The following is a 144,179-nucleotide window of genomic DNA, read 5'->3' as shown; positions in this document are numbered from 1 at the left end:
AACTCATGAAACAATGCTCAGTTAGGGTTGCGGAATGTGTTGCCAAAGATTGTGATGAAACCCAGTAGCATAGCTAAGTTTACAGACAATCTGAAAAAGTTTCTGAAGAACAGGTCCATAAATAGTTATGAGCCAGAGGGACTTGGGCAGGTGCTACTGCAACATAAATGAATGGCCAGCTTTTCCAAATGAGCCATTCTGCCCACTGTCAGTGATAGGATTTTGGGCTCAAAGGACCCCGGGCCTGGACTGACCCATGATGGTATTCTCATGAAGACAGCACAGATACCTGAAATCAGACCTCCATCAGAGTTGTACTCATTGTCCTGCCTCCCTGGTTATGTAATGTTTGTCGCTCCCTTCCCCCTGGCTCTGGAACTGGATTTCCTAGCTTGGGGAGGACGGTACCAGCACAGGCTGGGCGTGCCCCTAACCTGCTTCTGGCTTTGCCCACATTTCATTTTTCCCTATGAAGCAGATCCCTGGTGACCCTACCCTCCCCCACCAGCTGGGCAGGGCAACACCTTTCTCTGCAGATCTTTGTCCATCCAGCTGCCATCAGGGCATTGCCTCACTGGCAGTACTGTTGGGCTGGGATCCCTCTTTAAAGACATGTGTGGACACAGGAAAGAGTTAAACCCTGCCATCCCATCACTCTGCTCCACCTGTCCCCTGCTTATCTGAATCAGGTTATGGGTCTGAGTTACTGGGGTGGAGGGGGAGGGAGGGAGAAAATCCCCTAAATCAGGCCCTGTGTGTTTCTGTTTGGAGGTACATACTGTCCTCATATGTGACATAGTAACATAGTAAATGACAGCAGATAAAGACCTGAACGGTCCATCCAGTCTGCCCAACAAGATAAACTCATTTTACATGGTATGTGATACTTTATACCCGAGTTTGATTTGTCCTTGCCTTTCTCAGGGCACAGACTGTGAAAGTCTGCCCAGCCCTGTACTATTCTTGTACTAAGTTCTGAAGCTAACGTCGAAGCCCCTTAAAATTTATACTCCAGCCCATCCACATCTATTCAGTGACGATCAGGGCGTACACCATAGAAGTCTGCCCAGCTCCCGTTTTGTTTCCCAATTACTGGCGTCCCCATCCAATCTCCGCTAAGATTCCATGGAACCATTCCTTCTAAACAGGATTCCTTTGTGTTTATCCCACGCATGTTTGAATTCCATTACCGTTTTCATCGCCACCACCTCCTGCGGGAGGGCATTCCACATATCTACCACCCTCTCCGTGAAAAAATACTTCCTGACATTACTCCTGAGTTTGCCCCCTCAATTCATGTCCTCTAGTTCTTACCACCTTCCCGTCTCCGGAAAAGGTTTGTATGCGGATTAATACCTTTAAAATATTTGAACGTCTGTATGTCACCCCTGTTTCTCCTTTCCTCCAAGGTATACATGTTCAGGTCAGCAAGTCTTTCCTCGTACGGTTTGCAACACAAATCCCATACCATTTTTGTAGCTTTTCTTTGCACCGCTTCCAGTCTTTTTACATCTTTAGCAAGATACGGCCTCCAAAACTGAACACAATACTCCAAGTGGGGCCTCACCAATGACTTGTAGAGGGGCATCGACGCCTCCTTTCTTCTGCTAGTTATACCCCTCTCTATGCAGCCTAACATCCTTCTGGCCACGGCCGTCGCCTTGTTTCTTCACCTTTAGATCCTCAGACACCAACACCCCAAGGTCTCTCTCTTGAGTCGAGCTTACTAATCTCCCCCTCCTATCCGGTATCTCTCTTTTGGGTTTCTACACCCCAAGTGCATCACTCTACACTTTTTTGGCATTAAATTTTAACTATTCAAACTACTGTGTTTCCTATGAAAGCCGGTTTCTAGTATCACAACTGATGAACTGTATCAGAAACCAAAATAATGATTACCATATTAGTATCAAAAGAATAAAAGATAAGTAAAAATTTTGGTGTATTACAGTAACTCGAAGACTCGAGAGGTATAAAGACACCTTACTGACATCATTGTAAACCCTGCCACCAGCCTAATCGTAGCAAATATAAATTTGTATGTATCTTTTTTTCTTTTGATACTAATATGGTAATCATTATTTTGGTTTCTGATTAAATTTTAACTGCCAGACCCTCGACCGTTCTTGTAACGTTCGGAGATCCCTTCTCATCGTTTCTACTCCCTCCAGGGACCTTACTGGTCGTGAGCAAGTTCACAACAAGCACATCTTCTTAGAAATGCTTTCAGCAAGTCCAACACTCAGAAGACAGGAGATGGGGGAAAAGGGCAGAGAGAGAGAGAGAGAGAGAGAGGAGGATGAACAGGCAACAGTGGAGTAACTGGCTCAGGGGACACTGGAGGTATCTCTCAAATGCCCCTGTCCAAACCAGTGTTAACACAATCCCACTTTTTCCCCTCATCACATCTTCTCTGTTTTCTCTTCCCCTCCCCTCCCCTCCCCTCCCGCCCCACAGTGTCGATCTGCGGTTACGTATCAAAGCTTTTGCTCTCGCCACTTACTGGCGTAAAAGCAGACACCTAAACGTGGAAGTTGGGCACGAGAACGGAACAGTTCTATAAAGTGTGCACAGGAATAGTCAAGACGCCCCTGACACGCCCATCCTCCCCCACGTAAACACCCCCTTCGCACTAGTGCGTGAGAGGAGTTAGGCGCACTGTTATAGAATGGGGTAAGTCTGTTACACACATCAAATCAGTGTCAATTACTGGTATTTATCAGAGTTTTAGTGAATAGAGTATTTTACTATTTGGCTGAATACAAATACATTAAAAATATTATTTGGCCGAATACAAATAATGGGCATCGAGCTTTAAGATAACAAATAAAAGAAGCAACTGAAATCAGAGATTTGGGTAGGATATAGCACAGTAGAGCCCTGGATTATTTGTATTCACATTTAAATCAATGGGAGGAAAAGAGAAACCGGTGTGATATGATACAGACGTTCAAATATTTGAAAGGTATTAATCCGCAAACGAACCTTTTCCGGAGACGGGAAGGTGCTAGAACTACAGGTCGAAAGGGGGCCGACTCAGGAGTAATGTTAGGAAGTATTTTTTTCACGGACAGGGTGGTAGATACCTGGAATGCCCTCCCATGGGAAGTGGTGGAGATGAAAACGGTAACAGAATCCAAAAAATGCATGGGACAAACACAAAGGAATCCTGTTTAGAAGGATTTGTTCCAAGGAAGCGGAGATTAGGTAGCAGCACCGCTAATTGGGAAGCAAAACCAGTGCTGGGCAAGACTTCTACGGTCTGTGTCCTGATCGAGGCTGAATAGATTCGGATGGGCTGCAGCGGAGCTTTTTAGGGGCTTTGACAACTTCAGAAGTTTTAGAACAAGGCCAGTGCCGGCCAGACTTCTACAGTCTGTGCCCTGAAAATGCCAAGGATAAATCAAGATCATCTATAGGTATGAAGGATCACATCGTACCATATGTAATGAGTTTATGTTCTTGGGTAGACTGGAAGGACCGTACATGTCGTTATCTGCCGTCATCTACAATGTTACTATCCAGCTCATTTTCGAAAGAGAAGGGCGCCCATCTTCCGACACAAATTGGGAGATGGGCGTCCTCTCAGGGTCGGCCAAATCGGCATAATCGAAAGCCGATTTTGGCCGTCCTCAACTGCTTTCCTTCGCAGGGACGGCCAAAGTTAAAGGGGGCGTGTTGGTAGTGTACCGAAAGCGGGACGGGGCGTGGTTAAGAGATGGGCGTCCTCGGCCGATAATGGAAAAAAGAAGGGCGTCCCTGACGAGCATTTGGCCGACTTTACTTGGTCCCTTTTTGTTCACGACCAAACCTCGAAAAGGTGCCCGAACTGAGCAGATGACCACTGGAGGGAATCGGGGATGACCTCCCCTTACTCCCCCAGTGGTCACTAACCCCCTCCCACCCAAAAAAACTAATTAAAAAAACATTTTTTTCCAGCCTCTATGCCAGCCTCAAATGTCATACCCAGCTCCATCACAGCAGTATGCAGGTCCCTGGAGCAGTTTTTAGGGGGTACTGCAGTGCACTTCAGGCAGGCGGACCCAGGCCCATCCCCCTTTTACATTTGTGGTGGTAAATGGGAGCCCTCCAAAAACCCACCTGAAACGGTACCCACATCTAGGTGCCCCCTGTTACCCTTTAAGGGCTATGGTAGTGTTGTACAGTTGGGGGTAGTGGGGGTTGGGGGGGGTTGGGGGGCTCAGCACCCAAGGTAAGGGAGCTATGCACCTGGGAGCAATTTGTCAGACTCACAGAAACAGAAGCCTGCGCTGCTGCGTTGCTGATCTGCAAGGGCAGGCTTCTACATGGAATGTTGCTAGTGGAATAGCAACATTCCATGTAGAATCTCAAATAGTAGCAACAGAATTTCAATAGTAGGAACATTCCATCTAGAATCTCCAATACCGTAGTAGCAACATTCCATGTAGAGTCTCCAATAGTAGCAACAGAATCTCCAATAGTAGCAACATTCCATGTAGAATCTCAAATAGGGAAGGGGAAATGGGACTTGATATACCGCCTTTCTGAGGTTTTTGCAACTACGTTCAAAGCGGTTTACATATATTCAGGTACTTATTTTGTACCAGGGGCAATGGAGGGTTAAGTGACTTGCCCAGAGTCACAAGGAGCTGCTCCCAAGGCCCTAATTTTATATCTTCAGATTCTTCCAATTTCTATTTCCAAATCACAGTACATAAGAATAACCATACTGGGTCAGACCAATGGTCCATCTAGCCCAGTATCCTGCTTCCAACAGTGGCCAATCCAGGTCACAAGTACCTGGCAGAAACCCACTTAGTAGCAACATTCCATGCTACCAATCCCAGGGCAAGCAGTGGCTTCCCCATGTCTATCTCTCAATAGCAGACTATGGACTTTTCCTCCAGGAACTTGTCCAAACCTTTTTTAAACCCAGATTCGCTAACCAATGTTACCACATCCTCTGGCGACGACTCGCAGAGCTTAACTATTCTTTGAGGGAAAAAATATTTCCATGTAATTTCACTGAGTGTCCCCCCTGGTCTTTGTACTTTTTGAAAGAGTGAAATTTTTCACTCTTTCAAAAAGTACAAAGACACTTTTACCCGTTCTACACCACTCAGGATTTTATGTATCTCGACCATATTCCCCCTCATCCGTCTGTTTTCCAAGCTGAAGAGCCCTAACTTCTTTAGCATTTCCTCATACAAGAGGCGTTCCATCCCCTTTATCATTTTGGTCACTCTTTTTTGAAACTTTCGAATTCCGCTATATCTTTTTTTGAGATACAACGACCAGTATTGAACACAATACTCAAGGTAATTCCACTATATCTTTTCCAGTTTTTTCTCTCAGTTTTTTATTATGTATGTTTGATTGTACTCTGCTTAGTTTTTAGGCGGAATAGAAAATGGTAAAATAAATAAATACATGACCTGTCATTTCAGCCCTTTCATTGCTATATCTGGTGCATTTGTAATCTCACTGTCTTATCAGTTTGGATTCTGACGTCTAATACTACTTTTGCATTTTCAGTGACTTTATCTTTAATTTCGTGTTCCCAATAATTTTTCGCCACACTGAAAGCATATTTTTTCCATAAGTCCCAGTGAATTTATCTGGCAATGTGTCGTTTCATTTCCTGTATTCAGTTTGGGCAGTTTTGCTGCTGCCACTGATAATGTGGTGCACAGTTTCCTCTTTTCTTTACATTTATTGTCATTGCTAATTTTTTAAAAAGTTTTTATCTTCATGAAATTTGTTTGATTTGCTTCTTCTTGAGCAGCAAAACTTACTGCTTCTGTTTCTTTCTTTACACTTCCATGCCATATTTTGATCAGTAGTTGGTACCCCCCCACACACACCCCCACCTGCCAGAGGGGTGCAGTATTTGGGGAGGTGCAGATGTCCTGGGGACTTTAGACTCTGCATTCTTTTCCTAACAGACAAAGCCTATAGACTCAGGAATCAATCCCACTACTGACACCAATCTCACTGTGTGACTTCAATAAGCAGCTTATCTCATTCTGCCCACGTTTCTTGAAACTGGAAGCTGTTCCAGGTGATCTCATCTGTGTAGGACTCTCTGTGCCAGTGATTAATACAATTCCCTGGCACAGGGGTATGGCTATTAAATGTCTTTTTTTTTTTTTTTTTTTTAAAGCTGCTCCAGAGGAGGAAATCCCCTGGCAAAGGGAAGGCGCTGAAGTCACAAGAAAACAGAGTCTGTATCTGGCACAGATACTTCAGTATCAGGGTGCTAGCGAGTTACCTTGGAGAAGATGCTCTGCATGCAATAGTGCACTTAAAATGCAGGGGGTGGGGGGACAGGGGATGTTGCTCTTCAGCTCTCCCTGCTGTATTTGGCTTTATGTGATGCAATGTGACACCTGCATGGGGGAGAGGAATGCCTGAGGCTTAGTACAGTAGCACCCACACATTAATAAGGTACTTTTGGTTTAGGTCACACCTTTCTGTGACTAAACTTGTCTGGCCCATGCTTTCCCTGCTGATCCCTGCATCCTCCTGGGTGCTTAAAAAAAAATCAGACCTTCATATAACCTCTCTCTGCAGCTGTTTGGCAGAACATTAATACCTTCTCCTAGGAGAAAGATGATGTGTCAGCCACATGTAGGTGCTGACATCCATCACTCGTCACATGTGGCTGACTTATCCTGCGGTCCAGGGAGAACCCACATTACAGGTAAGTAACTACGGCTTTCACTCTGACCTCCCGCCACTGCCTTGTGAAAATGGAATATAATTCCTAGGGTGTGTGTTCTCTCCCCTCTGGGATTTTTGTCAGACAAAACAGGGCAGTGTCTAAATAGGTTATCTAATTGCCTGATTACGTAAACTAGTGAGAGACAGCCCAAGCTTTGAAGTATATTTTCTCAGTGCAGTATTTATGTGTACTCAACATACTTCATCTGCAGGGATCATAGTTTCATGGTGCCTTAGCTTAGTAGAGATGCTCTGTGGGTTTCTGCCTGCTGCTCAATAATATTCCCAGTAAACTTTCCAACAGTGTCCTCAGCACAGAGCCCTGACTATGCACTTGGACCAGAGCCAAAAAAAAGAAACTGAGAATAAGTTCCCAGGAAAATACCCGTTTCACTTTGAATATATTTCCTCTCTCAGGACATTCTGTGCTAGAATTATGTTACTAGGTAGGTAGCCAGCTCTGGTTTCACCCCTCCTCCCTCTTCCAGTGCATGCTGGGACTTGTAGTCTCTTCTTCCCTTGAATGTATTTGTTCTCATTCAGGACTGCTGGGTTTCTGTAGTGTTTTATACTAATGTGGCTCTGTAAACTGCTCTAATGTGTCATTATGTTTGAATAAATGACTAATGGTTTGGTCATGCAGTGATGTATGGTGCTTGGGCTTCTCATGGTAGCCCTCTTAGTCCACCTTAAGGGTAATAGAAATAGAACAAAAGAAAAGAAAGGAAAATAAGAGTGATACCTTTTTGTATTGGACTAACAATATATTTTAGACAATCTCTGGAAGGCACGGTCTCCTTCTTCAGGTCGGTCATGAGTAAAAGATGACAAAATCACAAAATATTAAATCAAATTAAATCAGTTCTTGTATACTGCTAAAATCCCCTTTTTCAGGGTTCACTGCAGTGTACATTATGGGTGTGACGAGGCAAAAAAACCTTTTAAAGTGTATACCTGAGCCAAAGGAACTTTAATTGGGAAGACTGGCGGATATGAGAAGGCAGATGTAATAATGGTTTGCTATGCAGCATTCTTTTTGGAAAAGAGAGGTTTTTTAGCCTTATACGGAAACTAAGGTATTTATTATCTGTTCCGATGGCCAGAGGTAGAGAGTTCCATGTTTTAACTCTGAGTACAGTGTACAGAGAGCTGAAAATCTTCTGATATCGGATTGCCTTATGAAACGGTGTCGCTAGCATCATTTGTTTTTTTGGTCTGTTGGACTGGACCAGGCACAGTGAAGCAACTCTTCGTAATATCCTATAAGATTTGAAAAACTAAGCAGGCAGCTTAGGACTCAAGTACAAATCAATTTATGCAACCAGCTTCTCCTATATAAGCACGCAACTGTGGAATGCACTACCAAAAGCTGTGAAAGCAACGTACGACCACCTTAACTTCCGGAAATCACTAAAGACCAACCTGTTCGAAAAGGCATACCCTACCGACCCAACTTAAGTGCCTGAACCCTATGACACAACGAAACCAAAGCTCGTAATGAACACTATATAACTCTTCTCCTCTGCGATTCCCTAATGTGTTTGTAACACATGACTCTCATTCGACCATAACATCAGCCTGCAAAAAGGTGGGAAAATGTGGGTACGAATGTAACAAATAAATAAACAAACAAACAAACCTTATTCTTTCTGATATGGGAAGCCAGTGTAGTTGAATAAGGTAAGATGATACAGTAGAATATCTAGTCAACATACACACACACACACACACACACACACATATCAAACATATAAACGGCGAGTGACCGTACTCGCCGCAAATGCGCAGTAGAGACCTCTGCCCCGCCCCCACGTCAATACGTGATGACGGGGGGCGGAACAGGCAGAGAAGAAGAACGAAGGCCGACGTCGGCAGCTCAGCAGAGCTCAGTGCTGCGTTCCCGGACCCTCGCTGTTTCAATAGCGGAGCGAGGGCCCGGCCGGGTGGAAGGTGGGTGGTGATGGCTCGGTGGTGGGGGCGCGAACTCGGAGGGGGAGGGGCAGCGGCGAACTCGGCGGTGGGGGCGGGCCTTTCAACCCCCCCTTCCTATAATAGCCCGTTTTTACGGGCTCAAAGTCTAGTATATATATATATTGCAAAATGAAAAGCGTTCTAGGGATGGGGGAGGGGTGACAGGGAGAAACAGGCCCCCGGATTCTCGATAGGTCACTCAAAGTTGGATGCCCAGGGCAGATGTGCACAAAGTAATTAGTTCATGAGGCGTCAGAAATAGTTAATTTTTATCAGTTTGGGGTTGCATGCACATCTGAGTGGAGGAGTGGCCAAGTGGTTAGAGTGGTGGACTTTGGTCCTAGGGAACTGAGTTCAATTCCCACTTCAGGCACAGGCAGCTCCTTGCGACTCTGGGCAAGTCACTTAACCCTCCATTGCCCCATGTAAGCCGCATTGAGCCTGCCATGAGTGGGAAAGCGCGGGGTACAAATGTAACAAAAATAAAAAATCTGCCCCTAAATTTTATAGCATGCAGCTCCAAAGGGGAGCATGGGTGGATCGGGGGGGGGGCATTCCCAGAAGTTAGGTGCAAGATTAAAGATATTATAAGATGTTCATCCAACTTCCGTGATTGGGTGCCATCATTTACACCTGGTTTCAGCAGCGCTAAGGTGGTATTCCGCAAAGAGCGTTCTGCATGGACTGCCTTTTGCTGTATACTGTCTTAGCGCTGATCTTTCTGATTCCTATGTTTTGGGTACTATGCACTGAATCTGTCCCAGGGAGAAGTGGATGGGTGATCAGAAGGCGACAAAGCAGCATCATTTTATAGTTTGTAATGTGATAGGAAAGCCAGATACCTGTTAAGTTTTTCTCAGGTGCGCGTCAAAGTATGTCAACAACTTAACTTCGAAGGTCTTAGGTTTCTCGATTGTTTTAAAAGTTACAATTCTGACCAAAAGGTTGAAAACATAGGCACCAGCTCCACCCTCAATATTGGACAAACTCGCTGTGTCCAGGGAGAGGCCATTTCCATTGAGTTTAGCACCCCTCAATAATTTTGAAAATGCTTCATCTAAGGAGGCGTCACCTTTATTTGCATTGTGGTTTCTGTGTGAGTTGATTGGGGTCTATAGAGCAATAAAGCATAATTTTGGCAGTGAAAAGAGCAGCCTGGCCTCCTGTGGCCAGCACAGGGCAGGGAGGTTACCCACCCCATCCCCCTATCCTGATACCAGTCTCCTAAGAAAATGCTGGTCCTACATTCTGTCTCTCAGAGCTGACAAGTGCATGCCAGGATCCCAAAATGTAGGTCCGGGGGGGGGGGGGGGGGGGGCAAGACAAAAGCTTATTCCTCTGTTCCTGCTGTATCTGATTATTATAAAGTGCAGTGTGTCAGTCTGGGGTTCTGATTAACAAAGAAACAGAGAATAGAGTACCCCCACCCCATTAATGATTACCATTAATCAAAGACTTTAGTGAAACATTTTGTAGCAAAAGCCATGCTACTATGAGGACAGATGGGAAGTAAAACTTTGCACCCCTGCAAGGAGTTGGGGCATGGGGAGAAGATGAGTCTTATGACCAGGGACCCTCTCCTCATCAGCCCAGGGCTGTTTTATATTCCCTCCTAATTTCTCTTAGGAGATTCAGGATTACACATTTAGCATGTCTGGGGCTCAAACCGGGACTGGATTCAACCTGTCCTGAATACATTGGGGGGGGGGGGGGGGGGCAGCCACTGAAATCAGGCACTTCAGGACAGAAAGCTGTAAATTCTCTGCTCAGTAGCTGCCACCTTGATCTCACTCCTAGGTCTTTGCTTCCAATAGAATTTGTTTTGCTACTGTAACGTCAAACGGGGGCGGGCCCAAGAGAAAAGGAGAGACGCGAAGACTGGGTGATGAGGCATCAGCTGTTCTCTCTGCCCGTGCAGCACCTTCACACAGAGGTGAGAGGCGCTGTGCGGGCCCAGTAAGAAGGAGGGGGGCCCGGTGGAGGGGGGGAGCGGCGGCAACGACCTCGGGGGTGGGGGGGTTGCGGGGGTGTGAGGCGGAGCTGGGAAAGAGAGGAAGGGAGGGGGGCCGGGGCAGCCTTAAGTTTAGATTTTTGTTTTGATGCGGGGGGAAGCGGGGAGCAGCGGCAAACTCGGGCGGGGGGGGGGGGGGGGGGGCAAGGCCGTCCATGAAGGACGCTCCTGACGAGTGCCTTTGCTCCCTCCCGAGCTTGCCATCATATAAGGTTTGTTTGTTTTTTATTTTTCCAAGCCCACACAGCCACAACGAGAGGTCCAGACCTCTTGTTAGATTTCACGGCGTTTCGTTCGGTTTTCTTGCGTTAAACCAATCGGAAAAGGTTAGTGCATCTCGTTACAATAGGGTTTCTACACAAATTGCTCATCTGCATTCTTTCGTTAGCTGCTACCTTCGTCGGAAAATGGGCTTTAGTGCATGCAACGGTTAAAAAATTATTCGTTACAGGCTCATTTAAGGCTCGTTAAAGTTTAGTGCATCTGGCCCTCTGTCTCTAGACCCCTTTTGGAAGATGCAAGGATTCTCCTAGGTGAGACTTGCTCCCTTCTCCTCCCCATTCCTTTCATGCAACCTGACCTCCACCCTGTATGGCATATTGTAATCTTATTTTTATTCTTCTTCCCGGAGAGGCAGCACTAGCAGGAAAACCTAGCCCTCCCTGCATCCCATCCGGAGTCAGAGTGAGAGATTGCCACTGAAAGGGAGTCAGCTTCGCCACTGCAACACTTCACACCCGCTGCTCTCTGGCTGGGCCCTTGTGGACAGGGAGAGGATCTTTTATCAGGAAGGTACAGGGAACCATTAATGTAGTACTGGGAATGGGGTGTGAAATGAATGAGAGAGAAACTCCCTGCCTAGACACACTGCACTGGGAAAGGTGTGTGTGAGACAGCTCTGTGTTTCTGGGGGGTGCAAACACACTGCACTTTTGGCCCAGTGCTCAGAACTCCCGCGGTAAGCTGACAGCGCTGAAAAAAATACCGCCGGAACAGAGCAGAAAATTAGCTCGCCGTCGCTCAGAGGAAATGGCATGCAAATTATATACCTGCTGTTAAAGCGAAAGCAAGGAGGGGGAGACGTGCTTGGCCCATGCGCAGAAGAGTTTCACGGTAAGCTCAGCTCCTATGCGCATGCGCCGGGCAAACCTGAACTTGAAGCGCACACCTGGCGTCTGTTTTCTGTGCCTTTAAGTATTAGCTTTTCAATGTTTGCTTTTATTTGGAAGGGTTTATATTTAAATGCAGGAAACAGGCACCAATGTGTGCTTTCACTTTCGAGTTTGCTTGGACTCTTGCACCCTTTGTTTTTCACCACTAGAGCTTAGGGGCTTGCACGGACTTCCTTTTGCTTCAAAATGAAAGAAAAAACGGCAGATTTTAAAAGAAAGAAAGAAAGAATCGTGAGAAATCCTCTCTTCAAACACCCTAACGCCTGTTCCGAGCTGGTGTTATTATTTTTTCAGCGGTAAAGCGGCTTCGTTTTGTGCGCTGTTCTCTGAACATTGGGAAGGAATAGGAAATGACCTCATTAATATCCGTTGAACTACATTAGCATGCTGTTTGCGCTAACCTTTGGCGCGATCATTGTTTCCTGCTCTAGAGCCTCTGAGCATTCTGCCGTTCACTAATGTGGGCGGTAGTCCAGTGCTAATGGATTTTAGCCTCCTGCGTTTGCTTCTGAGCACTGGGGCCTTCGTCCCTTGCATCCTTAACACCCACATCTTTTCAATTTTTATGGTGCTCTTGTCCATTTTGCAAGCAGATTGGAACAGCCAACCGTCCTTATTAACAACCCTGTCTCGGCCAAAAAAGAGCCATTACACCATACTGTAGAACTGTAAATACAAAACACTAGCCTGTGCTCAGTTTAACAATTGAAAACATACGAGTCTTAATGGCAGACAAGATATGCTCTGAATTGTGGGAAAAGGCCAGACCCTTATATAGGGAATTTGGCTTCCTGAACACAAAAGGATCAAAGGAATACATAAAAGAAAAGATTCATCATTACAGGAGCACATTAGCGTCTCTGATAGATTTCTTCACTCCTTGACCATCAGATTACACATTATATACTGGGATCATAAATTGCCCCTAAGTAAAGATACAAATGACATATACAATGTTTTTCCATTCCTAAAGGTCCCTGGGTCACTTATCACTCTGGTTCTTTCTAGTTAAACAGTGAGGTAATAGACATTCAGAGAGTGGGTCATACTTACTAAATTCTAGCCTCCTATTAAAATATATTTCAAAGGTAGAATTTCTTCTTTTTTTTTCACAATAGCAGCGCAGCTGAAAGAACGAAATTTTGCATCTAAAGGACTATGATGGGAATCGAAATGGGATGAGGATGAATACTTTCTTCTTAACATGAAAAAGTAGATGATGTGGTAGCTGGGACCTGTTCGGTCTATCCGTCTGCTGAAGTGTTGCCTTTTCTTTTTAAACGTGTTATAGGAAAAGGAGTCACAAAAGGATGAGAGAGCTCAGAGACATTTGGGTTTATAAAGTTCCAGTTCACATTTTTTTTTTTTAAACCTTAGTCTTTGTCTTTTCCCTGCTTTTATCTGGGCTGCTAATTGTTCCTCTCTTTTCCTCACTGTACAAGCCCTGAGAATTGGGTTTAGGATTTCTAGATATGTTGAGCCAAATGCAAAAATAGAAATTCCTGCCCTGCATCTATAGTGTGAACCTCGCTGCTTAGCTGGAAACCCAAAAAGCAGAACATAGGTGGGGAGGGAGAGGAAGCTTCCAGATGGGATCCAAACCCCAAACCCAATTTTTCCTAACTACTTCTTCCTGTATCTCGCTCCCATTCCACATCAGCTCCATCTGGGGGAGGTGGACAGGATGCAGGGCCTGTGAACCATTCTCCTCTGACACAGGGGGAGGGGGTTTGAAGACTGGATCACCAGGGCCCTGCAGCTGGTGCAGTCAGACACAAAATCTTCCCTGCAGAGCTAGGAGTTCTATTCATTTATGCTAATCCTGCTGCTTAATAAAATGACAAAAGAGAGAATGGCAGGACCTCTGGAGGTACCAGCAGTCCAGGGCACTGATGAGACTCTCATACAGAGCCACATTCTTTAATCTCCCCTTGGAGTGGTATGATGGGGGGGGGGGGGGGGGGGGGCAGGGGATATAGTCATGTTTTTTTTGGTGAAATGAGCAGGGTATCGCTCTTAAGTTGGCAGCAGTGATAAACTCTGTGCACACTGATGCATCAGACTCCTACCCGCCTTCTGCCTAAGCTTTGGTAGCTGTGCTCCTGAAATAACAGATGCTCAGTGGGACATGGAGCACCCCCAGTATCAAGCACACTCCTCCACTGTGTCCAACAAGGAGCAGTTTGTTTTGAGTCTACCATCCCCCCCCCCCACCCCCAATTCCTGCTTCCTGGAGAGCACGTCTGACTTGTGTGTGTGTGCCTGTGCTTAGTGTATCTTTTGGGATTTAAATGGGCAGGAGTAGCTTGTGTGGGGCTAGCGAGAGGTGATCCCTGCCATAAGAACATACGCGTTGCCATACTGGGTCCATCAAGCCCAGCATTCTGTTTCCAACAGTGGCCAATCCAGGTTACAAGTACCTGGCAAGATCCCGAAACAGTATAATATATTTTATGCTGCTTTTCATAGAAATAAGCAGTGGATTTTCCCCAAGTCCATTTTAATAATGGCTTATGGACTTTTCTTTTAGAAAGTTATCCAAACCTTTTTAAACCCCGCTAAGCTAACGGCTTTTACCACATTCTCTGGCAACGAATTCCACAATGAGTGAAAAACTATTTTCTCTGATTTGTTTTACATTTACTACTCTGTACCTTCATTGTGTGTCCCCTGGTCCTAGTATTTTTGGAAAGAGTAAACAAGCAATTCATGTCTACCCGTTCCACTCCACTCATGCCATTGAATATCCCCTCTAACTGCCTAAGCCGAAACTGCCTATTTTGTGAGTTGTTCGGGGGGGGGGGGGGGGGGGCTGAGTCAGCATTTAACTGCCTAAGTTACTGGGACTGCATTAAAAATCACAGCCCTATCTTTGTTTGGTTTAGCTTATGTGGTTAAGTCCTGAATATCACACTTTTTATGTGTTATCACACCGGTTAAGTGCTAGCCAGCTTCACATAACTGGATATTATAATGCCAGCGGCAGCCAAAAAATTGCTTCTAAAGTCTGCATGCTAGCCACTGCTCTCCTTTGTACACGGGACTGTATGTCATGCAAGTTCAGATCCCAGCAAGGAATCCCCTCCATGCCCAGCTGCAAGAGGAGGGATGAGGCTAAGGAAGTAGATGAGTTGTTTCCTGGTGTATTTTGGGATGGGAACAGCTGTGAAAGGGGCATTGAACCCCACTGTGCCTGGAAGGTGCGATGTTAAATTAGGGTGGGGGTGGGGAGGGCCATAAGTGATATACATTTAAGAATGCCCCTTGACTTCACCTCCTATGTTTTACCCCATGGCATGCTGGGAGTCGTAGTTCTAATTTAGCCCATTACTTTTTGGCAAAGAAGATCAGAAATACAAACTCCCTGCACGCTATGGAGTGGGAAGGGGTGGGGGGGGGGATGAGAGGGGACTAGATCGGCCTGTTCCTGATGACATTGCATCAGGTTGCAACCTTGTACAACAGGAGCCCAATCCCCCAATCCTTCCCGTGCCAGGAGTCAGGACCATCCATCCCAATCGCAGGAGAGGTCTTCTCTAGACTGATTATATCTAGGGGAAAACATTGTCCCTTAGATTCAAAAGGCACAGGGACACATTCATTTCATTTAGAAGCATCAAATAGGGGTACTTTAATAATTAGATCGACCATCTTGCATTGAAAGCAAGAATCTGTATAACTGACCTTGACTTGTGGGTTTACAGTCTAGCTGCTTCTGTTTAATATTTTCATTCTTCTCTTTCATAGGCAATAACAAGATCTTTTCCTGCTGTTTCTGAGGTGTCATGGACGAGACTCCCTGCCAAGGTCCAGTGTCTGTACCAGATGGACTCAGCGAGATGAACTCTGCCACCCCCAGCCCAGACGGTGTGAGTCCGGCAGAGGCAGCCGTCCCTGGGAATGGGGTGAATGGACCAGTTAAGGGGAAAGTGGCTGCAGCTAATCCTAAATTGCCCAAGAATTCACCACGAGAACCCCAGCGGGCGGTACAGAGCCCGGGATTAGACAGACGAACGATGCCCCACACCAGACCAGCCCCAGGAAGCAGAGACTCCAGCAGGGCCCTTGCCAACAGTACCATCAGGAAAGTGGATGTGTCAGAAAAGGGGTCTCCCAAGGTTGGCATCAGAGGCTCCCCCAGGGCAAAGCCAACTGACAGACTAACTGGTGGTTCCACCCCAGCTAATGGTGTCAAGCCCCTGGAAAAGAAGAGTGGGATGGACCGAGGTAGCCAGTCGCCAACGAAACCAACTGGTAGACTGACTGGTGGCAGGTCCACCCCAGTTGATTGCATCAAGCCCCTGGAAAAGAAGAGTGGGATGGACCGAGGTAGCCAGTCGCCAACGAAACCAACTGGTAGACTGACTGGTGGCAGGTCCACCCCAGTTGATTGCATCAAGCCCCTGGAAAAGAAGAGTGGGATGGACCGAGGTAGCCAGTCGCCACCAAAGCCAACTGGTAGACTGACTGGTGACAATTCCACCCCAGCCAATGGCATCAAGCCCCTGGAAAAGAAGAGTGGGATGGACCGAGGTAGCCAGTCACCACCAAAGCCAGTACGAAAGCCAATCATAAGATCAGTGGTGGGTGTCTCCAAGCAATCCACAGGTAGGTAGAGCCTAAGGGGCCAACCTCATTAGGAGAGAAATGCCATGTTTTTCAGATTCACTCCCTTCTTCTTATGTTGAAATGGTTCAGTCTTGGGGGAAAATCTCAGGCTCCAGAAAATGTCCTCAGCATTCTGAACTACAGATGGGCAGCTGGAACATTTTGCATTGCTTCCATTTGGAATTTGTTTTCAACGATTGCCATTAATACTGTGCCCACTTCTTAAACAGTACGAATTATGGGGGTAATTCTCTATAGATAGTCTGAAGTTAGGTGCTGGGGTGATGTGTTCTAAGGGCAGACTCTGGAATGGTAATCGCCACTGTAGAATACTGACAGAAGTCCACACTGACGCTAGCTCAGTGGCTGTAGGCAGTTAGGTACATCACTGATACTGGAACTGGAACTGAAAAGCACACCCCTGACCTGCCCATGCCCCTCCTAAGTCTACGCTCTGACCATCTCATGCCCCTCCTAAGTCTACGCTCTGACCTTCCCATGCCCCTCCTAAGTCTACGCTCTGACCTTCCCATGCACCTCCTAAGTCTACGCTCTGACCTTCTCATGCCCCTCTTAAGTTTCCACTCTGACCTTCCCATGCCCCTCCTAAGTCTACGCTCTGACCTTCTCATGCCCCTCCTGTCTACGCTCTGACCTTCCCATGCCCCTCCTAAGTCTACGCTCTGACCTTCCCATGCCTCTCCTAAGTCTACGTTCTGACCTCCTCGTGCCTCTCCTAAGTCTACGTTCTGACCTCCTCGTGCCTCTCCTAAGTCTACGCTCTGACCTTCTCATGCCCCACCTAAGTTTACGCTCTGACCTTCCCATGCCCCTCTTAAGTCTACGCTCTGGCCTTCCCATGCCCTTCCTAAGACTGCGCTCTGACCTTCTCATGCCCCTCCTAAATCTACGCTCTGACCTTCCCATGCCCCTCCTAAGTCTACACTCTGACCTTCCCATGCCCCTCCTAAGTCTACGCTCTGACCTTCTCATGTCCCTCCTAAGTCTACGCTCTGACCTTCCCATGCCTCTCCTAAGTCTGCGTTCTGACCTCCTCGTGCCTCTCCTAAGTCTACGCTCTGACCTTCCCATGCTCCTTCTAAGTCTACACTCTGACCTTCCCATGCCCTTCCTAAGTCTATGTCTACCATTCCACTCTACTCATTATTTTCTAGATCTCTATCAAATCTCCCCTCAGCCGCCTTTTCTCTAAGCTGAAGAGCCCTAGACGCTTCAGCCTTTCCTCATAGGGAAGTCTTCCCATCCCCTTTATCATTTTTGTCGTCCTTCTCTGTACCTTTTCTAATTCCACTGGCGCACTCAAGGTTTCAGATCATTACCCTTCCTGTCTCTCCACGTTTCTAAGATGGTGGGGGTGCATGTGAGGAAAATAGCGATAAGTTCATATGGGGATGCAGCTAAATCCTTGAGGTTCAAAATGGCCAAGATTCCATGGCAAACCACAGAAAGCAAGGCCCCAGCCCCCAATACGCCAAAATCATCAGTTAAACGCAGTTTGGAAGGGGAGTGAAAATGAGAGAGGCTATGAAAAAGTATTTGTTTCCCATCTTCTTCTACTATCATTTGTATTTTGTGTCATCTAAGAAGGTATGCAATTTGGTAAAACAAAATTGATGTTTTGCTAGGATTTTATGTCACTTTGGATGGGAGATGACACATAAAGAAAGCCGACAGTGATTTTAAAATGATACATTGTGCAAATTGCGCTGTCCCTTTCCTCCACCCTCAGTCCAACATTAAATTTAGTTTCTTTCTTTCCTTGAAAGTTTCAAAGCCTGCAGGGGAGTCACCTACAAGTGCCAAATCATCAGTGCCAATGCCAGAGAGACCAGCAATGAGAAAACCCATCAACAGGTATCGGATAAAATCATACAGGGCTTGACTGTAGACCCAGGTAAAACCCCCAAATGTTACAGAAAGTCACATACAAGAAGGCAACTTTCAAAGGCGCTTACTCGGGAGAGTGGTTGCTTTAAAGTGAGGTATATCTGTAGGCATTTAGCTTGGGGGAAGAACAGCATGTGTACGAGTTTTGAAAGAGAAGCTACTATACACATTTGAAAATTTTCAAAGCATATGTGTTAAAACCAGCCTTCTGCTTAACTCTACATGAGTTATTTGAAAATTTTCCCATCCCTGACAGATATCTGCTGTTCAGCTGTCCGTGCTGTATTCATTCTTTACGTGTTGCAGTAATCTTCCGTTCTCTGTGCTGGGTTGATGATATTTGTGCTTTATAATTGTGGGTTTGCCTTTAAGGACTTCCAAACATCTAGAATCATGCTCTTTATAACTTGCTTTTGGGGAAGAGGGTGCATGTAACTTTAATTTTCAGAAATGTTGACAATGTGTATAATTAATGCCCGCTTTGCAATGGGCTTAGAGTGTTTTAATAAGGGGACTTTCCTGAACACTAAGCCCATTGTTAACACTACAGTAAAATAAGATATATATTTTTTTTTAGTTACATTTGTACCCTGCACTTTCCCACTCATGGCAGGCTCAGTGCGGCAGGCAATGGAGGGTTAAGTGACTTGGCCAGAGTCACAAGGAGCTGCCTGTACCGGGAATCGAACTCAGTTCCTCAGGACCAAAGTCCACCACCCTAACCACTAGGCCACTCCTCCACTGCATTTTTCTTTTACAAGTCCTGTGCACATTTTTCCATTAGCATTCGAGACCTTTACAAAAAATGAACGCTTTGCACTGACCCGTTAGCATGAGCTAATCAGAATGCAGTAGCTGGTTAACGCCCTCTTCCCAAAAATACTTAAAAAAATTCATTAATGCACATTTAGCGTGCAGAAAATGCAAAGCTACTGCAAACCGCTTTAACGCATTTTGCGATAAAGCATTTTCCCACGTGCTAAGGTGAATGAAAACTTGAGAAGAACACAGTATAATAAAGGAAAAAGCCATGTCTTTATTTTGGTACTTTTGGAGTTTCTTTCATTCACAGCCGCTTTAAGAAGCTGTGTACGGCTGTTGTTCAATATATTTCTTTTGCAAAATTATGTGTACGCATTTAGCCTCATCGTAACCCTACAGTCAAAGATGACATATGCAGGTGTCTTGTATTTGAGAATCAGGTTGGTTGGTGCAGGTTTAATGACAGAAGCACAGCTTTGTAGCTGAGTGCACTAATGAGACTTTACCCGGATATATTTCCCCCCTTCTAGGCCTTTATCTTCCACAGGGCTTCCCCCTTCCAATCGCCCTGCTGCTCCGGCCAGAGTCCCACTCACAGAGAGAACTCTGGCTGCCAAGCCCAAGGTTTCAGCACCATCTAGTGTCCGAGATGCAGCATTGCCACTGAGAAAAGCTACAGACAACTCTACAAAGAAAGGTAGGGGAGAACCACCGGACTGCCATTCTGTCAGCAGAACTGTGTCAGCTGATGCTTGGGATTTGCTATTTCAGAGGGTACCTAATACTTTTCTGCCAAAGCATTTCTGGGCCTTAATGTGCATAAGAGAACTTGATAATGTTCTTTCCTTCCATAGCACAGTCCTGCTGGTAAAAAGGCGGCTGCTTCACCAGGACACTTTGGTTTTCAAGTTCTAAAAACAGGTGGTGAATCTCCAGTAAGAGTCATGTCTTACTTTGCTAGCAAGGCTGAGTCCATGCTGCAGCACTATAGTGAACCTCACCCACCCAAGTACCTTAAAATCATCTCTGCTCCAGTCTTTGTCCAGACAGCAGCAGTGGCAATCATAGCCTGCCTACAGCCTGCACTGGGACTTCCTCTTTGAACCATCCCACAAAACAGGAAGTTGTGCCAGATGGGGACGGATGGTTCAGAGTGGCAGTCCCGGTGCAAGCTGCAGGCAGCCTATGAACGCCGCTGCTGCTGTTGCCTGGGGCGAAGATTGGAGGAGAGATGATTTTAAGGTATGGGCAGGGGGCTGAGTCTTACAGGGGGTGCATACACAACGCATGCTCCTTGAATAAATACACCACTGGACTGAGTAAATTTGCTGAGGGTCTATCTGTGTTTTGTGTGTGTGTGAAAAAGATGCCATATTCTGCTAGTATGTAGTTTCTGTGTAGAGACAAGTCTTGCGATAAGAGCTGCAAAATCTCACAGGTCTTATTGTGAGACTGGTCCTGCAGCATCAGGAGTTGATGTTTTATTAAGGCATCTCCTGCAGCCAGCGAGGAGGGGGGGCCTTGTTGGTGCTGTGGCTGGCAGAATTTTGGTGAGCCATGGGAAAAGCTGCAAGGATTGGTGGTGGGGTTGGGTGAAATAGGGTAGCACTCTTTCTCTCTCTCTTTCTTCTTCCTGTATTCCATTGATCAGATATTCCAGCCAATGGGCTACAGTGGGAGGTGGGTGTGCTGTAACTGGGATACAAAAACCCTTTCTTCCTTCCTTCCTGTCTGCCTTGCTGCCCTGCTAAGTGCCTCCAGGGGAAGTTTGAGATGCTCTGCTCTCAGTGATTATCCAGTCTGATTAACAGTTAACCTGGCCCTGGAAGTGAAGGTTAGATTTGTAGGAGTGTCAGAGGGCAGAAGGCTTCAGGATATCCGTAATGATTATGCAGGAGTTAAGTGTTGCTCTGATATACTTTTGGGCGCTTTCATTTAAAGGTAATGTAAAAGTTTTTGGATTCAAGTCATATGAAGTATTTTGTGTAAATCACAGCATTGAGCACTGTAAAAATATAAAAAAGGAAGGTTCATATGAATCCCTATGATAGAGACTCATTGACAGGAAAATATACCTGCCGTTAACCTAGGACTATTTTTTGTCCGATAGGTTTCTGATGGATTCCCTTCCAAACATTAAGTACACCTTAGCGGTCTAGTCGAATACTAGTGTTATTTTCTTGTTTTGTATAGTTTTACCTTATTAAGACACTAGTTCTGCTGTATCGATTCAAGTTCTTCTTCTCCCTGGAACTGGATAGCTCTGTCTTAAGGGCAGGAAGTGGGAAATGCATTTCCTCTCTCTTTCCATCCTGAGGCTAAACTTCCAGTTCCTCCACCTGCCTGCAGCTGAAATCTCCCATCTGTTCAGCACCTGGGACTGGGTTTGGATAGCACAGCTAATTAGATAGACCTGCATGCTGAGTGGAAACTCAATAACTGCAAGGTGCACCACCAGCAGCCAGGGTTATGCTGCTTTTTCCTATGAAAATTGGCCAAAATATTAGTGAAACTCAGTGGCATACCAAGGTGTGTGTGTGTGTTGGGGGGGCGGTCCGCCCCGGGTGCACGCCACTGGAGGGGGGTGCCGTGGAGGGAGCCTGCTGCGAGAGTTTGCTAACTTCTCTCGTTTGCTGCAGCTCCCTCTGCCCCGGAACAGGTTACTTCCTGTTCCGGGGCAGAGGGAGCTGCAGCGAACGAGCAAAGTTAGTAAACTCACAGCAGGCGTGCGCTGCGGCACCCCCCCCCCCCAGCAGCATGCACCCAGGGGGGGGTCTTTCGCCAGAGGGGGGGGTCCGTGCTGCATCGGGGGGGGGGGGGCGCTGCATCGGGGGGAGGGGGGGCGCCGCCCCGGGTGTCCGCCCCCCCTAGGAACGCCACTGGTGAAACTACCTGCTTCTTATCAATTGGAGACAGTGGGATCTGATCCCTCAACCTCACTGTTACTAAGCAAGCACCTAACCTCTAGGCCAGCTAGGCTTTCATAGTAGTATTCTATCGGAACTTGTACTTTTTGTCTGGGTTCAGGGCATTGCATGACAGAGAAGAACATGTGGATAGAGGACAGGACAGAGCTCAAGAGCTCCTGGTGGTTCAAAAGTAACCCCCCCCCCCCCCACCTCCTCATGAAGAGCAGGTAGCTAGGGGTTCAAAGCTCACCTAACAGTCTAGTTTCAAGACAAAACAATTCTAAAATGCAAGAGCCAATAAGTTGCTCATATATACTGAATTATTGGCTTCCTAACCAATAATAAAAAGCTTTCTGTGATCAGTAGTCCATAAGTCTATTTTAATCCTGTTAGGTTATATTGACTAAGGTGCAGCCCTACCACAAGCCCCTGACCTTCTCCGTTGTCTGTCCCCCTGGTACTGAGCCAGTGTCTCATGTCTGATTTCTGTTCAATGCATTAAAAGGAAGGGGCAGGACTGATCCTGCAATGAGATTCAGACATAGCCCAGAGTAAATAGAAGATTTCAGTTGCAGGCAGGGGCTGGAGTGCTATAAAAATGGATTATATCACCCTCCTGTAACTCACAAAACAGAAGAGAGAGTGTAAAGGGATGAGGCACCCCAGCTACACCTTCTTTATTCCCAAACCTGTTATAGCTTTCAGAGAGTTTCAGCTGTTTACAGAAACTCTAATCCCTGAAGTACTTTTTGTGGTAGAGCAGAGTCCAAGAAAGAGAACAGAACTAGTGCAGAATGTTTCTGATGACCTGGAGTTAGTTGGTAGGGTCAATTGTTTCTGCTTGTGACAGAAGCATCTCTACAGTTGCTTCAGAATTTTAATCATAGATTAGAAGTCCTGTTGTAAGCTAGTTCTCTCTCCACAGGAAACTGAGTTAAACTGTCCAAATCTAACGTGTTATTCTTTATTTTACAGATGCCGTCAAACCTTCTTCTCCAGTGAAAAGCTCCAGCCCTGCACCCATACCCAACAAAATGGGGGCAGCAAGAGCAGTAAACCACAGGACAGCTAAAACTGTCAACCATGACCGGAGGCCTGAGCAGAAGCCAGAGGCCAAGCCAAAAGGGCAGGTGGTTGACAAAATTGCAAAGGTATCTGATAAGGTCAAACATCCAGGGGTTGCAGTGTCACCAGTGCCAAAGACCCCGCCACCAAAGCCTGGAAGTGCAACTCAACCAACCAAAACAACGCCCAGGGCAACTACACAGAAGACACCATCCACCACGCTCCACAGAGCTGCAAAGCTGGGATCTGGGAAGACCTCACCAAAGAAACAGTGTGTCTACTCCTTGGAGCCAGTTCCTGTGCCCAGGAAGAGGCCTCCGAGCCTTGATTCCTCACTTGAAGGGTCCATAAAACCAGAGTTGGGTAAGAAGAATGAGGCAGAAATGGCAGACTCGCCATGTTCACCACTGTTACTGCCACAACAGTCCCAGCAGGAACTGGGGACAACAGGATCACTGGAAGATGATCAACAATCTGTAATTAATAAAGAGAAGTCAGTACTGGAGAAAGAGATGCAGTTCCCAGCTCAATCACTCACAAGCCCAACAATGGGTAAAGTACAAGATTCAAACAAAAGCAAAGAGATCCTGCCAATTAGTAAAACTGAAAGATCAGAGGCACAACAGGCAGCTATGCAGACTGAAGCTCCAAAAAACGTAAAAGAAAACACTGCTGAGACAGAGGTGGTCTTGCCAGTCTCAGCTGAAGAGCCCCATGTGATTGCAGAAGGTGAGTGGCCTTTGCGACTTCAAGACAGTACCTCAACATCTCAAGAGACCACTTCAGACCCAGTCTTTCCACTTCAACCATGCTTCACAATAGAGAAGGTACCTTCTGTGGCTCCTGAACAGGCCCTGGGTTGTACTGAGTTCACCATGACAAAGTCAGAAGTTACCTTGATATCTAATGAGACACCTGATATAGAATCAGGAGATACAGAACAAACTCCTGAAGTGTTAAGAAATCTCCAGGTCTGGGCAGAATCCTCCCACACGAGAGAAGACAAGCAGTCCATGTCATATGAGGAAAAGGGCTTGCAGGGTGGCAAAAAGGTGGTGGAACAACTTTTACCAACTGAGGATTCATCCCCTTCACTGGTTACGGAAGGAACTTCACAACACTCGGAAACAAAGAGAGTAAGAACAGATGACATCAGAGTCCCCAAACAACACCCACTAGATTCAGAGCAGGACTTAGAAGATACATCTCGGAAGACAGAACAGCACTCTCCAGTCTTGTCAGAGAAGGCAAACCCTGCTCAACACGTCCAACCTTTGCCTTCTCAGCAAGAAATGGAACAAACCGATGAAGAGTTAATGCCTAAGAAACCTGGAACTGGACAAGAAAAAAATGTAGAAATTACAGACCAGTTGTCTGGACTGAGCTGGGAAGAGCCTTTTACCAAGTGCAACGAACCGGTAAAAGCGCAGCAAAAAGATGAATGGGTTGGGATGGACACCAAAACTGTCAAAGGATTTTCTCCTGAAGAACTTCTTGATGTTTCAGGAGAATTACTGAAGGATGAGTCACATTTAAAGAGCATGGAGGGACACACTAAGACCCCAGAAGTGGTAATTGTGCAGGAGGATGATCTGGCTGTATTGGGGAGGGCAGAAGTACAGACTGAGCTCAGAGAGATAGATAATGCACCTTTTCAAGAACAGCATCATGAATTGGCAAGTCCATTTTTGGCCAAATCAGAAACAACAAAGAGCCAGCTTTGGGTTGCTAATCAGAATGATGGTTCAGGGCTTACAAAAGAAGAAATACTGATGTCAACAAAAGTATCCCAAGATATTATGGATGAAAATAAAATCACTTTTCATCTTTCCGATCAGAAATCACAAAGCAGTCAATCCACTTCTATGTTACCTGGTAAGTTAGACAACACAACTGTTAATGCCAAGGGTGGAGAGGTTGGGGTATCTGATGTCTGCAAGTTTGATTCTGAAGTAGAGGTTCTTCCCCTGAAAGGTGGGTTGGTTCCAATTGGATTTGAATCCTTCATTGATGCTGAAGATAAGTTAGAAGAACCTCAGCACCAAGTGAAAGAGGATGATGGTAATTCTGTGGTCTCTAAGACCGCCAGCAGTAGGAATGATCAGAACACCATTTCTCTGGAGGATTCTCAGCCTTCAGTATCCAAGTCCATGAATAAGGTTGTTAATAGACATGGTGATGTGGCAGACTTATCTCATGCAGAACATATCACAATAGGTTTCTCAGAAGTGACTTCTCAGACAGAGTCCAATGTTTTGGGATCAGTAGTAGAAAACCGAGCTAAGGAGAGCATACATCTATTGGAATGCTCCCTGCTTCCAGATGAAACAGAATTGCCAGCTCACAAAGACTTGGTGAAGGGCCATGTGGTAGGTTATAGAGATGATCCATTGGACTCTGAAACCCAGAACCTGATTTCCAAGCCCCAGAGTCTGCAGCTCAAGATGAAGAAAGTATTCACTGCAGCAAACAACTCTAATGAAGATGCCCCCTCTTGTAACCTGGAACAGAACCAGAAACCTGAGGTCAGTCCTCCACAGAGTGAATCCCCTGAAAAAGTTTCATCAAAGTCAAGCACCCTGAGCGGTCCTGATTTAGCTGGGAAAAGCAGCAGTGAGACTAGTACACCAGAAGAGCTTCGGGATTATGACAGTAGTTCTGGAGTAGAATCCAGGTCTGAAGACAAACTTGGGGGCTCTTTGGACCAACCTTTTGCTCCAACCCAACAATTGATCAGCTCTTTGGAGGACTTGCCAGCAGACCTTGACCTGGGGATTCACATGGAAAAGGGGGATGATGAAGCAGAAACACTGCCTGCTGATGAGATCATGGGGGATCCCCTGACAGAACCTTCCATCTCTTCATCGGAGGAGGAACACTTTGAACCTGATGGTGATGGAGACCTGCTACTAAAAGGCTCAAAGTGCTCTACTTTGCAAAGTACAGACAGCTCTTTAGATAAAAATAAGCCTGTTGTATCTTTGGCTTCTTCACTCACCAAACCTTCAACACTTCATTCTGTGGAAGAGTCAGAGGACCTAGGGTCTGGGGATGCAGGCACCGAGACACCAGCATCAACCACTTCTGCAGCCTCTTATGATGTATTTGATAGTGCCTTTCAACTTCACTCTACGGACAGCTGTGGCAAAAGTCCAGGTGTTTCCTCATTATCCAGTGAGGAACACTTGTTAGATGGAGGTCGTGATCAGTTCATGAAAGGGCAAGGGGAGACTGGGATTTGTTTGGGACCATGCAGCATGACCAAGGAGAGGAACCAATTGGTAGAAACCCAAGATAATGATAGTGGCAGTCTCTTTCTACATGATGCAGATTCACCAGAACCCCCAGGATGGAAACAAGAAATTGTTGGTGGCTTGAGAACAGGTTGGAATCAACAACTGGAGGCAAACCCTCCAGAAGATGAAGAGAACCAGTTAGGCTATGACACGCAAATGGGTGACTTACCGATGTGGATGCCAGCATCAGTTCCGTTAGCAGATTTTGGACAAAAGAACTTTGAATACACAATGATGCATGATTTAATGACGCCTGGATATGGGGCCCAAGCCACAGAGGCATTAAGAACTGATTCATGTGCAGAGACTGATAACGTGCCAACAGGTAATGTATAAAGGGTGGTCCAACTAGAATTCAGGATTGGTTGTAAGTGCCAAATCTGTAAGACCCTTAAAATGATAGGAATCAATTGTTCTGTTTTTCAAACGTCTGCCAATGGTATAATCTAGGTTTTTTAATGTGCCCCGATGTTTTCTGTGTAAGCATTTCTCTTCCTGGTACCCCTTTCATTTGGTCTGATTACCCCTCTCACTACAGCAGTTCCTAACCTCTCATTTCATATTACTGATACAGATTGTATGACCTTAGCTATTCTGTCAATGCCGTACTTATAGCAACAAATTTGACATCCAAATAGAGGTTAACTAGAAAAAAAAAAGAAAAAGAATTCTACAACTCTCATCCCCATTTTCAAAACATGATGCAAATTTCTTTTGACCTTCTTTATTGCTGTTAACAGCTGTAGGCCTCATACTTCTGATCAGAACATGAACAGAGGCCACTGTTTTGATTATGATACAGGAAGCTCCTGGATTTTCAAGCACACATCTTGAATTTCTGTCATCCCAGAGCATTACAGAAGTGGGGCCGAGGAGAGCAGAATTCATGATGGCAGCTGTTGGTCAATATTAGTGGGCAGGAAGTCCCAGCAGTGTGTCAGGAGAGCAGGAACTGCTGGAGGGACCCAGGGTTGAGCTATGAATGTAGACAATTACACATTTTTCAGAAACAAGGCCAGCCTTAATGAAGGTTGCCTTCAAGCAAAAGTTACTATATGTCTCTTACTGAACTGCAGTTGTATAGGGTACCTGGGCACTAACTGTCAGTCCGTCTGTAACCCCCTTCTGTTTCTGCCCACATTGTGGTTCCCGTCCCCCATCCACATTTTTTTTTTTTTTTACAGTCAGCATCATACATAACACAACAGTTCCCTCGTTAACATCAAAACCTGAGTAGATTTTAAAGAATATTTGTATTTAAAAAGGAAATGTTTCTTGGGAACTTTTAGTCATAAATAAAGAGATTCCTTGATTTGAGTTGACCTTTTTTTGGCAGCGTTTTTATTTTGGCAGGTGGGGGGAAGGGAGGGTTGGAAGCACCTCGTCCCTTTTCCTGCCCTCCTCAATCAGTCACTGGAAAATAGGTGAGGAGCAAAAGAGTTCTTAGTTGTTAAATCAAAGGGCCATCCTCCGAACACTCTGGAATTTGAGCAAAACAGAGCTAGAATGTTTTAGGATTAGAATTACAGAATACCAGAACTGCTTTTGATTCCAGAGGTCCTTCGGTTACAGCATATACCGTTTGTCTATCAGGGCCAGTAATCTAGTGTGAGTCACAATAAAATCCTTGGGCATCTGTACTATGGAGGTATTGTTGCTGTCTTTGGTCTTGGAGAGAACTTGATTCCGTGTAGGTTGTGATCTTTCATATGACTTGCCTCTTTGTAGGTCAGGAAACGCGTGGGTTGCTTGTCCTCTGAATATGGTAGAAGTTTAATATTGAATGCATCTAGAGTTCCTCTGTGTTTATAATATAGTGATCAATCAATTTTCAAAGGTCTAAAGAGGTGGGGACAATCGCAGAACTATCAATGTAAACCCAACACCAACTTAGGGTATCTCTGATAAAGTGGGAACATGTGTTAGCTGACCTCAGCAGAGACTTTTTTTTTTCACGATGGGTCACAGCCCAGTGATTCACTGATATTCTCATAGCTCATTTTAACCAACTTTATAAATCAACCTGACACATTTTACTGCAAAAAGTTTCTACAAACATTTAAATACAATATTTCAATTTGTTGATCCATCAACAAATTGAAATGCCAACATAGTTGGTATTGGGTTTACATTGATAGTTATATACTATAGAGATAACGCTAGGTTCACTGTGGCTAGAAACATCTCCCCAGCTTTCCCAGTAAGGCACAGCTATACCTTTCACAGTGGCTGTGGTAGACTCAGGAATACACACAGATGTAACGTTTTCTTGCGTAGCATAAAAGACTGTGTGGTCCTTCTCTCTCTCTCTCTCTGTTCTCAAGTGCTTGGTATCCTCCTCACCTTGTTCCCTCCTAGCTACTACCATCCTTAGCCCACTTTTCTGCTTCCGGCTTGCTTTGGATACTTTTTCTCAGTGGCTTAATGCAAAATGGCAATTATATTGTACTAGAAAGAACAGTTACAGAACATACAGACATAAATCTAGAACATTCTTAAAAGAGTAGACCAAGACAGAACAATTTTGAGATGGGCAAAATATATTTACTAAAGGCTTGGCCTTCACATTTAATTTGTTCCAGCTGTCATCCTTTCTTGCCATTTCAATCATGGCTCTGTCAACCCCTTTGCTCTTTTGAAGCTATATGCTTGACCTGCTACATTACCAGCGTAAGAACTAGCCAGAGTTGATGTCTTGTATGAGTTTTACAGAGTCACAAGCACTTTCTACTGCTCACGGTAGCCCAGAAACTTGAGCGTTCTAATCCCAGCTTCACTACAGACTCCCTGTGACCTTGGCCCAATCAGTTTCTCTTACTTTGCCTCAGTTGATCCAGAAATTACTTTTTCAAAACTTAGAGCACCAAGCTATTAGCCCCACCACAATGAATTCATGTTATTTCCTTTGCACAAGAGGAGGGATGGGGATTAAATATCTTGGTTACCTGGAAAACCAGACTGGTTTATATTTCTCAGGAGCCAGAATTGCCCACCATTAATCCAGATGTAGAAGTTGTTGGTCATTCTATAGTAATAACGGAAGTAGAAATTACCTTAAAGTGAGCTTTTTGGGTAAAATCTGTCTGCAGCTGCCCTCCCACATACAATTTAAAATTCAGCATAGTTGAGCTGCTGAAGTTGTTTTTGTTTTTAAACAGATTTGGTTGCTACAGCATGTAAATGGACTACAAAGCATGGACGTGGCCATTTTTACAATGAGTGTAGAGGATCCTGATATTAATTATCTTACTTCCTTTTGCTGTTGCTTCCCTGCTTGCCTTCTTCTCCTTTGTCATGTCTGTGCTTGTCCTGATTGTCACTTGTGCACCCCTATCCCCCCACCCCAAGCCCAACTTTCCCCCGTGGAGTGTTTTTCCTTGTCTCAGTATCAACGTCAATCGCAGAAAAGGAATTCCCTGTCCAATCAAAGGTGATGTGCCCTGTTCCAGGTGACGGGGGAGCCCTTCTTGACCCCTTTCTACAGTCGCAAGGGCTTGGCCCACCTGAAATCCTTTCGACCATCTACGAGGTGGAAGGCACAGAAGGAGCCGCAGAGGTGGGCCTGCAGGAGGCTCCTAGTGGCACTCATGAGACTTCCGGAGCGGCAGAGCTGAACCTGGGAACTCTTCAGGCCAACGTGATGCAGCAGCTGATCAGCCGGACGCTGCTGTTCTCAGCAGGCAGCGGTAGTGGTGAAATAACTGGGAAGGGCCTGGTCAGCGAGGTGGAGATTAGCAAGTGGACAGAATTGTTGTCTCCGCTGGATGAATCCCGGGCCAGTATCACCTCTGTCACCAGCTTCTCTCCAGAAGATGTTTCTTCACCACAAGGTGACTGGACTGTAGTAGAAGTTGAGACATTTCATTAATCCACCTTTCCTCTCCCCTCCTCCCAATAATGCGTCCTACCCCCTCCTGCCATTTCATTTTTCCCTTTACGGTCTTGCACTACAAAATGCTTTGCTTTGCTGCAGTGTGAGTCTTTTCTGCTGCCTTTAATTATCTTATGCATATTTGGAGAATGCTTGAAGGTAGTACTTAAAATTAGGTGCTCTCAGCCTAGCCTGTGATTACTTCCCATCAGTCATGGACAAACTACAGAGGAGCTTTGTTGATCCTGTCACGGTCAAACTGACTCTCTGCTCATTTTCCAAACAAGGGGATTTAAATTTGTGTCATAAAATGCAACAAGATTGTTTTTCAGAGAGTTTAGGTACCTAATGTTGGGAGATAAGATACCTAAGGGTGGCTAAGATAGTCCCTTTGAACTAAGACCGGGTGCTTATATTTAAGAATTAAAAAACTGGGCTGCTACAGAAGCAGTTGGTGGAGGGGGGGGGGGGGGGGGTTAAATGCCTAGCAGTGACTTTTAGCACGATGCAGTTAACTTAAGTCACAAAAAAAATGCAGGCTTAAGCACATCTTTTTCAATGTGAAAAGGAATTACATTTAAGTTGTAATAGTATAGTTTGTTTTTTCAACATGTCGCCATTAAAGTTTATGGAAGTGGAGGCTGCAAGGAAGGGGGGTTAACTATTAAAATGTGATAGAGATAGGGGGGTGGCAGGAAAGGGAGTGGAATGTAGTACAATATATCTATAATATTTAGACAATGTTGTGACTCCTTGTCACACCCAACATCGCAAGCTTCAGGGCCCACCAGGGGTAAGAACACGGTTTCATGAGAACCTGTGCCTCTAATCAAATTGTAGCCCAGAAAAGTACTGCCTTAAACTGAAGGTGTTGGAGAAGTTACAAATGCTTCCTCTTATTTCTGTCTTAGGACAGTGGAATAGCTGTACCATAAGGGAAAGGTTCACTCCCAACACCGTTTTTTAAAAATAGAATCTTCATTATAAAGGGGAATCGAAGGAATGAAATTTACATTGCATCTTTAAGCTTACCAAAGGCCCCTGGAATGGAATTGTCCCAGGGAATGTTTTGATGTGGCTTCATTTTGTTTTCTCATCCCATTTCCAGTCTCCATCCCAAACAGAGTTCATTTAAGTTTTTTTTTTTTTTTTTTTTGAGGGGGAGGGGGTACAGCCTCACTACTGCATAAGCTACAGGTTGCTCCTTATTGCTGAAGGGGTGGCTTTTGGAGACACAGTTAGCCCACAAGCAGACCGGACCTATCCTGAAAATTGTAATTGGTTCATATGCTTACACTTGTCCTCCAAAATCTGAATTGGGTGGCAAGAGACTACATCTGGCTTAAAAAAAGAAATTAACACTGGAGATCTTGTTTGATCTTGCAATATGTGATGCCATATTGCTGCATGCATTATTACTAAGGGTACTATTAAATAAGGTTATGACATCACAGCCATAAATGAAAAGAAAGTAACCCCACGTCCACTGGAGGGCAAGCCATGCTCAATCCTACCCCACACCAACCTAACACAGGCTGCTCTACTGAACACCTGTTTGATTTTGAATTACTACTATATGGCTTGAAAACCACATCCATTCTCAACACAAAGCTGCGTGAAAAATCTTTCACTGATTCAATGAAGGGAAAAATGCTTAGGGAATTTTGCTTTTCATTCAAGCTGTGACCACAAAAATAGGCCATTTTTGAATTGGATAACTAATGAAGTTTTATATTCTCTCATGCACCTGTCCCAAGTACAAACCTCTTACGGGAAGGCAAACCCTACAATACAGCTAGATTTCTAGAGAACATTTCACCCAAGCCAGTTCTCTCCCATTGCTTATGGTGGGGACTGGGGAAGGATGTGATGGTACAGAATGCTGTAAAATGAAAAGAAAGGAAAAAAGGTGAACAGAGCGTCTTGTGTTGGCTCCTTGTTATACAGCTGGGAAGGGAAGAGAGAGGCACAAGACAACACAGTCTATGTGGATACTGTTATAACGCATAGGGATCCGAGCTGGAAAACAGCATTTCTGTTTGTATATTATACATGTGGGATAGGGGGAGGAGTTCATAAGGTCATCACCATTTCCAAATCTGCAAACATTTCCTACAACTTTCTTGCCACTAAACACAAAAGTTTGATGCTTCAAGAGTGGCACACATGTCCAAGCTTAATTGTTTAATAAATTACAGTGAAAGTCTTTTCAAGCCTGGAAAATTGTGTGTTCATCTTTTTTTTTTAAATTATTATTATTATTTTAAAAAGCACAAGAGCAGCTTTGGTCGTTCTTGGAAACTCTTGAAGGAGGTGCAGCACCTTTTGCAAAGGGAAGAAGGAAAAGGTGGGGTGAACACGGTTCTGCTAGATATGAAAAATGAGTAGTAGGTTGCTCGTTTACACTTTTCTTTTTTTGAGACTCATGCTCCCACCACAAAAAGAAATAGCATTAGATTTTTTTTTTTTTGCCTGAAAATAGACCATGACTGCATTGAATGGCAGTTTGTTTCTGGAGTAACCCTGCCTAAGCAGGTGCTGAGCAGCAGAGCACTGCCTGGATTGATTCCAGTCTGCCTACAATAGTGCTACAGGTTCACACTACAGTTAAGAATAGGCTTAGATGCAGGGCAGGGTGAGTGGTACAGCGACACAGGCCACAAGGGAGACAGGGTTGCCAAAATTGCGCCCCCTCTATTATCACCTCTTCTTGGCATTGGTGCTTTGAGAGGGACGGGGGCATGTCACAAAGAGCATGATTCCAGCTCAGTACGGTCCTGGTCCAACCACAATCACTGACCCAGTCCAGCTGCAAAGACAACCGTAGACATAATGAACTGGCTGCAACAAGGATGGAAGACAACTCTCCAACTGGGCAGGGCTAAGGGGAGCCCCTTGTCATCTCGGCTGTCCAGCTCTGGCAGTCATATACATGAGAGCACAGATCCATGGCGTAACCAGTTTCCTTCAGGGGGTGTGAGCCCTGCAGCTTCTTCTAAATCAGAGCAAGGCTATGGGTGAAACAGTGAGCTGGAAGCTGACCTTTCTTGAAGCATTCGTCTAGGTCTTCAAGCATGTTTCCTAAGTCAGTCCTGCCATTGAAACAGACATGGGGAAGCAAACTACTTGCCCTGGGATTGGTAGCATGGAATGTTGCTACTCTTTGGGGTTCTGGAATGTTGCTGCTAATTGGGTTTTGCCAGGTAACTTGTGACCTGGATTGGCCACTGTTTAGAAAACAGGACACTGGGCTACATGGACCGTTGGCCTGACCTAGTATGGCTACTCTTACATTCACTTATGTCCTTGAATACCCACTTGCCAATCAGGTTTTTAGGATATCTACAATGCAATATGCATGAACTTGATTAGCATAGACTGCCTCCATTATATGCAAATCTCTCATACCTATTCAGTGTGGATATCCTGAAAATCTGACTGGATCAGTATAGAAAACACTTGTCGAGAGCAGGTGTTCTCAACCTTGTCCTTGGGCCACCCCTAGGCAAATCAGGTTTTCAGGGTACCCACAATGAACATGCAGGAAATAGATTTGCATTAAATGGAGGTAGTGGATGCAAATTTAACTCATGCATATTCATTGTGGATATCCCAAAAACCTGACAGGCTAGGAATCCTGAGGCTGGGGTTGAATGATCTAGGGGTCGTTAACTTCCCCCTCGCACAGTACTTCTCACCCCTATCCTTGGGCCACACAAGACCAGTCGGGTTTTCAAGATACCCAGAATGAAAAAGCATGAGATAAATTTGCATGCACTGCCTTCTTGGTAGGCAAAGCTCTCTCAGGAATGCTCATTGTGGAGATCTGGAAAAGCTAACTGGCCATGCCACAGCCTATCATTAAACGTTCTCTCAAAAAAAAAAAATGTTTGAAGTCCAGTTTTGAATTTTTGATACGAGGTCTTCATATGAGGAGTTGGGGGTTGAACTTAAAATGTCATCATCACCTTTATCAACCACATCCCCCCCCTCCTTTTTTTCCAATCTACAGCCAGCTTAAATCCTATGACTTCTAGTCAAAACATGCCAGCCTTCCAGCACACAACAGTTTGATCCTTCAAGAGCAGCAAATGTATCCACGCTTAATATGGTAATAAATTACACTGCAAGTCTTTTCAAGCCTGGAAGTAGCTTGGTAAGTTGTTCCAGAATGTTGACCCAATGCCATTAAATTGAGGAGCAGATATCTGTGAACTGGATAAATGCGAAAGGAGGATGGTATTACCAAGAGGTTCTGTGGACTGAAAAACGTATGACATGGAGCGTAAGGTACCAGAAAACAAAAACAAAAAAGCTGAAATCTTAGGTTCTGAATGGTGCGAGTACGAGGGTTAGGATGTTATATGGGATTCTGGCTGATACTGATAACCAGTGTTCTGATTTAATTACTTTGCACATGATATTCACTTTAATACAGTATTCTACATGAGCTGAAGTCTTATGAAGTTGACTAGACGAAGACCTTGAAAGAGGGCAATGCAGTGGTCCAGAACTAATAGGTGGAGAAGGATGCAGACTGCCTTTATCGAAACAAGATTTAATTGAGCAAATTTTCTTCAATTTAAAGAAACACTTTTGTATTACCCTTGGGATATGTTGTTGAAAGTTTCATCATCAATCAGTCCTCCAAGGAGTTTTAAGGGGCTCACTATCAATACTTGAGTGCCAGGTCTGTTTCCACAAGCCAGACTATATATGCCTATTCCACAGAACCCAGCTCAACCTTTCAACCAAGTCGGAAGTCTCAAGGAAGTTGCAGCAGGTGGCATGAGAGTAATTCTGCATTTCCATGGCTTTTACCAGTATAATTACCTTAGACAGGTTGTGCCACCTGATAAGGCTACTGTGAACTCACTGCAATGAGGTTTCAGCCAATCAGTTCATCTTTATTCAGAATCAAACACCTGTATTCAATTCTGGCTTGTCAAATGCTGGAGAAGGTGAATAGGGCTGAACTTCTGGACTGGGTCCCAAACCAACCATCCCCCACCTCTCCCCCCCAAAATAAATCACAACAGCTAGTTTTCAATTGTATGTTTATAATCTCATATATAAATCCATAATAAAAAGTGTTACAACATAGATGGAAGAACAATATCAATATTCATATTATCTTTTACACGTGGGATGATATCGAAGACACACAGTTCTATGGCTTCCGGGAAGATGGTGAACGAGCCCCCAGCAGAGCACTCTCCTCTGAGAGGAGGGGCGTAAACATAAAGACAGTCCACAGAGTTCAGGTCAGACAAACATCACACCCCTTCCTACACAACAGCAGCCTAATATAGGCTTATAGTCGTATATAAAAACAAAACAAAACAGGAAAACTGTTCAGTTAAGATTCACCAGTCCCATCCACTTGAGTTTACCAGAAATAATACTCTCCCCAGTTTAGGGTCTGGCTGTATCCTATGAAATGTCTTAACACCATCTGGTACAGGCTTTTAGGTTGCACTCACAGCTCACTTCTGAAATAAATACCCACACTCCGTTGTATTAAAGATGTTGTTTACACAACCTCTCAAGCAGGTGGAAGTGTTTCAATTGATAAAAGGTATCTTCTAAAGAAACACCATCAATTACTTACCCCTAATATGTTTACAACGAATGCTTAGTGCTTGTGAAAGGCGTTTTGGCAGTGGTAAAACTCAAACTCTTCCCTTTATTAACCCCGTCCCTAGCCACTCTGATTTTCAGGATATCCATAAGGAAGATACACGAGATACATGTCCATGCACTGCTTCCATTGATGCCAATCTCTCTCCTGCATATCCACTGCACAGATTCTGAGAACTTGATAGGCTGCGTTGTCTCCCCCAAGTCTGGATTGAGAAACCCTGTTCGGGAGCGATCTAACTTGCACAGATAAAGTCAGTTTGCGCATGCAGGCAGCCCTCGGTGCCTCTGCCAAGGTGATAAACTAGAGGTGGACATCTATCTGCTAGCAAACGAACCAGGACCAAAAACTCATAAGCTTCCAGTCGCTATCAACCTGAGATGAATTTGGAATGGTGGCAAACAAGAAAGGCTCTTTGGAACCTTTGGCAGCTCCATTGGCCAATCTTTTCTCCCATTGGCTAGAAATGATTCTAACAGGGGGACCTGCGCCTCTTTCCCAAAAACTGCATATGACCCACGTCTTCTCAAAACTCGGTTAATACCAAAACTAAAATATATCCATCATAATCTAACAGGGACAAGGTCAGGATGAGACACTTTCAAAAGACTCCAGCCTTGCACTGCAAAGGATTAGACACATCTCCTGCTGTGCAGATAGCTAAATGTGTTTCTAAAATAAGGGATCAAGCCTCAGGAGCCTGGTCTTTCTGAAGCTTGGTAGCATCAGGATTTCTGTTTGGAGTCAGCATATAGATACAAATGTTAATTGAAAATTTCACGATTCTACAAGGCTAGCCTTCACCTACAGCTACAATTGAGAAAGTCTCATCTGACAAAATAATTTTTGGCACAATCAATATAGACAGCTCCAAGAGATTGGGGGGGGGGGGGGGGGGGGGGGGAAGGGGTGTGGAATGGGAACCATACCATAATGGAACAAATACTTAATCAACTTCAATTATTTTCAAACCCAATAATCTCCCTCTGCTCGTTTTAACCCTTACATAAAGTCCAAGCTCAACTTTTATAAGCCACAAGAATACTCTCCCAAGCATAAAACAAGAATTAACATCAACATGAATGCGTCACCTACACATCCACTTTCTAAGGTTGAAATGAACCGAGTAGGGTTTACAGACTGAACGAACAAAACAAAAACAAACAAACTTTGGTCTCCTGGTTTTGCTTTTCTGAGTGTTCTTGATAACTGCTTCTGCATCTCAACTAGAACATTTTTAAATATATCTCTTTGAAAATCACACCAGAGAAAAAGGACAAAGACTACTGCACCCAACCTAAATTCATCCCCCAGCTGTTTTGAGCATATTTTAGACAATCCCATCACAATCTATGCAAAGAGCTCTAAAATAAACATCCTCCCCATTCACTCTTCTTCCATACCGAACACCCCTGTGCAGGGGCGTAGCCATGGACGGGCCCAGGCCCAGCCACTTTTGCTCCAGGCCCGCCCGCCCTAACTAGCCCCAACCTAACAATATCGCTGCTTTTGGGTCTGGTCTGGGAGTGTTGCCTGCCTGAAATTGTTCTCCCCGCTGCTGCCTCGTTCCGCTACGATTCACAGAGGCCGCTCCGCTCCCCCCTGCAGCATCCATCTGGCCCTACGAAAACAGGAAGTACATCAGAGGGCCGGATGGACGCGGGCAAGGGGGAGTGGAGCAGCCTGTGTGAATCGCAGCGCTGCTGGTGACAGGCTGAAAATAGAATGCTGCAGGGACCGAGGCAGCAGCGGGGAGAAGAATTTCAGGCAGCAGGCAGTGCACCGAGCAGTGGAAGACGTTGAAGTTCCTCGAGGTAGGAGCAGGAGGACAAGCTGATGTGATAAATGTTTGGGAAGGGAGATTCAAATAAAGGATCACAACAAAGGTAAAGAACTGCATGGAGGGGAGGGGCTGAAAGAGGTGCTGCACGTGGGGAGGGAAGGGAGAGGATTAATTTTTTGAGGTGAGGGAGGAAGAGATGCTGCATGGGGTGTAGGTAAGAAAAAAATAATTATTTGGGATGGGAGGGAAAGAGAGGTGGGGTGGGAGGGAGAGTTGCTGCACAGGGAGGTAAGGAGTGAGGGAGAAAGTTGGACATGGGATGGGAGGGAGAGATATGCTACATGGGTTGGGGGAGACAACTGTTGGAGGTGGGGTGGGAGGAAGAGCTGCTGCAAGGGATGGAGAGAGGAAGAAATGCTGCACGGGGGGGGGGGGGGGTAGAGGTGAGAAATGGACATGAGGATGGAGGGGGAGGGAGAGATGCATGGGGAGAGAGAGGAAGAAATGCTGGATGTGGAGTGGGAGGGAGGGAGGGAGAGATGCAGAAGAGAGAGGGAGAGAGAGAGAGAGAGAGAAATGTTGGACACAGAACGAAGTAGGAGAGAGGGAGAGATGCTGCATGGGGAAGAAGGAAGAACGAGAGAGATGTTGGACCAAGGGCACAAGGAAGGGAGACAGTGAGAGTGATGTGGACAGAAGGAGAGAGGGAGGTTGAACATGGAGGTGGATGAGAGGATGAAATGTAGGGGTGACGTGGGAGTAGGACAGGGGCAGAAAAAAATGTTGCGCCCATCCAATTTGGGCTCAGGCCCACCCAAAATTGGCTGTCTGGCTACGCCACTGCCCCTGTGTCTTTCTAATATGTGCAGATATGATAGATACTCCGAAGTCCTGTAATAAGCTGCATTTCTTTCCGACATTATGATTACAGTATCTGGTATTTCTAGGGGTCTGACTCTCTACTCAAACAATGAAGAAGTTCAACCTCACTTCAACTTTTTGTCAGACTTTTTCTTCCTTAAAAGGGTGACTAGGTACAGGGGAAAACAACTTTTTTTTTTTTTTTTAAATATCATCATCCTGGTGAGCAAAATTACAATGCAAGGAGACCTTCCTATCAAATAGGCTGCCTAAGGTTCATTTGACAGAGCCGGTGGGGGGAGGTGGGGCTAGTGCTGGGCAAGACTTCTACGATCTGTGCCCTGAAAATGGCAGATACAAATCATGGTAAGGTATACACAAAAAGTAGCACATATGAGTTTATCTTGTTGGGCAGACTGGATGGACCCTGCAGGTCTTTTTCTGCCATCATCTACTATGGCAGGTCAGTTACAAAGAGTCCGCGTGAAATGCAACCCTCCAATGATAAGATACTATTGCTCCCTAAGCCAAAACAGCATCACGCTATCGAGGTCTCAAAGAGTACCCACGATAGAACAAGACTTAAATATACTTTAAATAACTTGATGAGGTAGAGATATGAAGCACAAGAGAAATCAAAGATGAAGCCAAGTATCGTACCAGGAAAGGGTCTGTGAGTGGGAATTCCATATGTTGCAATTTCCTTTTTTTAACACTGAGAAACTTCATCCCTTTCTAACCTGAAGTTACCCTGCAGGCTTAAGTGGTTATACCCATTACCAGGCTCCCCTGGCAGTACCCTCCTATCATATTACAAAGTCACAGGTTTCACATTATGCTGCAGAATTAATAGCAAGCAGGCAGGACTGATAAATTGTTCCTGGTTTTTTTTTTTTTTTTAACACTGGCTGGTACAGTAAAGACTAAGGTTGCATGCATTTCATATCATACTTAGTCTCACCCAAAACTACATGCACAAGTAAACATCTTACAGAAATCAGAGGAAACAAACAAAAAAAAGTTTAACTGTTACAAAAAGGGACAGGAGCAGCAGGCACTAATGTCTCAACCCAGAGAAACATTTTCTTGGAGACCATTGTAAACAGTGCAAAGCTCCTCCAGGTTACGGTGGCATTCAGAACTGGTGCTTAACGAACAGGAGCGCAGGCCATGTCTCCTAATATAGGAATATTATTTGGTTAAAGCATCCTTCCTCCTCCAGCTAATGGAACATGGACATCACTCTGCTACAAGACCAGGCTCTGCTCCGAGGGAACAGCCCACTTGGTCAATGCCTAGAGAGCGTTTCAGTCGACTGCTGCTATATCAAAAATAGAGGGGTGATGCTGGTACAGTTTTGAGAGTAATCTGGACGCCATTCTGGCATAGCATGCCTTTTTGCATGTGCCTTAGATGTCATAATGGAAAGTAAGCAAAACAGCACAAAACCCAGTAACTTTTTCTTCCCATCCCACTAGACTATTTTCTGTAGATGGAATTTCCAGGTTCTGATCTGCTTCCGAATTGCATAGGGCAGTCACAAATATTTGTCATCTGAGTACCCCCACTCCCCTGATTTACCACCGCCTACATCCAGAGAGTCTGTCACATGACCACCCCAATCCACTTTCATGAGCTGCCACAGACTGTTACTAATTTTATTGCATTTAACCACCTTAGAAAGTGTCAAACTCTTTATCACTCTGTTGGTTTAACTCAGCTGTCTGTCTACCTCTTCAAATTTTAACCTAGAAACACCAAAGAGAAATGTAATTATGGGACGGGCACTGTTATACGAGCCAACATCTCCCACAAGACGGGATCCAAGAATGTCATTAAGGGAAATTAAAATAAATGCATAAAATTGTAAAAAGCTGAAATAGATTCATTACTTGTTAAGTCTATGATAGCGAGTTAACCCGCCCAAGGATAAAGTGACAGAACGTAAATGAAGTGCTACCAGTTCTAAGGACATTCACAGCACCTTGATTATCAAGGGCTTCAGCAGGAAGAAACCCTCAGGCCTTCTGTTTTGACATCTCAGCCTTAAAAACAAGTTGATGTGATTAAGGATCTAAGCTAACCCAGAGGAGCGATGTCAGTTAGTGGCACATTCTAAGTCTGTAGGATACTTTTGGTATAAAGTGCCCTGATGGGGATTTTTTTTTTTGTTTACAAGTAATATTACTGCAAACACACACAGATCACTGGCTGGAGGTGGCTGTTTCCAAAAGTAGCCCTTTATTCAAACGTATTATTTCTCATGCAACACTGCACTGATGAATACTTGTCTTCGTATGGTTCTGCATGCATATGTCAAACCTTAAGCCCTTACATTACAAGTGCCACCTTTAAATGAACGTAATTGCTTCTCTATCAAAAAGGCTTTAAAAGCCTGTTTGCACCCCCCCCCCAAAAAAAAAACAAAACCTTCTTTGGCGATGTGTTTATTTTGCAGTAATATTCCTTAAAAAGTGCATGACCTTCCCATTATAAAGGCATTCCCTAATATTACAGGGACCTAAGTTTCTCTTTCATCCATCTGCTATTAATCTTCTGTTCAAACTGCACATCTGTAGGTTAAGACCAACACATGTTTAAAAAAAAAAAAGGGGGGGGGGGCCAGAGGGGACATTTTTTCTTCTGCTGACAAACCAGGCTTCAGAAGCTGATCTGAAACAGAAAACCTGTTGTGAGGCAGACAGTTGCTGGGTGCTCCAACCGACTGCTTACAACCACACGCTGGACAGCAGAAAATTTGCATAAAGCCAATCCAGTTGTGCTTAATTATAATGACAATGTTTCCTATGGAAATTTTGATTTGAAGTCCATCACTGTGTAACAGACATGACAAACATTCATTTCTTCCACAAGGGTGTCCTAGAATGTGCTGTCTTATTCCAGCTGCTTAACGCATAGTGCTGGGTCACTATAAGGGTCTTCGGGGGTTCTGGAATGTCACCTAAGAGTGGATACGATACCCACCAAATCTGTTTTTAGCAAAAGAAAAATTAAAAGCCATTATGGCTTGGATTATATTTAAAAACAAACAAACAAACAAACAAACAAAAAAGCTGGCTATGTTACAGTTTCAGCTGCAACAGTGAAGCCGTAATCAATACCATAAAGACGAAAGGGAAGAATCCCACCCCCCCCTGACAAAATCTTCTGCTCCTCTGCCTGGAGAAACTGTTGAAGCTGTCCAACATGAGGCATCATGAGAAGGATCCATCTTGGACCAAGTGTGAAACTTGCAACAGAGCACCAGCGGGTGGGCTCACCTCTGTATAAACAGGGGGGTAAAATGCTGAAGAAACTAACTGTAACAATGCCCAGTCTCTCAGTCTACAAGTCTAGTCTCCTAGGGACTGTGGCACGTCTGATAAAGTGCTCCTGTAAAACAAAAAAAAGTTTTTTTTCCACCAACAAAGCTGAGGAAAACAGAAAAATAAAAACAAGCTGACCCTTCTGAGAGATGGATGGGCATGCTGATGGCTAAGAAATCCTTTGCTGGTACTGGTAAACTCGAATCAGTTGGACTCAGCCAAGGAAGTAGTCTCCTTCACCTTCCTCAAAATGGCACTGCTGTAATACTTTGATGTGATATTCATAAATCTTCAGGGCAGGGCCCAAGCGGATAGATAAACCAGTGAGAACATCAGTCCTCTGCATCAAAAGGAGTGATTTCCCATCAATCTCCTAAGAAACAAGAGAAAAGTCTTACCAAGAAAGCAAAGCAAAGGGCTCAAACCATGAGCTGCAACAACCCAAGACTGCCAATCACCATGTAACAGCAGTCAGTGTATCTGGGTTAAAAAAAAAAAAAAAGGTTTGGACAAGCTCCAGGAGGAAAAGTCCATACTCCCTATTGAGATAGACATGGGAAAGTCACTGTTCACCTTGGGATTGGTAGCATAGAATGTTGGTACTCTGAGATTCTGAATGGAATCTTGTCACTCTTTAGGGTTCCAGAATCTTGCTATTCTTTGGGGTTCTACATGGAATGTTGGTACTCTGGGATTCTGCATGGAATCTTGTCACTCTTTAGGGTTCCAGAATCTTGCTATTCTTTGGGGTTCTACATGGAATGTTGCCACTATTTGGGATTCTGCCAGGGACTTGTGACCTGGGTTGGCCACTGTTGTAAGCAAGATACTGAGTTAGATGAACCACCAGTCTGACCCAGTATGGCTATTATGTTCTTATGTAACCTTCAGCATGCCACTGAAAAGGGCAAGCCAACCTGGATTCAATCAAGTTAGCACAGTGTTCTGTGTGGGTGAGGGAGGGCAGAGAGATGAAATTTCTATAGCAGCTTTCCGACTGCGCCCATTCATCAAATAACATTAAGAATGTTTTTTTCTAACATTGTTTTTTTTTTTTTTCAAGGGGGGGGGGGGGGTGGGGGGAGGACACGCTTATTTCTCATCTTAGATGTCCTTCTCAGATGTTGTACATAGTCTCATCATATATGTCCTGAACTCTGGTTTAACCATCAAGCAAAAGGCCAGACTCCACTCACCTGTTCCTTGAAAGCATATGCCTGATCGCCAAAGCCAGCTTCAGTGAAATAATCCACCACATCTGTGACCGTCCACTCCACAGGGTCCGACAGCTTCTCCTTCTTTATCGAGCTGCAAAGAACAAGCCCCATCTGAAGTATTAACTATACAGTCACGGCTCATACCCCCCCCCCCCACCGCCCGTAGACTAGATAAAAACATCGCTAGGCTTCTAAACGACAAGATGGGACGTCACTATCAAATAATCTTGAAACGACAAATTCAAGTTGAGGAAAAAAAAATGGGAAGCAGCAAAATATTTCAAGGAAGAGGAAATCAAAGGACAAACCATTTCTCACTTTAATCATAAAGAATGAAGAGATGCTATTACTACTGTTTAGTAAAGTCACCTGTTGCGGCAAGATATTCCATCAACTCTCTGTGTTAAGGACTGTGCTGGAGATAAAGGCTCAGATGCATGTGGAAATGCCCTCTCTGTTTTACCAGACTCTGCCAAAGAAAAAAAGAAAAAAGCTTCAGTGAATACTTATCATCAGAGGGCTATATCCATCCTCAACTCCTAATGGCACAAGTTTATAGGTACACAACTTTGGAACTCACTACCCAAAGACCTGAAACTCACAGAAAACTGCCTACAATTCAGAAAAAAAACATCTTTTCAAGAAGTCTTTCCCCCCTGGATCTGCCTATTCCCACACCACCATACATCACGAAAAGTTCAGAAATGGAAAACAATAATATTAAACTATCTCACAATATGCTAATATATCAACCTAACCGTTTGTACTTCTGTATTATGTACTGGACTTCTACAAATCTAAATTTTGTAAATTGCCTTTTTAGCAATATGTAAGCCACATTGAACCTGCCATATGGTGGGAAAATGTGGGATACAGATGCGATAAATAAATACATAAATGAATAAATGGCATCTCTCGCCTTGTACCTGTACAGGTTCCTTCACCTTCCAATACAAGCACTATTGCCACCCCTTTCTCCAGAGATAACACCTTCTCTCTTTGGGAATACCAACACAGAAAGTGTGTGGATATGGGGGGGGGGGGGGGGGGTCCACTTGCATTCCTGTAACCCTAGGTCTATCCAAGTATAAACAGTAACTACAGATACAATGTCAGAGGGCCTTAAGAGTCCAGGCCTGGCTGTCAACTCAATGGTTTGACATAGATTCTGAATATCCTCTTGGTTTTGTATCATTGTAAGGGGGTGGGGGGGAGAGAGAAGGAAGACAATAGAGAGCAGGGGTGGGCAACCTTTATATGCAGAGGGCCACATGAATGTCAGTACTAGTCCTGGAGGGCCACAACTTTATGTAATGTCAGAACTGGAAATGCAGAGCTCCGTAGACGTTCTGTGATATGTAAATAAATAAATATAACTGTAACTAAAAATGATGAAAACTACTAGAGTGGGTGTTTTCGGAAATATTTGTGTAAAGTGGTGAGGTAGCACAGCATTGGTCTGCTTTCAAAGTTAATAAATAGAAATAAATCAAAACATAGAAAAAAAAAAAATCACCAAAACTCTGGTTAATGACATTTTATGTTTATACTTCCCATGGTTTTGGGAGCTGCATAAAATTCAATGGTGGGCCACAGGTTGCCCACCCATGAGATAGGGAGACAACTATGGTTCCACTGTTTATTGCTGTTAGTATTATCTTGATATTTTCAATAAACAGAATAATAAAGTATACCCCCTCCACAACTTTGTAATCTGGTCAATTCCAGTCCTGTGATCAGTTCGACCCCCCCCCCCCCCACCTTGTACTTAAAGGGGCGAGCTGAGGACTAATATATTCGGACACTCAAAGCAGTGGTACCCTAATTCGTACAGCACAGGGAGCCCTGGTGTGAGAGGCTCAATTCCATGTACCTTTACCTTTTCTTTGTTCTTCAGCATCTCTCTCAGTCTTATCAGCTTCCAACGGGAAGTCTGTGGCAGTAGAGGGATCAGGAGGGCAGGCAATGGAGTCTCGAGACACCGTCTCCTCCACAGCCCGAGCAAAGGTACCTCCCAGAATGCTCTTGATGGGGGGACAGAAGCTAGAATTGAACGGCTCCTTGCTCGCTGCTTTTAGAGGATGACACGTACCGATGCCCCGCTCAGGAAGAGGATCTTGACAGGCCAAGTACTTGCTATTGTCAGTGTGTCTGGAGGCCTCTCCCACGACAAGCCCATCATTCTTGCCATCCAGCCACAAGTCCCCGTTCATTCGGCAAGACTCGGCTGGTTTCACTTCCTGCTTAATCGCCACTTCTGGAGTCACAACATCAGCAAGTTTGCCATCCTCCGCCATATTTCCTGCTTCTTCCTCTTCATCATCTGGCACCTCAGAGCCTTCGGATAGCATGGACACTACCTCCTCCTCTTCCTCCGCTGGCTGCTCTGTTTTCTTTATTCCACCCCCACCAAAAAAAATCATAGTTTAATAACTATAGAAATAAAATATACACATTTTCACACATAAAAGGTTCCATTATAGTAAAATCTTTTTAAGTATCACAGGGTGTTTCCTTAACAGTAATCTCAGAATCCCTGCGAGTTGCCAGCATAACAAAGCAACACAAAGTTAACAGTCGGCCAGATGTACTGAAGGGGTTTAGGTTTATTTCATTGAGTGTATATGGAAAAAATGCTTAGAACATCTAGTTCAACAGGAGGTGAATTAACAACATCACCAGCATGAAGAAGAAGATATAGGGTCACTGGTGGAAAATCCACCTTGAAGGACTGTGCTGGGTTCTGGAAACTGACGAATCGGAAGTTGTTCACAGAGGGGTTACATGTGAGAAGTCGGGATTTATCAGTGTCCATGTTCCCCTTTAAAACCTTTGATGCTTACTGCCTTTTTACATTTCAGGTATTCAGCCTGGCTCACAGGAGCCTACTTGGGCTCTTAATTTACAGATATCAATGCCAGGATTACCCTGTTATCTTCCACAGGGTATACGTCTGTTCTAGAGAGAGGTTTTTTCCTTTTTAGGATTGATCTGTTAGCTACCAGGAATAATTTTGGTTAGGGAACAGGTTTATGTTTCCTACTGGAAGGGATCTGGAGCACTTAATTTTTGTTAGGTTGAGCATGTATTAAATTTAGGATTTTACTGCCAATATGTGTCTTCTGTCACTATATCCAACTAGCAAGTAGCAGTAGAATAGCTGAAAAATGTGAAAACATAAGGAAGAAAAGGACTTCAATGGCTAAAGTCACATCTGGAGACAAAACTCAGACTAATGACCTGCCACATTTCTTCACCAGTCCAGAAAAACCTCCTTTAATATTTATTTATTGCATTTGTATCCCACATTTTCCCACCTATTTGCAGGCTCAATGTGGCTTACAGAGTATGGCAATGACATAATCATTTCATTTCATGATAAGTATAGTACTTAGTGTTTGAAGATTAGGTAAGGGAGGGTCAACAGAATCATTTCACGATAACAGGAACAATTATTAAAGTTTGAAGGTTAGGTGAGGGAAGATAGAGGAAGGTGTTAGGTAGGATAGATGACAGCTGTATTAATTGTGTGGATTGTTGAGGTAGTTTGTAGGTTATGTGTTTTCTTTATATGCCTTTTGGAAGAGATGTGTCTTCAGAGATTTGCGGAAGTTTGTTATATCGTCAGTAGCTTTCAGGTCTGTAGGTAGAGCGTTCCATAGCTGCGTGCTCAAGTAGTAATAGGATATATCATCAATATTTTTGAAAAATGTTTTTGGTTTTTAACTTTTTAACAATTTTAATAATTCATTTGAATTCATTCAAATCAAACATTTCAAAAAATTGAAATCTTCCAAGAACTTATCCGAGACGAGGCTGCAGCGCTCAACAGCTGTTTCACACTAGTTTCATCAGGAGAGCTATTCACTTCTTGGTGTACTCCGAGAAGTGAAGAGATCTTCTGACGGGGGGTACCGGTAGCGCTGCAGAAATTAAAAAAACACTCCCAATGAAGCTACCGTGAAACAGATGCTCAGCGCTGTAGCCTCGTCTCAGATAAGTGCCTGGAAGGTTTAAAATTTTTTTTTTAATGTTTGATTTGAATGAATTTAAATGAATGATTAAAATTGTTAAAAAGTTAAAAACAAAAAAAAATTAAAAAATATCGATAATATATCCTATTAAAGGAGGTTTTTCTGGACTGGTGAAGAAATATGGCAGGTCATTAGTCTGGGTTTTGTCTGCAGACGTGACTTTAGCCATTGAAGTCCTTTTCCTCCTTATTTTTTTCACATTTTTCAGCTATTTTACTGTTGGATACAGTGACAGTTGTTTGAGGAGCAAGTAAAGCCAATCAGCATAGTTGTGTAAAGCGAATGCTACATACCTGTAGAAGGTATTCTCCGAGGACAGCAGGCTGATTGTTCTCACTGATGGGTGACGTCCACGGCAGCCCCTCCAATCGGAAACTTCACTAGCAAAGTCCTTTGCTAGTCCTCGCGCGCCGCGCACCGCGCATGCGCGGCCGTCTTCCCGCCCGAAACCGGCTCGAGCCGGCCAGTCCAGTATGTAGCAAGACAATACACTTCAAGGGAAGACACAACTCCAAAGGGGAGGCGGGCGGGTTTGTGAGAACAATCAGCCTGCTGTCCTCGGAGAATACCTTCTACAGGTATGTAGCATTCGCTTTCTCCGAGGACAAGCAGGCTGCTTGTTCTCACTGATGGGGTATCCCTAGCCCCCAGGCTCACTCAAAACAACAACCATGGTCAATTGGGCCTCGCAACGGCGAGGACATAACTGAGATTGACCTAAAAAATTTACCAACTAACTGAGAGTGTAGCCTGGAACAGAACAAACAGGGCCCTCGGGGGGTGGAGTTGGATCCTAAAGCCCAAACAGGTTCTGAAGAACTGACTGCCCGAACCGACTGTCGCGTCGGGTATCCTGCTGCAGGCAGTAATGAGATGTGAATGTGTGGACAGATGACCACGTCGCAGCTTTGCAAATTTCTTCAATGGAGGCTGACTTCAAGTGGGCTACCGACGCAGCCATGGCTCGAACATTATGAGCCGTGACATGACCCTCAAGAGCCAGCCCCGCCTGGGCATAAGTGAAGGAAATGCAATCTGCTAGCCAATTGGATATGGTGCGTTTTCCTACAGCCACTCCCCTCCTATTGGGATCAAAAGAAACAAACAATTGGGCGGACTGTCTGTGGGGCTGTGTCCGCTCCAGATAGAAGGCCAATGCTCTCTTGCAGTCCAATGTGTGCAGCTGACGCTCAGCAGGGCAGGAATGAGGACGGGGAAAGAATGTTGGCAAGACAATTGACTGGTTCAGATGGAACTCCGACACGACCTTTGGCAGAAACTTAGGGTGAGTGCGGAGGACTACTCTGTTGTGATGAAATTTGGTGTAAGGGGCCTGGGCTACCAGGGCCTGAAGCTCACTGACTCTACGAGCCGAAGTAACTGCCACCAAGAAAATGACCTTCCAGGTCAAGTACTTCGGATGGCAGGAATTCAGTGGCTCAAAAGGAGGTTTCATCAGCTGGGTGAGAACGACATTGAGATCCCATGACACTGTAGGAGGCTTGACAGGGGGCTTTGACAAAAGCAAACCTCTCATGAAGCGAACAACTAAAGGCTGTCCTGAGATCGGCTTACCTTCCACACGGTAATGGTATGCACTAATCGCACTAAGGTGAACCCTTAGGGAGTTGGTCTTGAGACCAGACTCAGACAAGTGCAGAAGGTAATCAAGCAGGGTCTGTGTAGGACAAGAGCGAGGATCTAAGGCCTTGCTGTCACACCAGACGGCAAACCTCCTCCAATGGAAGAAGTAACTCCTCTTAGTGGAATCTTTTCTGGAAGCAAGCAAGATGCGGGAGACACCCTCTGACAGACCCAAAGAGGCAAAGTCTACGCCCTCAACATCCAGGCCGTAAGAGCCAGCGACTGGAGGTTGGGATGCAGAAGCGCCCCTTCGTCCTGTGTGATGAAGGTCGGAAAACACTCCAATCTCCACGGTTCTTCGGAGGACAACTCCAGAAGAAGAGGGAACCAGATCTGACGCGGCCAAAAGGGAGCAATCAGAATCATGGTGCCTCGGTCTTGCTTGAGTTTCAACAAAGTCTTCCCCACCAGAGGGATGGGAGGATAAGCATACAGCAGGCCCTCCCCCCAATCCAGGAGGAAGGCATCCGATGCCAGTCTGCCGTGGGCCTGAAGCCTGGAACAGAACTGAGGGACTTTGTGGTTCACTCGAGATGCGAAGAGATCTACCAAGGGGGTGCCCCACGCTTGGAAGATCTGGCGCACCACTCGGGAGTTGAGCGACCACTCGTGAGGTTGCATAATCCTGCTCAACCTGTCGGCCAGACTGTTGTTTACGCCTGCCAGATATGTGGCTTGGAGCACCATGCCTTGACGGCGAGCCCAGAGCCACATGCTGACGGCTTCCTGACACAGGGGGCGAGATCCGGTGCCCCCCTGCTTGTTGACATAGTACATGGCAACCTGGTTGTCTGTCTGAATTTGGATAATTTGGTGGGACAGCCGATCTCTGAAAGCCTTCAGAGCGTTCCAGATCGCTCGTAACTCCAGAAGATTGATCTGCAGATCGCGTTCCTGGAGGGACCAGCTTCCTTGGGTGTGGAGCCCATCGACATGAGCTCCCCATCCCAGGAGGGACGCATCCGTGGTCAGCACTTTTTGTGGCTGAGAAATTTGGAAGGGACGTCCCAGAGTCAAATTGGAGCAAATCGTCCACCAATACAGGGAGTCGAGAAAACTCGTGGACAGGTGGATCACGTCCTCTAGACCTCCGGCGGCCTGATACCACTGAGAGGCCAGGGTCCATTGAGCAGATCTCATGTGAAGGCGGGCCATGGGAGTCACATGAACTGTGGAGGCCATGTGGCCCAGCAATCTCAACATCTGCCGAGCTGTGATCTGCTGGGACGCTCGCACCCGCGAGACGAGGGACAACAAGTTGTTGGCTCTCGTCTCTGGGAGATAGGCGTGAGCCGTCCGAGAATCCAGCAGAGCTCCTATGAATTCGAGTCTCTGCGCTGGGAGAAGGTGGGACTTTGGATAATTTATCACAAACCCCAGTAGTTCCAGTAGGCGAATAGTCATCCGCATGGACTGCAGGGCTCCTGCCTCTGATGTGTTCTTTACCAGCCAATCGTCGAGATATGGGAACACGTGCACCCCCAGCCTGCGGAGTGCCGCTGCTACCACAGCTAGGCACTTTGTGAACACCCTGGGCGCAGAGGCGAGCCCAAAGGGTAGCACACAGTACTGGAAGTGGCGTGTGCCCACCTGAAATCGCAGATACTGTCTGTGAGCTGGCAGTATCGGGATGTGTGTGTAGGCATCCTTCAAGTCCAATCGTTTTGCTGAATCATGGGGAGAAGGGTGCCCAGGGAAAGCATCCTGAACTTTTCTTTTTCGAGATATTTGTTCAGGGCCCTTAGGTCTAGGATGGGACGCATCCCCCCTGTTTTCTTTTCCACAAGGAAGTACCTGGAATAGAATCCCAGCCCTTCCTGCCCGGATGGCACGGGCTCGACCGCATTGGCGCTGAGAAGGGCGGAGAGTTCCTCTGCAAGTACCTTCTTGTGTTGGAAGCTGTAAGACTGAGCTCCCGGTGGACAATTTGGAGGTTTTGATGTCAAATTGAGGGTGTATCCCTGCCGGACTATTTGCAGAACCCACTGATCGGAGGTTATGAGAGGTCACCTTTGGTGAAAAGCTTTCAACCTCCCTCCGACTGGCAGGTCGCCCCGCACGGACACTTGGATGTCGGCTATGCTCTGCTGGAGCCAGTCAAAAGCTCGCCCCTTGCTTTTGCTGGGGAGCCGCGGGGCCTTGCTGAGTCGCACGCTGCTGACGAGAGCGAGCGCGCTGGGGCTTAGCCTGGGCCGCAGGCTGTCGGGAAGGAGGATTGTACCTACGCTTGCCAGAAGAGTAGGGAACAGTCTTCCTTCCCACGAAAAATCGTCTACCTGTAGAGGTAGAGGCTGAAGGCTGCCGGCGGGCGAATTTGTCGAATGCGGTGTCCCGCTGGTGGAGAGACTCTACCACCTGTTCAACTTTTTCGCCAAAAATATTGTCCGCACGGCAAGGCGAGTCCGCAATCCGCTGCTGGAGTCTATTCTCCAGGTCGGCGGCACGCAGCCATGAGAGCCTGCGCATCACCACACCTTGAGCAGCGGCCCTGGACGCAACATCAAAAGTGTCATAAACTCCTCTGGCCAGGAATTTTCTGCACGCCTTCAGCTGCCTGACCACCTCCTGAAAAGGCTTGGCTTGCTCGGGGGGAAGAGCATCAACCAAGCCCGCCAACTGCCGCACATTGTTCCGCATGTGTATGCTCGTGTAGAGCTGGTAAGACTGGATCTTGGACACGAGCATAGAGGAATGGTAGGCCTTCCTCCCAAAGGAGTCTAAGGTTCTAGCGTCCTTGCCCGGGGGCGCCGAAGCATGTTCCCTAGAACTCTTAGCCTTCTTTAGGGCCAAATCCACAACTCCAGAGTCATGAGGCAACTGAGTGCGCATCAGCTCTGGGTCCCCATGGATCCGGTACTGGGACTCGATCTTCTTGGGAATGTGGGGATTAGTTAAGGGTTTTGTCCAGTTCGCAAGCAATGTCTTTTTTAGGACATGGTGCAAGGGAACAGTGGACGCTTCCTTAGGTGGAGAAGGATAGTCCAGGAGCTCAAACATTTCAGCCCTGGGCTCGTCCTCCACAACCACCGGGAAGGGGATGGCCGTAGACATCTCCCGGACAAAGGAAGCGAAAGACAGGCTCTCAGGAGGAGAAAGCTGCCTTTCAGGAGAGGGAGTGGGATCAGACGGAAGACCCTCAGACTCCTCGTCAGAGAAATATCTGGGGTCTTCCTCTTCCTTTTTGACTACATGATAACTTTACTATCGATATGTCTTTTCTGTTAGAACTTTGGGCGTTTTTAAACGTAAGGTACATACTGATATATCTATCGATATGTCTCTTCTGTTAGAACTTTGGGCGTTTTTAAACGTAAGAAAATATCTGCTGTAAACCTTTTGTTTTTTACCTGTTATTTATCTCTCATTTAGCACATCATTGCCTTTTCTTATTCAGCATATCATTGCCTTTTCTTTAATACATGACATTAATGCCTTCTGTTAAATTCATGACATTTATATATATATTTTGTTCTTCCATCCATAGACATCAGTTCTGTTATATATCATACATAATTTATACACTATATTATGGGTCATATTTATACTTAATCAAATTATTTTAATACATAATATTTTTGGAAACGGTTTTATAATGTTGGTCTAATTATATATAATCAATTTACTAATTGTCTCATAAATTAATTACTTATAATCGATTTACCATTTGTTCCCTATGACATCCATTTGATAGTAACAATATATATATGGATTCAGTCGACACTTTCGATCAATGAATTTGATTCATAATAAAAAAATTTTTTAAATTCTTTTTATTTATACATTATGTTTGTTATATGTGGTGTATTTTTACATTTCTATATTTGTTGTAATGTATTTGATTTAATTTGTTTTTATTTAACAATATATATGATTGATTGTTATCTTTTAGACCCCTGATGAAGGTTTTTTAAAAAACCGAAACACGGACCGTGTTGGGTCCTCAATAAAGTTTTTTGGAGCATCTCAACCCTGATCCTGGCTTGATCTCTTGAAATTGTGTTTCCACTTGCTTCTCTCTTGTGTCTTCCTCTTCCTCCCACGAGGCCTCACCCTCGGTGTCAGACACAAGTTCCCGAACCTGTGTCTGCAACCTCGCCCTGCTCGACTCATTGGAACCACGTCCACGACGGGGGCGTCGAGAGGAAGACTCCCTCGCCCGCATCGGCGAAGCTCCCTCCGCCGACGTAGTCGGGGAGCCCTCCTGGGAGGTGGCCGCGGTCGGCACCGCACGCGGTACCGACGTCGGGGACCTCAACCTGGGCGATGGGCCAGCCGGCGCCACGCTCGACGGTACCGGAGGCGCAAGCACCGCCGGTACCGGAGGGGTAGGGCGCAACAGCTCTCCCAGAATCTCTGGGAGAACGGCCCGGAGGCTCTCGTTCAGAGTGGCTGCAGAAAAAGGCTGAGAGGTCGATGCAGGCGTCGACGTCAGAACCTGTTCCGGGCGAGGAGGCTGTTCCGGGCTGTCCAGAGTGGAGCGCATCGACACCTCTTGAACAGAGGGTGAGCGGTCCTCTCGGTGCCGATGCCTGCTGGGTGCCGAATCCCTCGGCGACCCAGAGCTCTCGGTGCCGACACGGGGAGGAGACCGGTGTCGATGCTTCTTCGATTTCTTCCGAAGCATGTCACCGGAGCTCCCCGGCACCGACGAGGAGGACGTAGAATCCATCCGTCGCTTCCTCGGGGCCGAGACCGAAGAGGGTCGATCTCGGGGGGGCTGTACCGCAGGAGCCCTCAGGGTAGGAGGAGACCCACCCGAGGGCTCACCGCCACCAGCAGGGGAATGGACAGCCCTCACCTGCACTCCACTCGATGCACCACCGTCCGACGACATCAGGAGACGAGGTCCCGGTACCACCGACGTCGATGCAGCTATCCGATGTCTCGGCGCCGATGCAGAGGCCCGATGCCTCGATGCACTCGATGCAAGGGCGGCCGAGGAAGATGGTCTGGACGCTGACGACGTCGATGCACTCGAAGATCCCGGTGCCGATGCCGACGAAGAGCCCGAGAACAACACGTTCCACTGGGCTAGTCTCGCTACCTGAGTCCGCCTTTGAAGCAGGGAACACAGACTGCAGTTCTGAGGGCGGTGCTCAGCCCCCAGACACTGAAGACACGACGAGTGTCGATCAGTGAGCGAGATAACCCGGGCGCACTGGGTGCACTTCTTGAAGCCGCTGGAAGGCTTCGATGTCATGGGCGGAAAAATCACGCCGGCGAAATCAAAAGCCGAAATGGCGAAAATTGAAGCACCAAAATTTAGAGGGAGAAAAATCTCGACCAAGGCCGAAAGAGGCCTACCCCGACGACGAAAGAAAACTTATCGGGGCAAAAAGCTGGAAGTACGGGGAGGATTGACACGAAACCTGGGAAGGGTTTCCGGAGCACTTCCCGCACTAGAAGAAAGCTTTTCCGAAGAAAAAACACGCTCAAAAAAACTTTGGACGCGCGAGGTCGACTTTCCGGGGCTCGACACGGCGAAAAAACGACCGTACCGAGTGCGGACAAAAGAAGACTGGCCGGCTCGAGCCGGTTTCGGGCGGGAAGACGGCCGCGCATGCGCGGTGCGCGCGAGGACTAGCAAAGGACTTTGCTAGTGAAGTTTCCGATTGGAGGGGCTGCCGTGGACGTCACCCATCAGTGAGAACAAGCAGCCTGCTTGTCCTCGGAGAACAATATGTATCTTCTGCCACTGAAGTATCTACTGAAGCACACAGGGAGAGGTAGTATCATACTGTTTTTAAAGAGCAAAGATAGTATCTTTGGAAGCTCATTCTCAAAGCACAAAGACTTACAAAGCTACACAGGTTAATCTGTTACTTTGTAATTCTATGTGTTTTGAAACTAAACTACAAAGACAAAAACAATGTTATGGGCTATGGATATGCTGGATCGCTAGACCAAAGCAAAAGCAAAAAATCCACAATATGGAAATCTTAAAAAATATATCAATTAATTAAAGGAAGGAAAAAAGCCTCAAAGAGCCACTATCGGCCAAAAAACCCTCCCTTTTATATATATCCAAGCAAAAATGCCCATTTCGGAACAAATGAAACGGGTCATAGGAAGGCAATCGTCTAAGCGTTTTCTCGTCTCTCTCCCCTGCCTTCCCCTCCATGTCCAGCGATTCTCCCCTCCCATCCATACCTCAGGACGCAGCGGCAGCAGGCTCATGTCACCTACAGCTTTCCCCTCTCAGTGTCCCGCCCCCCCCCCCCCCCCGGTCGTCATTTCATGTTTCCGCGAGGACGGGACGCTGAGAGGGAAGGGAATGCTGGAGGCGAGCTGACGTAAGCTCATTAGCATATAGTTACGAACCCAGCCAGCCAGCCCCAGGCTGACGATGGCCAGCGTTTCGTTCTGCTGCTTCAGGGTCCTGGCTGGCGAACTGCTTGGTGTCAACAGCACGTCTGATTCTAAGCACATTTAAAGGAACGTTTTTTTTGGCTGATGATGAAGAGAGGATCTTGTTGATCTGTTCATAGCTCTGTAAAATCGTCATGATTCTTGAGCTCTTTGAGGCTTTTCTCTTCCTTTAATCGATATATTTTTGAAGGTTTTCATATTGTGGATTTTTTGTTTTGAAAATAAACACCTTTAACGCTTTAGATTTACAGGCCAATCAAATGTCAGTTTCAACACTGCATTTTCAGCTGAAACCAAAGCTCCCCCCCCCCCATGCTCATCTTTAAATGCCCTAGTGGTCTACTGCAGTGTTTCAAGTGGGTTCTGGAGTACCCCTTTGCCAGTTAGGTTTTCAGGATATCCACAATGAATATGCATGAAAGATTTGCATACAATGGAGGCAGTGTATGCAAATCAATTCATGCACATTCATTGTGGATAGCAGTGTATGCAAATCAATTCATGCATATTCATTGTGGATATTCTGAAAACCTAACTGACAAAGGGGTAACTCCAGGACTCACTTGGGAAAACACTGGTCTAGTGGCCTCTTCCAGGCAACAACGATCCGCAGTCACTATTGCCCACGCTGATTCCTTAGCCAAAATGACTACCAGGAGGCCCAGAGGCCATTTTGAGTTTGCAACCAGCATAAGGAGGCACAATCTCCAAATGCTCCTACCTATGCCAGTTCCAATCTCAAAACGGCCACCGGGAAATCCTGCGGCAGTCTTAGGCTGCTTTGGGAAGTCCCGGCAGCCATTTTGGCCAAGGAATCAGCAAGTCAAAATCAACTGGGGATTGCTCTTACCCGGAACAGGCCACTAGACTAGGAGGCCATTTTAAGGTAGGGCCTTCGGGTGGTGGGGGGATAGAGGGGTTGTGGTCAGGGGCAGGTGGCCGGCCCTCTGCCTGGGTGGACGGGGGAAGCAGATGCATGGCTGCAGCTGGCCTGGGAGGACCTGAGTGGAGAATCACAATTTTGGGTTTCAGTTTTGGTGGAAACAGAAAACCCTAGTTTCGGCTGCCCTCTACTTTGATTGGTTTATAAGGTGTTGCTGCTCCAGGCTAGCATGAGTCTATAATAATCTGTTTATTGAGGTATGAATTTTCAAGGAATTTGAGTTTACTTCATTAGAAGTCTGTGGTAACTGCAAATATGGCCCCCAAGTCTAGATTTGTACACAATAAATGTGGGCATTGGAAGGCTTTTACATTAAGGCATTTCTCTCAACCTCATTATTAAGCTAAATGTCACCTACTTTATTTCGTTTCTTACACGCCGCCTGCAAGCTCAAAAGCTATCCAAGCAGTGGCAGCTCACCAAACCTTAGCCAGGTACTGTGGTTGGATTGTGGAGTGCACACTGGTTGCAGACACGGGTAGTCTATTAGCAGAGAGTTTAAAATTTATTTACTATACATTGTATATTACATATCTGAATTGCAGGCTGACTTACTGAACAGGAAATAATCAAGTGTGAATTATAAATAATTTTAAATGTACTCAACCAAAAGTATAGACATGACAGGAACAAATACTTAGTCGGTTTCCATAAAATAAAAGGTTGGTAACATTTTATTGTTTTCAACCTCAAGCTCTGACAGAACCACAGCTGGTATATACAGATGTTTTCATGTAATTTTAATTCCCCTCACAACTTACTTAGTCCAGTCACTGCAATGTCCACCTTCACCTAGGGAACAGGCTTGCAAACCCTGAGGTCATGAGCCCTAAATCCAACCACTAGATGACAGCCAATGCACAATAACTGGGATTCATCCTCTCTGCACTTACCATCCCTAGCTTTGGGCTACTAAGGCAGCAGAAGGCCTGAAGTTGGTATTTTCCAGAGCACAATAAATTCAAGCAAAAGATCAAGATATGATGCTGAAAGGCAGGGAGATCAGAGGAAAAATGAGGAAATCCTTTACTCAGTGCCTGGCAGACAGACATACCAATAGAAAAGTGGTCCTCAGGGCACATGCAGCCAGTCAGGTTTTCAAGATATCCATAGAATTTGCATGAGAGAGACCAGCATATTGAGAAACCGTACATGCAAGTTTACCTCATGCATATTTATTGTGATACCCTGAAAAGCAGGCTAGCTGCGTGTGTCATAAGGACTAGCCTAAGAAACATTGTTTTAGGCTGCCTGTGACAAGTTTCTTCTTTCATTACATTGTTGGGGTGCATTTTGCATTACCAGATTATTCTAAGACACTTATTTGATGCTTCTGAACATGCTTGTAAGTTTTGTTTGGGTTTTTTTTTTTTGCATTTATATTGTACTGTAAAGTAAGGACGCTCACAGCCAAAACGTTCATTTATTTTTGAAATTTTCTGAAACTTTTCCTGATTTCTAGGTGTTTTTTTTACTTTTCAGTTTCACACATTTCTGTTAATTAACACAACCAATTAGGTTTCCAAGATAACACGCACGCATATCATATAAACTGAGTAAGGATGCAGACTGCCAGGCTGATTTGGTAACATTGACAGCAGATAAAGACCTGGATGGGTCGTCGTACAGCTCTTTAACGTCATCTACCCAGTACTTGCATTGCATTACTTTACTAAGAAATGAATTAGCTCCCCTGACAGTGCGCGCCCCTCCCCCTCCTGGCACTCACCTTGGCGCGTGGGCATCTGGCAGGGGTGCGACCCGGGCTGCTACGGCGCCTCTGTAGCCTTCCTTGCTGCTGCTGCCTCCGCCGCTGTTCTCGCGCCCTGCCACGGGTCAGGCACTCGTTACTTCCCCGGCCTGGTGGCCTCCTTGGGGCGCTGCGGGTGCGGGGCTCCTCTGGCTCTTCCTCTGCTTGCCCGCGGCACCGACTGCGGCTGCGCTCCAAGGGCTCGCGCTCCGGCGCGGACTCCCCGTTTGCTCCGGCGCGGCTGCGCGGAGCCTCGCGCTCTGCCTCTTCTTCTTCGGGCCCTTTGGTGCGGTTGTGCGGTGGCGTCTCGCGCTCCGCGGCCCCCGGCTGCCCATGGCTTTCGGCGCACCGCGGCGGCATCTCTGGCCGCCGCTGCTCCTGTTCAAGCGACGGCTGCGGCTGTCCTCCCGCCGCCGCACCCCTGCGGCCGCGTGGCGGCTGCACGCGCGCCGCGTTGCGGTACGAGATGGAACCCTTGTAGCTGACGCGCAGCACCGCGCGCCGCTGGATAAGCCGCTCCAGCTCCTGGCGCGTGCGCTCCGGCTCGGGCCCGTGCCGCCGCCGCACCATCCGGCAGATGCGTTCCAGGTCCGGCCGAGCCTTGCGCGAGCGCAGCGAGTCAATGGTGTCTAGAATCCATTCCTCGTAGCGGGGGTTCGGCTGCGGAGGAGGCGGCGGAGGGCCCGCCATGCAGACAAGGAGGAGGAGAAAACGGAGAGCGCGAGCAGTACGGTCAAAAGGAGGAGCCGTCTGTCTGGGCTTGTATATGCACGCGCCACTCGGTCCCCCAACGACTAAAGGTGGCGCGCCGTGCAGGCGGATACGGTTAAAGGCGGCCTTTAAGGTGGACCGGGGTCCGGGAGAGTTGCAAGCCAGGCGCCCTGGCGGTTTGTGGTTCCACCAATCAGATGGCCACGCTCTGCGCCTTCCAGCCAATCGTCTCCCTTCTTCCCTCCCAGCCCGGCTCATATAACTGTTATGAATGTGAGTGGCACGAGCTGGTCCAGGGATGCAATCTGCAACGCCATTGGCCCTTCTTTTGCTCCCTCGATAGAGACAGCGGTCGAGTTGACGTTGCTACTTTTGCCACATGTCAGTGCTTCTCCTCGTTATGGCACAGCGCTAATATTAACATTAGAAAATAGCTTCCGTGCCACTGCATCTAAACTTGACCCGTTCAACAGGCGTCCATTTAGAGGAGTTATCTTAGCACTATCTTCATGCAATTTTATGCACAAGTGCTACCTACGTTAACAGTAAAATAACCCATTTTAAGAGTAGCCGATATTAATCACTTTAATCCCAGGCTTGGTTAGTTTTAGCACTTGGTCAGGAGCAGTACGCCAAGCAGAAAGTTAGCAACCTCATGCCTGTAAAAATCAGTAATTGATGAAAAATGTAAACAAACAGAAAAGTAGGTCAGGATCAAGCCCACCAGGCTAACAACTTGAACTGTCCAGTTCAAAGGGAAGTGTTGCTATTTGTAAACTTCGACAAATCACTTAACCCTCCCTATTGTTTACTAGAAGCTAAATCAAAATAAATTGTCTTAACACAGCAGTAACCTGCAGCACACTGTAAAAATATAGCACCCTCCCCACTTTCTGAGCGCCTGACCAGTAACTGGTACACATCATAACAGAAAGGGACATCTTAAAAAAAAAAAAGTTGCAGGGTCTAGCGCACCCCCGCCCCCTCATTAGTATCTAGTGGTACTGCAACTGCCGCTACCCCCCCCCCCCCCCACCCCACGATAAGGGGGAGGGTGGTTGAAGTAGAAGACTGCTGAACTTTTTTTTTTTTTTTTTAGTTTGGGAATGGGGGCAAGGAGCCACTAAGCTTCCAGAGAGATTGTGTAGGGTGACCAAGGGTCAACAGAGGGGTGTGGGGGAGCAGGATTTGGCGTCTGGGAGGCCAGAGGAGACATTAGTTTTTTCCAGAATAAGGCAGAGGGTGTGTTAACTCCTTCTATACCAGGGTAATTTTCTCAGGTTGTACACACATGCTCCTTTTAAAAACTTCTCTGTATTGGAGCGGAACAGCTAATATCCTACTTACCATGTATTTTAATGTGAGGTGTGCTCATATCTACCACACAAGCTTAACTCATGCACCAATCCCAAATAAACAGAGCGTGGAGATGAGCACCTAAATGTGTCTAACACTTATTTTTCAAAGTACATTGAATTCCATAGTACTATATGTAACTTGTAAATCTTGTGTGCTTTTAAAATGAACTTGTGTAGATGCACAGGAAGCCAGGCTTCATTTTGGTGCTTCACTAAGCCTACCCCCCCCCCCCCCCCCCACTCAAAAGGGAGTCCCATATCATAACAGCTTGTAGTATTCCTTTTCTACTAAAAAAGCTTTCCTTCTGGAATATTTTTCAGTCCTTTTGTCTATATAATCTTCTCTAGGATTAGTTTCCCAACCTTTCTGCATGACCTACTGGAATGCTTTCAGGTTCGATTAGGTACTTGGTACTGCTGTCAGACACAAGACAAGGCCAGTGGTAGCTGTTAAATGTGCAAGGGGCTCCTTTTTGTACAGCAAACATCTCAGAGGAGGCTCACTCAGTGTCCTTCCAGCCTCTGGTAGGAGCTTTCAGCACCTGCCCCTCTCTCTTATTTCCACAGCACCTACTTCACTAAGGGGCCCCTTTTACAGAGGCTTCCTAAAAAGCAGCCTGAATGTTTAGCAGATGATTTTTTTCCCCCAACACGCAGGCCACCTCTTTGCACATCTGTCAAATCTTTTTGGCAATAATGGCCAGGTGCTGTTTAAACTTCAGCTTGGACATTTACTGGTTTTACCATCTCTTATTTACTTAGCAGTAAGGGCTCACGCACTAAGCCTGCAGGTAATCAGGCATTGCATGGCCATGTGGCTACACTGCTGCTTACTGTCAGGAATGGCCCCTGCAGTAAAAAAACCCCCAGAAAATATTTCTACTGTGGGTAACTGCATGCGCCAACTTTGGAAGTACTGCTGAGCTCCTTTGTTACCCCAGAGGTAGGGCTGCTTTGGCAGGTGCTACTGCACCTTTGTAACAGAGTCCCTAAGGTAGGTGTGCTTGTAAAGGTTGCTGAACACTTCTTTAGGGATAGTGAAGCCAGGCCTTGCGACACACCTAGCCACTCAGATTTTCAGTATGCTATATATGTTGTAGCTGTCATACAGATTGTGTATTTATTTTCATGTAGATAGAAGTACATAAGTATTGCCATACTGGGACAGACCAAAGGTCCAACAGTGGCCAATCCAGGTCACAAATACATGGCAAGATCCCCAAAAAGTACAAAGCATTTTATACTGCTTATACCAGAAATAGTGGATTTTCCCCAAGTCCAATTTAATAATGGTCTATGGACTTTTCCTTTAGGAAGCCATCCAAACCTTTTTTAAACTGTGCTAAGCTAACCGCCTTTACCACCTTCTCTCCTAGCATTCACCGAAACACAGGCCATGTCGGGTCATTGAATGAAATTGCTTCCTCTGAATTTTGGCTCCGCCTTGTGGTTCCATCCGTGGCCCTACACACTTCTATTGCTTCACAATTTATTGTGTTGCTGCTTCCCTCATATCTGCTGTTTAGAATGCCTGCAGACATGCCCTGTAACAGCTTCTGGTGTGAAGATGCTCGGCTCAGTTACACCTCTTGAGCAGCAGCACTGGGAGTGTGCAACAACTTGTTTACAGTCACCGTTAAAGGAATCAGATGGAAAACATTTTGACACAGGGTATGGGGGGGAATTATCAAATGCACACCGCAGTTGCGCTAGACTAGAACAAATCATTACAGCAGCTTCTGTGGAAAAAAAAAAAAGATTTCTTCTGTAACAAAAAGGTGCTTAAAAGCAGGAATGCCCCTTTTTTAAACAAAACTTTATTGGTAATTGTTTCAAATATGTTTACAACAAAGCACACTTAAGAGGAACTTTTTTTTTTTTAGTGAGATTTTAAGGTTATACAGAGTTGATTCTTCTGGAAACACCTCTCTCACTTGTCTGCAAGCTGCGTCAGAGACCTGGAGCTATGCATGTGCCCCTTTCTTCCACCCGCATAGCCTTCTCTCTGAGGAAGCCAGCATTCTGTCAGAAAGAGGGAGAGGGAGAGAAGGGAGCGGAGTTGTTGCCCTTTGCCCAGGAAATAAGAAATTTAACAGGTAGTGAAATCCACAAAAGAAAAAATATATATACTTTCATAGTCTGACTAGAAAGAGGCAGGGGTGGAGTACAGAAAATTAATGCATAAAATGGAACCCCCCCACCCTTTCCCAGCTAAATCCCTTCAACCCAATTCCCAAAGTATTACAGCAAAAATTCCTCACATGCTCTTCCATAATGTACTGGCTGTTCTTTCATCCACAAAGGACCACGAGTTCATTCCAGCTTCCAAGTGGAACGAGGCTGCATGCCTCTCTCCCTTCCCCAGCCCTCCCCACAACCAAACGTCCGTATTATGAAATGTTCCGCCATCCTCACCAGCAAAACTGAATTTCCTTTACCACCGAGCGCCACTGTTCCCCCTCACACACTTCCAAAACCAGGTGGTGCACAGGCCCAGCTTCAATCCATGTGCCTCTCTGCAGAGGAAGAAAGCTCTGTTTTCTGGTGGGAGGGATGTAAAGACAGACAGGGGAGGCCATTTGTCCTACTTTCCTGCTAAAACCAGGGCGCTGAATTTAAAAAAAATCTCTTTCCCCGATTTGTCAGTACGTGCAAAAGCGGCGCCACAGCTCATTTCTAAAAACAGTTCTTTTTTTTCAGGTTTATCTTTTTATGTTTATTTAAAAAGGAAAAAAAAGGCGCCCACCCATAATTCATAAAAGTAACTCTCTCACGTGCCGATCCTTTCTAACACGATTTTCATTTCCAGCTGGTTCTCCTAAGCATCTTTGTGCCCCTTCCTGGACAGGGCAATTCCAGCTGCTTCTGACATCATTTTAGGAGTCCAAGATTATAAGTATCTGCTCCTAATCTCAGAGCAGGGCTTCGAGATCTCCTGGCCTCACCCTCTCACAGACAGTTTTGCATCGGTATCACCAGGAGATGGTGCGTGCTTTTTGAAAGGAAGAGGGGTGTCACGGTTAAATGCTGCAGAGCTGATCTAGTCTTAGGGACGCATAGGGTGGGGTGGGGGGGAAGGAGATGAAAAAAAAATGGCTGGTTTAATTCAATCCAATTTGTTTTTGAAAATATTGGAGATAGGCATGACCGGGAGATGTGACAGTAGAAAGCATTTTGGCCCTGGATAACACAGTGGGGGAAGGTATGGAGTCCCCAAGACAGCCCTGGATCTTCCCCCCTCTGCCCCCTTCTCTCTGTGCTGGGAGTGGGGTGTGGAGGCGCCTAGGGTTACGCAAGTGCTGAGGATGGTGGGGTTGCACTGATTACAGTAGGTGAGGGGTGGGCCAGCTGGGGTGTTGGAGGAGGTCTGTTTCCTTTTTTTTTTTGTTTTTTTAAACTTACTTTCTAGACAGTCTTCATTAGAACCTGCCCAGCTGTGCAGGAACACCCCCCCCCCCCCACAAAATAGTTTTGGAGGTGGGGAGGACTTCTAGCAACCCCCATTACATTCTGAACCCTCACAACGCCCCCTGCACTGACAGAACCCTTGCTGTTCCTGTTCCAACATATCTCCTCCATGGTTTGGGTTTTTCATTTTTTTTTCTTTGTCATGTGGCATCTCTAAAACTCTGAAAACTCCTTGGCGCATTTTTCAGAGATAGATACCCGAATTTCTTCTTCCTCGTAGTCATCAAAGTTGCTGGTGTCTCCTGGACCTTTGCACTTTGGTATAAAGGGGGCTTCCACCTGGGAGAAGACATGAAAACACCAAAATAAGGACATTAAGCTACCAGAGTCCTGTCTGCTTTATAATAATCCACCATGACTTCTACTTCCTAGTATCATCCATTATCCTTTCCTTGAATGTTTTTAGTCTCATGCATTACATCAATGGTCTCTAATGTTTCTCATACCTCACACTAATCACTATCTGCTTTTGTCTCACCTAGACTATAAACCACACTGAACCCTGGAAACGGGAGCTTAGTGGTATACAAGAATTGAATTGAAAGGCTGATCACATATATAAAGGAAAAAATACTGTTTCTCTGTCTCCATCTGCCGGTGAACGGAGCAGGGGTACACACTGGATCAAGTTAATAAGCCCTCCACTCATTTTGCAGCTGTAGTCTATTAGTTCATACTCTGACAAGGACTTTTCCCTGTCATTACCACCTCAAAAAACAAAGGTCTGAGTAACTGTTAATAGTGTGGGTGAGCCATGCTGAATTTAACAGCCCATAACAGCCCCTCTTGAAGGTACGGAGTACAGGCTCCCTGCCTTGAAAAATAAAATATATATTTTAAAATTAGTAGTAACATTAGAATGTAATGCTAGGGCTCAGTTCTCTCTTTTTATGGTGCCACCTTCATTTACCACATAAAGCACAACAGTTTCAATGTTTAATAGTATGCCCTCCTATAATTTCCTCCCCATACTCCACTACACAGTCATTTCTCCCTTCCCCAACCGTTCCCTTTCTAACCTCTCTCACCCCTTCCTCCCCAAACCTCCGATTGAAAATTCTCTCTCAGCCCATCACAAAATGCAAGCAAGAGAGAGCGCAAGCCTGCAGCAGATAAAGCACTGAAGGCTCAGTTGTGGTGGTCTTTGGCTAGGCTGCAATCCCACTGAGCAAGTGGTCAGGTCCCCCCACCCACTCACCTTCCTCTGGTAGATGGCAATCCAGTCCGTGGTTGCAAACCACTTGTGGTTCTTAATGTCGTTGACCCCGTTCTTGAGGTTGCCAAAACGTTTCGTAAGATCCACCTGCAACAGGTTACGCAGCAGGTCCTTCAAGTCTGAGCTGAAATGGGAGGGGAATCGGACCTAGGAGGGTAACAGCAAGTTTTCATTAGTGTGTGTGTGTGTGTGTGTGTGTGGGGGGGGGGGGGGGTGTTAAAAGGCATGAAAGGATCCTCTGTTTAACTATGAAGACCATCTAAGAAATGGGTTCACATGATACCCAAGGCAGCAGTTCAGACGGCTGTCTCCTGGAATGTTAGTATCAGCAATGCTCAATCCAGCCCTCATTTCCCTCCTGGCCAATCAGGTTTTTAGGACATCCCTAAGAAATACATCAAAATTCCAATATCACTTGGCTAATATAATGTTTTGTTTTTTTTAACAAATTCAAAACAAAATAAACATTCCAAACCCAATGGGTTTGAAATGTTTATTTTGTTTTGAATTTGTTAAAAAAAAAAACATTGTATTAGTCAAGTGATATTGGAATTTTGATGTATTGTGGCTAATTATTGAGAATCTGTGTTTGGTATTAAGTATAACAAATATACAAAAGATGTATCTTAGGGGCAGGGTATGCAAAATACATCTTCTGCACAATTGTTAGGGATTATCTTCAAAACCCAGTTGGGTATCAGATATTAATGATGTTCTTCCTTCTATTCAATATGTGAGGATTACTCCTCTGTGAAAATAGGATTTTGGGTAGTGCTACCAACTAGCTTCAGTTTCATCCAACAGGGTTGATCCAGTCCTGGGTTTACCCCACTGCATGCAGGGACTCGGTAGTCTTGCTTTTCTTAGAGAATACAATGAGGAAATCAGAACTACAAGTCCCTGCATGCAGTGGGGGGTAAACCCAGGACTGGATCAACCCTGAGGGCAAATCTGGACAGTTGACGATTCCTAATTGTGGGAGCGAACACAGCGACATGCCCTGAGATTAATGGAATAAGCTCAACAAGACCAGTGCTCGCCTCCAAAATTTCCAAGCCTTAAGATACACAAGTTAAATGGTGGGGACATATCTGACACCAGTGGAAGGATGTGCTGCTGCTGTCTCACCTTCCCGGAGACTATCTTCTCGTAGATCTGTATGGGCTGGTCAGCAAAAAACGGAGGGTAGCCAGCTGCCATCTCGTAGATCAGAACGCCCAGAGCCCACCAGTCCACTGCCTTGTTGTATCCCTGCAACAGGAAACCAGTGGCATCAGGGAGGAAAGGACACCGGAGAGGAATGTCGAAAGGGATGGCGTCGGGCAGAAAAGGGACCAGATCATTAAGGGGACGTGTCACCCTGTGTCAGAGTTGAAAATAACTTTGTCTTGATCTGTAACCCTCACTTGTCAGAGATGTAGGGGTGTAGATACAGAGAGAGGCTACTACTACTACTAATTTCTATAGCGCTACTAGATAACAATAAAAATGTATAACCCGCTATATCTGCAAGAGTCTAAGCAGGGAACAAGCCACATACAAAGTATAAAAGGACAAAACATATTATATGCAGGTAGTTTTCTCTGTCCCTAGAGGGCTCACAATCTAAGGTTTTGTACCTAGGGCAATGAAGGTTTAAACGACTTGCCCAAGGTCACAAGGAGCTGAAGTGGGAATTGAACCTAGATTGCCAAGATCAAAGCCCGCTGCACTAACCATAAGGCTACTCCTCCATAGCTAAGGTCAGACACATACAAGGCCATGTAGTCATATGACGGGGGTGGGGTACAGAACACCAGCTGGAAGCTGCCCTCCTCCCCCCCCCCCCCCCGCCCCGGATAAGAAAGAAATTTCCCTTGTGATCCTGCATTGAGGGACGATGTGAGGTATCATCATAACCCCTTATTCTTGAGTGTCTTTTACTGTGGAAAATGCCGCCTCCTGGTACTATCAGTAAATTGAGCTGAGAATGACACAGGCCCTACCTATGGGGTGGTAAATGTCTCTAAAGAACTTTATTAAATAAAATGAAAACAATTCTGGGGAGGAGTTTCAAACATACAGAGAATGTCTTCTACCACCCTCAACCCCCTGAAAACAAAGGGCAGCTCACCTGAAAGACACCCAAGCTTTAAGCTCCAGATCCTGCTCTGTGTCCCAGCCTGCATACACATGCATTATTTTTTGAGGGGGGTGGGTGCTGGAAACGAGATGCTCTCTTACCTTGCTCAATATGATTTCAGGTGCTAAATACTCTGGAGTACCGCACAGCGTCCATGTTCGTCCCTTCACTCGTTTGGCAAAACCAAAATCCGTGACCTGGGGGGTGGGGGTGGAAGTGTTGGATCACTGTTGCATACATAGTCCTGCCATGCCTCATTCCATGATTGCTCACAGAGGCTTTAATAGCAACTGCAGTACTACACTACTTGCCCTGTAGGGGGCACTGCCTTACCTCAATGTACCCCTGTTGGTCTATCAGCAGGTTCTCTGGCTTCAGGTCCCGGTAGATGAGGTCTAGCGAATGGAGATACTCAAACGTCAGGACGATCTGAGCTGCATAGAATCGGGCGTGAGGTTCACTGCAAAAGACACAGAGGGTGAAATGCCTTGACATGATGTACCAGTGTGGGCGAGAGGCTGGACCCCTGGCATACAGAGGACCCTTTTGAATACACTGGAACAGTTCACAAGAGGGTTGATCAAGGAAGGGAATAAGATATAAAGTCTACAGAGGAGCCGACAGGGACACAGCTCAAGGACTGCTTAACACTTACTACGAAGATCTTGAGGTTATGTTTAATTAAAAATGTGAGAGAGACCCTTTTGACACACAGCAAAGTAGTGAAGTCAGGCTTCACCACTTCTCCATGTAAGCTGAACCCACAAAGCTTCATTCCCATTCTCTTCCCGTTAATCATCTGTGGCTCACTGTGGTTACACAGGCTCTGAAATCAAGGGTTGTGCTCAGGATGAGCCAGATCTGGAAAAGTCTGGACAGGGTCAACTAATCAATTTGTGATGAGAACAACTTCTAGCCCAGTGGCATGCAATGTCAGCTGCCGAGTTCCCCAGTGCTGGTAATGAATGAGGGACTCACCTGAACCTTCCAATCCGTCGTAAATGGGAAAACATCTCCCCTCCAGGGATATATTCCATTACCATGTACAGATTAGAGTTGTCCTGCAGTAAAAGAACACAGTTTTAATTCACAGGCAAAAGTAGAAGAGGTCAGCAGAGACTTGCATATACCTGAGCACCAGCATCAGAGCAAAGACCTAAAACACTCACACATCTAATTGTACCTCACCTCCTGCCCTGCTGCACCTCTCCTGCTATTCCAGTTTCAAGATCCACACACACAAAGCTGTGTCAATGCACCTCACTCCTGTACCTCTCCCTGGTATTACAGTACTAAGATCCTCACACACACACATACACACACATAGTTGTGCCAATGCACCTCATTCCTGCCTTGCTTCAGCCCTCACTGTTGAACTATAATGTACCAATCATCTTTTTGCTTCTCATCCCAAATTCCCTTTTAGTCTTTGTCAGTGTGCTAAGGGTCAGATGCAATCAGGGATAGTGCTTACCTTGAAAGAAAATTCGAGTTTGACGAGAAATGGAAAGTTAACGGCCTGGAGAATTCGTTTTTCGTTCAGCGTATGCTCAATCTGTTTCAGCTTCACTACCTGTAAAGCGAAGAGCAACAGAAGGAGAGGGATGTTATCAGCACGTTAAACCAAAAGAGGGACCTGTCAACAAGGCACCCACCAACTGTTTGATGTTTAAAGCCTGATGAATTCTGGGACCTGTAGTCCACTTTCTCCCAGCTTCACAGGAGACCGCTGCTAGCTGAGCAATGATGAACTATCCAGCAGTGGGGAGGATGCAAAATTAACTACAAAAAGAGTTCTTTGGCCTTATAGTAAGCAATGAGCATGCAAATCATTGCCATGTGTAAAATGTGGTAGCAATCCACAGCTCTCTGCAAAACATCACCTTTCCTGTCAGTGTAAAGCTAACCCCCCCTTCCCCAGCACAGATGCCCCAACAAACCGCCCTCCCAACCTCACCCCCATCATCAATTTAAATTCTCTCGTGTCTAATGCCACTCCCTCCTCCCACCCTAATCCAGACTCTAAAAAAAAAAAAAAAAAAAAAAAATCTTCCCTGCTATCTAGTGCACTCCCATGCCCTGAGGCGTACCTTAAAGATGCAAAAGCGATGCCCACTCATTACTGCCTATCTTGAAAAATATAAACAATCTGACTGCACAATGCACCCTGCCAAATAAGGGAATTTTCTCCTTATTTGGTAATCCCTGCCCACACTACCAAATAAGGGAGCTTTCTTCTTATTGGGTAATCCCTGCCCACACTACCAAATAAAGGAATTTCCTCCTTATTTGGTAATCCCCGCCCACACTACCAAATAAGGGAAAGATTCCCTTATATGGCAGGCTGCTCAGGAATCCCGCGCTGCATCGGTATGTTTTGGAGGGTGGGGGTGCACTAGACCACCACAGAAAGTTGATTTTTTGTTTTTTAAAATATAGTTGGGATAGGGGTGCAATAGACATTAGGGAGTTGTTTTTTTAATATTGGGGGGAGGAGAGGCAGGCAGATGAAGCAAGTTCCCAGTGAAAATATTCAACGTCAGATTCATTGATATGTGATTTGATGCCCCTGTTGCAGGCGTAAGCTGAAACATTTATTTTATTTATTTGTTACATTTGTATCCCACATTTTCCCACCTATCTGCAGTCTTACATAGTACTGTAAAGGCGTTTGCCAATTCCAGTATGAACAAATACAGTAATGTTGTGGTAGAATAAGGTTCGCGTGTACAGACACATTAGGGAATCGTAGAGAGGAAGAGTTAATATAAGACCATTACGAGCTTTGGTTTCGTTGTGTTGCAGGGTATGGGCATTTAAGTTGGGTCGGTAGGGTATGCCTTTTTGAACGTTAGTTTTTAATGATTTCCGGAAGTTTAGGTGGGCATACGTTGTTTTCACGGCTTTTGGTAATGCGTTCCATAGTTGTGTGCTTATGTAGGAAAAGCTGGATGCATGAGTTGATTTGTATTTGAGTCCTTTGCAGCTTGGGAAGTTGAGATTTAGGTATGTTCATGCTGATCCTGTTGTGTTTCTGGTTGGTAGGTCTATGAGGTCTGTCATGTATCCCGGGGCCTCACTGTAGATAATTTTATGGACCAGGGTGCAGATTTTGAAAGCAATACGTTCTTTGATTGGGAGCCAGTGCAATTTTTCTCGGAGGGGTTTGGCGCTTTCGAATCGCATTTTTCCAAATATAAGCCTGGCTGCCGTGTTTTGAGCGGTCTGAAGTTTCTTTATGAGTTGTTCTTTACATCCCGCATAAATTCCATTGCAGTAATCTACATGACTTAGTACCATTGGGCAATGTTAACATCCAGTTTTTGATTTTATCTTCAATAAAAGTCAACACCATACTGCCATTGCCTGTGATTTTTTTTTTAACTCTATGACCAACCCAAGGAGTGCCGTTAGTGCTGTACAGGTTTCACAGCATTCCTTCCAAGTCTAATCCATCCAAGCGCTACTGCTCCAGCTTCTGTTTTCCTTTTAAATCATCTCCCGGTTTCTGTGCAAATGATCTTGCTCTCTTATATGTTTACTTTTAACTCTTTTTTTTTTTTTTTTTTGGGGGGGGGGGGGGAGTTCTGGGTGAAAAGAATTACACTACTGAAAAACAACCACTGGAGGGCGCAAAGAATGCATGACAGACACAGCAGCCATGGATGTCCTTGGACATTCAATCTCATCATTTGAATACTGTGAAACAAGCAGCCAGTTCCTATGAGGGCAGATTGTATCCCTGTGAACTGTACAGAACAGTCCATCCTGTGGCAAAACAATGCAATCAAGGCAGCGGTTAAAGCCAGGGGCACAAAAACTAGAGAAGAGGAGGTCTCCACTCAATGTGGAAACTCAAACGCGTGAAACCATTCTTCCTGAGGGAAACATTTCGCAAACTTGATACAATCAATGGTACTAAGCCATGTAGATTACTGCAATGGAATTTATGCGGAATGCAAAGAACAAATCATAAAGAAACTTCAAACTGCTCAACACATGGCAGCCAGGCTTATATTTGGAAAAATGCGATTCGAAAGTGCCAAACCCCTCTGAGAAAAACTGCATTGGCTCCCAAAGAACGTATTGCTTTCAAAATCAGCACCCTGGTTCATAAAATTATCTACGGCGTAGCCCTGGGATACATGACAGACCTCATAGACCTACCAACCAGAAACACAATCGGATCAACATGAACATACCTAGATCTCCACTACCTAAGCTGCAAAGGACTCAAATACAAATCAACTTATGCATCCAGCTTTTCCTATATAAGCACACAACTATGAAACGCATTACCAAACGCCGTGAAAACAACGTATGACCACCTAAACTTCCGGAAATCACTAAACTAACCTGTTCAAAAAGACATACCCTTCCGACCCAACTTAAATGCTTGAACCCTGCAACACAACGAAACCAAAGCTTGTATCGGACATAACTTAACCCTTCCTTCCTACGATTCCCTAATGTGTCTGTTACCAGGGCCGCTGAGAGGGGGGGACAGGGGGGAAAAAAGTCCCCGGGCCCGGGCCTCCGGAGGGGGCCTGGCGCCACCGCAGTCAGGCCCGCCCGCCATCGCTCCCAAACTAACTAACCTTAAACGCCTCCTTCCTTTCCTTTCACCACCTTCGCAGCAAGCAGCAGCAGGGCAGACCTCTCCTTCCTTCCGTGCTCCGCCCTTGTGGATGTTACGTCAGGCGAGGGCGGGACACGGAAGGAAGGAGAGGTCTGCCCTGCTGCTGCTTGCCGCGAAGGTGGTGAAAGGAAAGGAAGGAGGCGTTTAAGGTTAGTTCAGGGCCCGGTAGCGGGTGGAGGGGGGCCCGGTGGCGACGATGACCTCGGGTGGGGTGGGGGGGCCCGGGGGCGGCCTTGTCCCGGGCCTGGCTCTCAGCGGCCCTGTCTGTTACACATGAACTTTATTCTACCACATCATCACTTTGTATTTGTTCATACCGGAATTGGCGAATGCCTTTACGGTACTATGTAAGCCACATTGAGCCTGGAAATAGGTGGGAAAATGAGGGATACAAATGTAACAAATAAATAAAACATTAATGACCCTGTAAAGGACATTGATAAGGCCTCATTTGGAGTCTGGGTTCTGTTCCGTTTTAGATGCTGTTATCTTGCTAAGGATATAAAGATATTGGAGTCAGTACAGAGGAAAGTGAACATCATGGTAAGAGAGCTTCATCAGAAGTAGAGAATGACACATAGGGATGGGGACAGAGCCTGTGAGGACGGGGACAAACTTTGTCCCCATGTCACATTCTACTTTGAAGCCTGTTAATGAACTGGACTGTTATTTTTGTTTCATTGATGCAGATGACAATAGTTTTATTTTTTGGAAAAACAAGCAAACATGCTGGCTACAGCTAGCAAAATTTGCATGGGGGATCCTGTACATCCTGCTACCAGCACATCTTCTAAGAAGACATCTTCTATTGCAGGAGGGACTGTGGAAGACAGGAGAGCTAGACTGAATCCTGAGATTAAAAAATCATAACAGTTCTTCATAGGGCATATTTCTCCCCTCTAGGGCATACAGAATGGATTGTATTTTGTATCCCTGGACATTTTAACAGGGTGGCTTAGGATTCCTTGGGGTAGTAGAAGTCAGCTATTGTTGGGGTTGGAAGGGTAGAGGGTGGTGGTGGTGGAAGGGTTTATTATAGCTGCTCATTGTTATTATTGTTTTTTTTATTTGTAATTTATATACAACAGTATAAAATCGTAAGTGTTCGAGTCTTCTGCAGCTGAGAAAACAGCCCGTGGGGATGGAGACAGGGCCAGGACAAATTTTATTCCCATGTCATTCTCTAATGAGAAGAGATTGGAGGTCCCAAAAATGAATACATCCTAAAGGAGAAGAGGGACAGAGAAATACAATACAGACCTTTAAATGCTCAAAAGGAATTACTAAGCCCAAATGAGGAGAAGCTCTAGGACTAGAGAAAATGATATAAAGTCAAAAGCAACACCAAGAAATATTTTTGTCGCAGAAATGTAAGGGATTCCTGAAATGTCCTCCTGAAAGAGGCAGTGGAAGCAAAAATGATGCTGCAATTCAAAAAAGGACTGGGATACGCACATTTGTTCACTAAAGTCACTTCAGCTATGGTACTACACACCTAAGAAATCAAGAGGAAAGCCACCACCACAACGCGACAGGTATAACCCAAGAACCTTCCTGGGCAGACTTAAGAGACATGTTGGTCTTTCTCTGCTGTCATTTACTGTGTTAAGTTTAGGTCACACACATCAGGAGGGCTGGTGGATAATGGAACGGGAGCTGTACTTTCTTTGCTTTTTCTGTAAATAACCACTTTTCTCACTGCACTAGAGACCCCCCACCCACTTCAACAGGTTTTATCATAGACCCTTGAATGGTCCGTTTGACCACCAGAACCGGGGAACTAAATTTCAGAGCCTGAAAAGAAAGTGGCTACATGGAGATTTAGGGTAGGCAACTGATCTTCTGTATTAGATAAGACCATAAGCACTGCCATACTGGGAAAAGACCAAGGGTCCATCAAGCCCAGCATCCTGTCTCCAACAGTGGCCAATACGTAGGCAAACGAACGGCAGGCCTAGACTTAGCAAGATTATTAGCAAAATCCAGGGGCTTAAGTTAAGGCACTGGAGCCTTTTCACTATAATGAGCCCCAAACTATTACCTTCCATATGTATGCAAGGGGCTGTGCCTTCTCTCCTTGCTAGACTCTCGTCATAGACTGTCATCCCCAGGCCCTTGGCATGTCAAGAAACATATACACACACACAGACTCAAGACTCCAGGACACACAGATCACGAAGTACCAGACATGAAAAATGCATTGCTCTCACCTTTTGCTTGTCGAGGATTTTCATGGCATAGTGGTGCCCATTTTCCTTGTGCCGGACAAGCATCACCCTCCCAAAAGAGCCAGTTCCCAGAGTTTTGATCCTTTCGAACTGTTCCAAGTGGGCTGTGTTCTGCAAATGGGGAGAAACTGCCATTAGGAAACCTTCCATAGCATTTCAATACCAGCCCAAACATCTCGACTGAGGAACCTCTACAGCTCTGGTTAGTGTCTGTTCTGGGACCAGCTGCAGGATGGATGGAAGGGAGTGCTTGTGGAAATCAGTGCTTGCACTGGAGGAGTGGGGTTCAACAGTAAACAAAGGGTGACTATATAGGGAAAGCCTTTGATGCCACACCTGCATCTCAGCTATAGAAGACAGAAAATTCTGAGGGGTGAGGAACAGATGCAAGTCCCATGCACACAGAGACACTCTTTTAATGTGTTTAAAGGTCTTCTGAACCCAGATCTGCAGTATACCTGTAAAGGGTTTTCCCATTTCTTCAGGAAATCTTCTTTAGCTTTGGCGAGGAACTCTTTCACTACAGGGGGTAAAGCAGAAAGACAAAATGTCAGGAGCTTTCACACGCCTACTGTGTACAGAACAGGTCCTTGTTGAAAGGGTGAGCATATCTGAGCGCTTCCTGCATTATAACAGAGGGTCCCAAAAAACAACAAGGCAAACGATCTGCAAAATTATAACAGATCCATAATTACAAAGCGAGATGTACCCCAGCCCACTTCAATCTCCCAGTTCTGGTCACCGTATCTCAAAAAAAAAAAAAAAAAAAGATATAGCAGCATTAGAAAGGGACAATTAGGTTCTTACCTTGGTAATTTTCTTTTCTTTAGTCACAGCAGATGAATCCATTACGAATGGGTTGTGTCCACCTACCAGCAGAGGGAGATAGAGAACACTGAAAACCATAGTGTCTCAGTATTTTGAAGCTTCCAAAGCAGTGTTAAACCGCAAAGTAGCATAACATGAACTTCCCTCACAGCAAACTAACGCCCCAGAACAGGAGCAATAACACAAAGGAGTGACAAACTCAACCTCCTGTAGTAGAACAGAAATCCTAAAGACTGTTTTCCAACTTCTCCCAATGAGGGAACATGTCTGCAGGAAAAACTGAACACAAAACAGAGTCAATCAGGGAGGGATCATGGATTCATCTGCTGAGACTAAAGGAAAGAAAATTACCAAGGTAAGAACCTAATTTTCCCTGGTCATCAGCAACAGATGAATCCATTACGAATGGGATGTATCAAAGCAATCCCTAGATAGGGCGGGAACAAGCCACACCATGCGCAAGCACTTGTGCTCCAAAAAGCGCGTCCCTCCTGGCAGCCACATCCAGCCTGTAATGACGGGCAAAAGAGAGCTTAGAAGCCCAAGTAGCTGCACTACATATCTCTTGAAGAGAGAGTGCTCCCGTCTCAGCCCAAGAGGAGGAAATCGCTCTTGTGGAACGTGCCATCAAGCGGAGGCCGGCCAGAAAGCAGATATGCAGAAAAAATAGCTTCGTTAAGCCAATGGGCTATAGTGGCTTTAGACGCTGGAGACCCTCTGCGAGGACCTGACAACAATACAAAAAGGTGATCAGAGGTCCTGAAAGCATTTGACATCTGCAGATACTGCAACAGAGCCCTGCGCACATCCAGAAGGTGCAATTGCCCAAAAGATTCCAGGAACTCCTCCCTAGTAAAGGAGGGCAGAAAAATAGGCTGGTTTAGGTGACACGCTGAACCCACCGTAGGCAGGAAGGAAGGCACAGTACGTACCGTAACTCCGGACTCTGAGAACTGCAGAAATGGGTCTCGACAGGACAGCGCCTGGAGCTCAGACACCCGTCTCGCTGATGTAATGGCCACCAAAAAGACTGTCTTTAGAGTCACATCCTTCTCCGAAGCTCGCCTCAGCGGCTCGAAGGGCGAACACTGAAGAGCCTTTAATACTAGCCCCAGGTTCCAAGCCGGACAAGGGGCCCGCACGGGAGGCCAGAGCCGAAGCACCCCTCTAAGAAACCATGCAATGTCCTGATGCACAGCCAGGGAGCGGCCAGAGACCTTCCCCCGAAAACATGCCAACGCTGGCACTTGAACACGCAGGGAATTATAGGCCAAGCCTTTTTGTACACCATCCTGCAAAAAGTCAAGTATCGGCGAGACAGAAGCCCGCATGGGTGTCATCGCTTTAGAAGCACACCAAGCCTCAAACTGGCGCCAGATCCGAGCATAGGCCACGGAGGTGGAACTCTTGCGGGCCTGCAAGAGAGTGGAGATGACCTTGTTAGAATAGCCCTTGTCTCTCAATTGTGCCCTCTCAATAGCCTTGCTGTAAGACCAAAGCAGCATGGATCCTCCATGGTCACCGGGCCCTGGGTCAACAGGTTCGGTACCAGAGGCAAGGGAAGGGGAGCCTCCACCAGCATCCGCCGGAGGTCCGCGTACCATGGCCACCTGGGCCAATCCGGGGAAATGAGGATCACCACTCCTTGATGCAGCCGAATTCGCTGGAGGAGTCACCCTACTAAGGGCCAAGGAGGGAACACATACAGGAGGCCTGGAGGCCAGGGTTGAGCCAAGGCATCCAACCCCGCCGAGCGAGGATCTCTCCATCTGCTGAAAAAGGACGGGGACTTTGGCATTTGTGCTTGAGGCGTTCCCCATTTGGCACAGATCTGAAGGAACACTTCGTCTGCCAGTTCCCACTCCGCAGGGTCGATTTGATACCTTAGAAAATTGGCTTGCACGTTGCTCTGACCTGCTATGTGAGCTGCTGACGAAAGCTGCAGATGTAGCTCAGCCCAGTGGCATATCTGAGCGGCCTCTGCGGCCAGTGCTTGGCACTGAGTGCCGCCTTGACGATTCATGTAGGCCACTGCTGTCGTGTTGTTCTACAGAACTCTGACAGCCAGTCCCTCCAGAATCTTGTGAAAGGCCCGAAAAGCCTGGAATATCGCTCTCAGTTCCAAGCGATTGATGGACTACCCCGTTTCCTCGGGTGTCCACAGACCTTGGGCATAGCTTCCCTGGCAATGTGCTCCCCAGGCCTTCAGGCTGGCATCCGTTACCACCAGGCACCAATCGGGAAGCGCTAGCGGCATTCCTCGCCGCAGCATGCTGTCTGAGAGCCACCACTCCATACTGAGTCGGGCCGCAGGGTGCCACGTAAGTCTGCGTTGATAATCCTGGGACATAGGAGACCATTGTTGAAGCACGGCAATCTGCAGAGGTCTCATGTGCGCTCTCGCCCATGGCACCACTTCCAAGGTGGCCGTAATCGACCCCAACAGCTGGACAAAGTCCCAAGTTCGCAGGCGAGGCATCCGCAGGAGCAGACGGACCTGATTCTGAAGCTTGCACCGCCTTTGGTCGGGGAGAAAGACAAACCCCGAGGCAGTGTCGAACCCGACCCCAAAATATTCTAGAGATTGAGAGGGGGTCAGGTGACTTTTGGGTATATTGACGACCCAGCCCAGAGATTGCAGCACTGAGACCACTCTGGCTGTTACGTGATGACTCTCTTCTGCAGAGTCCGCTCTGATGAGCCTGTCGTCGAGGTACGGGTTAACCCGGATACCCTCTCGCCTGAGAAAGGCAGCTACTACCACCATTACCTTGGAAAAGGTTCAGGGAGCTGTGGCGAGGCCAAAAGGCAAGGCCCGAAACTGGAAATGTTTTCCCAACACCGCAAACCGGAGGAACCGTTGGTGCGGGGGCCATATAGGAATGTGCAAGTAAGCTTCTTTCAAGTCCAGAGACGTGAGGAACTCTCCTGGCTGAATCGCCACAATGACGGAGCGCAGGGTTTCCATGTGAAAATGCTGCACTCTTAGTGACTCGTTGACTTTCTTTAAGTCGAGAATCGTCCGAAAAGACCTGCCTTTTCGCGGCACCACAAAATAAATGGAGTAACGACCGCAGCCGTGTTCGACAGGAGGCACAGGGATCACCGCTCCAAGGTGCAACAAGACTTGTAAGGTCTCCTCTACTGCCGCCCGTCGGGACTCCACAAACACGTCTTTCACCGGGGCACCGAATTCCAATTGGTAACCTTCTCTGATCAGGTCCAGGACACACTGATCTGAGGTAATCTTGGTCCACTCCTCGAGAAAGAGGGAAAGGAGTCCTCCTACAGCTGTAAAGGAGGAGTGGACCGGCGTCCCATCATTGTGGAGGATGGCCCTGAACTCCTGGCCTTGAGCCTGCCGCTGCGGAGCATTTGTCCGAGTGAAAGGAGTTCCTCTGCTGAAAACGGGCACGTTGAGTAAACCCAGCAGAGCGCCCCGGGCGATACCTTCGAGCTTCACGGAAGCAAGGTCTGGAGGAGGGAACCACCTGACCCTTGGAAGAAGGCCGCAGCCTATCCTTAGGTAACCTCTGGGGTTTAGCATCTCCCAGGTCTTTAACAATCTTCTCCAACTCCTTTCCAAATAACAGAAGGCCCCGAAAGGGCACTTCACCAGCCTTTGCTTAGAGACCATGTCAGCCGCCCAATGCCGTAGCCATAGAAGGCAGCGGGCGGACACCGCCACAGACATCTGTTTAGCTGAAGCTCTGATCAGATCATAGAGGGCATCAGCTAAAAATGACAAGGCCGACTCCATTTGCAGTGCAACCTCAGTGAGGGACTCCGCATAATCCACAGGCTGTTCCACTGCCTGTTGTAACCAAGAGAGGCAGGCTCGAGCAGCATAAGAACTGCAAACAGACGCCCTTAAGGCTAGGCCCGAAATCTCAAAGGACTGTTTTAGCGCCGATTCCAGCCGCCGGTCCTGAATGTCCTTCAGGGCGACCCCTCCCTCTACTGGGAGGGTGGTCTTTTTTTGTCACCGCCGTGACTAAGGCATCCACTTTAGGCATACCAAAATGGGCCAAGTGCTCTTCACTCAGAGGGTAAAGCTGCCCCATCGCCCTGGCCACTTTCAAGGGCCCCTCAGGGTCAGCCCATTGAGCAGAAATAAGCTCTTGGCTGGAGTCATGCAAAGGAAAGGCTCGAGCAGGCTTCTTAGTACTCCTCGGATTACCAGAGGAGGCCTCGCCTTTAACAGGATCATCAACAGAGAGGGCCTGTAAGGCATCAGACATAAGTGCTGGCAGCTCATCGCAGTGGAAAATCCGAACCGCAGTGGGATCATCCAGATCCAGTGGCAAACCGGCACCTTCCTCTGGCTCCTCAGACCACGAACGCCTGCCAGATCCCTCAGAGTCCCCACAGCCCGACCACAGGGGGGGGGGGGGGGGGGGGAGGAAGGGGGGTGCGCCACTCTCCAACGGGGAATTTACCCATCTATGCTTAGCGTGCATCCAACGCTCAAGGGAATCCATGTCTGACATCAGCCCCGGGCCAACATCAGTCAGAGGGGGGCCAGGTAGCAACGCAGTGTCAGACACCTGTGGTAGAGCTCTTTTTCAGCATGAAGGCTTTATGTAAAATAAGCACAAACTCGGGGGAGAAAAACTCACCCTGACCTCCCGTCTCCGAATTAGGAGCCACAGGGAACGGAGCTCCTCTGGTAGCCTCGGCCCGAGGCACCCCTCTGCTCTCAGACTCCTCCACAACCGCGGGGGTCGAGCCATGTGGCGCTTCCAAGATGGCGCCTGCTGCCAGCTCCATTGAGCGGGAAGAATCATCGCTCGCCATGCTCGTACTGGCTCTACCGTCTAAACAGCATGTTTTACAGAGCCCCGCTGCTGATCTGCGCTTGCCACAACTGGAACAGCGCTTAACTCCCTCAGCAGCCATCGCCGAAAAACGGCGGAATAAAATTCAAAATGCCGGCTTCGCACCAAAATCACCCCAGCCCTCCCCGGAGGAGCTGAGTACCGCTCTCACCTCAAAGGACCGAGTCCACGAGCTCCGGTCACGCTGCAAAGTCAGGAAAAGCCTCAAAAATAGCAGCGCGATTTTTTTTTTAACGCTGTGAGGAAAGTTGAAGGCAAACAGCTACAGAGGTACTCCGGAGGCAGAAGAGGGTGGGAAAGGCAGGGAAAGGGCGAACCTATATGCCTGCATCCACACAGGGGGAAGGGTAAGGCAGGGAAAGGGCGAACCTATGTGCTTTTAAAGTGGGCTCCACTTAGCCACAACACTCCTGCTACAACTGGCAAAAGCACAGGAGCCACCCCAGGCAGAATCTTCAAGGAGCTGAACAAGCTGCGTCCAACCCTGCTGGGAGATAGAGAAATACTGAGAGGCAGATGAAGCTAGCCGTCCAGGAGGCACTATGGTTTTCAGTGTTCTCTATCTCCCCCTGCTGGTAGGTGGACACAACCCATTCGTAATGGATTCATCTGCTGCTGATGACAAGGAAAAGTTTCAAAGAAGGGTGACCAAAATGATTAAGGGGATGGCACTCCTCTCATATGAGGAAAGGCTAAAGAGGTTAGGGCTCTTCAGCTTGGAAAAGAGAAGGCGGGGGGGGGGGGGGGAACAGATACGATCGAGGTTTATAAAATCCTGATTGCATAGGCGGTTGGTGGCCCAACTGTTTGTGGAGGCTAAAGGGGGCGGGGTTAAGGGTGGGGACAGGGGCGGGGCTTACATCCATAATTGTCTGACAACATAGAAAAAAAATAAGTAAAAAATAAGTCACAATTAATACCTTTTATTAAATTTAGATATTAATAGGTATCACATGTCAAAGAATAAAGTGGTTGCTCAAAGCATATACTAACCACAATTGCTCAACTGCAAAACACTATGCACAAATTTGTGAAAAAACACACTCATTAACCTTACTGTACCATAACACTGGGCAGACCCTAATAAACCAATATACCACCCATACGGAAAAGGCAGACCGTCAACAATATGAAACAAGGGATCATAATATCACAATTCTCATGTAGAGCCACAAAACACTATACACAAACTTGTGCAAAAACACACTCATAACCTTACCAAAACATAACAGTACTAATTCCAAGGACAGGACAAGCTACAACCTTATGCATGGAAAGGCAGCACAGTTATTACACTGGGCTCTAAAACACCAGTGCACAACCTAGTGAAACAAAAAACCCCCAAAAAGGGCTGAAAATACTACACGCTAGCAGAATACTGCACCTTGATCACATGAAAAACACATGACAACAGATATGAAGGCAAAATACTGAACTGGAAAGTTACCTCAAGAAGTCAGACTCAGCATGCAGCAATACTAGAAAAATTGAAACTTACATGCAAACATCACAGATGCACATTTCCAAAAGCTGACATATTCCAGTTAATAAATTCTGAATAAAATACTTTTTTCTACCTTTGTTGTCTGATCATTTAGTTTTTCTATTCGCTTTGGTCCAAGTGTCTTCTGTTTTATGCAGTGTCTTCTTTCCATTTGATATTTTTTCTCTCACCATGTCCACCATCCTCCTGTGTCCTTATGCGTCCTGTCTACCATCTGTAGCCCTGTCCCTATCCTTCAGTATCCCAATCCAGCTCTTAAATTCAACAGTTTTCCCTCCATCCATATCCAGCATTTCTCCTCACTCCCCTCCATCCATGTGCATATACTTCCCTTCCCTCCATGTGCATATACTTCCCTTCCCTCCATCCATGTCCAGCACCTTCCTTCTTTCTCTCCTATCCTTCCATCCAGTGTCATCCCTCTTTCTCTCTCCATCCTTCAACCCATTACCCCAATCCTTCCGTCCATTGTCTCCCTCTATCTCCCCTTCCTTCTAGACAGTTCTCTCTCTCGACCCTTTTCCATTCAGAATGTCCTCTCTCACCCCATCTTTCCAGTGTCTTTCCTCTTTCCCTCCCTACCAGCGTCTTCCCTCATTCTGCCCCCTCCTTCCAGCATTTTTCCTCTTTCTCCCTCCTTTCATCCAGCCAGCATTTCTCAGTCTGACAGCTAGGGTCTCCCCCAGTTTCTCCCCAGCAGCTTCTCTCTCCTCATCTCTCTCTGGCTCTCCCCTGTTCTTTTCCATGGCCCCTCTTTCTCTCCCCATCTCTTTCTGGCTCTCCCCTGCTTTTTTCCATGTCCCTGGCTCTCCCCTGCTCTTTTCCATGGCCCCTCTTTCTCTCCCTATCTCTTTCTGGCTCTCCCCTGCTTTTTTCCATGTCCCTGGCTCTCCCCTGCTCTTTTCCATGGCCCCTCTTTCTCTCCCTATCTCTTTCTGGCTCTCCCCTGCTTTTTTCCATGTCCCTGGCTCTCCCCTGCTCTTTTCCATGGCCCCTCTTTCTCTCCCCATCTCTTTCTGGCTCTCCCCTGCTTTTTTCCATGTCCCTGGCTCTCCCCTGTTCTTTTCCATGGCCCCTCTTTCTCTCCCCATCTCTTTCTGGCTCTCCCCTGCTCTTTTCCATGTCCCTGGCTCTCCCCTGCTCTTTTCCATGTCCCGTCTTTCTCTCCCCATCTCTCTCTGGCTCTCCCCTGCTCTTTCCCATGGCTCCTCTTTCTCTCCCCATCTCTTTCTGGCTCTCCCCTGCTTTTTTCCATGTCCCTGGCTCTCCCCTGCTCTTTTCCATGGCCCCTCTTTCTCTCCCCATCTCTTTCTGGCTCTCCCCTGCTTTTTTTCATGTCCCTGGCTCTCCCCTGCGCTTTTCCATGGCCCCTCTTTCTCTCCCTATCACTCTCTGGCTCTCCACTGCTCTTGTCCATATTCCCTGGCTCTCCCTCTCTCTCCTCCTACCATTTCCAGCCAGTGGCCACGTTCTCTTCTCTCCCTCCGCCCGGGCCTCTTTACAGCAGCGCTGACAGAAGAAGAAAAAGAAGCGCGGGGCCGCAGCAGCCTTCAGACATGCGCTGTCGGCTCTGCCGGTCCTCTGACCCCGGAACAAGAAATTGACGTCACAGGGCAGAGACCAGCACAGCTGATAGCGCATGTCTGAAGGCTGCTGCGGCCCTGCGCTTCTTTTTTTTATGTTATGCTAGCTGTGGAGAGTATTGACGGCAGCGGATCGTAGGTCTCGTTCCTGGCTGCCGCTGCGCTGCTCAACAGAAGCGGCGGCAGCAGAAGATTTCGTCGGGAGTCTTGTCTCGGGCTGCATTTAGAGAAGGAGGTAGGCGGGGCCGCGGGGAAGGTCACAGCTGGGCTGGGGAGGCTTAGCCTCCCCAAGCCTCTTATACGGGGCGCCTATGCCTGAGTGGAGTAGAACGGGTAAAAGTGAATCAATTTTTACTCTTCCCACAAAGACTCAGGGACACTCAATGAAGGTACACTGGAATACTTTTAAAACAAATCTAGCTTTGAAAGTAGTCTTTACACACTGGAAAGCTTTACAACAAGCTACTTATCAAGAATGGTGGAATTTATTGTTTCAAACCTAAAAAAAACATCTCGATATGTTTTGCAATAAAGAAAAATGGGCTCCATTGATATCCTATTTTGAAGATGTGGAGGTGTATACTGTACTTTTTCTTTTTTTCTTCATGTATATTATTACCATCTGTGTCTGCTTACATACTTTAAGGTGTCTTTTTTTATTATTATTTTTATCTCAATTTAAATATCATATTGTAGTACAATTGTTATTAATGTTCTCTCTATTGCAAAATCAATACAAATATTAAGACTAAAAATATTAAGAATAAAAAACAAATACTACTACTAAACATTTCTAGAGCGCTACTAGGGTTATGCAGCGCTGTACAGTTTAACAAAGAAGGGACAGTCCCTGCTCAAAGGAGCTTACAATCTAAAAGATGAAATGTCAAGTAGGGGCAGTCTAGATTTCCAGAAGAGAGGTATGATGGTTAGATGCCGAAGGCGACATTGAAGAGGTGGGCTTTGAGTAAGGATTTGAAGATGGGCAGGGAGGGGGGCCTGGCGTATGGGCTCAGGGAGTTTATACCAGGCATGGGGTGAGGCGAGGCAGAAAGGGCGGAGCCTGGAGTTGGCGGTGGTGGAGAAGGGTACTGAGAGGAGGGATTTGTCCTGTGAGCGGAGTATACGGGTAGGAACGTAAGGGGAGATGAGGATAGAGAGGTAAGGAGGGGCTGCAGATCGAGTGCATTTGTAGGTTAGTAGAAGAAGCTTGAACTGTATGCAGTACCTGATCGGGAGCCAGTGAAGTGACTTAAGGAGAGGGGTGATATGAGTATATCGGCCCAGGCGGAAGATAAGACGTGCAGCAGAGACTGAAGGGGGGATAGATGGCTAAGTGGGAGGCCAGTGAGGAGTAGGTTGCAGTAGTCAAGGCGAGAGGTAATGAGAGAGTGGATGAGAGTTCGGGTGGTGTGCTCAGAGAGGAAAGGGTGAATTTTGCTAATGTTATAGAGGAAGAAGCGACATAGGAGAAAATATTTTTTCACTGAATGAAGTTAAGTTTTGGAACTTGTTGCCAGAGGATGTGGTAACAGTGGTTAGAGTATCTGGGTTTAAAAAAAAAAGTTTGGAAAAGTTCCTGGAGGAAAAGTCCAGAGTCTGCTATTGAGACAGATATGGGGATGCCACTGCTTGCCCTGGAATTGGTAGCATGAAATGTTGCTACTAATTGGGTTTCTGCCAGGTACTTGTGACCTGGATTGGCCACTGTTGGAAACAGGATACTGGGCTTGATGGACCTTTGATCTGACCCAGTAAGGCTATTTTTCTGTTCTTATACCTTCATCCACTTACCCCTCTTTCATACCCCAGAGTTCTGTTGCTCACAACACACTTCATATTCCTGAAGTGATCCATCAAAACAGTGCACAGCCTCACAAACTGGGAAAATTACACATCCATCAACCAAGCAATAAAACCCTCTCCATCCACATCTAAGTCACATCACTTGCTTTCTCTGCCTAGTGAGCAGGCCTTGTCCCTGTCCATTTTCGGCACAGCGTTCCCAATTATACAAGGAGGAGAGGAGGGCATGACCTTAAGTGTCCAGGTAAATTTAGAGCCCACCAGCTAGATCCTTCTCATTTCATGGTTGCAAGAACCAATTTATACCACCCCCCCCACACACCCACATACACCCCGTTTTATCAAGTTTACTGGAAAGCTGAAATAAAATTGTTGAACTCTAGAAAGCTTAGCAAGGATGAAATGTATTATGTCATGCCTGCCATAACTGACTAAACATTTTTATTTATTATCCATTTTCAACCTAACATTCATATTCATAATATAAAATAAAATATGCCTACTAGTCATGCTATTTACTACAACTGCCAGCAACATAAAAGCCCTTAAATGACTAAACAAACAAAAAAAAACCTATTCTTGTCAAGATGTCACCATCACCCAAAGTGGCAGACACGTACCTACCCTAGCTTTCTCCTGTATGTATCCCTGGAGAAATCTAACAAAGTGGTAGAAAGTTTCGTCATGAAGGAATTTAGAGATGCCAGATTTTGGCTGTGAACTCATTCTACTGCCAATGCTGGTGGTGAGGCAAGGAACATTTCAGCTGGGTCCATCAGGAACCAAGCGAAGTTTGACTGCATTATGTGTTGCGGTTTTTTTTTTAAATGCTCACACGAGGGTTCTATGTTCCGTTGGGCTGCAGCTCTGTTTACGTTCGAGTCCGACACTGGAACCCGAGCACTTTGCTGCTTTCTGAGGTCTTGGGGAAAAAAAAAATCACTTGATGTCACAGAAGAGATGCAGAAGGGCACAGGAGGCACCTGCAACAGGTGCAGAGAAGGGCAATGAAAATGATAAAGGTGATGGGACGACTTCCCTATGAGGAAAGGCTAAAGCGATTGGGGCTCTTCAGCTTGGAGAAAAGACAGCTGAGGAGATATACGATAGAGGTCTATAAAATAACGAGTGGAGTTGAACGGGTAGATGTGAAGCGTCTGTGTATGCTTTCCAAAAATACTAGGACTAGGGGACATGCGATGAAGCTACAATGTAGTAAATTTAAAACAAAATCGGAGAACTTTTTTCTTCACTCGACATGTAATTAAACTGGAATTTGTTTCTGGAGAATGTGGTAAAGGCGGTTAGCTTAGCAGAGTTTAAAAAAAAGGTTTGGACGGCTTCCTAAACAAAAGGTCCATACACCATTATTAAATTGGACTTGGGGAAAATCCACTATATCTGGGATAAGCAGTATAAAATGTTTTGTACTTTTTGGGGGGATCTTGCCAGGTATTTGTGACCTGGATTGGCCACTGTTGGAAACAGGATGCTGGGCTTCATGGACCTTTGGTCTGTCCCAGTATGGCAACACTTATGTACAGGAGTTTCTGGGTCTTCTGGGATGGCCTGGGTTTTATTCTCCCTCACCCATCCCCGCCACCCCATGCCCTATGGTTTGTAGCCTTCTGGTCTTCTGTGAACCAGAGGATGTTTCTCTAGAAGTATCCTCTGGTTCACAGATTCACCACTGGGAGCAAAACCACAATCAGCTTAGCCTGTTTATAAAAATCTCTCTAGTGCCCTTCCTTGCTCAAGTCATCCAAAGCTGTTTAATGTTTTATTTTGTAAACACCACAAAACATGAAGACAAAAAGAAACATAAACTGTAATCTAGAGCAGTGGCTCTCAAACCTGTCCTGGGGGACCACCAGTTGGTCTGGTTTCCTAAAGAATATGCATGGGAGAGATCTGCATGCTTGTTACCTCTATTATACGTAAAGCTCTCATGCATATTCATTAGGAATATCCTGAAAACCCGACTGGCTAGTGGCTCCCCGGTACAGATTTGAGAACCACTACAATCAGCTTCCAAAATGGTTCCTCACACTTCCTGCAGAATGCAGACCCAGTCCTACTTTTACCCCTGAAAAGCCCAAGTTCCAAGCCTCGGCATGCAGCGATGATAAAACCAGGACTGGAGCAGCCTGGTGGAAGGACAGAACCGAATGAAAAAAATGACCAGTTGCACTTGGGCATTACTGCTTATAGGGAAGCTAATTCTTGGAGGCAGAGAGACAGATCCTTAAGGAAAGCTGTGAGCCTTTAATGGATCGATAGAGAACACTTAAGACACAGACGTTGATATACACGAGCTCTGAGGTCTCGTGGGTGCTGCTAGAGGAAAGAGACTATAACTCATTCAGAAAGAATTTCCTCTTAAGGAGTCAGTGCTTCTTCTGTGACTCAGTACACTAATCCTTTTAAGCCAGCGTCACGTGGTTGCTGTTAAACAGAAGGGTTTTGCCCTCACCTGTTCTCCTTATAAGCCTGATCATCAAGGTACAGTAGGGCTGTGAACCAGGGAGGCCCCAGTGTCAGGCAGGTACTGAAGGTATGAACCAGGCGACCTGCTACTCCCTCCTCCCCGTGATCAAGGTTTCTGCAGCCAGAACAGTTACACCAAAACTGAACTCTGTGAAGCGAGAAGCAACTTGCGTGAACTCAGGGCTTCGTTGCAACCTCCATACTCAGCAAGGGTGGGAGGGCAATAGAGGTACAGACGCTTCTTGGCCCAAAAGCCTGAACAAGAAAACTTACATGGCAAACGAAAAGGCCTAAACATTTAGGGTGATATACTCTGACTCAAGAGGTCCCCGTTGAACCAGGCACCCCACACTTTCTGGAACAAACCAATACCACAGAAAGAACCAATGAACATTCAGCTCAGGGTTCCTCTCTAGCACAAAGACCCCGTAGATCAAATCCCACTGCAGCTCCTTGTGACCTCAGATGCGATTTAACCCTCCAAGGATGGGAAAATACCTACTGGGCCTGAACGGAACCTGTCTTAAGTTAAACCCCAAAATCCATTCCCTTCGCTCCCTTAGGGAACACATAACTGTGCCATAGAGTTGCTGAGTGAAGGATGTTGTCATCTGTATTTAAGAGCCATAGATTCTAGGTAGGCTTGGAAGTTACGTTTTAAAGGCCTGCAAACTGCTTGGTGATTAAACACTGTTGGAACAGAGAAGTCCTACTGGGAATTATTTTTTTTTTTTTGAGGGGGCAGGGGTGCTCAAAGCCTGTTAGAGAAGAGGAAAGCCCGTGACTAGGGATAGAGAACATGCTAAGGGAAATACTTCATCACGAAAAGGGTGGTGAATTTGTTGAATGGCCTTACCGGTGGAGACTAAGATTGTAACTGAATTCAAGCAAGCATGGGACAAGTACAGAGGATCTCTGAGGGACAGGAAGGGATTGTAGAGATTAGTAGTTGGTGTAGATGGACAGTCTAGATAGGTCACATGGTCTGTGTGCCATTTTCTATGTACAGAGGATCTCTGAGGGAGAGGAAGGGATTGTAGAGATTAGTAGATATGGATGGACAGACTGGATAGATCGTAAGGTCTTTATCCATGTCATTTTCTATGTTTCTTTGTACAGAGGATCTCTGAGGGAGAGAAAGGGATTGTAGAGATTAGTAGATATGGATGGACAGACTGGATAGATCGTAAGGTCTTTATCCATGTCATTCTCTATGTTTCTTTGTACAGAGGATCTCTGAGGGAGAGAAAGGGATTGTAGAGATTAGTAGATATGGATGGACAGACTGGATAGATCGTAAGGTCTTTATCCATGTCATTTTCTATGTTTCTTTGTACAGAGGATCTCTGAGGGAGAGGAAGGGATTGTAGAGATTAGTAGTTGGTGTGGATGGACAGAGTGGATAGGTTGTATGGTCTATCTGCGTCATTTTCTATGTACAGCAATGAGGAACTATGAATAAGGGAAGTGTGGAGAGGGATAGTGCTCAACAGTTTCAAATGATATTTTTTATTTTAGGAGGGGGGTGTAGAAACATTATTATATCAGATTAATTCTAAGGCAGCAGCACATATGTGAACAAGTGATTCTTTTTAACAGCAGGCAACACTTTGCCTTTAAGGACTTTCAGTGATATTGTATAACACTTGTACAGAAGCATACTTCCAGGGGGTGCAGATTTCCAAGAATTAACAGGAAAAGAACAGAGCTGCCACCCCTGAGCTGAGAAAGGATGGCAGTAGCTCTCCATTGGCATAGAAATGATGGTGAGCATCGCCTTGGGGCATGTCCTAGGCATAACCAGTACCAGGGAGTAGAAACCAAGGAGAGGGACAAAAGGAGACAAGGGCAGCGTCATGCACTGCGCTAATGATTAATCCAACTGCCAATGGACGCTCAAGGTTTTGCTCGCCCAGCCCTCCCTTTAAAGTGCACAGATCTCCCGCTAGCTTTTATTGCCAAACTGATCTGGAACCGAGGATTGTAGAGCTCAGATAGAACACACTTCTTAGGAGAGAGGAAGGAGCCTCCAGCAGACCACCACTCCCCATAATGGACTTTATGTCCTTGTCGGGTGCAAAAAGCTTGGGTCCTTCAATCCAACCAGAAACAGGATTCCCTTCCACTGGGGCATTTTCCTTTCTGCACCCCACACATACAGAAACCAGTCCCCACCCCCACCCAATAAAGTCCCAAGACCTTATGATACAGAATGCAGTGGGTGCTTTGAGCAAGTCACAACTTTTCTAGCTGATATTTTGAAAGCAAGCATGCCTCACTAATGGTTGGGGGGGAGGGGGCATTAGCTGGTAATTAGCTTACACCAGTGGTTCCCAAATCTGGTCCTGGAGGCACCCCTGCCAGTCAGGTTTTCAGGATACCCACCACAAATATTCATGAGAGAGATTTGCATGCACTGCTTCCACTGCAAGGAAATCTCTCAAATGAATATTCATTGTTGATATCCTGAAAACTAGACTGGCTGAGGTGCCTTCAGGATCAGGTTTGGGAACCATTGGGCTTACACTGATGTGATATACATCAAGTGTTACTCTCTGCAGATTCTAGCTCTTAACAATTCACACATGCCAAGACTACAACTTGAGGGGGGGGGGGGGATTCTCTATTTGCTCGCCGCATCTCAAGAAAGATATAGTAGAATTGGAAAAGGTGCAGCGAAGGGCGACTAAAATGATAGCGGGGATGGGACGACTTCCCTATGAAGAAAGACTAAGGAGGCTAGGGCTTTTCAGCTTGGAGAAGAGACGGCTGAGGGGAGACATGATAGAGGTATATAAAATAATGAGTGGAGTGGAACAGGTGGATGTGAAGCATCTGTTCATGCTTTCCAAAAATACTAGGACTAGAGGGCATGCGATGAAACTACAGTGTAGTAAATTTAAAACAAATCGGAGAAAATGTTTCTTCACCCAACACGTAATTAAACTCTGGAATTCATTGCCGGAGAACGTGGTGAAGGCGGTTAGCTTAGCAGAGTTTAAAAAGGGGTTAGACGGTTTCCTAAAGAACAAGTCCATAAACCACTACTAAATGGACTTGGGAAAAATCCACAATTACAGGAATAACATGTATAGAATGTTTGTACGTTTGGGAAGCTTGCCAGGCGCCCTTGGCCTGGATTGGCCGGTGTCGTGGAAAGGATGCTGGGCTCGATGGACCCTTGGTCTTTTCCCAGTGTGGCATTACTTATGTACTTATCACTGCTCCCCCTCCTTTCCCTTTACGGAACTAGAACTACAGGCCCCAGAATGCCTCAGAAAAGAAGGTGAAAATCCAGGGCAAGTCTGACCTGGGCTCAGCCAAGGGTGAAATAATATTTAGGAAACAAAACAAAAACAACTAGCATGTCTGTCTTTCTCCATTAAAAACATTCCCATTTGGTGCGGTATTGACACCACATTTTCCAGATGTGTCAGGGGTTCCACAGGGAGGTTATTTCTGCTGTGGGGGAGAAGTTCACATACCCCACAAATACGCAAATGCTTTTTAGTTTTGAATCTGACCCACACCAAAATTTTCAGATGTTAGAAGGATGCCACACCAGCATGATTTTCCCAGATTTACACAGGCAGACACTGCTTGCAAGGGTGTACACGTCCGGGAAGGTAGGTTCCACTGCATCTGTGTGCAGCATCTAGTTCTGTGGGCCGCCTGCTCACGATTTTTCTTTGTCTCCCTTCGGCCAGTAGAACGGCCCCAGTCTGAGGCCCAATTGCTAGTTTATTCTACCAGATGCCCTTTGCACTCGTCCAGGTCCGCCACTATAGTTGATTGCCATCTGAGTCCACTGGGAAAAAAAAAACATCACTGCAGATCACCTGGATCGTAACCCAAATTCTGCATAAAATACTATGCAGATGCTGCCAGATAATTAAGAAAAATAAAAGGGACTGCTACTTGGCCTGTAGGCTAAGATCAAACATTTAAAAAGATGTTTATGTTTATTTGTTTTAATTAAATGTGATATACCGCTTAACTATTCAGTACAAAGTGATTTGCAATACGAACAGAAAACAGAAATCAGTAACTTTGCAAGCAATACGAGAATCCTCAATCCCACTTTTCTTCCAAGGGGCAGAAAGATCCCCATATCACCCAGTAGAACGGCAACTGTCTTAACATCTCTCCACAATCAGTGACTGATTGTAATACACAACACTGTACACTTTTAACTCCCAGATACATCTGCTCTCGGAGCCAGCTCTCTGCTGCAGGTTACAATTGGTCTGTCCTAACTGTGCATTTCAGCCTGGTTAGCTTTAAGAAATCTGTGCTGAAGACGTTACTTCCAATGCCCAGGCCCTACAGGAACTCTGAAAATCAGAGATAGATGTCTACGCTGCTTTCCATTCTATTTAAGAGGAGGGAGAGGTCAATTTGAACTTGTATTTTTTTTTCTTCAGTTTCCTCTTGCTTTTCTCAGCCTCCAGCTGAACCAGTCCCTCTTGAACTGGAGGGATATCACACCCTGTGAACTTTCCCCCAGCACCTCCAAATAGGATTCCTTCCTCACCCATCACAGAGAGAAGGATCACAGCCCCCCCCCCCCCCCCCCGAAACAGGTTACACACCTTTCTAGAGTCTGACCAGCAGGTGACACTGATTAGTAAGGGAGGGGTAGGGATCGGAATGGGGGCTTTCACAGCTTGCTCTTTCCATACCATTACCCTTGCTCCCACCTCCCCAGTTCTACATATACAGCAGTATTACTGTTTGATGAATTAAACAAAGCTTTAAAGAGTTAAAATGAGAGGGGCAGGGGCCCTCCCCCTCCAGGTGCTGCCGTCTGGATCCCAGTTGGTTCCTCCCGCCCTACCTACCAACTGAACATGGTTTCCATAACAAAAAAACAGCACTGGGAGACAGATGAGTCCCTGCTCTCTCTCTGAGCCAGCTCCTATGTACATTTGGCATGCTACCTCTGTACACAGATTTGTCCCGGTCTCCACAGCCTCCTTTCGCATTACTGGCACCTGTGCTATGATTAGCCCATGGCAACTGAAAGAAGAGCAGAAGCCAAAAATTAGTCTATGTTGCTTCAGGTGCAAACTTGAATTGTAAGCCCTTGGGACAGGGAAATAAATCGCTGCTCCAAGCACAATTTGCCTTGAGCTGTTGATGTACATCCCTGATAACGCAACCATGTGCACTACAATGAGAGGACCTGGGTTCGACTTCCAGGTCAGGACTTTTGTGCCTTGGGCTGCCCAGGAATGCTTCAAAGGCCTTCTGAGGGTGGGGGGGGGGGGGGGGGGGGGGAGGAAGAATAATCCCAGTTTGTGCATAACTGTGACATCTTGTGGATGAATTCAGACCCCGCGATTCCAAGGTTCCAGAAGGGATGCTGGTACATGGCCCGTGGCTGAGGACCATCACCACAAAGATTAAGTAGAGGAGGGAGAATATAACACAGGGGGGGGGGGGGGGGAGGGAGGGGATCTCCAGATAGTTGTGAACGCACACACAATCCACCAGATCCCATCTCTGGTTCCAATGAGCCGGAAACCCCACACAAAAATCAGGAGAAAAATACCAAGCTACCTAATTAAGTAGCCAAGTAAAAGGCATTTCACTCTGCACCTGGACTAGCCTGCCACAGTCCTTGTAACTAAAGCCAGTTCCACGTACTTTATTCAACTGCACATACACAGTTTGACTTCAATGTAGCCAACCCATCTATTTACCCAGTGCCTATCTTGACGGTCTATGTGTCTCAACTGCATTTGTCCCCTCTGCTGCCTATTAAGATGTTTTATTTGTGTAGTGCTGACACTGATCATATTTTTGTTATATAAATATTAAAACAGCACAGTAGAGCATTCGAGTATCATATCTGTTATATGAATGTTCTTCCGTGTTGCCTATTAAGATGTTTCGTTTGACTTGTGATGACATTTATCAATATCTGAGCAAAAGGGGCTCTCAGGGAGGACGAGGCCATAGAAAAGAGATTGAATGAATTCTTTGCTTCGGTCTTTACGGAATAAGATATAAGAGATCTCTACCTATACTGGAAATGGTCTTCAAGGGTGATGATGCGGAGAAACTGAAAGAAATCTCAGTGAACCTGAAGACGTACTGAGCCAAATTGACAAGTTAAAGAGTGGTAAATCACCTGGACCGGATGGCATACACCCCAGGGTACTGAAAGAACTCAAACATGAAATTGCTGATCTGTTATTAGTGATCTGTAACCTGTTGTTAAAATCATCCATAACAACTGAAGATTGGAGGGTGGCCAATGTAACACCAATTTAAATTACAGATCAGAAAGCCTGACTTCAGTGCCAGCAATATTGTGGAAACTATTAAAAAAGAAATACAATTCTTTACATGCTCAGACAAACATGGTTTAATTGGACAGACTCAGCATGGGTTCAGCCAAGGGAAGTCTTACCTCACCAATTTGCTATATTTCTTATAGATAAAGGTGAGCAGGTTTATATAGTTAGTGTATCTGGATTTTCAGAACGCTTTTGACAAAGTTCCTCTTGAGAGACTCCTGAGAAAATTAAAAAGTCATGGGATTGGAGGCAATGTCCTTCTGTGGATTAGGAACTGGTTATTGGACAGAAAACAGAAGATAGGGTTAAATGGCCCATTTTTCTCAATAGAGGAGGGTGAAGAGTGGAGTGCCGCAGGGATCTGTACTGGGACCAGTGCTAAATAAAATATTTATAAATGATCTGGAAATCGGAACAAGTGAGGTGATTAAATTTGCAGATGACATAAACCTTTGGTCTGTCCCAGTATGGCAACATTTATGTACTTATGTATCTCACCTTGAATACTGCATTCAATTCTGGGCGCCGCATCTCGAAAACAATATAGCAGAATTAGAAAAGGTTCAAAGAAGAGCAACCAAAAGGATAAAAAAGAACTCCTCCCATATAAGGAAAGGCTAAAGAGGTTAGGGCTCTTCAGCTTGGAAACGAGAAGGCTGAGGAGAGAATATGATTGAGGTCTATAACATCCTGAGTGGTGTAAAATGGGTAGAAGTGAATCGATTTTTCACTCTTTCAAAAAGTAAATAGACCAAGGGACACTCAATGAAATTATATGGAAATGTTTTTTTCACTCAAAGAATAGTTAAGCTCTGGAACTCACTGCCAGAGGATGTGGCAATAGTGGTTAACGTATGTGGGTTTAAAAAAAAAAGGTTTGCACAAGTTTCTGGAGGAAAAGTCCATAGACATGGGGGAAGCCACTGCTTGCCCTGAGATTGGTTTCTGCCAAGTAATTGTGACCTGGATTGGCCACTGTTGGAAGCAGGATACTGGGCTAGATGGACCACTGGTCTGACCCACTATGGCTAGTCTTATACATATTAACAGTACAGTAGAATATTCGTATTTATGATACTCTTATGTCATTGCTATTATTAGGATTTAATTTACCTATCTCCAAGTTTATCTCATTGATTATATGTTATACTCACTTGTAGTCATTTAATGCTGTTACACTATATCACCTTGGATAAATCCCTTCATATTGGCTGTTAATAAATCCTAAATACTACTACATTTCTAGAGCGCTACTAGGGTTACGCAGCGCTGTACAATTTAACAAAAAGGACAGTCCCTGCTCAAAGGAGCTTACAATCTAATGGACAAAATGTCAAGTTGGTGCAGTCTAGATTTCTTGAATAGAGGTATAGTGGTTAGGTGCCGAAGGTGACATTGAAGAGGTGGGTTTTGAGCAAGGATTTGAAGATGGGTAGGGAGAGGGCCTGGCGTATGGGCTCAGGGAGATTATTCCAAGCATGGGGTGAGGCGAGGCAGAAAGGGCGGAGCCTGGAGTTGGCGGTGGTGGAGAAGGGTACTGAAAGGAGGGATTTGTCTTGAGAGCAGAGGTTACGGGTACGTAAGAGGAGATGAGGATAGAGAGGTAAGGAGGGGCTGCAGATCGAGTGCATTTGTAGGTTAGTAGGAGAAGCTTGAACTGTATTCGGTACCTGATCGGGAGCCAGTGAAGTGACTTGAGGAGAGGGGTGATATGAGTATATCGGTCCAGGCGGAAGATAAGACGTGCAGCCGAGTTCTGAACAGACTGAAGGGGGGATAGATGGCTAAGTGGGAGGCCAGTGAGGAGTAGGTTGCAGTAGTCAAGGCGAGAGGTAATGAGAGAGTGGACGAGAGTTCGGGTGGTGTGCTCAGAAAGGAAAGGGCGAATTTTGCTAATGTTATAGAGGAAGAAGCGACAGGTCTTGGCTATCTACTGGATATGCGCAGAGAAGGAGAGGGAGGAGTTGAAGCCTATCCCAAAACCAGTCCTTTGCCACACTACTTTAAGATCATCTATAGTGAAATCAGGATACTGTGACTTTCCTGGGAAGGTGCTACAGGACAGCATCCTCTCCCCCCCCCCCCCCCACCCCCAGAACTAAGGTGGCCTCTCTCTTTTGGGTAGCTGGTACAATCACAACTCTGTTAAGGATATCTGGTAACTCCTGCAGGTTCCAGCAGCGGAGCCACAGCACCTCATGAAACATACAGGAAATAACATATCTAACTGCAATGCCCTTTCCCAAAGAGCTTATGGCATTCTGTCTAAACACATGCTGAAAGTTGTCCAGCAAATGAGTGGATAGAAGAACGGAACTGATACCTTCATGTTTCCAGCTTTGTGATCTGTGAACACTACATGCCGCCAACCCTGCATGTATGAGAGGAGTCATTCTTAAACTGGCCTATGCAGTCCTGCATGAAGCTGATGATTGGTGGGGGGGGGGGGGGGGAGGAGAAATAAAGTAGGAAGAAATCCATTTAGACTCCCTTTAGATCCTTCCACACCATCTCAAGCAATATCTTGTAAGATGAAGGAAGACTAAATTCTGAGACTCTGCCACCTAACAGCCTGGGCTACCGGTGAGAGGGGCTAGTGGCCTCTCCAAGGTGCCGAAAGGCAACGTCCACTTCTTGCTTTACAAGTCAGGGCATCAGACAAACCAGGGATAAGATAAATGAGTTGATTGCTATTACAAAGCAACAGAATGGGAATGGTACAGGTGGGTCTCCAGACTACTCTAGGGTAAGGCTGGGTTCAGACCACCTCCAGGGCAGACCACGATACGATCGCTGCGTGGTGGCATACTCCAAACTGGACAGGGTTAGCCATGAGTGGGTTCCATGGGCACACAAACTCTCTCTTACCATTCATTCTTTTCGGGATCCCTCAGAATCTTCTCTTTGGTTCTCTCTCCCCGTTTTATAAATCCTTTCCTTTCATCCAGTACTAGAAAAAAAAAATTACTTCAAATAAACAAGAGAGCAGTGCAGTTCATGCCGTGACATTATTTTCTCTGGACAGAGGCAGCAGACTTTGCCCCCAACGCAAACAGGGCCCCGCTCTTGGAAAAACCATCCATTTGTGCTTTCCTGTCCAGCCGACCAGTCCGCCCACCAGGAATGTGACCAGCTTCAAAGAAGAGACTCACTCCCTGAGCCCAGGACACTTTTTTGCTTCCTCTATGGTCCAGTGTGGAAAGCTCTCTGTGGAAGCTTGTACGATGTGCCGTCTCTAGGTCAAAAAAACACCACTCCACAACAAGCAATGTCTGTTAACCAGTCCTTATTACAAGAAAAAAAAAGATATAACGCAGGTCAACCCCAGCAGTGGCTTCCGCCACCCTCTCCTGTTATTGCATTTGCTGCTGTTACAAAAGCTTCCAGGTCAGCAACCTCCCTCCCCCCCCTCGTAACCCACTTGAAAGTCCTGAGATCTGGACAGTTGCCAGGTAATGGGGGTGGGGGATAACTTGAGCCAGAGGACTCTGAACCTCCTCCCCCTTCCACAGGGGTGGTAGCAGGATGATCTTATGTAGGCAGACACTTGGTTAACACAGATCAAGTTCACTCAATACCATCCGAAAACATTTCATCTCTGCCGACAGGTCTGTCTGAGAGCTGCCTTGTGAAAAAGGAGGGGACAGGGCAGACCAAGTCATGAGAGAGGAACAGCAAAAAAATAATGAGAGAAACAAGAAAAGGGGGAGGGGGAAGCGTCAGGTGGTAACCACTCATGGAACCCAGTCAAAATAGCCCCTAACATAACAGCCACTGTCAAAACTGCTTGTCCACAATATAGCCCCCTGAAAAAAGGGCCAGATCAGGCTGCCCAGAATATGGCACTGCATTTTTTTTCTAGGGGGCTATTTTGTCAAGGGTTATTTTGTGGGAGGGACCATTTTGTCAAGGGCTATTTTGTTACAAGGCTGTTTTGTCGGGGTGCCGACAGGTAAGGAGCCCAGGTAAGGAGAGGAAACAAAACCTACCTGGACCACCCAGCGCCGTTCCCAACCGGACCGGAATGGACCAGTACTGAACCAAAGCTGATCCACAACCGACTGGGAGACTGCGGGACCACGACGACCAGCGCAATTGAGCAAGCCAAACTGACCGAGCCAAGACCTGGTTACAGCTGACCTCGTGGCCTGACATACTCCCGACCAGAAAGGCCCATCGGGGTCTAATTGAACCTGTCGATTTGCCTGTCGGATCGCCAAATTTAGAGGACTGAGCTCGAACCGGTCCGAAACAAAACTGTCTTAATGTTTAATTAAGAAACCAAGTACTGAAGAGTTGGACTTACCTAGACCATCACGCGCCATCCCCTGCTGGACCGAAAGGGACCGGAGCAGACCCAGAGCTGAAAAGAGGTCTGTAGAGCTGCGACGGCCTCGCCGAGGCATAGTACAGGCGAGCGAGTCCGAGACTGGTGGTCTGCCGCCTCGTGGAGCGGTCCCCGGCGCCAGGCAGGGGCAGCCGGCTGGAGAGGCTGTGGATCGCTGCTCTGCTCTGCGGGGCTGATGCGGCGTGTCCCGACTGCCTCTCTCTGCCTCGTGGTGGCCTGCCTCGTGGTCGCGGCCCGTCCCGACTGCCTCTCTGCCGCAGCCCGAGCCCTCCTAGCGGCCCGATACGAGAAGGGCCGGGCGGGCAGACCTCCAGCGTGTCCAGCACTGCCGCCGCATTCCCCGGCCGGAACGGCCCGGGCACGGTCTCGCTGGCCACAGATCGTGGCGCCCACGCTGCTCATCCTGCTGCGGCCTGCCCCCCCCATCCTGAGTCCTCGGGACCAGGGCAGTCGTAGTGGGGCATTGTGGATCCCAGCGGGGCAGACTTCTGCGGTGCTTCGCTGCTCTGAAGGCAGTGTGTAGCTGCCCAACTATTCGGTCCACTCGCTCCAGCCTCTCCCTCACTCCAGCTTCTCCCTGCTTGCCTGCTCCAGCTTCTCCCAGCTCTCCAGATCCCTGCTTGTTCCAGTCCGCCTTATCCAGCTCCCACCTGCCTGTTCCAGTCTATCGGCTCCTGTGTGTTCCAGTCCTCCTGATCCCAGGCAAGCAGTCCGCTGATCCATCTTCTCCCTGCTTGCCCCAGTCCGCCGATCCAGCTTCTCCCTGCTTGCTCCAGACCGCTGATCCAGCGTCTCCCTGCTTGCTCCAATCCATCGGCTCCAACGTGTTCCAGTCCGCTTGATCCAGCTTTCCCCCTGCTTGTTCCAGTCTATCGGCACCAGTGGGTTCCAGTCCGCCTGATCCAGCTTCTCACTGTTTGCTCCAGTCCACTGGCTCCAGCATGTTCCAGCTCGTTCCAGTCCGCCTGATCCAGCTTCTCCGTGTTTGCTCTAGTCTACTGGCTCCAGCATGATCCAGCTCGTTCCAGTGCTCCTGATCCACCTTGTTCCAGTCCGCCTGATCCAGCTTCTCCCTGCTTGCTCCAGTCAATCCGCTCCAGCGTGTTCAAGCTTGTTCCAGTCCTCCTGATCCCAGTTTGTTCCAGTTCGCCTGACCCAGCTTCCCTCGCTTGTTCCAGTCCATCGGCTCCAGCATGTTCCAGCCCGCCTGACCCAGCCAGCGTATTCCAGCTCGTTCCAGTTCTCCTGAGCCCAGCTTGTTCCAGCCCGCCTGATCCTTCCAGTCTATCGGCTCCAGTGTGTTCCAGTCCGCCTGACTCAGCTTCTTCCGGCTTGCCCCAGTCCACTGGATCCAGCGTGTCCAGCTGGTTCCAGCCACCGATCCAGCCTTCCCCCTGCTGTCCATCGGCTCCAGTGTGTTCCAGCCTGCCTGACCCAGCCTCTCCTTGCTTACTCCGATTCTTCTGCTGCAGCGTGATCCAGCTCGTTCCAGTCTTCCTGATCGCAGCTCATTCCAGTCTTCCTGATCCCAGCTTGTCCGTCTGCTCATCCTGACAGTTCATCTGTTCCTGCTTGTTCCAGCTTGTCCATCTGTTCCTGCCTGTTCCGGCTTGTTCCTGCTTGCTTCAGCTTGTCCGGCTTGCTTCAGCTTGTCCGGCTTGCTCCAATCCATCTGCCTGTTAACAAATCGAGTAACCTGCCTGCCTGCTTGCGAGCCTCTCAGCCACTTACTTACCTACCTGCCTGCTAGCTTATCAGCCATTGACTTACCTAATCGCCAACCCAAAACCTAGCTTCAAGCCCTATCTATCTGCTTAACACCTCACTCATTACATAGTCACCCATTAACACCTGTTAACTGCTTAACACCTCAGTCTCTATACAGTCACCTGTTACACCACAGTCACTACCCACGGCCCCTGTCCATGTTCTCTTCCTTGCCCTGTCCCTTCCTAATCTTCTTTTCCCCCCACTCCCACTGTCTACCATTAGAACTACCCGCTGCCCTCCCACCCTGCCCGCCACCGCAATACCCTATTCACTTCCATCCCTCACCTCACCATCCCTCTTGTCCCCCTCCTCCTTCCTAGCTCTCAACCTTCGGCACTTCCTTCCTGCCATTAACCCATCCCCTTTCCTCCTAAGTACACCCCGTCTTCGTCGCCCGACCTCCCCCACCCTCCTCCGCACTCTCTTGCTCCTCCTCCTGCTATCCTCGGGAGACATTAACCCTAATCCAGGTCCCCCTCACTTGTCCCCATCCTATCCCTGCGAACGATCCCGGGATGTCTCTAATCTTGTCTCTATTCCCCTCCTTCCCCCCTCCTCCCTCCCCTTCTCATGCGCCTTGTGGAATGCCCACTCAGTCTGCAACAAACTGCCTCTCACCCACGATCTCTTTATCTCTCGCGCCCTTCAACTGCTCGCCCTAACCGAAACCTGGATCTCCCCGGAAGACTCTGCCTCAGTTGCAGCCCTCTGCCATGGAGGCTCTCTCTTCTCCCACACGCCCCGCCCAGTTGGCCGCGGTGGAGGCGTTGGGCTACTACTCTCACCCTCCTGTAGTTTCCAACCCCTCCACCTTCCGCAGTCTCACTGCTTCTCATCCTTTGAAGCCCATTCCATCCGGCTATTCTACCCGCTACCACTCAGAGTGGCAGTCATTTACCGCCCCCCTGATAAATCCTTCCCTTCCTTCCTTACCGACTTTGATGCTTGGCTCTCTGTCTTTCTTGACCCCTCATCTCCATCCCTCATTCTCGGAGACTTTAACGTACATGCTGATGACCTATCCGACCCCCATGCTTCTAAGGTCCTCACCCTAACATCCTCCTTCAACCTCCAGCTGTGCTCCACCACCCCTATTCACCGTGACGGCCATTGTCTTGACCTCGTCCTCTCCTCCTCCGGCTCACCCTCCAATTTCCACATCTCAGCTCTTCCTCTCGCCGACCATCACCTGATCACATTCACACTTCTTCACCCCCCCCCCCTCCACCCCGTCCAACTTTAACCACCACCTCCAGGAACCTCCAGGCTATTGACCCCTCCACCTTATCTACTATCTCTAATCTCCTCCCCTCCATCACGTCCTCCGCAACTGTCGACAAAGCGGTCTCCGCTTACAATACCACTCTCTCCTCTGCTTTGGACACCCTTGCGCCATCCATCTCCCGTCCCACAAAACGCACCAATCCCCAGCCCTGGCTGACTCCTTGCATCCGTTACCTTCGCTCCTGCACCCGATCCGCTGAGCGCCTCTGGAGGAAATCTCGTACCCTCTCAGACTTCCTCCACTACAAATTCATGCTATCCTCCCTCCACTCCTCCCTATTCCGTGCAAAACAGGACTATTACACCCAATTGACCAATTCTCTCAGCTCCAACCCTCGTCGTCTCTTCACCACCCTTAACTCCCTCCTAAAAGTGCCCCCCGCTCCTACTCCCCCTTCTCTCTCTCTTCAATCACTGGCCGACTATTTCCGCGACAAAGTGCATAAGATCAACCTTGAGTTCACGACCAAGCCACCACCACCTCCTCACCCTTTAACCCTCTCCCTCAACCAACCTACCCAGGTCTCTTTCTCCTCTTTTCCTGAGATCACCGAGGATGAAACTTCCCGCCTTCTTTCCTCCTCGAAATGCACCACCTGTTCCTCTGATCCCATCCCCACCAACCTACTCAACACCATCTCCCATACTGTCACCCCCGCCATCTGTCGCATCCTCAACCTCTCTCTCCACTGCAACTGTCCCTGACACCTTCAAGCACGCCGTTGTCACACCTCTCCTCAAAAAACCTTCACTTCACCCTACCTGCCCCTCCAACTACCGCCCCATCTCTCTTTACCCTTCCTTTCCAAATTACTTGAGCGTGCCGTTCATAGCCGCTGCCTTGATTTTCTCTCCTCTCATGCCATCCTCAATCCACTTCAATCCGGTTTTCGCCCCCTGCACTCGACTGAAACGGCACTCTCTAAAGTTTGCAATGACCTGCTCCTGGCCAAATCCAGAGGTCACTACTCCATCCTCATCCTCCACGATCTTTCCGCCGCGTTTGACACTGTCAATCATGATTTACTTCTTGCCACGCTGTCCTCTTTTGGGTTCCAAGGCCCTGTCCTCTCCTGGTTCTCCTCTTATCTCTCCCACCGCACCTTCAGGGTACACTTCCATGGATCTTCCTTTACTCCCATCCCACTATCCGTTGGAGTTCCCCAGGGATCTGTCCTTGGACCCCTTCTCTTCTCAATCTACACCTCTTCCCTGGGCTCGCTGATCTCGTCTCATGGTTTTCAGTATCATCTTTATGCTGATGACACTCAGCTATACCTCTCCACACCTGACATCACCGCGGAGACCCAGGCCAAGGTATCGGCCTGTTTATCCGACATTGCGGCATGGATGTCCAACCGCCACCTGAAGCTGAACATGTCCAAGACCGAGCTCCTCGTCTTTCCTCCTAAACCCACCTCTCCCTCTTCCTCCACTCTCTATCTCTGTTGATAACACCCTCATCCTCCCCGTCCCATCTGCCCGCAACCTCGGAGTCATCTTCGACTCCTCCCTCTCCTTCTCTGCGCATATCCAACAGACTGCCAAGACCTGTCGCTTCTTCCTCTTCAACATCAGCAAAATTCGCCCTTTCCTCTCTGAGCATACCACCAGAACTCTCGTCCACGCTCTCATTACCCTCGCCTTGATTACTGCAACTTACTCCTCACCGGCCTCCCACTCGGCCACCTATCCCCCCTTCAATCCGTTCAGAACGCTGCTGCACGTCTTATATTCCGCCAAAACCAATATACTCAAATCACCCCTCTCCTCAAATCACTTCATTGGCTTCCGATCAGATATCGCATACAATTCAAGCTCCTCCTCCTTACCTACAAATGCACTCAGTCTGCGGCTCCTCACTACCTCTCCACCCTCATTTCCCCCTATGTTCCCGCCTGCAACCTCCGCTCACAGGACAAAGCCCTTCTCTCAGTACCCTTCTCCACTACTGCCAACTCCAGGCTCCGCTCATTCTGCCTTGCCTCACCCTATGCCTGGAACAATCTTCCTTTACCCATACGCCATGCCCCCTCCCTACCCATCTTCAAATCTCTGCTTAAAACTCACCTTTTCAATGCTGCCTTCGGCGCCTAACCGCTCTAGAAATATGAAATGGCCCAATCTATCCACCCTATCAGATTAACTGTTCACTCGTCCTCTAGATTGTTCACTTGTCTTTAGATTGTTCTCTTGTCTTTTAGATTGTAAGCTCTTTGAGCAGGGACTGTCCTTCTATGTTTAAATTGTACAGCGCTGCGTAACCCTAGTAGCGCTTTAGAAATGCTAGTTAGTTAGTAGTAGTAGTGCCGCCACTCACTCACAAGAAAAACACCGACAGGTCATCAATGTATTATAAAGTGTCACAGAGTGGAAGCCCAGAGGGCAAGAAGGAGATGGGGCAGCATTTCTCCATCTGTGTGCCGCGGTGCCTTGGTGCACTGCGGTGAACTCACTGGGGTACCACACCAGCATGCCGCAGTGAATCCCGGGCCCTGCAAGAGAATGCAAGAGCCACTGAGAAAGGTACTGCAATTGCATCCTTAACAGCGCCGTACCTACTTCAACGGGTCCGAGGCAGTGATTCCCACATGCTGCCTGCGGCAAAGAGGAGCCTTCTGGGTTAGCGACAGGAAACTGTGTGGGAAGCGCTGTCAGGGACGGAAAGATGCTGCACGAGAAATGAGGGGCATAAATGTTGGACATGGGTTGGAGGGGAGGAAGGAAGGAAGAGGATGAAATCTTGTATATGGGGATCAAAGGGAGGGAGAGATGCTGCATGGAGAGGAGGGGCCAGAGAGGGAGAGATGGTGCATGGGGGAGAGAGGGAGAAATACTGGACATGATGTGTGTCTGTGGTAGGGGGTAGAGACCTGTGAGACGGGTGGGTGCCCCTTCCGAGATGGGAAAAGCAAGAAGGGAGAGAGACTGGACCCAACATTCACTCTTTTTCAAATATTATTCCTGGTAGGGTTCTGGGCATTAGTGAACTGAACTACAGAGTCTCTTTGGAAAACATGACCATTCGAAATCTGTCACGGTAATTAACATACGGCCTTCTCTTGTGCAGCATCCCTATGCTGGAATGCTTTAAGGGAAGCTCGTGCTAGGAATTATGTAAGCATAAAAACTTTGGTTGGTTAACGATCCTGTGCATTCTAGCCAATTCATTTGGGCTGCGTGTGTCGGCTGTGAACGGGCACTTCACCACCACGCCTAGTGGGGGTTAGTTTTTATGCGGCTGCCATTTTGCTATTTTACTTAATTCCCATTTTCGTTGTGTTTGGTTGTTGTACCTTGCTTGTTATTGCTTGCAGTGTTTTGGATGATTGCTGTTTAGTGGTGTCATTGTTTTAGGACATACACTGCCTCAGGCATCTTTTTGGAAACTCATTAAGAATACAATGAGAGATGCCACCCATGTTGCGCGTAAAACAAGATGTGCATAGCGACGCCAGGAACTGAAGTGCTGGTAGCTGTAGACAGAGTGGCGACTTTAGCTGGCTCGAAGAATCTGGGCACCTATGGATGATCTTGGTGGCTGTCCAAAATCAGGTCATTTAAGTCTTGTTTCAGGGAGTGGCCCATGTCAGTTTACTCTGTGTTGCATGACTGCAAGAAACGAGCAGCGCAGAATGCCTTTGGGAACCACAAGATTTAGATTTCATTTTCATTTTTGTAGTCAGGAGGAAAATTGGATAAAGCTAAAAGATCAGTCCTTTATCAAGAATATCTTTAGCTGATTATAACCATATACCCTAATAAAATGGATAATTATATCTTATGAGCCACTAATGATGTTCATAACACTCTGAACTTGTAGCTTTATCCGATTACCCTGGCTAGAAAAATGATAAGCAAATGCATAAACAATGTTAAGCTCTCTGATTCATTTCCAATCGCTTCCATTTACCTTGCTCGTTTGATTCGGTTCATAGCTTCCTCTCTTTGTTTTGGTGAGAGATTGAGCAGTCAGAAAAAGGTGGAAGTGATCCTTAAGCATACCCTCCACCTCCCTCTTCAAGAAGCAGGAAGTCCGCTAGGAGCCCTGTGGCTTTGCTAGCATGCAAGTACTTCCTTGCTGGTAAACCAGTTTCCCACTGGGACATAACTGGGAGCAGAGCTCTCATTTATTCAGACAGGCATTCAGGTTTCCTTCACACGATGCCTAGAGAAAAATAACCATTACGGTTCATATTCAGATGTGCACCATTTCCTCAACATCTCTCCGCGGGAAAGAAATTCTCTGGATCTCTTTGGCGACTCTCTCCGTAGTTTAAATTGTTGTGGAAACCTCTTGAATGGCCTGTCCTTTTCCCATAAAGCGAACTGTAGAGAACGAGCAGCCATCCTGATTCTGGAAACTGCTGAATTTCTCACAACTGACTGTGATGCATTTTATTTGCCCAACCTAAAAATGAGCTTAAGGCTGTCGGAAACACACAAAAAAAGCATGTCAGATGGAGTTATCCTACTTCTCCTAGTTTACCAGTTGCAGTCTTACCCCAGCATGCAAGTTAGGCCTTCTTTGTTCAGGAAAGCATAGCTTGAACTACCAAAAGATTAGGAATGGTTTCCAGCCTCCGGGGCGGTCTCTGATGATTTTTAAAGGTACTATTCAGATCTTCTGCAGCATTATCTAGGGCTGATCCCTCAGCAGCACTTGTTGGGATAGGAGGTGCTGCTGCCCAAATAAGTAGCTCTGAATATCAAGCTGACAGGTTATAACTTCTGTTGAACCCAAGAAAACCTTGCTGAAGATTACACAGGATGTGGCAACTAATCATCTTAATTCTATATAGTGCGCAAGTTAGGCATTCAAATGGGGGTACACGACAGTTAGGCACCTAATTGAACTTAGATAATATTCTATAAATTAACACCTAAGCAGGGCCAGCTCAAAGGATAGTGATGCCCTGAACCAACTTGCTTTGGCAGTGCTCCCCCTTTTTTTTTTGTTTGTTACATTTGTACCCCGCTCTTTCCCACTCATGGCAGGCTCAATGCGGCTTACATGGGGCAATGGAGGGTTAAGTGACTTGCCCAGAGTCACAAGGAGCTGCCTGTGCCTGAAGTGGGAATTGAACTCAGTTCCTCAGGACCAAAGTCCACCACCCTAACCACAAGGCCACTCTTCGGCACCCCCTCCCTCCCTCCTCCCCTGGGTTTGGCATTTCTATTTCCACCTCCCCTACAGGACCGCAGGGGAGAGAGCTGAAGGAGCAATGCCAGAACTGGGGGGGGGGGGGGGGGGGGGGGGGGGGGGGGAGAGGGAAAGAGAGAAGGTGACAGACTGGACCGAGGTGGGAGAAGGGAAGAAAAGGCTTAACTTGTTGACCAGGCAACGTTAGAGGCTGGGTGGGTATTTTGGTACCCTAAAGTGTCTGCAACCTAGGCCAGAGCCTCACCTGACCTAACTATAAGCCAACCCTGCGCCTAAGATGCCACACTAATAGAATACTGTAAACTGCGTACATTTAGGCGCTGTTTACATCTGCCTTTTACATAGTGTTAAACGTTGGCACCCAAATGCTAACTCAGACTCTGTAACAGAATTTGGGAGCGCAGATACCTTTATATAACATTTTCCTTGCATACAGATTTTGGATGCCTAATTTTTAGCACCCTTTACAGAATCGTCCCCAATCACTATTCCCTCCAACCTGAGGAGTCCTCTACCTACAGTCCTACCAGTAGGGGGTGCTGTTTCACTATCACATTTTCAATAATGAGGCGCAGGCAAGCTCTGCAGGACTCCAGAACCTGCCTGTCCCTAGTGACTGAAATCACAATATTGAAGCACTGCCACCTACTGGTAACAATGCAGTTGGAGGACACCCACTCAGCTCAGAGGGATCAGTGCCCCAACATGTCTTATCATAAGTAAATAAAAAAATAAAATGATTATCTATTTATCTACAAACACAAAGAGACATGTCACTGTTGTATACGGCACATTTGAAACATAGAAACATGATGGCAGATAAAGGCCATATGACCCATCCAGTCTACCCATCCTCTGTAACCCCCAATTCTACCTGTTCCTAAGCGATGCGATCCCACATGCTTATCCCATGCCTTTTTAAATTCTGAACAGTCCTCGATTCCACCACCTCCACCGGGAGGCCATTCTCCTTGGACATTGGCCCATGAAAATATATAAAACAAAAGCAAAGCAAAACAAAGCCACAAACAAAAAGCTCTTCCAGCTCTTTTAACCTACAAGCTCCTCTTCCTCCAAACCAAACGTATTGAGCACGCAGGACAGGCTGATGGCTTGGCAGCAGTGCTGCATGGTCAGTAGGAGCCAGGGGAGGCAATGGAAGCACTGTCCAGAGCCGAAGGAAAGAGTGTCATCATGGATTCAATACCACCACCTACTAGCAGGGTCAACTGCATCTTCGCGTCCTGCCAGTGTAGGGGTGGGCAACCACGGTCCACGAGGGCTGCAACCCAATCGGGATTTCAGGCTATCGCCACTGTATACAAATCAGGGGTGTAGCTAGGTGGGGCCACGGGGCATGGGCCCCCACAGATTTAGTCCTGGCCCCTAGTTTTGCTGGCGGGGGTCTCCAACCCCCCCCCCCCCCGTCAGCCAAAGCCTTCTTCAGGGCCAGTCTCCGGCGTGTTCGCTGATCTGTGCTGCTGTCTTCTTGAATCCTGACATTCTGCACATTCCTTAAAGTGAAACTGAGCATGCTCAGTTTCACTTTAAGGACCGTGCAGGCGCACCGCAGGACGTTAGGAGGAAGAAAGCACAGATCAGCAAACACAGCGCGCTAGCATGCTCAGTTTCACTTTAAGGAACGTGCAGGACGTCAGGACTGAAGAAGACAGCAGCACAAATCAGCGAACGCGCCAGAGACCAGCGCTGAAGGCTTCGGCTGGCGGGGGGAGGCCGGCTAAAATGTGCCCCCCCCCCCCACCTTGGGCTCTGGACCACCCTCCCGCTGAGGTCTGGCTACGCCCCTGATACAAATAGATCTCGTGCATATTCATTGGGCAAATCCTGAAAACCCAACTGGGTTGTGGCCCTCGAGGATCAAGGTTGCCCATCCCTATGCTAGAGGAAACAGAGAATGCAAATGGCAGACAGACTAAATGGGTCTAATGGACCCCAATATACACCAAGTAACAATTCGTAAGGCCTAGATGGTCTCTCTTCCCTTTCAATCTTTCCTGACCAGGGATCCTCTGTGCTTATCCCAGGCTGTCACGTTTCTACTGCTTGCCATGAGATGCTGTTCACAAATCCATCACCCTTTCTGTGAAAAAATATTTTCTAAACGATACTCCTGTATCCACCCCCCTTGGTGATTCACATTTGTTTAATATATTTATAGCCCGCACTTTCATCATGCTAAGCGGCTAACAATAAAACACACAGAGTGAGCCAAATAAGACAATACTAGACAATGACATTCAAACATGACGACTGTGTTCTGAAATGTCCTTTTCACCGAAGAATATTGCTTCGAGGCATTTGTCTGTCTCCTCTGTTCTTTATGATATAAAGTCTCATCTTCTCTGGTTTCTGTTCCAATAGCCTCTCTCTCTGTATTACAACCTCTGCATGGCCTCCATAGGCAGACTCAGTACTCCAGCTTAAGATACAGACTGTTGGTGTACTAGGTTCAACTAGGAGAGGAAATGAAAGGGGCAAAACCCCGGGAATTTAAAGGTCCAGCTGTGGCAAAATTTTACTGGACTGGAAACTCAATGGAGGAAGTTCCCGAGCAAAAATTATTATAGTCAGTCAGTGCCAAAATTATTATAGTCAGTCAGTGCCTCGTATTCCAGAGTTTACTTGGTGGGAGAAGGAGGAGGAGGAGGGGGGTCTGTGGATAAATGGTCCAAAGGCTCACTTAGGACCTAATTCCTAGATGCTTACTCGAGGAGTAGCCTAGTGGTTAGTGCAGTGGACTATGATCCTGGGGAACAGAGTTCGATTCCCACTGCAGCTCCTTGTGACTCTGGACAAGTCACTTAACCCTCCCATTGTCCCTGGTACAAAATATGTACCTGAATATATGTAAACCACTTTGAATGTAGTTGCAAAAACCTCAGAAAGGCGGTATATGAAGTCCCATTTCCCCTTCCCTATTTGAGATTCTGCATGGAATGTTGCTACTATTGGAGATTATGTTGCTACTATTGGAGATTCTACATGGAATGTTGCTACTATTGGAGATTATGTTGCTACTATTGGAGATTATGTTGCTACTATTGGAGATTCTACATGGAATGCAGATCAGCAACGCAGCTGCGCAGGCTTCTGTTTCTGTGAGTCTGACAGGCTCACAGAAACAGAAGCCTGCACGGCCACATTGCTGATTTGCAAGGGCAGGCTTGTACATGGAATGTTAGGAGTAGCCTAGTGGTTAGTGCAGCAGACTCTGATTCTGGGGAACTGGGTTCAATTCCCACTGCAGCTCCTTGTGACTCTGGGCAAGTCACTTAACCCTCCATTGCCCCTGGTACAAAAATAAGTACCTGAATATATGTAAACCGCTTTGAATGTAGTTGCAAAAACCTCAGAAAGGCGATATATCAAGCCCCATTCCCCTTTCCCAAATTCTAAAGTTAGGTACACAATTATCCACTCAGAGAATAGGCTCAGTTATACATGTAACAATTAGCTTATTAGCACTACACTGGCACTTAATTGGAGATAAGTACTAATAACTGCTGAATGTGTAAATCACCCCACCTTAAACAGCGCGCCTAACTTCTTTCACATGCAACTGCAAAAGAGGTGTTACCGTGGGAATAGGTGCATCAGGGACGTTCTGACTAACCTCGTGCACACTTTACAGAATAATCGTATTCAAATGCCACCATTTACTTAAGTCTGCCATTACAGAATATGATATTAATGCCTCGTTTTTTCATGCCTTTTAGCAACCTCTATTGAGTTTACCCCTTAAGGTTAAACGTAAAAGAGAGTTAAAATACTGCACAAGCGCGAGGGTTACACTATCTCCATCTGTAATAAAAATAGGAAAAAAAAATCTCAAAGTGGTCCATGGCTGTGTCCAGCAGCCGGCACCTTCATCCATCCTTAACGTGGCCACCGCGGTAGGCTGTGCCGTCACACAGTCAGAAATCCACACGATCCAGAACCTTGTGCGACGGTCGGCTCTCGCTCCTCCCTCACTTCTTAATTTGTGGAGGACATCTGAATTTCAAAGCTGTAAACGCAGGAATATTTCAACCCTTGTTAAAGTAAATAGACCCTCAGCCACTGTGAACCGAAGTCAGGCCAACGTTTATACCATAATTGGAAAAAGAGAGTCAGATCAGATTCTGATGCTTTGGCGGTTGGAAGGAGTGCATTTTCCATGTTCTGAAGGGATTATTATTAAGATGGGTTGACAAACTACAAATCAACCTGGTGGGGCTGGACAAAACTAATTTGGGCTGAAATGCAGAAACACCCTGTAACTGTACCTTTAGCTAGAAACCTCATCGGAGGGTGTTTGTGTTAACAGACCTTGTAGCTCTGGGGGATGTTATATTGCCACATTTCTCTCTTGGCCCCATTCCACATTCTTCCTTGGCACTTCGGCTTACTGCTCTAATCAGAGAAATGTATGTATTATTTTTGATGCTCTCAGCTTAAGAATGTTTTCTCTTCCAGGGGCACCCACCAGCAGGGCACCCACCAGTGGATGTGTGCAGCCAGGGTTCAAAACCCAGCTAGGATGCTTTTCTCTGCAGTATTGTGAAAGTCGTGCTTCAGTTCCAACTCCCAGCTCTGCTTCTGACACCATACAACACCTCAGGGGCAAGTTCCTTTACCCTCTGTGCTTTGGCTAAACCAATCATCTAGGGAATGCAAAGAAGGACCAAATGTATTTTTTTGCCTCTGTCAGAGGGCTGCTCATGCCTTCTACTCAAACCATTTGGAACACTGGGCCGTATCAAAGGACACACACATTCTCCCAAAGGTAGCTAGAACATAATGTGTTAGTGTATGGGTTCCCTTTGTATCCAATCTCACTATTCGAGGGCAGCAGAAACACATCTACAACCATAATCCAAAAACATTTGACTGTATTTCAAATGGCACACTGTAAAGAAATAAAAATACAAAGTCGATACTACGCAAATACAGAGTCTGTGGAACTCAGTGCCTTATGCCACATGCAGACATTAAAAGAGCAAAACCCAGGCTCAGGCTAACCACATAGTACACTTCTAAAACAAATGAAGACCATTGAAATTAATAGCCCATCAGAGCCAACAGCTCGGGGAGGAGTGTTGTGGAGATGGTGGTTTGAGGTGATCCAGTAGACGCCATCCCTCTGTTACTGAATTTTGATGGTGAAACGAAGGGCTAAGACCCGGTTAACTTCAGGGCTGATGGACTCCTTTGTGGTTTGAGAGTCTGGAGGCGCAGCTTTGGTGAGCGAGTCGGCTGGAGGCAGCCCATGACGAGTCAGCTGACCCCACTCAAAAGATGTCACTCTTTCTCCTTAAGATTGGAGCACCCCACAACCGCCGGCGTTTCCTTTTCGAAGGCTTGTCGCAGAGCCGTGTAGGAGTGGAACATTCTCCTGCTGGAGGCTTGTAGGACGATTATGTGCCTTTGCTGGGAGTTATTCTCAAGGAAGCTGAGTTTAAAGCCACTGAAAAGCCATTGGAAGACCCGCGGGGACCTGACACTGGAATGACTGAGTACTATTCAGTCTGTTGGAGTAGAGGTGGCTCCTTTGCGTCGACCAGAGGTGTTCAGTTTAGAGACTATTTGGGAGGCTATTTCAGCCTTAAGATTGATCGAGTAATCAAATGGTGAAATTCTCCTCTGTGTTGGAATCTGTGCGGTGTGAGTCATCAGAGATGAAGACGAAAGTCTATGATTTAGTAGATGCTTTTGAAGGGGAACTGCGGACTTTAGAAAAGCATAGGGAAATACAGAAGAAAAACATTGAGAAACAAGGTGGAATCCTTGGAAAATATGGTTAGGCGTTCAAATTTACACCTGATCAACTTTCCAAATGTTTTTTTTCTATTTCTGCTAGTGATATGTTTAAGAGCCACCTCCTTGACCGTTTGAAAGTTCCAATGACCTCTATCCCTCCATGCTTCGAGGTTTATTACTTGCCAAGTGCTAAAAAGAAAATATCTTAAAACCCTCAACCATCTGGAGTTTCTATGGACAGTGGAGGAGTGGCCTAGTGGTTAGGGTGGTGGACTTTGGTCCTGGGGAACTGAGTTCGATTCCCACTTCAGGCACAGGCAGCTCCTTGTGACTCTGGGCAAGTCACTTAACCCTCCATTGCCACAGGTGAGTGGGAAAGCGCGGGGTACAAATGTAACAAAAAAAACACCTTATTTCCCTGAGAAATCGGATGTTGAGGTGGTGAAACTGACAACTTTATTAGTATAGTCAGCCTTGGATTCAGAATGAAAAATAGTTGCATGAACCATTCTCTAACAGAGAAGTTTTATTTATAAACTGCAAGATTTCTATGTTTCCTGATGTATCCCGGGCTACTCAAAAGAAGAGGAAACTATTTCTATTACCGAGGCCTCAGGTGTTGTAAATGGGGGCTTCCTTTATACTGCGGTACTCTTATAAATGTGTTCTTACTCTGCAAGGACTTCGATATATCTTTTTTGAGCCTTCACAGACCTCAGCATTTGTTTCTTGTAGGTCTGAAATGGACTCTAGAGCATCTCAATGATCATACGCTCCTTAGTACATTTACTTCTGGCTCAACCTCATCCATATCTTTAGTTTTCTTGTGAATTATTTCTTATCCGATTTATTCCTGTCTATAGCTTCTTTCCCCATAATTGTGAGCTAACACTATATTCTAATCTTTCGATTTCCTTGGATTTATTATGTTATTTTGGATATGATGCAAGTCTGATTATGATTTTTCTAATATTTTGTATTTTGAAATTGTCCAAGGGCTCCATGTTCAACTTCCACGCTGTCCTCCTTCTCTGAACCCACAGAGGAGAAAATTGCCTCTTCTCTCCTCCAAATTCACTACTAGCTCCTCTTGACCCCTTTCCCACTCAGCCCCTCAGTTTTCCCCCTTTGAAATTTTCCTCGTCATCTGTCACGTTTGCCACTGCGACCATTCCGTTCCTTCAAAAACATGCTGTCATCATACCCCCCCCCCCCCCCCCCGTGTAAAAAAAAAAACCCAAACCACACAACTTCTTCTAATGGACCCTACTTGCCCTATTTCTCCACCCCCTCTCCTCCTTCCTTCCACATCCAAATTGCTCAAATGCTCCGTTTATCTCCACTGTCCTCTCTCTCATCTCATCTTGCTTTCACCCTCTAAAGAAACTTTAAAACAATACAGGAACGCAAGACTTTTGAAGTCAAAATGATTAAATATTTTGACACCCACCAGACAGGACTTAAATATCTGGGTTTTCTAGCCCATTATAAACCATGAAATTTCACTGCTCTGTCACCCTCTGATCACCATGCATATCTCCCTCATCCTCTCAGCCCTCTCTGTTTCTCACCTAACCCACCCCTCCCTCATCCTTTCAGACTGTCACTGACATACTTTGATGTTTCACTTATATATGCTGTTACTTATCAAAATTTGCTTATTTTTGATCTGACGTAGAAGGGCTACCTTTGAAAGCTAATCAAAAAATGTATTCAGTTAATCCAATAAAAAAGGTATTATCTTGTTTTCTTTTCTATGTTTTATTTTATTCTATTTCTATTGATTACCCTCTATGTTCCACAGAAACTGCAACAGCCTTGCTAGTTTTGATAGCCATTCAGTGTATAATAAAGCCCTGGCAGGCAGGACATTTGGGAGTTGGGATTAACTATGGACACCTCTCTGCTCATTTGCTTAGGTTGGCTGAAGTCAAAGCAGAAAGAAAGACAAAAACACAGCCTGGACAAGCAGCGATACCCTACAAGCAGACAAGTTGCTATAGCTGGGACATCCTCAGCGGTGCAGATGGGAATGCTTGGAGGGACTGGATGGAGTGACTAAGGAATATTATCCAGCAAGCAGCAGGTTCACACCCTCATCTACATCCATCCTCATCACAAAGTACATTTTGTCTGTAGCAGAGTGATTCCCCAATTTGTCCTGGGAGAACACCAGCCAGTCCTGGGTTTCTGGATATCCACACCGAGGACTAGATTCTATATAGGATGGTGCAAAACAAACAAACAAACAAACAAAAAAAACATATAGGCATATTCTAGAAACTATGCCTAAAGTTAGGCACAGCCACGCCCCCTTTTCAATTCTAAAGATGCAGAATTTATGCACATGACTTTACAGAATAGGCTTAGCAAGTTGTGCACGTAAATTCTAATTAATGCCAGTTAGTATCAATTGCTTAAGTGGCAATTATCGGCACTGGCTTAAGATAACTAAGTTGCATGCACAGCTCTGGTCACACTATATATAATCCGGAGGGTGGGGGTGGAATACAAATGAGAGAAATGTATGTGCAGTGGAAGCAGTGCATGCAAATCAATCACATGAATATTCATTGCAGATATCCTGAAAACCTGACTGGCTGGGATCCCTCCAGGACAAAGTTTGGGAACCACTGGGCCTTGGGGTTAGATCCTTAGCCTTCAGCACCCAGTTCGCGAGGGCTACCAAATCATCTCTAGTGAGTATGCATGAAGATTTGCATACATTGTTGGTATTAGGTGTGTAAATCTCCTTCATGCATATTCATTAAGGATATCCTGAAAACCTGATCCATTGGTGGCCCTCAAGGATTGCAAAGGGCTAGATGAACTCCTGGCTGAGGCATCAGTCAAAAGTTTTAGGAGCCAAGGGTGGAATTATTTTGCCTGTGCTGTTGTCCTGCTTTTTTTCCTCTCCCATTCTTCTCTCCTTTTCAGCTCTGGTCAGTGACAGGTGATGAATTTTAGGGCAGCACATGTTTCTATTCACCTAGTGGAAAACATCAGAAGAAAGAACTATGTACATTCCCACTCAATGTGACAAAATGACAGAAGGCAAGGCTGAAAGGGCCATTAAGAACCTATCTGCTTCCCCTCCAAGATGTTGATAAACTCTAAAATCATGATTATCCTACAACTATATAAAAACAGTTAACTGGACAAGGCTATATTAAACTTTGTTCTGCACATAAGGTAGAAGCTGATGGTTCTTAAGAGTTGGTCTGGCTGTCAGGATGTATTGTTTTGCTGCCCCCCCCCCCCCAAAAAAAAAAGCTACCACCCTAATTGGTTGGGCAGAATCTGGTGTTTTAGGCCCTGCCATTCTTTACACCTTGAACAGGATAAACTTGCCTCCACCTGGGGTTTCTTGCAGGATGTGGGTAATGGAAGCAGGGCACCCCAGCCTTCCTGCCTTCTTCCAGAAATTGACACCCCCCTCCCTGACAGTGGAAGGAACATAGTAACATAGTAGATGACGGCAGAGAAAGACCTGCACGGTCCATCCAGTCTGCCCAACAAGATAAACTCATATGTGCTACTTTATGTGTATACCTGACTTTGATTTGTATCTGCCATTTTCAGGGCACAGACTGTAGAAGTCTGCCCAGCACTAGCCCCACTTCCCACCAGCTCTGCAATCCACTACTGCACAGCTCCTGCACTAAAAATATGTGCATCTCAGCTCATGCTGATGTTACTACTGTGCTACCCTGATACCTACCATCAGCTTTTCAATGCTCCGTTTACCGCTTCTGCTGCAACAGAAGTTGCAAAACTTATTATGAACAATGGACATCCCTCCGGTATTTGGCATCCGAGAAGCGAACTTGCGAGTTCTGAAGGCTTGTGCATGTTGTAACGCTTTTCCAGATAATTGCCACATTGTCTAAGTAAAGCTCTGACTGTTTCAGAATTCCATGTCAGCCCTAAGGGAAAGCAGGGTTCTAAGCAGACGGTGGCTGCCCTTATTAAACATTGCAAGATACACAAGCTTCTGAGACTGCAGAGATGGGTCGCATCTGTAGTAAAAGGCCAATGAAAGCTTGGACATGTCATCAAATCAGGACCTTTCTAAACTGCTCCTGGAACAAGTGGGGATAATTATATCAGATTCTGGATTTTATTTCGCCCTCCTCAAAAAATAAACAAACAGAATGATAAGGTCCCTTCTTGATATGGGATTGTGGAATCTAGGCCAGGAGAATCTACCCAGAAAACCCTAGGCCTGGCTTGACCAACATTTTGGGAAGAATCAACCATGAGGTAGGGGACGTGGAGGAACATTTATTCCTATGACCGTAATGCACAAAGACCAAAGAGTGGGGTAGTTAGGCTCTTCCAAAAAGACACAAGGGAGATGCAAAGATTCTGTACGTGATGTTTTATTAGAGATATACCAAAAGACTCAACACAGCAGCTGTTTGCCCATTTGCCGCATTGGACGACTCAGATGTGCTCTCAGACTCCTGACGCAGGCGCCTATGCGCCAAAACACAGCTGCTGTGTCGTCTTATCTCTAATAAAACATCACGTACAAAATCTTTGCGTCTCCCTTGTGTCTGACCAACATTTTTCCAGGATGATGGGATCAATACTGAATTTAAATAATTGTTCTTCCAACCAGGTACCTGCTTCCTCCTCCCTCTCAAAACAAAATCCCCAATGCCAGTTGCAGCTATATGGAGAGTGAATCTCTGAAGGTGACTGAAAACTAACCCTCCACTATCAACTGAAGCCCTATTCAACCTGGAAACCCGATTAAAATAAAGGTAAAATAAAAAGGCGTAACTCCCCCCCCCCCCAAGTTGACTACACAAGCCAGAAATCCAATTTTGTAGCCAATAAAACGAGGAGCCTCCGCTGTTTAAAGTATGCCCATACACTTCATTTGCATCAAAGAAATTTTTTTTTAACTAATTAGCTATTGACTACCCTACAAATAGAGCTACTTTACTCTATATGGGGTCATTTCCGGAAAGGTTGCCTGAAGACAGGTGCAAAAACTTTCATGCACTAAGGCCCTGATGCTCACACGCAAATGCAGGCACTAGAGACCATTAGTGTCAGACCAGTCCCTGCATTTGCTCCTGCAGAATATTGAGAGGCCTCTACCTCTGCGGTCACTCCCATGATGCGCCGAGAACGGCGCCCTTAAGAGCGCTCCTAACACAGAAGCTGGCATTAGGGTTGATCAAGAGAAGATTCCTTTTGCAAGGGAGTTGAAGTACAACAGAAACCAGGGGAGGAACTAAAGAGACATGCACAACAAGCTCACCTGGGAATTAGGCTGCCACTTTCAGGTGACAAGCGGCATGCCTCTAGGGTACATTATTTCTACCAGTATGTGGGAATTTTCATGCTTTCCCTGTAATGCATGCAGTAGCTATGCTGATTTCTAAGAGTAGAATGTGTAAGTAAAGACCACAAAGCACTGGCCAGGCACTCCTCCTTTCCGCCGGCCAGGAGACGCTGCCTTCTTCCTCCTCCCCCTCTGGCGTTTCTGGCTTGAACGCGTGCCCAGGCACAATTCTCCTGCAGAAGTCTCTAATGCTCACCGCTAACAGCACGCCTAAATTTGTACGTCATTAGCGTTGAACATTAGAAAACTTCTAATGTACCAAGGGAACGGTACAGTATAGGGGGTGAAGTGCTTCAGTGTACGAAGGAAGAGCGGGACTTGGGAGTGATTGTGTCTGATGACCTTAAAGCTTCCAAACAGGTAGAACAAGCGACAGACAAAGCCAGAAGGATGCTTGGGTGCATAAAGAGAGGCATGACCAGCAGGAAAAAGGAGGTGATAGTGCCGTTGTATAAGTCTCTGGTGAGGCCCCATTTGGAGTACTGCGTGCAGTTCTGGAGACCACACCTACGGAACGATATAAACAGGATGGAGTCGGTCCAGAGGGCGGCTACGAAATTAGTAAGCGGTCTCAAACGCAAAAATTATAGGGACAGGCTTATGAACCTCAACATGTACAGTATACGCTGGGAGAGAGGAGACATGATAGAAACGTTTAAATATCTCAAGGGCATTTATGTACAGGAAGAGAGCCTTTTTCAAATGAAGGAGAGCTCTGGAATGAGGGGGCATATGACAAAGTTAAGAGGGAATAGGCTTAGGAATAACCTAAGGAAGTATTATTTCACAGAAAGGGTGGTGGAGGCGTGGAATGGGCTCCCGGTGGAGGTAGTGGAGTCGAGGACTGTTCCAAAATTTAAAAAGGCATGGGATAAGCATGTGGGATCGCTTAGGAACAGGAAGAATTAGGGGTTACAGAGGATGGGCAGAGTGGATGGGTCATATGGCCTTTACCTGCCGTCATGTTTCTATGTTTCCCCATCCTGTTGTGGCGGTATTTTTCCAGCGCCATTTAGAACAGTGCCGGACTTTTGAGCATCTGCTAAGTCAGTGTGAATTCTATAAGCACAATTAAAGCGCATTAATTGCCAATATAGAATAGCGTAAGTCGGTATTTATGCACAACCACTCACAGGTGTATGAGAAACCTCATATTCTATAAAGGGTGCACTAGAACAGATGGCCTCGCCCCTTTTGCAGTTACATACTAGACAATTTACGTGTTCGCTTTATTGAACAGGGTCAAGCTCAGGCAATAAGGTCAATTGACGCATCACCAATTAAATAATTCTTAGGCTTGTAGAGGTACCATTCTATAACCAATTCACAGAATTAGAGGGTTTGCGTATAACGCTGTCAAATCTAACCACATCTTCTCTAAATGGGGGGAGGGGGGTGAGAGAACGATGCAAGGTTGTTTAACATTGCAAGTAACTGCAAACCACATCATTAAATGGGCCAATGCACAAAACTGCGCAAAGCTTCATGTACAATTTTGTGCGCAGCATATTTAAAACAATGCACATGAGGTTTAGCTATTCTGCGCAGGTGACTTAAAGGCTGAGCGCAGGGCTGCCAAGGGGGGGGGGGCAGGGGGGACAAAATTCCCTGGGCCTTCAAGGGGGGCCCGGCGCCGCAGTCCCACCGCCCTCCGTCGTCGACCGTCTGCCACTGGGCCGGGCCCCCTGTATTGAAATCACAGCGCCTTTCACCTCCGTGTGAAAGCGCTGCAGGCAGCCGCAGATCGCCTCCCTTCGGACCTCCTTCCCTCACTGTCCCGCCCTCGTGGAATTTATGTTAGACGAGGGAGGGAAGGAAGCCCGAAGGGAGGCGATCTGCTGCTGCCTGCAGTGCTTTCACACGGAGGTGAGAGGCGCTGTGATTTCAATGCGGGGGGGGGGGGGGGGGGCGGCGGACAGAGGGGGGTGAGCAGCTGCAACCTCAGGGGGATGGAGGGGGGAGCGGGGGCGGCAACCTTGGGGGGGGGGGGCTGTGAGGGCAGGGCCCCGGGGGCAGTCTTGCCCCAGGCCCGGCCCAGTCTCTCGGCGGCCCTGGGCTGAGGTTTTAACACCAAGGAGTTAGTGGTAGACGCCAGTTTCTTGTTTTCGCTACGAGCATATAGGACCCACAGCTTTTCCTGGCCTCCATGAAGAGCGCAGGTAAAAAGAGAATTGAAGGGAAATGTGTCGGATGCGCTGGACTGTTGAGAGCACGCGGATCTGCACTAAAGGCTGAACATGGGTCTCAGCAGAAGAAAACTGTACCGGCACACATCTGCAGACATCTTGGAACACAATTCTGTGTGCAAATAATTGGCGTATCGTGTGCCAGATACTGCTTTTTATATTCAGACCTGCGAGCAGCTCAAGCTCCCGCTAGCACACAATTGTGTACGTCTGCGTCTGGCGTGCTCGCAAGCTTACTGCATCGGTCCCAAAGCCCAACTAATTTTGAACCTTGTTTTCCCAGTCCGCCATTCGCCTCCTTTTGGCGCAGATGCTCAAAACTCCAGCGCTGTTCCAAACAGTGCCATAAAAATACCGCTAGAACAGCGCAGAACGCCTTAATGCTCAACGCTAGTTAGCATATTTGTTTCTCACGACCAGCGCTTAAGGGCTTGCATGGGCTTCCTTCTGCTGTCAAAAGCAATCAAAAATAGGCAGATTTTGAAAGAAGTCCTCTTTTCCAACACCCTAATGCCCGCTCCAACCTGGCAATTGTTTTTTTGCAGCAGTAAGAAAGTTTTGTTTTGGGTGCTTTTTTTTTTTTTCTTAGCATTGGGAATACAAAAACGACTTCATTTTCACGAGCCTGACTACACTAGCATGTTACTACTATTACTACTATTTATTTCTATGTTACTTGCGCTGTTCTGTCTGTGCGCGCGTTTGCTCCAGGCTTCTGAATATTCTGTGCAGGTAAATGCGGGCACTAGTTCAGCGTGTTTAACTTTTGAGTATCAGGGCCTTGTGTGCCAAGTTCAATCTGTACCTCCTGCACAAACAAAAAGGGTTTTGCACCTCATTAAGGTGATCAGGACTGGTCTGCCTTCTCAGTGAAGGCTCATCTAACTGCCAAACCCATAGGAATTTGGTGTTTATTATTGCAGACAAACTATTTCATTCTGCAGCATTTTCAAAAGGAGGATGCCTGCCAATTTCTTAACCAGGGAGTCACTCCAGCAGTCTACCAGGTAAAACTTCCTGAGATAAATTTAACAGACTATTGGCAGCCCCCCCCCCCCCCCCCCCCCCCCCCCCCGGACGGCACAGAAACTGCCCTTTTGTGTCATCTGCAGTTTCTCAACACATGTAAATTGTTTTGTTTTTTTTGAAATATGAACTCATGTTTTTATGCAGAATCTTTTAAACATGTTCCACAGAATCACAGAAATCTTAGGGACGCTGGTTAATATAGACAGAGCCAGAGGACTACAATCTGCCAGTATATATATTTTCATCTATAGTCATTATGTAAAATGCATTTGAAAAAAATGCAAACAGAACGGTAATATACTAGCGTTACTTCTTGCCTTAAGATTGTAATTAATCCCTTCCACTCTATCTCAACAGAATCCCTTCCCTCCAGTGTTCCTTACTCATGCTCTCTGCTGTGATTTCTCAAAAAGCTGGCTCTGAAAGACAGGAGAAAACAACATGGTTTTAAAAAGAAGTAAAATATTTTTTAAAAAACCCAACTGATATGGGAGGGGACTGAGGGGAAAGAAATATCAGTGCAGTTTTTTCTGGACCTGTAAATGTAAACAGGAGCAGAAAAACCCAAGCAGCAGGACAAAGCAAGAATCTGCTATTCCCCCCCCCCCCCCCCCCAAGTATTCCCTAGAGCTGTAGCTTCCCAGTGCCCTACCCCTGTAATTACAATTTCAAGGGGAAAATTCACTCTGCTGTAGCATCACTGGCAAGCTCAGCAGATCCTTAAAGCATTGACATCTTTAAAGCAGATTAACATCCATCAAGATCACCGAGGTATAATTAAGAAAAAAAATAATTGCAAACAAAAAAGTCAAATCAAAATGCATTTCGGTGATTTTGATCCACCCAGGAATTAAGTAGCTCTTAAGTTCCTGCATTTCCAAAAGCTTAAAATTTTTGGCTGTGCAAAGCCAGAAGGGAAGGGCAACAGGGAAGGAGTGGCCTAGTGGTTAGAGCACTGGTCTTGCAATCCAGATGTGGCCCTTCAAATCCCGCTGCTGCTCCTTGTGATCTTGGGCAAGTCACTTAACCCTCCATTGCCTCAGGTACAAACTTCGATTGTGAGCCCTCCTGGGACAGAGAAATATCCAGAGTACCTGAACGTAACTCACCTTGAGCTACTACTGAAAAAGGTGTGAGCAAAATATAAATAAAATAAATGGTAAAAGTGAGAAACAGGTGGAGCAGGCCCAAGAGAAGCCTTCCTAGTGACCTGCTTCTGACATGGGAATAATATTGTGTCTTTGGTCACTGATTCCATGCCCTCTGCCGGAAAAACCTTCCAGAATTCAGCAGCTCCCCCATAAAATGAAAAATGGCCTTTATTCACCAGATTCCCTCACTGCACGTCAGTCAGCAGAAACTGACCATTTATCTGGCGGCAGACAGTGAGGCTCACCTGCCCTGCTCTGACCTGGCTGCCGGTGGAAATAGGACACCAGAATTTGGTCCTGATGGGAGTCCTTCCCTAAAGACCATGGTGAAACCTCAAAGCTTCTAAAAACTGCAAACAGTCCAGCATTAGATTGTAAGCTCTTTTGAGCAGGGACTGTCTTTTCTTCATGTTCAACTGTGAAGCGCTGCGTACGTCTGGTAGCGCTATAGAAATGATTTGTAGTAGTAGTAGCAGTAGCAGCAAAGCCAGATCCGCCTACAATGAACAAGATCTGAAACCTTTCGCTCGAGATGTGCCGTTTTACTGCATACAGGTTCCTACCTTCCAGAGGCTCCTGGCTTAGGACCCTGCTTTACTGGCTATTTTAAACAGGGAGAAGAATGCCAGGAGCTTATTTTCATTGTTTTGTTTGCAGGCTCTGCTACTGAGAGAAAGGTTTGAGAGCTAACAACCCCGGTTCCTCCCTGTAGCATTAGGACACTGGCCAAGAGTTAAGACTATCCCCACAGGTGTTTGGGGTGGGGGGAGGAACGCCACCAGTACAGTCTAATGACCTAGATAATACAGGTTTAAGGATAAAGATGCTTGCTCCTAAGCGAGTGCAATGTTCTTTAAAGCAAGGCCTGGAGGCCAATAGCAGCGTCCGGAATCCTTTGGGGCGGTCCCCGTTGGCTTTCTGGGTTTTTTTTTCCTCTCTACCCAGCCTCAAGACAGAAAGAACCTGCGGTATATCAAGTGTTGAAAATAAATAAAATAAAGTTGATTTGGGGGGGGGGGGGGGGGGGGGGAGGGAACCTCATTTTTTAAAAATAAGGCATTTCTCAAGAGACAATACATTTGGAAATTGCTCACAACCTTGAGGTTACCCCCCCCCCCCCCCCCCCCCCCCCCCAATGAAGTCTGGTCTGAAGGTGGGCTGGTGGGGATAGATGTCTGACACACACTGGTCAGCAGTGCCATGGCACCACACGGGAAGATATTTGGCAGCTCTCCTTCAGCTCATTAGAATCCAAAGTGGACCCAGCTTAAAAATGTATGAACACCACTGCCCTAGGGTGTAGCCTTTGCTCCACGCCCCACCATCTAGATGTGTCCCTCCTATTCTGTTGAGCTTCTAGCTGAACCGGAACTGGGCTCTATTGGATAATGGTTATCATGAATCCTCGCTTTATAATTTCTGTGGAGTTTTGCCCTAATATTTTCTGCTTCACAATTCTGCCTAACCATTCCTGCCCTAGTCAGATTGGGGGAGGGGGAGGCAGAAAACTGAAGCTAACTCAGGAACCAGTTAACATGCACTACCATCCAGCCCACAAGGGGTCGACATTCAGCAATGGTCCAGACTTCAGAACTTAGTACAAGAAGAGTGCTGGGCAGACTTCTACGGTCTGTACCCCGAGAATGGCAAAGGACAAATCAAACTCGGGTATAAGTATCACATACCATGTAAAAGAGTTTATCTTGTTGGGAAGACTGGATGGACCGTAAGGTCTTTATTTGCCATCATTTACTATGTTACTCCTTCTGTTCCCCCAACCCCTCCCCCACTTCTGGCCAGCCCACGGTACCTGCCGCTAAGTTACCAGGGTCAGCCCTGAGAATCCAGTCTTGATTTCATGTTCACAGATCCCTGAGCAGTCAACTAATCAGCAGGTAATGATATGATCATGCAGTATTAAAAGCTCCTTCATTAAACTGAACTATAACCCCCCCCCCCCCCTCCATTCCCACCCAGGCCCTGTAAAAATGTTCCCCTTGATTTTCAAATACATTTACCCTCCCACTGTGTTAGTGGTATCTGGTACAGCGTATCCGTAAACCCTTTGAAGTATCAAAAATGCCCTCTTTTTCCACCCCCTAGAAATACCCAATTGTAAAAGGGTAAAAAAAAAAAATTGACAATGTGTCTTTCCCTTTGTTTTGCAAATTTCCACCCTGGAAATGGCTGCTTGATGGGTTATTTTAACTGGGATCCCAACCTGTGGTGTGCATTAGAATCAGGCATTACATAAGTGCAGAAACCGGTTTGAACAAGCCACCTCCGATTTTCATAAGTGGTTGCTGCAAAATCCACGCCTTGCTTTTCAAAACTTCCTCACTCCTCTCAAAATACCCTCCAGCACACAGACGTGGAGATCCGATACTCAGCACAGAAGATGGGGGAACACAAATATTTTGAGCCATTTCACCTTTTATTCTGTTCTTTAACACACACCCCCTGAATTTTTTTTTGTTTGTTTTTGTAAACTAAAACACAGCTTTGACTGTTTTACCTGTTCAGGTGTGGCCAGATAACCACCATGCATGTGTCAGAGATTAGCAACCTTAGTCTGCCAAACCTATGAGGCAGGGAATGTCTCAGTCCAGGAATGGGAAGGATGTCAAAAAGCAGCAGGTCCTTCTGAATTCTAAGCTGCTCCTTCTGTGATAATACCTGCACAGTTCCTGTCTGAATTCGAAGACGAGGGGTGGTGTTTGCACCTCACAGCACCGCTTCTTACAAGGGATCTGCATTGCATGAAATATTGTACATGATCTCTCTTGAAAACCAATCAACAGCCAAGAATCCACCCCAACCTGCTTCTGTACTGGTGTCTTTCAAAACGTAGGTTAATTCTCCAATACAGTATCTCTGTTAGTAGAGGAGTGTGGTAGCTGTGTTAGTCCACTCTTAAGGTTATCAATAGAAATCAAACAAAATAAAACATGGAAAAGAAAATAAGATGATACCTTTTTTATTGGACATAACTTAATACATTTCTTGATTAGCTTTCGAAGGTTGCCCTTCTTCGTCAGATCGGATCAGTATCTCTGTTTAAATCGGCTAAGTTCACAGAATATAGGATTACACGTGTAAATGCATGCTTCCCTGTACAGCTTTTCCAAGAAATAAGGAAGGACTGCTCTGCTTTAACAGACTTGGACAAGGAGCATCAAAAGGATCCCAGGATGTGCTACCCACCACCGAACCTTCACAGGAACAGCCCCAACCAATTGGAACTTCCTCCCAGAGGGGCTACGTCTAACTTGAGAAAGCAGATGAAAGCCTGGCTCTTCTCCCAAGGCTTTAATACATAGGGTGACAGACTATCCACTCACTCTGCACCTGGACCTTAGGCCACTTCCTCATCTCTTATTCAACTGTACTTATCATTTGCCTTCAGTTTAACCATCCATCTATTTATTCCAACGTCTCTGTATTACCCATCGTCCAGTGTCTCTATATTTCAACTGGGCTGGCCCACTCGGCCGTCAATCAAGATGTTTCTTTGTACAGTACAACAGTTGTGAGCATCATATCTATGTTATATGAATGTTCTTCTGTGTTGCCTATTGTGGTAAAATTTCTATCCTGCTGACATTTATTATATTTCTATTATATGGTTGTTTTACAGTGCTGTTAGTATGTTTTTGATATGTTAGTCCTATTAGTAGGTTTCAATTTGACACTTCCAAGTTTACCTCACTGAGTGTATTTATATTTGGTAATGTACTGTAAATTTTATGGTAAACTGTACCTTCTGTAAACCATCTTGGGAGAATGTCTTAATAAAAGCAGGAAATAAATCCCAACTACATAAATACATTAAAAAACAAAACAAAAAAAAGTATACATACTCTAGGGCTGGAGATAATGCAGATTGGTTTAGGAAATGTTAAACTCGTCTATAGGCATATTTCCAATCATATGGTTGGCAGAAGCCAGGAAGGTTTAAGCAATTTTCATTTTGTCAAAAATGACATTATATCTAAAAACAATTTAGTCAGAAGCTCTCCTGATTTGGTTATGTCAAAACTGGACTTACACTGTGGCCTTAGGTACACTTCCGCTTATGTCACAGATCTCACTCAAAGTCACCTCAGCTACAGGAAGCAGATTCTCACAGCTGCTCTGACAGTGTTCCCATGAAGCCACCCTTCCATCCTACACACAAGGGTGGTCCCCTAAAACTGAAAGGGAATGATCAAGACCCTCACTGCCCATGAAGCACCTCAGCGAGGAGACAAATTCAGTTGCAATGGTAGCAGATGAGATGTTGGGGCTGACCTGCAAAAATCTGGGGCTAGTTTTGAAAAATTCAATATGCATAAAGTTAATTCTGTTTATTATAATTGTTCAAGACTGTGTCTGTTTAAAAATGTTTATGCTTTGAAGATACATTTTCACTTCAGTGCAGTTACTTCAGCCTCTTCCATAAGTACTTAAGTGTTGCCATACTGGGACAGACCAAAGGTCCATCAAGCCCAGTATCCTGTTTCCAACAGTGGCCAATCCAGGTCACAAGTACCTGGCAAGATCCCAAAACAGTACAATACATTTTCTGCTGCTTATCCTAGAAATAAGCAGTGGATATTCCCTAACTCCATCTAGCTTATGGACTTTTCTTTTAGGAACTTAGCCAAACCTTTTTTAAAACATGATCATGTCTGACCAGCTAATTCAGACTCTTGGCACTTGAGGCTCAAGTCTCCACTTTGGCCATCTCTAGATAAGTATATAAGTATTGCCATACTGTGATAGACCAAAGATCCATCAAGCCCAGCATCCTGTTTCCAACAGTGGCCAATCCAGGTCACAAATCCCTGGCAAGATCCCAAAAAAGTACAAAACACATTTTATACTGCTTATCCCAGAAATAATGGATGTTCCTCAAGTCCGATTTAATAATGGTCTATGGCCTTTTCGTTTAGGAAGCCGTCCAAACCTTTTTTTAAACTCTGCTAAGCTAACCAGCTTTACCACATTCTTTGGCAATGAATTCCAGAGTTTAATTACATTTTGAGTGAAGAAATATTTTCTCCGATTTGTTTTACATTTACTAGCTTCATTGCATGCCCCCTATTAGTAAACAAGCGATTTATGTCCACCCATTCCATTCCAACCAAATGTGCTTCTCTCTCACCGCCCATCTGCTGACGCTTCCTTTACAATCTCTTCTCCCATTCCTCCTTCCCAAACTCTCTCCCCAGGTTCTGTTCTCATTTATTCCCTCCATCCATTTCCTCCCTTCCCACCTCAGTAGTTCAACACTTCAGTGACTATATCTTGTTTGTCATGGTTAAGTGGTTAAGGTGATTGACTCGAAATCCATTGGGTCTCCTCTGTGCAGCTTTGAATCCTGCTGACAACAGGGGCTAGGCCTTCTCTGCAGCTCATTGCCCGAGCATGTGGTAAAAGCAGCAAGAGTATCTGGGCTTAAAAAAAGGTTTGGACAGATTCTTGGAGGAAAAGTCTATAACTTGCTATTAACACACACCTGGGGAAAGCCACTGTTTGTCCCTGGCATCAGTAACATGGAATCTTGCTACTCTTTGGTATTCTGACTGGTACTTTTGGCCACTGTTGGAAGCAGGATATGGGCTATCAGTCTGATCCAGCATGGCTATTCTTATGTTTCCAAGAGAATTCAGAGTTACAGCACATAAGTACAAAAGTATTGCCATACTGGGATAGACCAAAGGTCCATCAAGTCCAGCATCCTGTTTCCAACAGTGGCCAATCCAGGTCACAAGTACCTGGCAAGATCCCAAAATGATACATTTTATGCTGCTTATCCTAGAAATATAAGCAGTGGATTGAAGTCCATTTTAAAAATAAGTCTATGAACTTTTCCTTTATGAAGCCATCCAAACCTTTTTTAAACCCCGCTAAGCTAACTGCTTTTACTACATTCTCTGGCAATGAATTCCAGAGTTTAATTACACGCCTGTCCCACTCACACAGCAATCAGAACTGTGCCTGCATGGGCCATACAGCAAAGGAAGCAGGACAGGAGGGGTAGTATCTGGACCGTCTCTTGAGATTCCACAGCACTGACATAAGCACCGTGGTGAAACTGAGGTCCAAAGTCAATGGCAATGTTGTTTATATACCGCTGTATCCCCTCACAGGTTCACTACAAGTTAAAATTAATAACAAAAATAAACTGAAAATACAACAAACTGTCAAAAAAATTTAAAAGCAACCTCAATTATCAAATAGGTTCATTGCATATATCGATACCTAGTTTTAGAAAGCTTATCCTTATACACGTTCACGTTAGCCCACTGAAATATATATCTTATTCCACTACTTATGAAAGAGCTGTCTATTCCTAACAGAGACAGAATAAAAGGGGGGGGGGGGGGGGAGAGGAAGAGACAGAACAATAAAGGGGGGGTGGGAGAGAGAGAAGGGAACGGATGAGGAGGGAGGTATTGAAGAGTGAAGGACTGCAAGGTAAAAGGATGGAAGTATTCTTCCGGCCTTTTTCAATTACCATTTTTTTTTTTAACCTGCCAAATCGTTATTAGCAAAAATCTTTCAAGTTATTACACCTGGAATGCCCCTGCAGCACTTGAGGTAACACACCTGTGACTAACAGCTAGATTCATTTATGCATCGTGGGTAATGGCATTATGACATCACAAAGCAGGACATGAACTAATGGGGTTGTGGAACATCCCACGAGAGCAGTGGATTCTCTCGCTATTGAACTCAAAGGTCCAGCAGAAAATGGCTAAATGTTCTCCAAATTACCACGTTGCTCGTACAATTTAAGCCAGAAGATGAGGCCTAGAAACAAAGGCACAAACACATACACAGAAAATGCTCAAAAAAAAAAAAAAAAAACCCTTAGCATTTGACAGATGACTAAGAGCCAAGGAGGACCCTCCCCCTAGTGATGATGGTATCATTTAGGGAGGAAACACATGTTGGCAAAGGTTACTCACTCTCTCTGTTCCAGGCAGCAAGATGCTCAGATTCGTAAACTGGTTCCATGCCTGGGGGTCCTGCAGCTTCACCTTCCGTTGGGGCCGGGCTCCGGGGCCCCCGAAAGATCCGCACAGCAAAGTTTTCCAGTTTCTGCAGGGCTGTCATTTTTGACCCTTTGTTCTTACTGGGACTCTGGCTGGTCACCTCAATTCCATGGCTCATGTTCTCCCACCACGTCTCTCTCACTTTTCTTATTGCAATAAAAAACAAACAAAAACAAAAACAAAAAAAATTCCTTAATATATTTAACTCCTCACCGGGAAAAATAAGGCAAAATTTGAGCCAACTTGAAAGGTCTTCTCTTCAGCCGTTGGCCATCAGGATGAATCCAAAAACAGCCAGTCCGAAAAAATCCCAAGGAAAAAAAAAAATATATATATATATATATTCACTCGTAGACAAGGCCACAAACGCCCTCAGAAAGAATTAAAGATACAATGTATTTTTTCAAGAAACACCCCCCCCCCCCCCAAAACACACACAAACTGAAAGCAGAGAACAGTTTGCTCCATGGTAGTGAAAAAGAGCAGGTTTCAATTTATGGGTTTTCTGCAGAATGTACTCAACAGACCCCCCTCCCCACCCATCCTAGCACATGTGTCAATTTGAGCAGCAGTGACCACAACCTTTATCTGAGCTCCGCAGCATTTCGTACATGCTTGGAGTGGGGGAGATCATTATTAAGAAGGGAAAAAAAAAAAAAAAAAAGACCACACACCACAAATACAAAAATGTTCCTTCTGCGAGCCTTCTCTTCTTTGGCTACCTCCTTGAAAGAAAGGGTAGAATTAAATCGATATTTGAGGGTTCAATGTTCCAGAACCTGGGTTGTCTCCGACCCTCTGCATGAAGTCAAGAAGGCCGCCAGGAAACACAAGTTGGAGAGTGCAAGCTGTCCAGCTTTTACTAATAAAAGTATTAAAGGCAAGAAGTGATCTGGCTTGCAAGAACAATGGGCGGGGGACCAAAGAAGCTTAAAATAGAGCTCTCTAGCTGGCTCGGTAGACAAGAGACTTTATCTTTTCCTTTAGGTACTTTTTCCACAGTGGAAACTCCAGTTTTGGCCTTGGTCTGGCATCTCCTGTGTCGTACGTACTGTATTACCTTTCACACGACCCCTCCCTCCCCAACGGGCTTCTTTGCTAAAGTTACAAGCAGTATCTAATCACAAGGAGGTTGCAGAGGGTGGTCAAAGACAAACTGAAGTCTTTGAAAGATCATTTTCTGGGAAGGAACAGCTTGCGAGAAGAACGAAGTTTACTGCTGCAGACAGTGGGTGGAAATCCGAACTTGGGAAGGTGGGAGCTTGGGGGTGACAAAGTTTCTGAACTGTCATAAGATGACGAACCAGAAGGGAAGTGAAGACGCTGTTAAACGAGACTTGAAGCACAAATTAAAATGCACGGGTTGCAAAAAAAAAAAAAAAAACAAAGTCTCCTCAGGGTTAACTTACACCACCATGAAAGGGTGTAGAAACATCAGCAATCACCTGTTTAAAGTTACCTGGAGGAGGAACAGCTGGCCAGCGTCCCCCACCCCACACCTTTTTCTCTTCTGCAGGGACCCAGTTAATCCATCCTCATCAGGAGCCTCGGTTAACTGCAGCAAACATCTGCATGTTTCAGACAGAAGGAAAGAGGTAAGGAACAGATAACCAAACTTGACCTTGACTGCAAATCCCTCTTCTCTCAGTAGAGACTAGTCATAGGCGGATCTTATTTGGGAACAAACAACCCTTGAAATACAAGCATACTTGTAGGAACATCCCAGGGTTTCAGAGCAACTCCAGAAGGAAATCGGACACCGCAGGGCTCTCAGAGATCACCTCAGTTCATCATTACAGTTGTCCAGACTCTGCCAGAGGAGCAGCAGCAGCAGGATGAATTTCGAGTTCTTAGCTTCGAGTCGCTTTCACCCAGCTGTCCTTGATCCAGCCTACCCTCCTACTTTGTGTTAACAGAGAAGTCTTATCTGTCTCGTGCAAGGCTGCGCAGGCCTCCCTGCTTTCTCTCCCCACCTCCTACCATAGCACGCTGCCCGGCTGCCCTTCGGTTCCTCTGCTGCGCAGAGCTGCTGTTTTGGCAGGCAAGCAGCTGCGGCGGCTACCAGGAGGGCTGCTGCCTGCCTGCAAATCCCCAGGCAGCACTCGCCAGCGCTGGGGAAGCTGAGCAAGTTTCAGGTGTGAGGAACAGCCGATCCTGGGCGAGAAAGTGCAGGTGCTTTTACTGCTTGAGCTAGGCTTTCAGAGAAGTGCCTCATGGGAACAGGCTGAGCGAGAGGGGGAGGGAGAGAACACGGGAGGGATGCCAGCTTCTCCATGCACTTAAAGGCACCTGGTGCTCTGCTCCACATTTCTGCTGTCAGTTGTACTTTCACAGGCTTTCTAATGCTGCAATAAACCCAAGAGACCAAGTCTCCTCTCTGCATGGGATTTCCCAGCTGAACAGCACACCTCTAAGACCTCAGATTGTGAGGGAAGGTGGCTGGAGGGGAGGGGGGGGGGTCCCTCATCTGGTTATCATCTTAACAGGCTTTCACAGCACACATACAAAGAATGGGGATTTGGGATTCATCTCGGAAGTACAAGGAGAGTTACATTTAGGTATCTTCTTATCCCAGGAGGGCTCACAAGGCAATGGAGGATTGAGGGACTTGCCCAAAGTCACAAAAAGAAGTCAGTGGGATTCGAACCCTGGCTTCCCTGCTGCTCCTTCATGGGAGTTTACGGTCTCTTCAAGAGTAAGGCAGCGAGAAATGCGTCCACCAAGCCAACAAGCTCTTCAAAGTCCCCTGGACACCCCATGCAAACGCAACACAAACCTGCAAATAATAAATGTAAAGTTGTACCACAGAAAAGGCGATACATGAAATGCCCTAGCCCTTTTTGCCCTCTCCAATATACCGTAATCACTGCACACCCAAACAAGTCGAAAAGTGAACACTTAACAGTGACAGTAAAATGGTGCATTCCTACTTCCTCCATCTGCAACTCAGAAAAAAGACACAGTAAAGTGTGCCATATACAGCACCTGTCACCCTGAGACGTGCATCTGTCTGTATTTGTAGCAGGGGAGTAGCCAGACCTCACAGTGGGAGGGGGCCAGAACCTGAGATTGGGGGCATATTTTGAATGCCTCCTGGCCCCCCCACCGCTCGCCTTGCCTCACAAACAAATACCTTTGCTGGTGGGGGTCCCCAATCCCCGCCAGCCGAAGCCTTCTTCAGCGCTGGTCTCCAGAGAAGCTACGTTTGCTGCCTGCCCCTGCTTTTCTTTCTTCTTGCTCCTCCTGTGCACACTGATGCTGCCTGCCCCCTGCTCTTCAGCGTCACCGTGCACAGGAGGAGCAAGAAGAAAGAAGAGCAGGGGCAGGCAGCGAACACGGCTGCGCTGGAGACCGCACTGAAGAAGGCTTCGGCTGGCGGGGGTTGGGGACCCCTGCCAGCCAAACCAGGGGCCCGGATTAGATTTGCGGGGGCCCAGGCCCCTGTGGCCCCCCTGTAGCTACACCCCTGATTCGTAGGCCCTGACAGACAATTGGAGCCCTCTGTAATAGAGGCCTTTTGCCCGAGCGACATCACCTAAAAACCTTCAAAAACCTTCCAACTTATAAATTATTTATAAAGTAACTTTGTGGGTATTGATGATGCATTTTTGACTTTTTTTTTTTTTGCACATTGGTACAATTTTTCAAGTTTTTGAGATGTACAATGATTATATTGAAGAAGGGGCAAAATCTTTCTGTGCCATGACCCCAAATTGTGCGGCCACAGAGTGTGTGATCCCCTGGCAATGCAGGACAGTAATGTCCTAGAAACTGGAGAAAAAATAAATACGCCCCTGCCTGGATCGGGGGGGTTCCCTTTAAGTGATGCTCACTTCATTCCAAATCTCCCATTTAAGTCACACACTGAGACTAAAGCCATACGGAAAGTAGATGCCATGACCTGCACAATATTAGTACGTGGAGGTAGAGGTTGGTTTATTTATTTTCCGTGCTTGATATACCACAAGTGATCTCTGAGGCAACTATGCGATTTACAATTTCTATTACTGGTACTTTGCACTGTCCCTAATCGGCTCACAATCTAAGTTATATATTGTACCTGGGGCAATGGAGGGCTAAGTGACTTGCCCAGGGTCACATGGAGCTGCAGAGAGAATTGAACTGGCTTCTCAGGATCTCAACCCACTGCCGACTGTCAGGCAGCAGCGGGAATTTAACCTGGCTCCCCTGGTCTGCAACCTGCTATACTAACCATTAGGCCATTCCTCCACTCCTTACACATTCAACTCTATTTGGGACACATCTGGTCAACAAGCTGAATCAGGAGGTTTAAACCTCCCATTTAAAGTTCTATTCCATTGCATGGGTTACACCTTAAACACAACTGAAAGTGTTAAAATGATGTGCTAGGAAGCAGCAACCTGTGCCCAGGCTCTGCTGGATCTGAATGAGCCTTGAGTACTGTGTGCAATTCTGGTCACCCTCTCTCTCAAAAAAAAAAAAAAAAAAAAAAAGATATAGTGGAATTAGAAGAAGGGCAACCAAAACGATCAACGGGATGAGCTCCTCTCATGTGAGGAAAGGCTTAAGAGGTTAGGGCTCTTCAGCTTGGAAAATAGATAGCTGAGGGGGAGGGGGGAATGATAGAGGTCTACAAAATCATGAGTGGAGAAGAACAGGTAAACCTGAATCCACTAAGGCCAAAGGACGCTCGATGAAGTCACATGGAAATACTAAATGAATAGGAGGAAATATTTTTTCACCCAATGAATAGTTAAGCGTTGGAACGCGTTACCAGAAGAAAAAGGTTTGGACAAGTTCCTAGAGGGAAAAGTCCACAGTCTGTTATTGAGATGGACACGGGGAAGCCACTGCTGTCACTGGGATTGGTAGCATGGTTGCTCTCTGGGATTCTGCCAGGTATTTGTAACCTGGATTGATCACTGCTGGAAGCAGTATACTGGGTTAGATGACCATCAATCTGACCCAGTAAGGCTATTCTTATGTTCATAAGAAAAGAGACGAGGTGAGGGCCTAAAATTGGACACAGAACCCTTGAGGAGTTCTCGTGTGTGTACAGGAGTAGGTGGCAGGTGGCTTGTGGAAAGATGAACACTGCACAGCTACTGCTGTGGCAAGATCAGCTGCATCCTCTTATCATCTCATGAGTATTCGGAGAGATGAGAACCCCCCCCCCCCCCGCTCCACCCTCCTCATTATAATTTACCTCTGCCAAGCAAGAAAGATTAAAGATCAAACACACACAGAAAATCTAAGATACCATATGTGAACAGTGTATTTATTATGGGGGGAAAGTGACTTAAAATTAAAATGCATCAGCAATTTTTATGCTGATTTGGAGTTTGGTACCTTTTCTTCTTAATTAAGATCCTGGTCTGAAATGGGCCTCTTTGCGCCCGACCTCAAAAAGAGCATGATCTATCAGGAAGGGGGTCTGTGGGCAGAAGAATCGCAGGTTTGTATACCCCAAAGTTGGGGGTTGCTTGAGGAAGAGAGGAGGGTATCAGGGTAAAATACCATCTATAAAACAGATATTTCAGGGTCCTTTTCTCAATCCACCAAGATTCACACTAGAAAACGGTGTTGTGATGTGTGCAGACCCTGCTTTTATAATGATCATAGGTCAAAAGAAGAAGGTGTTACCTCTGACCCCCAACAAAAAACTACATACACCCTCTAATAAATATTAGCTTGCTCTTGCATCATGTCACGGCATGCCCTACTTTGGTGTCACAGGGCTAAAAGTGACTGGTGGTTCTGGTGCCAAAATCTGTCCAGCACAAAACTGTGCAATTATTAAGAAATGCCACTGGGCTGGTTCTCTCTGTACCGACTCCCAACATATGGTACAAGTCAATCAGTCGTTCTGTTACATGCGCTTTTACAGTCTTCTTAGGCAGAGCTGTAGAAAGCGTATCCGTCACCGTCATTAATCTATTTATCACATTTGTATCCCACATTTGCCCACTGTATGGCAGGTTCAATGTGGCTTACTTATTGCTAAAAAGGCGGTTACAAAATTTAGATCTGTAGAAGTCTAACACATAATACAGAAGTACAATAAACGCTTAGGTTGATATATTAGCATATTGTGAGAGAGGTTAATATTATTGTTTTCCATTTCTGAACTTTTCTTGATGTACGTTGGTGTGGTAAGATTAGGCAGATCCAGTGGGGAAGGACTTGTTGAAAAGATGTGTTTTCTGAATTGTAGGTAGTTTTCTGTGAGCTTCAGGTCTTTGGGTAGTGAGTTCCAAAGTTGTGTGCCTATAAAGGAGAGGCTGGCGGCATGTGAAGATTTGTATTTTACACCTTTGCAATTGGGGTAGTGAAGGGTTAGGTAGGTTCTTGCTGTTCTCGTCACGTTTCTTATTGGTAGATCGTTAAGTTCCGTCATGTAATCTGTGCGAGTTCGTAGATGATTCTGTGGACTATTGTGCATATTTTTTATGTTATGTGAGCGTTAATAGGAAACCAATGTAAGCTTCTTAGGAGGGGTTTCGCGCTTTCGAAGCGTGTTTTTCCGAAGATGAGTCTGGCAGCCGTGTTTTGTGATGTTTGTAGTTTTCTTATGATTTGATCTTTGCAGCCTACGTAAATACTATTATTTAGAGATGAACCCATATCTGCCCAGTCTCAAAAAGAGCTCACTCCTTCAAACAGCAGATCTCTAGTTCAGTTCCTGCACCCTAGCCAGTGTCCAGGAAATCCATCGTTTTGGGATGCTGAAACCCAAGGGAAAAAAATGGTAACGTGAAACCTCAAGGATACAAAGGGATCCAGAAACACCCCCCCCCCCCCATGTCACTCTGTTTATTAAACAGCTGGCCTGCTTGCCCTCTAGGGTTTAACTGGGCAGGTTGGAGGTTTAGGATTTGAGATTTATCAGTAAAACCCATTCACGGTCTGGAACAGAAAACAGTACAAAACTGGTTCTGGGAACACATACGGATAGAAATATACAACCCATAGAGATATCACAGGAAGACACTGTTACATCAGAGCAAATTATGGAACAAGGAGAAGTGTTAAATCACATCATGCGATACACCTACAAACCTTTAAAAGGTCAAAAGGTTTACTGTGATTGTAGGTAGAAGGAAAGGGAGGAGCAGGTTTGAAATTACTACAATATTTTTATAGCAATATGTTTTACATTGTGACTGAACCAATTTTAAAAAATGGCTTTCAATGTAGTCAACTGAAAGTTTTCAAAGGCAAGAGAGAACAGGTGAAGAGTCCCAGCCTGCTCCACCCTTGCTTCCGGATAATTCTGCAATGGGGTATCAAACGAACAACCAAGCATAACCTTCGCCTCCCTACTACTCATCCCAGGCAAACCTTCTTCCCACACAGGAAGCATATTTCTAATGCAAGGGCGCCCCCTAGAGGGTAAACAAGCCGCACACCACCATACGGTCTTCCAGAAAGTTCTATGGTGAGGGGTCTCAGCAAGAAACCATTTTAGATAATACAGCTGATAAAACAAAACAGTTAGGCTACACCTTTTTGTTTCACTCCCAAAATGAGGATGTGCTGAAAGTTTTTCAAAATCAGGAACCAAGTGAAGAGCGCTTACAAAATATTTAAGAGGAGCTGTGATGGTAATAATAATAAAAAAAAGTGCAGAAAACGGGGACAGATTAGCACAGAGGAGGAAAAACAAACAAAAATAATGTGGGAATAAGACAGAGGGAAGAAAGCATGCTTAAGAGTTCAAGTCTTGCGTGTGTGTCACAGACAAGGATGAGGTAAAGGGGAAAGTAGAGGAAGGAGAGAGAATGTTCCTTTATGAAATTTGTGTAATTTTCATAGTCCTGTCATTTTGTTTGAATGTTTTTTCTTTGTGTGTTTGATATGCTGTCCTATCTGAGTTTGGCATTCTTTTTATTTTATTGTACTCCGCCTTGATTTGCTTTAGTGATAAAGGTGGGTTTACCCAATTTTAATAAACAAACGACCTGAGACGACTGTCTGCCTGGTGTACTGTGAAGAGTTTGTGTGTACCCAAAGCATTCCTACAGGTTAAATCTGTGCGTCTTCTATTTTTATAAAAGTACGCTAACACAGGAGGAGGTTATATTTAAACTTATCACTATTTTATCTTTTTTTTTTGTTGGGGGGGGGGGGGGGGCAATTCCTTGGGCTCTTTTGAGCTTCTAGTTGAATCGGAAATGCCCCCCGAAAAATGTCATGGTATTTTTAGCCTTCCTTCTCACCCCTTGCCCACCTGTCCCTTAAACCTACACTACCCAAATTGCAAAGGAGTGAAATACAAAACAACTTACGCATCCAGCTTCTCCTACATAAGCGCACAACTATGGAATGGGCTCCCACAAGCTGTGAAAACAATCCACGACCACTTGAACTTCAGGAAATCACTAAAAACCAACCTCAAAAAGGCCTACCCCAACGACCCCATGTAACCCTCTTCATCTACCAACACAGCATGACTATGATCAAACAGGACAACACGTAATCTTCATCCATTCCGACCCTCCACTTATACCTCATACGATCACTATACAACTTTGTATTTGTTATCCACCGACTGAGCAAACGCCTTTGACGGTACTATGTAAGCCACATTGAGCCTGCAAAATAGGTGGGGAAATGTGAGGTACAAATGCAACAAATAAATAAATATCCAACACATCCCAGAGCAACAGTCCTTAGCAGTGGTGCAACACTGCTGTCCACCAATCATTGGGGATTGCCTCATTCCCTTTCCAAGGGGGCTGTGACCACTTCTTCCCTCGATCCAAAAGGAGCAGAAACTGGACATGGATTCAAGCAGATTCGCCAGTATGCCATGAAACCTAAGAACATAAGGATAGCCATACTGGGTCAGACCAATGGTCCACCTAGCCCAGTATCCTGCTTCCAACAGTGGCCAATCCAGGTCACAAGTACCTGACAATCCCACTATCAAGACCTTCTTGTACCAATAACAGGGTGAAATATTTTAAGGCCCCCACTCAATAGCAGTCAAAGTTGTTTCCGCCTTTCTAACCAGTTTGCCTGCCCCTGCTGAATGCATGCGAGCTCTTCTGCTACACCCGTGTCGGTAAGACACTTGGGTTTATTACTGTCATTGTACACACAAAATAACCCATTTGGACATACCTCCCCTGATAAAAACTGAGGAAGACTGTAAGCAAAGACCCCTCACCAACATGCCTTGTCTGAAGCACCATTTCTTCATGTCATAGAATGCATGAAAACAGCCTCCCAAAGGAGGAGGTGCAGACAAACAGCGACAATTCATGAAAAGTCTTGAGGGAAAGCCCCGAGCAGCCTTAGTTACCAAGAAGTGAGGGGACAGCCCGAGATCAACTGGGCACTGCGCCAGGATGTAAAACGGGCAAAGTAGAGGAGTTCCAACAGTCCGACATATCAGCGGATGGGGACAGTGTGGTGGTCTGAGGAACGAGCGGAGTGTTGTAGAGAGGCTTGTGACAATCTCTTTTCGGATTGTTTGGTTTTTGTAAGGCACTCTAGGTCTTAAGTGATCATGGGAAGAGTATCAAGAGTTTGCTTGTTTGTAAACAAATACATTATACACACAAACATATCCCTATATATTCTCTCTCTATGGAAAGCAACTTTTTACATTATGGTGCAGCCCAACCACAATATAAATACATTTCAATATTCCCCAAAACATGCAACTATAATCTAATTACATCATATTAATGTGCAGGGTTAAGCATCTCTCCCCCAGCAAACACTACCCCTTCTCTCTACCCCCTCCATCAACTTCATGGATATGTATGGTAGCTCCCCTGCACCTTTTGTGTGCTGGAGGCTACAGCTGGCTAAAAGGTGCCTGAAGACAACAGATAAAGGAACATCTAACACCAACTCTTCTACCATGCTGGCCTGAGGCCTCTGAAGGAGGAGGCATGCCAATCCACATTGGTTGGTGATAATGCCACATCTTACTTAACATTTCTAAAGTGCTACTAGGGTTACGCAGCGCTGTACAATTTAACATAGAAGGACAGTCCCTGCTCAAAGAGCTTACAATCTAAAGGACAAGTGAACAGTCAGTCCGATAGGGGCAGTCAATTGGGGCAGTCTAGATTACCTGAAAGGTAAGGGTTAGGTGCCGAAAACAGCATTGAAGAGGTGGGCTTTAAGCAAAGACTTGAAGATGGGCAGGGTGGGAGCTTGGCGTAAGGGCTCAGGAAGTTTGTTCCTAGCATAGGGAGAGGCGAGGCAGAATGAGCGACGCCTGGAGTTCTAATAAGCTGACACAGTAGTACCGACAAGGCCGGATTAAGGTACATTTGATGGCTTATTCTTCACCCCCCCCCCCCCAAAAAAGGGAAAATTAGGTTCTTACCTTGGTAATTTTCTTTCCTTTAGTCATAGCAGATGAATCCATTACGAATGGGTTGTGTCCATCAACCAGCAGGGGGAGATAGAGAGCACTGAAAAACCATAGTGCCTCATGGCCAGCTAGCTCCATCTGCCTCTTCAGTATTTGAAGCTTCCAAAGCAGTGTTACACCGCAAAGCATAACAACAAGAACATGCCCCAATGAGAATCAAGCCTTGCAAGGTCTCCTCTACCGCCGCCCGTTTGGTGGCAGAACCGCATCGGAACTCCACAAACACGTATCTATCGGGCATTGAATTCTATTCTGTAGCCTTCTCTGATCAGGTCCAAGACCCACTTGGCCCACTCCTTGAGAAAGAGGGAAAGTCGTCCTCCTATCACAGGAATCGAGGAGGGGGCCGGTGCACCATCATTGAGAGGGTTGCCCATGAACTCCAGGTCTTGAGCCTGCTGCTGCGAAAAGTTTGTCCGAGTGAAAGGAGTTCCTCTGCTGAAAACGGCCACGCGAAGTGAACCCAGCAGAACGCCCCAGGCAGTACCTTCTAGCTTCACAGAAGGAACCGCCTGACCCTTGGAAGAAGGCCGTGGCCTATCCTTGGGTAAGCGCTGGGGTTTGGCATCCCCCAGGCCTTTCACAATTTTCTCCAACTCCTCACCAAACAGGAGAAGGACCATTGAAAGGGCAACTTCACCCAACCTTTGCTTAGAGGCCATGTCAGCTGCCTAATGCTGTAGCCACAGATGACGGCAAGCCACCACCGCTACAGCCATCTGTTTAGCCGAAGCTCTGACCAGATCATAAAGGGCGTCAGCCAAAAATGACAAGGCCGACTCCATCCGCGGTGCCACCTCCGTAAGGGGCTCTGCTCCATCTCCGGGCTGTTCCACTACTTGTTGTAACCAAGCGAGGCAGGCTCGGGCAGCGTAGCAGCTGCATGCAGACGCCCGTAAGGATAAGCCTGAAATTTCAAAGGACCGTTTCATAGCTGCCTCCAGGCGACGGTCCTGCATGTCCTTCAGGGCAATTCCTCCTTCCATGGGAGGGTAGTTTTCTTTGTCACAGCCGTGACTAGGGCATCCACTTTAGGCACTGCTAGGCGTGCCAAATGCTCCTCACTTAGAGGGTATAATTGGCCCATAGCCCTGGCGACTTTCAAAGGCCCCTCGGGATCAGCCCATTGAGCCGTGATAAGCTCTTGGATGGAGTCATGCAAAGGAAAGTCTCGAGCAGGTGTCTTAGTATTTGCCATCCTTGGATTACCGGAGGAGGTCTCAGTACTCCCAGGGTCTTCTATAGAGAGGACCTGCAAGGCATCAGTAATAAGCACTGGCAGCTCATCGCGGTGGAAAATCCTCACCACGGAAGGATCATCTGGATACGGTGGCAATCCTGCACCTTCTTCTGGCTCTCCAGACCACGAAGGCCTGCCAGACCCCTTAGAGTCCTCACATCCTGACCACGGGGGGGGGGGGGGGGTGGGGGCCAGACTCCACTGGAGGGGATACAAAAGCAGGGCCACAGAGGACCCCTGCGGAAGAGCTCTTTTTAACATGTATGCATTATGCAGCAATAAAACAAATTCAGGGGAAAATGGCTCACCCTGGCCTCCCGGTTCCAGTCCGGGGGAACCAGCTCTTTTATAGCCTCTACATGAGGCGCCCCTCCAGGCTCAAACCCCTCCGCCTCAGCGGGGGTCGCGCCATGCTGTTCCAAAATGGCGCTCGCTGCCAGCTCCACGGAGCGGGAAGGAACATCGCTTGCCATGCTCGGGCTGGCTCTACCGTCTGAAAAGCATGCCTTACAGAGCCCCGCTGCAGATTTGCACTTGTCACAAACGGAACAGCGCTTTACTTTCTCAGCAGCCATCGCCGAAAGCGGCGGAAATTTAAAATGGCGGATTCGCACCAAAATTGTCCCGAACGCGGGCCCTCCCCGGAGGAGCTACAAAATGCTCTTACCTCACCAGACCGAGTCTCCAAGCTCCGGTTACGCTGCACAAATCAGAAGAAAACCTCTTTTCTGGGATCGCAGCGCCAAAGCGCGACGCAACTTTTTTTTTTTTTTTAACGCTGTGAGGAAAGTTTGAGGCAACAGTGAAAGAGGCAAATTTCCAACTCCGGAGGATCAGTAGCGTGGGAAAGGCAGGGAAAGGGCGAACCTATGTGCCTGCATCCACAGCGTGGGCAAAGACAGGGACAGGGCTTGCCTATTTGTCTACTTCCACATCGGGGGCCAGGTAAGGCAGGGAAAGGGCTAACCTATTTGCCTTTAAAGTGGGCACCATCAGCCACAACACCCCTGCTACAACTGGCAAAAGCACAGGAGCCACCCCAGGCAGATTTTCTGAAGGAGCTTGACCACCTGCTGGCGAGATAGAGAATACTGAAGAGGCAGATGGAGCTAGCTAGCCATGAGGCACTATGGTTTTTTCAGTGCTATCTCCCCCTGCTGGTTGATGGACACAACCCACTCGTAATGGATTCATCTGCTTGATGACAGGGAAAAAAAAAATTTAAACTCTGCCTTATTTCTAAAGGGTAAAGGACCAGAGTACCTAAACCCTCATCAAGACAAGGCTAGTGATGAAGGTGCGGGAGTACAATGTTTAGGACAAACGGGTGATGCTGGGGAAGAGGGCAGGGGGCCCATGATGCTGGAAATATTATAGGGCTCAGTTTTGTTGAATGTGAAAAAAAAAATTCAGGTGGGGAAAGGGTGGGCGACTGCTGAGAAGCAGGTTTCTTAAATCGACTGCCATGTTCTGAAAATGTGCATTATAAAAAAAGACAAAGCAAAAAAAAAAACTTCAGACAGCACTAAAATGTATGGAAGAAATCTTTCAAGGGAGGTGGTGGAGATGAAACGGTAATGGAATTCAAACATGCGTGGGATAAACACAAAGGAATCCTGTTTAGAAGGAATGGTTCCACGGAATCTTAGCGGAGATTGGTGGCGACGCCGGTAATTGGAGAATAAAACCGGTGCAGGGCGGACTTCTACAGTCTGTGCCCTGAGAAAGGCAGGGACAAATCAAACTCGGATATACATATAAAGTATTACAAACCATGTAAAATGAGTTTATCTTGTCGGGCAGACTGGATGGACCATTCAGGTTTTATCTGCCGTCATTTACTATATATGTAAGATAAACAGTCCCCAGATATGTGTCATCTGTACCTCTAGGCAAGCAGCATTCACAGTTCAGTCACTGTGCACCATGACCTCTGGTGGCCGGATCCAGGGCTGCAGAATATGAAGACTAGTGGTGCAGTAATCTGAGCTGTGCTGGAAGAGGAGAGAAATCCTTGGACAGCTGTAAGGTCATGACGCTTGAGCCCAGGCCCTATATATTCCAGTTGTAATGGAAACCATAGCAAAATAGGCATCAAGAAAAACAAACAAACAAAAACCCCACAACAACCTAACAATGCAAAAACAGGGAAAAAAATTTTTTTTGCACTTTTCCTTAAAAGTTTTGGCTGCCACCCAAGTTTTCAAACTTTCAACCACCCTGGTACACATATTACAAGACTACTTGCATCAAAAGTAACAAAGCCAAATTCACACTGTGCAAATTGAAATCAACTTGTATGTGCTCTTAGTGGGGAGAAATATATTCAGACGGAGAGAGAGAGAGAAGTCTCACTGTGAAGTCACACCTCTGAATGGCAGTTCCTGGTACAGGACGAAACCAGGAGAATGTTTGGGGGGGGGGGGGGGGCAGTGCTCTCTCTCTCAGACCCCAATGGCTGCCAAACAAAAAAATGCTTGGTGACAAATCACATCCCATCTCTCTAATTATGCTACTTCTCCCTTACAATAACTGTCTCAGACAAACACGCTGGCCCTATCCCCTGCTCCTATTACATACTGAATAAGAAAAACACTCTGGCATTAAAACTTACAGGTCAGCAAATTAAATACAAAAAGGGTGCAAAACCTGAAGTGTTGACAGGAATGTGGAGCAGGTACAAACAACCTTTGGCTCCAACTCCGACTGTGTATAGTAATCTAAGGAAAGTGTAATAAATTATAGAAACATAGGATATTGCTTTATTTACAAAATTAGGACTAATAGAATATATGAAGCGGTGCAAAGAAAAGCTACGAGAATGGTATGGGATTTGCATTACAAGACGTATGAGGAGAGACTTGCTGACCTGAACATGTATACTCTGGAGGAAAGGAGAAACAGGGGTAATATGATACAGATGTTCAAATATTTGAAAGGTATTAATCCGCCAACGAACCTTTTCCGTAGATGGGAAGGCAGTAGAACTAGAGGACATAAAATGAGATTGAAGGGGGGGCAGACTCAAGAAAAATGTCAGGAAGTATTTTTTCACGGAGAGAGTGGTGGATACTTGGAATGCCCTCCGCGGGAGGTGGTGGTGATGAAATGGTAACGGAATTCAAAAATGTGTGGGATAAACATAAAAGAATCCTGTTCAGAAGGAATGGATCCACAGAAGCTTAGTGGAGATTGGGTGGCAGAGCCGGTGGGGGGGGGTGGGGGCTGGGCAGACTTCTACTGTCTGTGCCGTGAGGATGGCAGATACTAATCAAGGTCAGGTATACACAAAAAGTAGCACATATGAGTTATCTTGTTGGGCAGACTGGATGGACCGTGCAGATCTTTCTCTGCCGTCATCTACTATGCTACTATGTATATTTGAAGTTTGCACAGAGAACTTGAACAAAACATGCTATAATGAAAGTATGCAATATACTGTTTTTAAGTTTATTTTGAAGCTGGAGTCAGAGTTGGTACTCCACAGCACTGAGGGCAGCAGATGCAAGGGCGGCTACTAAATACCAGCAGTTAGTTTAAAAACTTCAGGATTACGAAGGTGGCAACCAAGTGTGTTAAACTGATGGCCCATCTGCCAAATTACACAGAATTAGATGAACAGCCGACAGACAAGAGGAAGAAAGGAAGCGTGCAATGTTACACTCCCTGCAAAGGCGTTCTTCAGGGCCAGATATCCGATTGCCTTTTATCGTGCTATTACAGGGTTTGGCAGTCACACGCATACTAAATGCATGAATCATGGCACTGGTACTGTGGAGATCTCTTGCAAATTTTACAGAAGGAAGGAAGGGGGCGGGGAGCTGTGGTTTCCATTTGTTCAGCAGCAGAAAGGAAAGCTTAGCTTGAGCCATACTTACTGCAAACACCCTGAGCTCTGACAATAAACCTTTAATAAATCAGGCCCATCATCAGGTAGATATTCAACTGATAGGATGTCAGAGGCTTCCAACTCCACGTGTGTGTGTGTGTGTGTGTGTGTGTGTGTGTGTGAAAGATGGCAACAGCTTTTCAAAGTAAAAAGACAAGGGAAAATGACATGGGAAAAAAAAAAAAAAGCATGCTTCCAAAGGCCCATTTCAAATTCAGCCACATCTACATGGGCGAAGGAGACCTCAGGGAAGCTGCATCCCGCTCTTGACCACAAAAGGACCTTAAGCGCCTGCCTCAACACACATGGCTATATGAGAAGAACACAGATCACTACCTCTATTGGTCAAAATACACTAGAAATATAGAAATATGACAGCAGATAAGAGCCAAATGGCTCATCCGGTCTGCCCACCCACATTAACCCCTATCTCTTCCTCTCCTGAAGAGATCCTACATGCTTGTCCATGCCTTCTTAAATTCAGATAGACACGGTCCTCGACTCCATCACTTCCACCGGGAGGCGATTCCACACGTCCACCACTCTTTCCTTGAAAACGTACTTCCTTAGATTACTCCCGAGCTTATAACCTCTTAACTTTACCTTATGACCCCTTAATTCCTGAGTTTTCCTTCATTT

At 46.3% G+C, this 144,179-nt stretch overlaps 2 protein-coding genes across 2 annotated transcripts; both read right to left on the bottom strand.

Annotated features, from left to right (window-relative positions):
* Positions 1-39,300: 39,300 nt before the first annotated feature.
* Positions 39,301-58,536, bottom strand: SAMD1 (sterile alpha motif domain containing 1). The gene is made up of 5 exons (XM_030197145.1): positions 57,826-58,536; positions 44,986-45,499; positions 43,476-43,575; positions 43,086-43,197; positions 39,301-42,262 (listed from the first exon to the last, which is right to left on the bottom strand). Exons 1-5 carry the CDS (start codon positions 58,534-58,536, stop codon positions 42,104-42,106), a joined length of 1,596 nt encoding a protein of 531 aa, XP_030053005.1. The 3' UTR covers positions 39,301-42,103.
* Positions 58,537-63,297: 4,761 nt separating this feature from the next.
* On the bottom strand, positions 63,298-130,215 carry LOC115466106 (cAMP-dependent protein kinase catalytic subunit alpha-like). Its single transcript, XM_030197144.1, has 11 exons — positions 129,479-130,215; positions 127,947-128,179; positions 74,047-74,108; positions 73,571-73,699; positions 68,196-68,294; positions 67,700-67,782; positions 67,055-67,181; positions 66,823-66,918; positions 65,728-65,850; positions 64,582-64,746; positions 63,298-63,662 (listed from the first exon to the last, which is right to left on the bottom strand). The coding sequence occupies exons 2-11, from the start codon at positions 128,149-128,151 to the stop codon at positions 63,537-63,539; spliced, it is 1,215 nt and encodes a 404-aa protein (XP_030053004.1). The 5' UTR covers positions 128,152-128,179; positions 129,479-130,215; the 3' UTR covers positions 63,298-63,536.
* Between the last annotated feature and the right edge of the window lie 13,964 nt (positions 130,216-144,179).

Source organism: Microcaecilia unicolor, chromosome 3 (assembly GCF_901765095.1).
Source record: "Microcaecilia unicolor chromosome 3, aMicUni1.1, whole genome shotgun sequence".
Classification (NCBI taxonomy): Eukaryota; Metazoa; Chordata; class Amphibia; order Gymnophiona; family Siphonopidae; genus Microcaecilia; species Microcaecilia unicolor.
This window is presented reverse-complemented; position numbering and strand designations above follow the sequence as displayed.

Excerpts from the sequence above, each read along its gene's own strand:
- SAMD1 (XM_030197145.1), bottom strand. The coding sequence starts at position 58,536 with ATGGCGGGCCCTCCGCCGCCTCCTCCGCAGCCGAACCCCCGCTACGAG. Across the intron at positions 43,576-44,985 it reads TGCTGAAGAACAAAGAAAAG|AGTCTGGTAAAACAGAGAGG; the intron begins GTAAAGGTACAT and ends TTTCTTTGGCAG. Across the intron at positions 43,198-43,475 it reads GGAATATCTTGCCGCAACAG|CTCGATAAAGAAGGAGAAGC; the intron begins GTGACTTTACTA and ends TGTTCTTTGCAG.
- LOC115466106 (XM_030197144.1), bottom strand. The coding sequence starts at position 128,151 with ATGAGCCATGGAATTGAGGTGACCAGCCAGAGTCCCAGTAAGAACAAA. Across the intron at positions 67,783-68,195 it reads AACTCGAATTTTCTTTCAAG|GACAACTCTAATCTGTACAT; the intron begins GTAAGCACTATC and ends CTTTTACTGCAG. Across the intron at positions 66,919-67,054 it reads ACCAACAGGGGTACATTGAG|GTCACGGATTTTGGTTTTGC; the intron begins GTAAGGCAGTGC and ends CCCACCCCCCAG.